The 144,179-nt window shown below is 48.1% G+C and overlaps 1 non-coding gene across 1 annotated transcript; it reads right to left on the bottom strand.

Annotated features, from left to right (window-relative positions):
* Positions 1-77,647: 77,647 nt before the first annotated feature.
* On the bottom strand, positions 77,648-77,753 carry LOC130023864 (U6 spliceosomal RNA). Its single transcript, XR_008792526.1, has one exon. It is a non-coding gene; the product is annotated as a U6 spliceosomal RNA (small nuclear RNA).
* Positions 77,754-144,179: the final 66,426 nt, after the last annotated feature.

Raw genomic sequence — 144,179 nt, 5'->3', positions numbered from 1 at the left:
CATCGCCGCCACAGTGATCTCTCCGCTCCTGTAAATAGCCGAGTTTCAAGGCATCCCAAGGGTCGAGGTGCTCCTACAGACAGCAGCAGGGAAGCACCAAGAGTCTAACCACCACGTTAGCTTCTGATCAACCCCCAGGGTACAACTACTGTACTCGTTCCTGACCCTGTGCTGTTGCACCCAGCCTGAGCATCTCTGTGGATATCAGTCACTTCTCAGACCACCGAAAGCCGAAGAACACTGCTGTTTCCAGAAGACTCTGCTGCCATGGAAACCCAGGTGCCCCACTGCCACGTACGGTACTCTGCTTCCTGTCCTGAGCAAGAGGAAAGGTGGACACCCCGGCTGGGCAGCTGGGTATCTGCCGCGTCCTGGCTTTCTGAACAGAGAAACCAACTGGGTGTGTAGCTCTCTGTGTTAGCTCTCTCTCACACCAACCCAATATTGACTCGTTGCAGCTTTCTCAAAGGTTAGGAATCCGCAGGCTTCTGGATCCAACACATGGAGTGGGACAGGATGCAGATGCCTACCGGTCAGCACCTCGGTGTCCATGACTAAGGTCAGTCTCTGACGATGGCTCACTGGTCAGCATCTCAAGTGTCCATTTACTTAAAATCAGTCTTGGGAAACGATCAGGCCCCTGCCTGAACTCTTCGGTCATGCTGGTTTGCCATCCCGGACATCACGATCAGCCTCTTGATCTGACAGCACCTTCCCTGGAGATGAAGCCGACAGTTCTCAGTGGTAATGCTGGCGAGAGCTTCGTCTTGATTCCGATGGATTCAGAACTCAGATATTCTGCAACTTGACATCTGGCCCTCTGAGGAAATGCAGTCATGCTCAAGACATCCAGAGCCATCCTGTCAGGACCTATTTGTATGGGCCATGCCTGAAAACGCTATACAAGTCACTGTCTTAATTGTCACGAGAACTCTGAATGCAGGACACGCGAGGCTTCTGACCCTGGCTCCTGAGGCTGCGTGTGTGCCGAGCAGGCTGGAATTTCCGTGGTCCCGAGCCACGCCTGGGCAGTCCTGGCTTTGCTGGTTCCCAGTGCCATTCTAAGCTGGAGACTTTATCCCTGACACTTGCAGGATACACTGGAGACAGAAGATGATACGTCACCTTGGATTATCTCAATTGGGGTCCTGAGGAATCGGCGAAATCTGAAGAACATGCCTGTCAGTTGGAGGAGGCCCTTTCAAGTCACATTTTGGAAAGAGTCTCAAGATAATAATTTAATTTCCTTAAAAAGCAATCCCTTGCTTCCTTCCCTCTCTTACTTATGATTGCATCTGACAGAGAGGAGCTCAGCTATCAGATTATTATGTCGTGGCTTAGTTATTTGTCAAAATATATTCTTTCTTACCCTTCATATTACCTTTAAATTGTACTGCGTGGGGTTCAAGCCAAGTAAAGGTACTGCATAGGAGAAAATGTTATAGAGAAATGCTTTCCATGACACCAAATTACACAGGAGATTATCGAAACAACTCAATAGAGTTCTTGAACATATGCGGATGCTAGCCTATATCTGTGCATATACACATCTACTTAGAGGCATGGGGACACACACTCAGTTTTCAGGAAGCTCACGCAGGAAAAATCTAGCATTAAAATGAAGCAAGCAAAAAAATAAAACTACAATGAATTCAGATGACTTCTTCCATGAAACTCACAACAGATTAGAGAGGATAAGCCAAACCACATATATTAATTACTGATAAATGCATAATGCATATTCCAAAAACTAAAGTCCCCTCACCATTCAATGCTAATTTTGTTTGTACAATTCAATAAATACTTTTGCCAATGTAAAATAATACATTGCAAAATAATACATCTAAAAGTATTAGATCAATCTGGCCATTTACACAGATGTATGAGAAAGTGGAAGAAAACCAGACAATTTAGAAGAAATTCAGCAATGTTTAGGGTTTGGAATCCGAGGCCCAAGGAGTGACTTTGGCACAGTGCTCTGGACAGCTCTGTGCCCACCTCCCTCCCCCGGAACATTGAAAATCAGGGAGAAACTGTCAGAAGCAATCGTGTCAGAGCTCTGGAAAATAGTCAAAGGTGTCTGGCAGCCAAGCAAAGGTTGAATTTAGAAAAAGGCAACTTGAAAGAATGGAGGGTGTGGGAGGCAGATGAGAAGCAGCGGGGCCAGGTTGGGGCAGTCAGGTACAAAGTGGGCGTTAAGGAGGGACAGAGCCACATCTCCACACCACAGAGTCCCGCACACACGGCGATCAGGAGAGCCCAACTATAAGGATCAAACTTGGAAAGGGGCCTGTCAGGAAGGCGGGATGGGGTGGGGGTGGGAGGAACCTGGAGACAGTGATGGAGGGGACTTGACACCGGGGGTGGGATCGGTGCTGTGATTCCAGAGGTCTAAAACTCAACTATGAATAACTGTGTAAACCAGTGCGTTCATTCTAAAAATGTGTTATTATTGAAAAGAGAAAAGAAAAGACCTTCACACAAACCAAACAAAGGCGACTTGTAGGGAGGCTCTGTGGCATGCCTTATTGTCTTCCTCACCTCCCAGAGCTTGGCGGTTTACTTTCTGCTGTGGGCCCTGGTCTCCAGCCTGTCTGGTCACTGTGTCAGAACCTCCTCAGACACAGTGATGGCAGGCACAGTTGTCAAACATAGCATGACAAAAGAGCACTTTCAGCCACCCACTGCAAAATATTAGAACCAAGATGGGCAACAGACCTCCAAGGAGGGTAGAAAGAAACTGAAGAAATGGGTGGTTGGGAAATCTGGGCATTCTGAAGCACCTTTGTAGGCTGGGGGGTTCGGACCCTCACCCAGCAGGACAATAGACTGCATGGAGAAGCCTGCCAACATGGGCACTGGCTCGAAGCTGGGGTGGGCAGCCTGGCCAGGAGGGGCTCAGTCTTTTGAGTCAGTACCAAAGACCCTCCCAAGGTAGGATCAAACCCATGGGAGAACGGGGCTTCGGGGGGTTGTTTTGGTTTTCCACTAACAGAACTGAGAAATTCTGTGTCTTAGCTCTATACTTGTTGAACAAAAGGTCGATATCCAACCACAAAGAAGAGAAAAATAAGAGAAGAAGGGAAACTGCCGTGTAGAGTGACCATAGAATTATTCTATTTTCTGGTTTCCTACAATAATAGCGAAAGTTGGCAAAATCATAAAACAATGAAATGAGAACATAGAATCCATGTGAAAGAAGAAAGTAAAGAGATAGAAACTTTCACTTAAGAGGTCCAGGTATTATTCTTAGTAGACCAAAACTTTTAATCAACAATTTTAAACATTTGCAAATAGTTAAAAAAAATACATCTATGGATCAGATCATGTTGGAGAGCTTCAACCAAACCAATGTAATTATGCAGGGCCCAGAATAAGAAGAGGCAGAGGATTTGAAAGGCAGTGAATAAAACTTTCTGAATGTAAATAAAGAAAATGAATCACAATCAAAGAAGCAAGATGAACCCCAGACGAGATGTACGAAAGGAAAGCCACACAAGACACATTCCAGTTCAGTGATTTGGAACCTCTCTACAGCTGTGCCCATCACAGGAGCACACACTGGTGTTTCAGACAGACAAAGACAAGGGGAGCATAGGCCCAAGAGGGAAGACACAGGTGATCTGGGTGATATGACGATGTCACCATTACAAACATACTGAAAGAAGGCAGTGGAGACAGAGTGCAGAAAGGAGGAGAAAACTGCCAACCAAGAATCTACAGCAAAAACCTGCCAAAATAAGGAAGAAAACAAAATTAAGCAAATAAGAAAACAACTGGCTGAGTGTTGGTTACTTTTAGGTTTACTCTTCAAGCCTGGAGACACCACAAGAAAGGTGAACAAGCCCTTCCCGTGAATTAAGAGCCCTTGCCAATGAGCCAATGCAACAGGGAGAAATAACAAACACAAAACATAATTTTGTAAGTGATTTAAAAGATATATGTGTGTGTGTGTGTGTATCTTGGGTGGAGGAATAGCACAACAGGTAGAGCATTTACCTTGCACATAGCCGACCTGGGTTCGATTCCTCCATCCCTCTCGAAGAGCCCAGAAAGCTACCAAGAGTATCCTGTCCTCATGGCAGTGCCTGGCAAGCTCCTGTGGTGTATTAGATATGCCAAATGATGAACAACGGGAGGACAGTGCAGGACAGTGCAATATATATATTACTGTCCTCCCGTTGTTCATCCATTTGCTCAAGTGGGCCCAGTAACATTGTGAGACTTGTTAGTGTGTTTGGCATATTGAATGTCACTGGTAAGCTTGCCAGGCTTTGCCGTGTGGACTAGATACTCTTGGTAGCTTGCCAGGCTCTTCAAGAGGGGCAGAGGAATCAAACTCGGGTCAGCTGTGTCAGCAGCATGCAAGGCAAATGCCCTACCTGCTGTGCTATCGCTCCAGCCAAATATACATACATATATATATATATATATACTGATATATATATATATATCAGTAACAACACTAGAGAGGAGGGGAGGGACAGAAATAGGCGTTATTCTAAGTAGCCTGCTAGAAAGTAGGCACAATTGTAATTCCCAAGATAATTTGATTGCAAAATAGAGAAAAGAAAGGAATTCAACTGGATACCACAACTTAACACAATGGAGAGATGAGAAGAGGGGAACCAACACTGAAAACAAACAGATACATCTGTTCACTTAATCACTTAACTTCCCGTTAGTCGTTGATTTGCTCGAGCGGGCGCCAGTAACGTCTCCATTTGTCCCTGTCGCGTGCTAGTGTAGCCCAATGGCATCTCTTCGCTCCGGGAACATGGAGGGCCTCAAACCGATCGTTCATGATCTTGACGAAGAAGTCTGACCATCTGGAAGGTGGGCGGCCACGCGGTCTTTTGACGTCCCGTGGAATCCAGTCGGTAACAGCTCTAGTCCAGCGGTCGTCTTTAAATCTCATTACGTGACCAGCCCATCTGATTTGCGACACCTTGGCAAATGAGACAGCGTCCCTGATTCTTGATCGTCGACAGATGTCAGAACTCCAGATTCTTTCTCTCATTTGAGTGAAACGTGATATTCCAAGCATAGCTCTTTCTATTCTTCTTTGGGAGACCTGAATAGCGTTCTCATCTTGTTTGCGTAGGGCTCAGGTCTCTGAGGCATAAGTTAATGCAGGAAGAACAGTGCAATCAAAGAGATGTGCCCGGAGCCGGAGGTTCTTCGTCCTCTTAGCTATTTCTTCGACGTTCTTGAAGGCGTTCCAAGCCGCTCTCTTCCTCCTGCGAAGCTCGGGTGCCAGGTCATTTGTCATGTTGACCTCTCGACCTAGGTACATAGCTGTTGCATTCGGAGATGGTCGTTCCATTGAGAGTGAATGGGGCATCAGGAATGAGGCTGTTTCTCATAAACATTGTCTTCGTAAGATTCAGCTGTAGTCCTACCTTTCCACACTCATGGTCAAAGTCGGCCAGCATTTGTGCCGCTTGGCTGATGTTTGGTGTTATTAAAACAATGTCATCAGCAAAGCGGAGGTGGTGTAGTTGCCGACCATCTATCTTCACTCCCATTCCTTCCCATTCCAGTCGTCGCATGATGTTCTCGAGGGTGGCACTGAAGAGTTTTGGTGAAATGGTATCACCCTGCCGCACCCCTCTCTTGACATCAACGATCACTTCTTTGTAGAATGGTGAGATCCTGGTAGTGAATCCGCAATACAGCTCACGGAGGATCCTGATATATTGGGCTTGAATGCCCTGATTGGCTAGGGCTTCAATAGTTTGGCATCAATACATCTGTTATCTATGTAAAAACATTTTTATACTGAAGCATGTTAAAGTTTAGCTTTATGTTTGCCTTGCACGCAGCCAACATGGCCGACCCGAGTTCAATTCCTCCACCCCTCTCAGAGAGCCCGGCAAGCTACTGAGAGTATCGCGCCCGCACGGCAGAGCCTGGCAAGCTCCCCGTGACGTATTCGATATGCCAAACAAAGTAACAACAAAGTCTCCAATGGAGACGTTACTGGGCCCACTCGAGCAAATCGATGAACAACGGGAGGGCCTTTAAGTATAAATAGATTAAACTCGGCTGCTGAAGTAGAGCTTAGTAGAAATGATAAAGACCCCCATTTACCTCTGGCACATCCACAGAGTTTACTGCTACTTTAGATACAATGAGGTTGAAGGAGAAAAGTTGGGGAAAGTAGTAACCAATATATTATTGGGATCATTGTTTTGGGGAAAAATAAGCAGATACATGTTCCAGTAGCAGGAATTATGTAGTGCTCAAAGCTTTCCTTTATCAAGGACATACACATACAAGACACACGCTTACCAACAGATCCAGAATAAGTAAAGCAAAACTCAAGAGAAAGAGAAAGCTGGAGAGCTGGTGTCCTCAGCACCCCAGTTTTAATATAGATGAATCCTCCGACTGAAGGTCCATGTGGAAACAGAGGAAACACGTGAAGCTCTTCGTCAATGAGATCTAAGTGATCCTCCAATAATCCAAATAAGCTCAGAATAACACAAATCATTCTCTCATGCACATGGAACCTTCACCCACGTAGGCTAGAGATTTGTCCATAAATCTAGCCTTAACGTATAGAAGTGAAACCCCATACACAGCTGCCTTTTCCAACTTCATATGAACTCCAACAGGCTAAACATGGAAATCCACCAGTTTGTGGAAATTAGTGAGTTAAACAAATAATTACAAGGGACATCACCGAACACCTTGAAATGCATGAAGACAAAAGCAAAACTGTTGTGACTCAGAGATTTCGACGTGGAGATACAAAAAGCATCAGTGAGGAACATCGTGACACAACAGGTAAGTGATCTTGTCAATCAAAGCACCTCAGACACCAACTAAGATTAATCGAGTTAAAACAAAACAAAACGTGAAGAGGACGAGTGTGCAGACAGCTGTGGCAGGGTTTGGGCCTTGCCTGCACCTGATGGGAAAGCCAAATACTGCTGTAGAGTCACAGCCTTCCACAGGGAACCAAACCCAGAGTCACACAGAGCTTGCTGCTAGACGCAGCCCCACAGAACACAAAGCCAAGACCCGGGCAGGGAGCCGCCCCCCACGGTGTCGGCAGCACGCCAACACATGGAAGCTACAAAGATCCCCATGGATGAGCAAGGTTATAAAGCCCCACATGGATCGGTGGGTACTGACGTCCACACACATCTCTGTGGTCTGCACACATGCATTAAAGTGGAGAAAAGAATCTCAAATCCTGCAACATGCTGAGCCTCAACCCCATTCCACTGAGAGAGAGAGAGCATGGGAAGGACCACATGCCACACGTCCAGAACACGCAAATCCATGGCCCTTGGAACACAGACATGCACCCAACAGAGACTTCCTACAGAAAGGGTGCCCCTACCTCACAGCACCGAACCCCCAGGATGGAGACCAAGAGGAAAGTTTCTTTTCTCTTAATGGAGACGATCTTCTCTGGTCACTGCAGAGATGATAAGAAATCCCACTCACTTGTAGCTGTGTCTTAAAGAACTGAGGGTCCAGTACCATCCACAGTTCTGAGGGGAGGGTCCGGTACCATCTACAGCTCTGGGGTTCCAGTACCTCCACAGTTCTGAGGGTCCCATACTGCCTGGCAGCTCTGAGTCCTAGCCAGGGTGTGGAAGTTCATCACTGCCACACTCCATCTGCACATAGGATGGGCCATGGAGCATCTTGTGACAGTTTCCTCAGGGTTCTGGATGAGACTCTGCTGCCTGGCTCTGCAGCTAGGATAGGTAATGACAGTTGTGTGGAGAGACGTGGTTCCTGGAGTCAGAGAGCCAAGGGGATCTCTAACGCACATCTAGTCGTACTGATGTTTGGCACAAGTTGGCATCAAAATAGAATCAATCTTTCCACTGCGAACAAATAAGTCACTGGTGATCAGCGAAGATCAATAATGAGTCCCTGTCCCCAAGCAGGTGCTGTCAAGCCTTTGGGAGATGACTCAGTCTCTGGTGCTACAGGAAGCATTGACCCAGCCACCCAGTCCTTTGCAGGGAGAAGTTGGCTCCAAGTGGTGCCCCGGGCTGCTTAGGGCCTGCTCTTCCTCCTCAGGGACGAGTATCGCCTTCCTGCTGTCCCCAACCTTTCCAGAAGCTCCACTACTGTCCAGCCCCCCCCCACCATCCGGCCTGCTCTCAACTCTACCATGTCATCATGGCTTGGAATGAAGAGCAGGAACTAGTCCGGCTCCTGCCGAGGTCCCCCGAGACCTTCCCCAGGGTCAGTGTCCAGTGGCTGAGGCCTCTCACTAAGCTCTCTTTTGCTCGTTCCACCCACAGTGCCCTGTGTCTGAGCTGCTCTGTCAGGGGAACAGTCCATTGTAGGGTAGAGTGGGACTGGGCCCATGCTCTGGGAGAGGCAGGGCTGTGCTGTGGAAGGGACCACATCACGGATCTTCACAGAAAGGGCCCAGACCTCCTCTGAGTCCCAGAATACTTCCCCACAGCACACGAACCTGTTGGTGGAGGACACCAAAGCCTGCGGAAGGCTTGGGATGCCTCCTGAGCAGTGGACAGAGCACTCTGGTCTCCCTACCCCACTGCCCTGCTCAGCTCTGCAATCTCTGACCTTACCCCACCAACCTGCTCGGTGTTCTTGGGGCTGAGTCCACCACCCTGGTCAGCGTACTCTGGGCTCTGAGCCCACTGCCCTGGGAGTCAGCGTCTGGAGGTGGCCTGGCGTCTTGACCAGTTGGGGGAGAATGAGAGCGCCAAGCTGCATAGTAAGCAGCAAGCTTCTCAGTGCTGTGGCTGCGTGTACAGTGGTGAATTGGCCTGGGGTGTGGCTTCCTGTGCCCGAGGCCTTAGGGTGCAGTCTCTCCCCTCTTCTCTGACCCCGTCCCCTGGGGGCCCCATGAGCCCCCTTGGCCAGCAGGCCGCCCCCAGCCCTCCCTGCTGCCCACCTTGTGCCGTTTCGGGGGCCCAAACAGTTCTCTCTGGCCCTGGGCTCAGTTGTGATCCCACCCACTCAGACCCACCTGCTGGTCGGAGCCAGACAAGGCTGTCTGCCCCGGTTCTGCTCGGCCTGTCCCTGGGCACAACTTGGCTGTTTATGTGCCCCCTTGGCTGTTTATGTGCCAAGTCACGTCTCATCCCGCAGAACTCCGCCTCTGCCCCCACCCCAAGTCACTCCTGCAACGTCTCCGAGTCACATTGTCATCCTTGAGAGGAGATTGGAGGTGTCTGGGGAGCTCTAACATATGCGACACCTGGCCCCATTCGCTGAGAATTGGCTCTGATTGCCCTGTTTAATTGAACCAGGACCCAACGGCATCCAGGCTATGAGAAGATCTCCAGGTCATCCTAACCAGCAGCCGCTGTGGGGACCCTCCCTTTTAGGCTGCCTAGAGAGGGGCTGACAGCCCTGCCTCATGCTGACCCCTTTGTGTTTACCTTGGACCACGGCCGGCTGTGCTTAGGCTGATTCTTCCAGGCTATCGGCTCAGGCTGAGATCCTTCTTCCCTCCAGCCCACCTCTTTCTTTCTTTCTTTCTTTCTTTCTTTCTTTCTTTCTTTCTTTCTCTCTCTCTCTCTCTCTCTCTCTCTCTTTCTTTCTTTCTTTCTTTCTTTCTTTCTTTCTTTCTGACTTTTTGGGTCACACCCAGCAATGGTCAGGGGTTTCTTCCGGATCTGCACTCAGAAATTACTCCTGGCGGTGCTCGGGGGTCCCTATGGGATGTCAGGGATCAAACCTGGCAAATGCCCTCACTGTTATACTATCTCTCCAGCCCCCAGCTCACCTGTTCCTACTGCTCATGGGGGAGATGCCGTCTCCTCCTCCTCTGCGGTCCATCCTGGGGCCCTGGGTTCTGGTACAGGGTCTGCTGGCCTCCTGATGCCTTTCTCCAGGCATCAGGGAGTGTTATCCACAGCCCTGCCCCACATCCAGACACCTTCTAAGATAGCAGGACAGCAATCAGCCCTGGAACAAGCAACATCCCTGGACTGAGGCAAGAATCACACTTGGTTCTGGGAGGAGCCCCGGGAACACGGGCCCCAGCTGGGGGAGCCACAGGGAGGAGCCCCCTTGAGCCTCCAGCTGGGGCAGGCAAAGCCCTCTTTTTATTTAACTTTTTGGGTCACACCCAGCGATGCACAGGGGTTATTCCTGGCTCTGCACTCAGGATTACTCCTGATGGTGCTCAGGGGACCATATGGGATGCTGGGAATCAAACCTGGGTTGGCCGCATGGCTGCGTGTAAGGCAAACACCTTACCTGCTGTGCTGTTGCTCCAGCCCCAAAGCCCTCTTTTGAGATAAGCCCAGAACGTTCTGTGACCTCACACAAAGGCCTGCCCACAAGGGACACATTCTCCAGGATCATCACCATGGCCGGGGGATGTGGCTTACTCCCCTTTATCCCAACTGAAACCAGGACTTGGCTGGATTGTGCTTTGTTGTTCTGAGTTTGGAAGGAGGAGAATGGCAGAAAATCACTAATGTAACAGAAGGTGCTCATGCTCCGGCAAAGCGTCTCCTCTGAGACACTGCTGCTGGCACCTGGGATGGCGTGGGTTGACCCCATGGCCAAGCAGAGCCCCATGTGCCCTCCCCACCACGCTCTACTGCCCACGGCTGGGTCGGTGCTGTGAAAGGTCAGTGGGATGGAAGGTTTATGTATCCGTTCTGCAAACATTTATGGAGAAGCACTGAACTTTCCTGCAGAAAGAGCTGAGAATTCAAGGGAAAACATGTTTGTGAAAGAATATAAAGAGAGGTGGAATGAGAAGCAAACCCATCCATAAGTCACAGCCAGAAATGCTCGAGGACAAATATTGTATGATGAGGTGCCGTTTCCAGATGTGACTGTGCAGCATTTACCCAGGAAGGTGGGACCCAAACGGGAAAGAGGGGGCACCAAGGACACACAGGCCAGGGGCCCCGGGCATGGTCCAGAGCGAGGGGCCACCCAGCTGAGAGGTGTGAGGGGCCCGCGCTGAGGGCGACAGGACAAATGGTGCTGGCCTTGGCGATGCTGACCAAGTTCCCCAGAGACCTCCTCTGTCCCCCAATCCGGCATGAAGAGAAAGGCCTCTGGGATGGTCCCACTGCCCAGTGTCTACCCCTTGGCCCTGTTTTACAGCGTCACCCTGCCAGGCACTCTCTGACTGAGGGATCAGAGTTGTGCCCTCAGCTTCTGTCTCATCACAAGGGCAGAAACAGCTATGCTCTCAGCCTGGTGATGGGAGCACAACTAGGGGCTCAGCGCAGCCAGTGCATCTCAGGCCAAGCTGAAACTAGAGGGGAATCAGGATTTGGCTGGATTGTGCTCTGTTGTTCTGGGTTTGGAAGGAGGAGAATGGCAGACAATCAATAACGTAACAGAAGGTGTCCAAGCTCCGGTAAAGTGGTTCAGCTGAGACACTGCTGCTGGCACCTGGGATGGAGTGGGCTGGTCCCAAGGCCGGATCCTTGGGAGACAGACAGTGAGACCCCCCTGTGCTGAATCCAAACCTTTGGTGTGTGTGTGTGTGTGTGTGTGTGTGTGTGTGTGTGTGTGTGTTGGGGGGGACACCTCACAGTGCTGTTGGGCTCTGCACTTGGGAATCATTCCACACAGTGCTCGGGGGACCATGTGGGATGCTGGGGATTAAACCCAGCATGACTGCATGCAAGATAAGTGTTCCCCCCACTGGACCATTGTCCTGGCCCCTCCAAAGCTTTTCGAAGCCACTTTCAAAATCCCCTGACCAGTGCTGGTATAGACAAGGCCAGGGCTAAGATGGGCAGTGGGATTCAGGAGGACAGACTTGCCCTGTGCAGACATAGCAGAGAGGGATGGACCCCAGCCCAGATCCTTTGCTGCCCGCAGGTGTCAGGTCTCTGAGACTGTGACCCTCATATCACAGACCCTGTGGGGAAGTGTGACCGATATGCTGCAACTTACGCCAGACAAAGACTTAAAATCAACTTCTAGGCTGCGGGGATGGGCAAGAGGGAGGAACCCTGGCTGGCACACTGGGGGCAGGAAGTTTGCACGGGTGAAGGAACGTGGTCTGATGGAAACCTGATCAGGAACAACTTGGTAACTGGATCTCCCAGGGATTCAATACAAAATAAACAAATAAATAAATAAATAAAAATTAAAAAATAAATCAGGTTCCAAACTCCAAGTCCTGCACACCCTCTCTTCATGCATTTTTTAAAGCACATTAATGCCGCGTGGAAAAGGGCAAAGTCAATGTAAATTTAACCCAGATTACTCTTCAGTGAAACTGCCTGGCAAAGGCAGCCTTCTTCTTCCGAGGCTGCAGGATCTAAAGGGACAGCAGAGGGGACACTCAGCAGTGATACTGCAGTCCCGGCTGGGTCCCCCTCATCGACCACCTCACGCTGCAGATCCTGTCCCTGGACGTTGGGAAAGCGGCAGGATCAGGGGTGGCCACGCTGCCAGCAGGGATTCTTCCCGGCATCTCTCCACTGGGGTGTTCCTCTTCGGGTGCTTTGCTCTCTACTTTGCTCTTTCTTATGGAAGCAGAAGCAGCTTTGAGGACCCCTCGCCCTTTCCTAAGTGGGTTCCGATATGCCACACGGTCTTCGTCATAAAGCAGACTCCGGGGGCGCCCCACGAGCAGGAGGGAAAGCTGGAGGCTGCATCTGAGGCCTGTCATAACCCTGAGACTGCTGTCGCCCCCAGCTGCCGGGGAGGAGGGCTCTGCTCCACCGCTCTCATCACACATCCAACCCAGGTGAGCTCTGGAGAGCCAGGCTGATGCAAGTGACACCTGGGTTGCTCCGATCCAGAGGTCCCCACGTCCACTTCCCCACCAACTCAGGGTTCTCAGGACTGACCCAGCAGAGCGGACAGAGGGGAATGATCAGGGCCTGATCAATCCCAGCAGAGCTCAGGGATGGGGGAACGCCAGGAGAGCCATTGAAGTCCAAGCCAAGCTAGAGCAGATTATGTCTGGGCCCGCCAGGGTTATCTCCTCCAGCGGGCTGTGAAATTTCCCAGACAGGATAATAACACCTGCCCTGCCTCTCTCTGCTCTGGTGGGGAATATCAAGTGAGCCATGTGTGAGGGCGTACCTGGTGAGCAGGAGGGCATGGGCTCCCTCCTGCTGCCTCCCCATGCCACTGCCCTCCCCTGCCCTTCCTCCCCTTATAAGCTTTTAGTTAGAGTGGATAACACACAGCTTATCTGGAGCAGTTATCTGGATAATGGGGGAGGGGGAGCTTATCTGAGCAGTTATCTGGATAAGGGGGGTATCTGAGCAGTTATCTGGATAACAGGGCTTAACTGAGTGGTTATCTAGAAAACACAGCTTATCTGGAGCTGTTATTTAGATAACAGGGGCTTATCTGAGCAGTTATCTGGATAGCACACAGTTTATCTGAGCAGTTATCTGGATAACACAACTTATCTGGAGCAGTTACCTGGATAACACACAGCTTATCTGAGTTGTTATCTGGATAACAGATGGCTTATCTGAGTGGTTGTTTGGATTACAGGGGTTTATCTGAGCAGTTATCTGGATAGCACACAGCTTTTCTGGAGCAGTTATTTGGACAACAGGGGCTTATCCAGTGGTTACCTGGATAACAGGGGCCTTATCTGAGCGTTTATCTGAATAACAGGACTTATCTGAGCGTTTATCTGGATTACAGGGACTTATCTGAGCAGTTATCTGGATAACACACAGCTTATCTGGAGCAGTTATTTGAATAATGGGCTTATCTAAGTGGTTATCTGGATAACAGGCTTATCTGGAGCAGTCAATCTGTTTTCCACCATGACTTCTTTGTGACCTTGATTCCATCCTAGGGACACCTGTCCTGCCTTCTGCCCCCCAGTCTTGTGCCATGGCCCCCCAGTTATGTGATTTCCATCTGGGCCCTTGTGGAATGTCTTGGCGTGCGTAAGGCGCCCTGTGGCCCCGCTGACCAACACTGATCTGGAGGAGGCTGAGAGATCATGGACAGGGGTGTGCGTGGGTGAGAGGCAGCACTGCCCAGGTTTTGGTGTGTCACTGAAATTGGAAGGAAGGGCATTGGTGGACAGCCCTTTGGGGAGAAAGGAGCAGAGGGGACATTAAAAAGAAAGTGGGGTCTTGCTGTCAGCTGAATGTGCCACCAAGCCTGGCTTCCTTGGGCCCAACAGGACCCCGAGGACATGGCTTCCTGGACATGTGGGGAACAGCCAAGACACCAGGAGGCCTAAAAGGGGGCTGCAACGGACAAGCACAGAAGACTCTGTGCTCAGTTCTAGAGGGCTGACCACCAGGCACAGCTCTCCCCTGTCCTGACCACCCCTGGGGTCACCATTGCCTCTGCAGGGTGGACATTGGTTTCTCAGCGCCTAAGCTGAGTGAGTCCAAAGGATATTGCATCATTTCACTTGGTTTGCTTTGTCAGGGGGCCACACCTGGCAGTGCTCAGGGCTTCTTCCTACCTCTCTGCTCAGGGATCACTCCGGAAGATGCTCAGGGGATGCAGGGGATCCAAGCTGGATAACTCCCATGCAAGGCACGCTCCCTCCCCACCATACAATCTCCCCTGCCCTTCATGTCATGTGTTCTATGTGGGTATCAAAACATGTTCCAGGACCCAGCCAGACAGGAGAGCCCCTCACACGCCTGTTGGCCTGGCACAGCCCCTGGGTCTTGGGTCCGAGAACCTGCTTCAACGTAGAACTACCACTTAGGAGAGACAGCTCCGGCCCATTCTGCCACTGGAGCACCTCTGAGGTGGGAGTCGCTGGTTTCCCGGCTCAGAGCAAGGCCCAGGCAGCCGCTGGAGTCCAGCTCCATGCTTCCTCTCCCAAGGTCTGCCTGTGAGCTGGCATGGGACCACGCTCAGGCCATGTATGTACTCCTGAGTCCTTCCCCTGACGCACCTGAGATCCCGGCTTCTGGGGACAGTGGCATCTGCAGGAGCTTGGCCCTGAGCCATGGGAAGGACAGAGCCACAGCAGTGCATGCCTGGGTGCTTCTCGGCTCTCCCCATGCACACTTGCCAGGTGACCCAACTCCAGGTCACTCTGCTCGGCCTCTGAGCTCCCCCGGGGCCTGCTGGCCTGGGCCCAGCTGCAGTGTCCCCCCTCACACTCAGGTCCCCTTCTCCTCCTCATATGCGGCTCCGGAAATATTTTTTCCTGCCTTTTAAGAATGGCCAAGTGACCAAATGGTAGAGAAATAAGTGGAGGCAGAAAAAGATGTAGAAGAACACTAAAGCTCTTGGGAGAATTGTTGAGTAAAACCAAGAAACGAACCAGCTAAGGCATTTGCAATCTTGTATGTGAATGCCGTCTTTGTAAGCAAAATCAAGGTGAGTCCTGTGTCTGCAGAAAATTCAATCTGGACAATAAAGCAATTCTACTTAAGTGTAACCCTGACCCCCAACACACACACACACACACACACACACACACACACACAATCACACATCTTTAACATCCTCACCAAACGCCACGTGCCGGTCTGGATTTAAGACCTCCTCCAGCGACAGACTCAGCCTTTCTGTGAAACTCTCCATATTTGAGAGCAGGCATTTGAGTCCAGGGGTGCTGACCCCAGGAGCCATCTGTCCCTGGATGGGCATGAACGCTGCTTCATCTTCTGAAAGAAAAAACAGCAGAGTCTCCTGTCGCTGGCAATCCACATGTCTTCTGAGTTGTGAGTGTTTTTCCAGAGTGACAGCTCTGAAGGCTGGCACTGCGGGTTCATGTTTCACAGAGGCTGGTCTGTCAGTTCCTGTCTGCAGGGCTCAGGGGGTACCTGGTCAGCCTCAGGCACACCACCCTGGACCGAAGCTGACCCTGGCCAGTGCACCCAGCTCCTTCCTCCGGCGGTCCCTGGAGCACTTGCATCCACAGCTGTGGGTAGCTGTCTGCTTGGATGTTTGCTCTTCTCTTTCCACAGGTTGGCATGACCTTTGGTCATTAAAAGGAATGAATCATCACATGTATCACGTGATTTATATTTATGGATCCCCAGCGGATGTTTCAGAAATATTAACACCCAAAAGCATACAAGCATCTTCAACTATTAACTGATTGTGGGTACTAATTACAGCTATTATTATTATTATTATTATTAAGGTTCTGGGAATCAAAGCGAAAGCCCACCCTTGCAAGGCTTTCTACCACTATGTCGAATCCCAGCCCCAAGTTTATAGCTTTTAATAAATTATTCATAGTAATTTTTGTCAATCTGAAGAAATGACTCATTTGTACTTTCTTCGACATCTGATGTTTCCATCTCATGCTTATTTGTATATACTTGGGTTAATGTACTAGGGTTATTAGCCAACAGAGAAATAGTGACGGTTCTTTGAGGAATCACCCACAAGGAATCAAACCTGAAAGAAATCTGAATCTCTACAGATTTGTGTTTTTTCATGAAGAACGATCCCATTGATGTATGGAAAATTACAAATATTGCTGATTTTATGTTTTATAATACATAGTTTAATATATGATAGTTTTCATTATGTAAACCTACTTTATATTTTAAACTCAGGTTTTTCTTGTGTTTGAAGGGCTGTCATTTTTATTGCTGCTTTTGATTTTTGAGCTGGAGCGATAGCACAGCGGGTAGGGCGTTGGCCTTACAAGCGGCCAACATGGCCGACCCGAGTTCGATTCCTCCGCCCCTCTCGGAGAGCCCGGCAAGCTACCGAGAGTATTCGATATGCCAGACACAGTAACAACAAAGTCTCCAATGGAGACGTTACTGGGCCCGCTCGAGCAAATCGACGATCAACGGGAGGGCCTTTACCTTTTACCTTTTACCTTGATTTTTGAGCAGTGCTCGGGGCTGACTCCTGGTTCTGCACTCAGGGATCACTCCTGGCAAGCTTGGGGGACCTGATGGGGTGCCAGGGGTTGAACCTGAGTCAGCTGCATCTGCTTGCAAGACAAATGCCCTCCCTGTTTGACTATTCCTCCAGACCCTGGACTGTCAGTTTTTAAACAAAGTGCTATTGAAAATGTAATTAGTATATTCTGAGTATTTTAAATTCTATCGCATTGATTTATAAATTGAGTTAGGAGAAAATTCCATCCTGACAGTATCAATATTTCTAACAAAATGGTAATTTGATATTATCTTAAATTTTGATTAGAATTCTCTATTTAAATATTTTCCTCTTACAGTTTTTACATTTTTTTATCAATTAAATTTCTATGTATTCAGTTGCTGAATTCCAATGCAAATTTAATAGTTTCTTTTATTACATACTCTTGATGCTCACTGTGAAAGAGTTTTGTTAAACTCTTAGATTTTCTACATTCATTAAATTCGGAAATTTACTGAATCTCATATACTTTAATCATTTTTAAATTGAATACCTGTTTATTGTGTCGAGTTGTGATGTTGTGTACCAGTAATGGGCCATGGGCTGTTTATCTGGCCTGGGGTGTCCACTCTCACCACACGCGGGAATCATCCTCGACTTTTCATCAATAGCACGATACTGATCTTTCCCTTAAAGAGGCTTCTGAACTGCCTTTCCTCCTGATGTTCAGCAGAACTGCAACTGTTTTTGTACCCTCTCTGAAACCATTGAGAAATAAGGCAAGAAATGCCATGGGGGGACTGGACCCCGCAGGAAGAGAGGCTAAGAGTAACCCTGAAGTCCACAACTGTCCGCTCCCTGCAGTGCTGGCTGGAGGGCAGTGGCCCATGGTGGTTCTCCATGCAAAGGAGCTACCTGTGGCAGCCCACCTGTGACAGTCGGCGGGGGAGGGGGGAGTGTGCCAGGAGTAGTCACTGAAAGTCCCTCTAGGTAGAAAGACCACAGGAGCATTCCTGCCTGACAGGCAAAACGCCAGCTGCTCCTGGTCCATCACATTCACACCTAAACCTGCGAGACAGGGTGTCAAAATCCCCCTTGGGTCTGACATCCTTGTGGGGGCCACTCTCCCCAGCGGGTTTCTGCTCCCTTGTACCTGTTTCTGCCTTACCAGGTTGGCACATGCCTGGGGTGAGCGGCACTTGACTTTTTGTTGTTGTACAAGAGTTTTCCTCGGAGACCGCCCAAGCACTCTTTAGGGGGTCCAGAAGGTTTTGTTGGCCGTGTCCCAACCAGCAAGGGCACACAGTTGGATTCCCGGCCCCTCTGGGGCACACCTGGAGGTGCTGGGGTTTGAACGCACATCCCTGTGTATGCAGAGTATGTGTGCAGTGTCTCTGACCACTGCGCTCTCTCCCTGGCCCCCTTGCGCCCCTTCAGTATTCCTTTATCCCCTCACAGGGCCCCTGAGCCGATGCTTACTGAGCTTTGTTCTTACATATTGTTCAGGGTGCATGTTTCTGCAGGAGGCGGAGAGAAGTCTAGGGTTTGCTGCTGTCCGTAATGAATCACTTGGCTGGCACTGTTTAGGGAGTGAGAAAAGGTGATTCGTAAGGGTCTAACAGCGCCTGAAGGGTATTCCTGACTGGGTGGGAGGCAAGAAACCTCACAGTGTATTTAAGGGGAGAGACAGAGACAGGCGTGCTTCCTGGACGCCCCTGCAAAACAGGCTTCTCCGTGGGCGTCTTGTCCTGCACGCATGGTGTCCAAACCAGTGTCAATCCTCACAACTCGTGGACTATCTGTTAGTGTGTAGGCAGCAGAATTTCCTTCTCTCCATCTTTCTCTTTTCACTTTTCTTGGGTTTTTGGTTGTTGTTGTTGTTGTTTGTATTGACTGGGGGGCCCAGAAAGCAAGTTTTATAGGTATTTATACTTTGCCATTTAAGAGTCAGAGCAGAGGCCACCTGTTTCTGCGGATATGACACATCCTCCGTCCACAGTAGCCACTTTCCTCCAGAAGGTGAAGCCTCTGCTTTTGTTCTGGATTCATTGCTCACTGGTACAACACAAGAGAGACACCCAGATGCCCTCACTTCCAGCTCTTCCCAAGTGGGGAGCTCCTGGGCAATAAAGGAGCTGCCAGGAACACAGGCCTCACTGGCGATACTCCCAGCACATGCCCCCACTGCCCTGCGCGTCCTCAGGCTCCCCATCACCCCTGGGCAGGGGCACCAATGGGCGAGCTCACTCCGTCTCACCCCTGGATGTGGGCACTCACCCCTGGATGTGGGCACCAGCGGGTAAGCTCACTCCCCAGCACCCCTGGATGTGGGTACCAGAAGGTAAGTTCCCTCCTCCTCACCCTTGGACATGGGAACCAGAGAGTAAGCTCACTCCTCCTCACCCCTGGATGCAGGCACCCATGGGTATGCTGGCTACTTCGCACATCCCTGTCCTCCCTGGCCCCGGGCACCAGCGGGTGAGCTGGCTACTCGGCATGCTCCCCAGCATAGAACATTCCAATTACTTCCCTAGGAGACAGTGCCATCCTCAAAGGAGTGTGATCTTGTGATTTAACATGAGAAGTTTCTCTAGCCTCAAAGTCCCCTTCCTGTGTTGATCAGACAAATCTTGATCTTTCCGACATTAAAAGATTAAGCAGGTATAAGCATTTAATTGGAGGACATCAAAGGCGAAAAGTTTCTGAAGACTTTATCATTCTCTTAACGCTTACCTAACCCTGTTAACAAACCCATCTCACTTCTGAGAGAGCGATGTGCGTCCCTGAGTAAACAAAGTGTTTTCTTTGTCAGTCTGTGCAAAACAGACCACCGGCTGGTCACTCCTCCAGGCTTTAGAAGAAAATAACACTACTCCAGAACGGAACATCTCTTACTTTTATAAAAATACATTCGTTGTCATATAACCACATTTTTTCCATGACTGTATTTGTTAACTCAAATGAATTTTGGGATTAAATTTTTTGGTTTTGTTTTTGTTTTTTTTGGCCCATACCTGAAAGTGCTCAGGGTATACTCTTGGCTCTACACACAGGGTCTCTCCTGGTGGGGCTTCAGGGAACGGATGCTGTTGCGGGATTGAACCTGGGTCAGTCACGAGAAAGGAAAATGCCTGACCCACTACACTATCTCTCTGGCCTGAGCTCAACCATTTGCTGATTTTTTTTGTTAATTAAAAAGAAATACATAAGTTTGTTGGGTTGTTATTTTTTTTTAACAGAAGCATGTGTGTGGGTCTGTTCCTTCGTATTTTAATTTTCAACTTTTATTTTTTTCAGTGATACAGAAACGGAACTATCTCATTTTCTTGAGCTTGGATTTAAAGCTTTCGGCTAATGGAACTTTCTAAGAAGGAGGCAGTTTGGATGATTTTTAGTATTGAAATGTCTATAAAATCTCAGGAGGGAACAGGAGAAGGGGGCCTGGGCTGCCCTCCTTGGTCACCGGTGCCCACCAGAGTGATTCTGACAGTTCCCCACCTGTCTCAGCCACTGCAACGAGTGCCTAGTTCTGACTTTGGTGCAAGTTATAAATACAGCACCTGAGGACTTACGTGTGAACGGAAAATTGTAATAAGAAATATTTTTAAAGCTCTCTAATTAAAATATATCCTCCAGTTCTTCTAAATATAACTCTAATTAAGCATCGGCAAGGAACAGACATCCAAAGTTTTCAGACATACAAGAGAGGTAAAAAAAAAAAAAGTACAGTGGTTTTGTTCAGAAAAAGTTCTTCCTCATTCTATGTTCCCACTTACGGCTCTGGAAGGAAGAGTGTTTGGCTCAACTCTGGCCATGAACCGGGTGGCATGTGGGAGGCCCTTTGCCAGGTCAGCCCTGCCAGCCTTGTCGATAGGGCTAAAGGACTGTAGGAATCAGCCCTGGAGAGCTGATGATGGCACCCACACAGATATCTGCCAACGAGGACTTGGGACTCAGTGGGGGCGACTGGGTGAGCAATGGGCACGCCTGGCATGTGCCAACGGAGTGTCTTAATGGGGTAGGCCTGGCCTGGACTGCTAACCATGCTTGGCCGGGAGGACAAGGGGCGGTCACTGGGCCTCCTTCCTCGGCTCACACAGGGCGTCTCTGAGGGACAGCCGTTGCCTGGCTGAGACCTGCAGCCTCTTCATCTACTCCAGCCCTGAGCCTGTAGAGATAAGCAGATTTGCACCCTCCCGTCCCAGCAGGGATGGAAGGGATAGAGCCCTGGAGCTTCATCCACACACAGGGCCAACAGGAAAGGCACAACCAGTGTTCTGGAAAACAGCAGATGCTGTCATTACTCTAAACATCTTTTGATTGATTTATTTTTAATTTTGGCTTTGGGCCACACTCAGCTGTGCTTTGGGCTCACTCCTGGCCATGCTGGGGATGGAAGCCATCAGCTGCACGTGAGAAGAGCACCTTGCCTGCTTGGGGACACTGAATTAAGAACAGGAGAAATGACATCTGTATCTATATGCTCATTGCAACACTTTTCACAATAGCCAAAATCTGGAAACAACCCAAGTGCCCTAGAACAGATGACTGGTTAAAGAAACTTTGGTACATCTACACAATAGAATACTATGCAGCTGTCAGGAGAGATGAAGTCATGAACTTTGCTAATAAATGGATAGATGTGGAGAGTATCATGCTAAATGAAATGAGTCAGAAAGAGAGGGACAGACATAGAAGGACTGCACTCATTTGTGGAGTATAACATAACATAACAACATAACATAACATAACATAACATAACATGAGGCTGACACATGAATAGTAGACACATGGGACAGATAGTAGATACATGGGACAGATAGATTGCTCCATAGCTGGAAGCCTGCCTCATGAGCAAAGGGGAGAAGGCAGCTGGATTAGAGAAGGGATCACTAAGAAAATGATGGCTGAAGGAATCGGTCGGGATGGGAGATATGTGCAGAAAGTAGATAACGGATCAAATATGATAACCTCTCAGTGTCTGCATTGCAAACCTAATGCCAAAAGTAAAGGGAGATTATGGGGAATATTTATTCCCCATAATAAATATGAGGAATATCTGCCATGGAGGTGGGGGGAGGGTGGGAATGGGGGGGTATACCAGGGATTATTAGTGGTAGGGAATGTGCACTGGAGTAATGGGTGTTTGATCATTGTGTGATTATACCCCAAAAATTAAAACTTGTAACTATCTCATGGTGATTCAATAAAATAAAAAAAAAAAGAAGAGTTTGTTTCCAGATGCAAACAAGGTCACCGCAATACCAAATGCTTTTATAAACAAAGGACTCAGCTCAACCTCCGCCCAAACACAGCGCTGGTGCTCACAGGATGGAGAGAGATGCTGACTTCAGACCTGGGATATCTCTTGGGGTTCAGCCATGAGAGGGATGAGGACTGGGAACTTCCTCCTCACCCCGGCAGTGCAGGGGGGCGGTCCCCAGATTTAAGAAGAAAATAAATATTCCCTTTATTCTTTGGTTTTTGCTTGGGGGAGTCACACCCAGAAGTGTCAGGACTGCTCCTGGAGTTCTCAGGGGCCCCTGAGGGCCAGGGCTGGCTCCTGGGGACCTACAAACACAGCGAATGATGGCCCACATCCCAACCACTGATCTCTCCTTTCATATTGTCCTCTCAGCTATGGACATGAACCTCTGCCCCAATTTTCTCCTATAAAATCAGGAACCTTGTATATTTATGTAAATAGATGTGTTTAGGATATATACCTTTCTCTTTTATTTTTGTAAAAATAGTAAATTACCCTGAAATGATACTCTATAAAATTCAGCAAGTTGGTCAATACATGAAGTATCACATGAATAGATTATTAAAATGAATATTCACATAACAATTAAAAATGTTGATGAGATGACCTTTAAGCAGAATATATGTTTTATGAATCTGGGGCAGTATAAGTTTCATTAATATGGCTAGACAGTATGTGTTTATTAAACAGATATCTCAAATGTATCTGCACACTGACATATACAGAAAATTACATTTCTGGTATTTTCTTCCTTTCAAAAATAACAATTATTTTAAGATTTTAAACTCTCTTTGATCGTCTATTAAAGCTTAATTTATCAAGCGAACCATCATTTCCTGAAGCAACTAAAGCATTTGAGTGATAATAGGAAAGAATATTTAGAGGAAATAGTTTTCAATACAAATTTCGTTTTTACCTTATCATCTTTCTAGCTCCTCTACCTGTTTAGAAAAGACTAAAGTCTTGTTTATCAAAACCCTAATGGCTGTTAAATAATGCACTTGCCACAAGAAAAATGAAACAATTATGTCCGGATGTTTGTCTAAGTTTCTTAGATGTTTTCAAAAGTTGAACTAACTTCTTTTTGTTCTTCTGACTCAAACAGCTAGACCTGACATTTTCCCTGGGCTGACTGGCAACTGAAATCCCTAAACCTTTTTGTCAACCACACATTTTCAGAATATGCAACAATAGCAGCTGTTTTGAAACAATCATGTTGCCACCAGCAGAGAAAGGAGAGTTAGCTGAAACAGTTGGGTAATGACGCGTAATTTAAGGCATGGGGGAGCACTGGCCCCGCTTGAGCTGAGCAACAGCCTTGGAGAATAGCACAAATGTGGAGCTTGCCACATTTGGGACTGCTTCTCCAGCTAATAACTCATCTCACCAAACCCAAAAGCTACTTAGCTTGATGACTAGCAAACACATCGATTCCACTCTGGGTGCAGAGAAATGAGAAAAATGAGCAAGACAGCTACCCTGAGACCCAGAATTGTTGGAATAGAACCAAAGTGACAGTCCAACAGGGAGGGTGTTGGCCTTGCATGCTGCCTAGCCAGGTTCAATCCCTAGCACCCTTTCTCATCCCCTGAGCTCGCCTGGTTGATCCCCAAATCTAAAGCCAGGAGTAATCCCTGAACACAGCTGGGTAGCACCGTAGCACTGTCCTCCTGTTGTTCATCGATTTGTTCGAGCAGGCCCAGCAACGTCTCCATTTTGAGACTTGTTGTTCTGTGTTTGGCATATTGAATATGTCACGGGTAGCTTGCCAGGCTTTGCACTGAGAGCGAGATACTCTCGGTAGCTTGCTGGGCTCTCCAAGAAGGATGGAGGAATCGAACGCAGCTTGGCCAGGCTGGCTACGCACAAGGCAAACGCCCTACCCGCTGTGCTATTGCTCCAGCCCATAATGTAGGTAACCTGCCAAAAGGGCATCAGAAATCAGAATGCAAGCATTTCTTTAAATTAAAAAAAAACTGACATGTGGGGCTGGAGAGAGAGTGCAGGGGTGAGGCGCTAGCGGCTCGAGAGACAGTGCAGGGGTGAAGCACTGGCCTTGCATGTGGCCAGCCCTGGTTCACTCCCCAGCCCCACATAGTGTCCCCCAGGCCCCCCTGAGTGAGATCCCTGAGTCACAGCTGGGTGTGACCCCAAAACAAAAACAAACACAGCATTTCTGGAATGTATTCAGCGGGTCACGGAGTCGGTGTTCATGACTACTTTTTATGAGCCTCGAGAATAATACTTGGTTTTCATTCATTGTTGGAGCTCGTGTCAGGAGCACAGTCTCTATGTACGAAGAGGAGAAAAAAAAATGTATCGAAGTTGATAAATTCTGGAGGGACGAGAGAATCACAGACAGGGAGAGGAGAGAATGCAAGCTGGAAGGTGTGCAGAAATCCCAGCATTGTTGAGAACTCTGTGGGGGAGAAAGAGAAGCCCAGCGGCACTTGAGAAAAAGACTGATATGTAGATAAAGGCAGCCATGATGCAGAGAGACCCGCTCGCCCTGCTTTGCACACAGGGTTTAAACTGCAGCTTAGTTAGTGCAGCTAGGATGCTGCCACACTTGGGGGCTTCACTCTACTGCCGCTGGTCTCCGTCGCAGCAAAAGTCTGAAGATCCTACCTCCGGGTCTGCCTCTTCCTCCCTGCCCCCCCCCCATCTCTCTCAACAGTTTTCCAAGGTCAGTGGGGGCTGGGGGGTGCTGCTGAAAGGGAAGACTCTTCTGGATAGGAACTAACCTTCTTGGTTAAAGAAAAAGCGACATCAATGTACAGAAGTTCATTCTGAAGTTCCCTGTGGCAATGTGGGTCCCCAGGGAAGGTTTGAGCTGACGTTTTACTGCCAGAGTTTGAGACTCATACGTCCCAGGAATCTGAGGTGGGGTGTGCCCTATAAACCAGGGTGTGTAGAGGGATGGGGCAGGGAGGAGCCCTTCTTGATCCTTCTCCAGATGGAGCGGCCTCAAGGTTCCTGATAAAGGCGGGTCCCCACCATCAGCTCTGGGATGAGTATCAGACTGACCTGCCCATCAGCATCTCTGGACATTCCTGGGGCTCAGGTTCCCCCAAGCATCTTTCTCTCCTAGGGTTCCCGGAGTCAGAGCCTATTCATGAGGGCAGGGGAGTGGGTGCTGGCCACGCCTTTTTCTCTCCTGTACCTCAGACCCAGGTGGCCTCAACCTCGCCTCTGTGGCTGCTCCACTGGGTGTTTCTTCCTGAACCCCAGACCCTCCACAGCCCCTGTTTTCCCCATCCTGGTAGAACTTTGTGAGGGTTCAGAGTTGAGGCCCGGGGCTGGGAGAGAGCTCAGAGGCCAGCCCCTGGTCCGAGTTCTCCCCTGCACCACACGAGTCCTCCAGGCATGGCCAGGTGTGGTTCTGGGGTCCCTGCAGCTTTCAGGATCCCGCCCCACACCCACACACTGACCATCAGGTCCTCTGAGACCAGCTGCCAGCCCCCAGCATGGTGCCTGGGAGCCCCCCCCCCATATTGGTCACCCTGATTCTCCATCCTTCCTAGGCCCACAAAGCCCAAAGTCTGGCAGCGGCGGGAATGGCCCGATGCCTTCACAAGCAGGAGGAAGGCTGTGCTGGCTAGTGAGGTTCAAAACTTCTGATGGAATGGTGTACTATGTAGCTGTTAGAAAATATGAAGTCATGAAATTTACATACAAGTGGTACTACATGGAAAGTATCATGCTAAGAGAAATGAGTCAGAAAGAGAGGGATAGACATAGAAAGATTGCATTCATCTGGGGAACATAAAGTAACAAAATAGGAGACTAACACCCAAGAGTGGCCAAGATTAGTACCAGGAATTTGGCTCCATGGCTTGGAGGCCAGCCACACATGCTAGGGGAAAAGGAGCTCAGATAGAGAAGGGAGCACCAAATAAAGGGTGTTGGGAGGATCCTCCCAGGATGGGAGAAGCATGCTGAAAGTAGACTATATAGACCGAACATGATTGCCACTCAATGCCTCTTTTACAAAACACAACACCCAAAAGGAGATAGAGAACAAAAGGGAATGTCCTGCCACAGAGGCAGGATGGGATGGGGGGAATGGGGGGTGGGAAGGATACTGGGACCTGTGGTGGTGGAAAATGGGCACTGGTGGAGGGATGGGTATTTGATCATTGTATAATTGAAACCCAAGCACAAAAATTTGTAAGTCTACAACTGTACCTCATGGTGTTTCACTAATAAAAATTTTTAAAAAACTTCTGATGGATTTTCATCGTTTATATCTACTATGAATATAATATAATCTGCTGTCTCCTAGGAGCTAGTAGTCTTAGAAAGTGAGTCCTGGAACTTGTCTTAAAGTGTTTTATTTAGGGTGCCCAGTGGCTACAGTACTACACCTCTAATGTTGCTCTTTTCTCTCCAGTTGGAAGACTAACAAGATGGGAAGAGACTCCCTGGAGTTCTAGATGGAATAACAATCAAGAGATGGGTGAAGATGGGAAGTTCCCCATTCCAACCAGCCACACTACAAGAGAAGGATAAAGACAGAAAATGCCCCTTTTCGGCCAGCTCCACTAATGAGAAGGTCTTTATTTTTCCCATCAGGATGACCGACCTGGAGTTTCTGGAATGACCTACGAGGTCCAAAGTGGGCAGTGATACCTTCATCTGTCAAATGCTGGCCCCCTCGAGGGCGGCACAGCAAACCCAGACAGGCAGCAGGAGGCCCAGCCCCTCCCAGCAGTGGGCACGTCTGCACGCCCTCTGCAGAGGCTTGAAATGTTTAACCTCACTGCCGCTCTGAAATGTGGGTATTATTTCCAGGCTATTTATTTCAATTGAAACTGCATAACCTGGTTGCTTTATGAGAAAGTCCGAGACACTTTCTGATTTGAAAATTAAAGAACAAAGAGGTGCAGGTTCGTGACACGGCTTCTTTATAAGCAAGATCTCAGCGCTGAGATGTTGTTTCCTGGTTTAGGTCAAGAGGGGCAGCAAAGGGAGGGCATATTCTCCAGACCCGAAGCCTGCTGATCCTCTTACCCTCCCTCACCCCCTCAGCAACTCTGTGACTCATCCCTACAGATTATTGGAGCCCTCCATGGTAGAAAGACCGGAAAACTTTGTTTTCAATGGTATCTCACTGGGACCGAAAAGATAGGTGATCTAGAAGATATCTGGTTAAGTATAGCAGATGCCTTTTTGGAGGGTAGGGGACCAAACCCAGTGATGCTCAGGGGCTACTCATAGTTCTGCACTCAGGAATTACTCCTGGTGGTATTTGGGGGCGTATGAAATGTCAGGATTGAACCCGGGTTACTTTGTGCAAGGCAAATGCCCTTCTCGCTGTGCTATGGCTCCAGCCCCAGAAGCTGCCTTTCTGAAGCTTCTCTGTCAAGAAAGACAAATCAACATGCGAAGATCAGCTCTCACAGCTTCAAGATGGACCAAAACATGAAAACAAATTCCGAAAAACTCACTAAGGGACAGGAATACATGTATGTCTATTTGTGTGAGTGTCCCTGTATATATGCATATGTACATACGCATACAAAACCACATGCCTGTGTTAATACATATGTGTCTAGGAGGCATGGAAAAATACAAGGAAAAAATAGTTCTTCCTCCTATCATTTGGTCAAACGTTGGTGAAGCCATATCACGTCAAAGCAGAGACAGACTTTCCAGATTGGTTCCTCTCCTCTAGCCGTGAGCCAGACTCCTCCAGTGAGAAGAAATCGGAATCGCAATCCCTTCTCTGCTCACACAGACAGACTCTCGGAAACATATATAATCAAGAACATTTCAAGATTATCGTTTTGTACAGAAGTGATGCCACTTTTCCTTTTCAAATATGTGCCACAAAGTGAATGAAAACATCCCTGATGTCTTCATTTCCGCCCACCCACCCCCATGCCCATCAACCCCGCACCCTGAGATCTGGAATAAAACAGGGAAGCTGGCAAGGTCAGCCAAGTGTGAAAGCGAATCTGGTCTTCCTGCTCTGGTGGGCTCAGGGGTGGGGTGGGAGCCGGCCCTGCGGAGCAGAGGTCAGACGGAGACCACTGCCAACAGGCTGCCAGGGAGCCCCTGGAGATAAGACCATTTCACAGACTCCTTTACACCACGGGCTGCCCGCCAGGCTGTGTGGTTGGCAATCTCACACACATGCCCAGTTGGCAGGTAGTTAAAATTTCATATGATGGACATCTCACAACGCAAGGACTTTTCCAAATGCCAATAAGGATCATCAGCAGAAATTATTTACATCTCCCTGCTCGGCCAGCCTGAAAAATAAGAAAGAACTATTCTTGCCCAGATGTAATTCTAGCGAAAATCTGAGCAGGACCATATTGTGCCAAAATCCATCAAGTATCGCAGAATTGAAGAAATAGAAAACTTTATAGCCAACCTTTCAGGCTTGTTACAAAGGCTGAAAAAAAAGACCATCAAAGAAAATGGAACTTATATTTCCTGTTAACAACAGCAAAGATAGATGTCTATATTGAACTCAAGAATTATGGCGCCCAGAGGAAATTGGTCCTTGAGTTTTTAATCCACACACGTGGGGTTTAAATCTTGGTGATTTCATCGGCATTTACAATCTATTACTTGAGGAATTAATCTTACAAAGTCGAGATGGAGATGTCCCTAGCAGAGCGATTTATCTTGTGATTTCTCAGGAATGCATCCTTTTCTCTCATTTCCCTGACACCCACCCCTCCCGGCCGACAAACATGTGCCACCTGGTCTTCACTCACCTCCTGTCGTCTTCGGGGGCCCTTTCCTGGGAAGCTGAGCTCCTACCACCCACACCTGACGGATGGTCCTGGGCTGTGTTTTTGCAGGTGCTTCACTGTGGAGGGTTGGCTGGCACCTATCATCCTTGCTAGATGTGAGCACTTTAGCAAAGAGCATTGCAAGACACTTGCTTTCACTCTGTGCCGCAGGGGACAGGGACTTGGCCCTGATGCGTCTAGGAGACAGGGTCTTTCTCTGTGGCCGGGAAGCTGGTGAGAGAGACAAAAAGGGAAAACATCTTCCTTAGGGGAAGGGTCTTTGGAGAAGCTCAGGGGGTGATCCCTGGGCTAAGAAATGGGGGGGGGGGGCACATTTCCATTAAATTCTTTGTCTCTCTGACTTCACTCGGGAAATGCTGCTGCTGTCTTTATTCCCTTCTTGGGACTTGGTGTCTTACCGTGTCCCAGAGTCCTTTCCGCCCTGGCCCTCCTCACCAACCTAGCCTGCCCAGCATGGACACGCAGGGAGCCAGGCTGGTCCAGAATGGGGCGGGACTCTGGCGCCCCACCTGCATCTCTGTTCTCCCCCTCTCTCTCCTCTCTCTCTCCCTCCCTCCCTCCCTCTTACTCCCTCTCCTCTTCCTCCTCCTCTCTCTCTCTCCTCTCTCTCTCTCTCTCTTCTCTGTCTCAGCCTGTTTCTGTCTCTTTCCCCCACTTTCTCTCTCCTCTCACTCCTCCCCATCCCCATTTCCTTTTTGGTTTCTTGTTAGGGGTCACACATGGCAGTGCACAGGGCTTGCTCCTGGCAGGGCTCAGGGACTATATGGGGTTCCAGGAGTGGAACCTGAGCCAACTACATGCAAAGCATGCGCCTTAGCCCTGTACTAACTCTCCAGTCCTTCCATTCATCATTTTCCCTCCCCCTTTTCCTCTCTCTCTCTCTCTCTCTCTCTCTCTCTCTCTCTCTCTCTCTCTCTTCCTCTGTCTACCTCCTTCTCTCTCTGCCTCTTTCTCCCTCCTTCCCTTCTGTCCCATGACAGCAATGGATGAATTAGACCAGCTGTTCGGCAGAGCCAGGACCTTTTGCTTCGTGAGTTCTGACCGGCAGCTTCCCTCTCACTTGACACCCCGAGGGCTGTTCGCAGCCAAGCCTCGCCAGTGGCTGGTGGGGGGAGGCCGTTCTAGGAATGCGGGAGGGCGTATTGCTAATGAAATGAGACATGGTCACTGCAAACGAAATTGCTGATGTCTAGGGGAGAAATTGATTCCATACTTCAAACTGCATCAAGATGCACTTATGGAGATAGGACCAAATTAGGTTTAGTCCGATGATCGTCTTCAGAAAGCAGCTCCGTATTTGCCAAACACAATGCATAATTTAACGTCTTTGGACAGTGAGCCGGGGAGCTACCACGCTTCTGAGAACTTGCTCCGGGATGGCACCCTTCAGCCTGATGGAAACGAAGGTGAGTTTCACATTTCCACTCGGTGGCCCTGCTGTCTTAGCAGACTCAGCACCAAGGCTTTTGCCACCTCTGTCAGTCATCTGTTCAGCAGGAGCTCGGCCATTCCCCGATGGCTCATACTATCTCGACATTCAAGACTCAGGGATGTTAAGTCCATTGATCAAGAATGTTCAAAATCCAACTGCACATGAACCCAACACACTGAGGATGTTAAATGTGAGAAATGACATGTCTGCCTCATCGGCTGAGTGGAACAAACCAGCGACTCACTGTCTCCCCATCACACGGTGTGGGGGTGACGAGGACTGTGAGGTGATCTGGGAGAGTTCCACCGAAAGCGATGTCCTCCCAGGATCTAAGTGATGCGATGCTCCATTGTGCTTTATTGCCCCCAAGAATGTGGAAAGTGAGAGCAAGCAAATCCTTGAGGGTCAGAGGAGGGGGTGCAGAGGGAAGTCAGGCTGGGGTCTCCACACAGACAAGCACGAAGGTGCGGGGGGCCCAAGCAGGAGGAGTAGGCTGGTTCCTGTGGATGGGGCAGGGACCTGAGAAAGTTTCACAGGCACCAGAAAGAGGAGTGTGAGGCAGGCAGCGTAGACTCAGGACCGGAACACAAGGCTCCCTGCTCAAGCCAGGTTCAAAGAATCCCCAGACAGGCCTGCACCACTCACACTTGGCTTCTACTTTATTATAATGTCCTGGGAACCTTCATGGTCTTTCCTTGGGTTTAAGTACAACAAAAGGACTTTCCTAGGTAGGTGAATACTCCAGATGTTTTAATTGTTTAATCATCATAATAAAAGTGGACTCACTTCACTCAGCCAATACTCAGTTATCTCCAGGTCTATCCACAAAGTTCCGAATGGCTTGATTTCATCTTTTTCTTTGACACTGCAAATCACAATGCCTAAAATAAAAATGTAAAAATTACATGTTTTAAAAGCAAGCACACCTAGGTTGCTCACTGGGGCATGTGTGTTGGTTATATACATGATTTAATTTTACTGATAATAATGGTGAAGGGGAGACATTGCCACAGCCCACCAGCCCTGGAGTGAAACTGTAATTGGTGGCACTGCCTTCTGATTTCTCTAATCAGAAGACCTGGTCTGTGAGTGGAGATGCCATTATCTGTGGTTTTTATCCACTGGAGCCCAGTTACTCTGACCAGTTAAACCCGCCCAGACCTGGGCACTTCTATTTAAGTGTGTCAGGGGAGAAAGGGCGATTCAGCATGGTGCAGTTAAATAGCCGCTTCTTTGCCACCACGCAGCTGTAACCAAATCCAGTCTCCGTGCCTGTGACTTTCTCGGGAGTCAATGGGTCCTTTATCCATTGACCACATCCAGAGAAGCAAGAGCCTAACAGGCTTTAGTTATTTCCAGTCTCTAGAGGAAACTAACGCCAACAGAACCAGCATTCACACGTTCTCCGGCTGCTCCTGAAACGCACAGTTGCTTGCTCTGGGGAATGTGCTAGAAGCGTCTTACCTGCCACATATTGGGCACATCCCCCCCCCCCCCCCACCAACCCCAGGACGGGTCTCTGGTCTCTGCCACACCTGGCGGTGTCAGCTTCTTCTGAGAACGGAGTGTGAAGACCATCCCTGCTGCCCAGCAGCTGGTCACCTGCCTGCCCGTCTAAGTGCCCTTCACTAAAGTCCACACAGCATCAGATACAGGATGCTGTCCACTGTCCCTACATCCAGAGAACATGAGAGCCCACAGTGTTCTTCCCAAACCCTGCAGACCGTGTTTGTTCTGTCTCAGGGCCATACCCGGCGTGCTCAGGGCTCACTCCCTGCCTTTCTCAGGAGCACATGTAGTGACCGGGCACTGAACCAGGGTCCCCCCGTGGGAAGCACATGTTCCAGTCCACTGCACCCAGTCCCAGCCCATGACCAGTGACTTTTTGTAATGTTTGCAGTCTTTGGGGCTCCGACCAGAGCTCCCACAGACAAGGCCAGTCTCTGGTGCTGGGCTCCATTCTGGGTCCGAACTGACATTGTTCATCATCATTATTATTATTATTAGTGTTTTTGATTCTGAGGCACAGTGGGTATTGCTGGGGGTTCACACCCGGGATGGCTCTGGGGGTACCTGGGGGGCCAGAAACCCCCCACCCAGGGGTGTCTGCATGCAAGGTAGGTGCCTGATTCCAGCTCTCTCTCTCTCTCTCTCTCTCTCTCGTCCCCAACTAGCATTCTTTCTATTTTGTTTTGATTTTTAGCTTTGGGGCCACACCTGGCAGTGCTCAGGGCATCTTCCTGACTCTGCACTCAGGGATCACTCCTGGTGGTGCTCAAGAGACCAAATTGGCACTGGGGATAAATGTGAGTTGTCCCCATGCAAGGCAAGAGCCCTCAGCACCTCTGAATGCTCTAGCCCCAACTAGCATTTCCAGCAGTGACCTGCCCACACCTCTCACCTGTGCAGCCACATCTCTGCAGCTTGCCTGCACACTCAGGGGGTACACACTGTCACTAGAGCAAGGGTCAGCTTCTCCAGGAGCCACACACTATCCACACACCGTGCAGACCACTCACCACATAGCCATGGCCACTGCGGCAGAGTTGGGGGCCACTGGCCAAAGCTTGGTCCTCCCAGCAGAGCTCATATTTCCTAGATAGCGTGGTTTCCATTTTCCCAGGGCCTGAGGCTGCCTTGACCTCCTGGTCAGACAGACCCTCTCCGTCCTGTGGCACGAGGCCAGAGCAAGGGGCTCTTCTCTGCTCTGAGCTCACCTCGGTTTTCTGTCTCCTTCCACTATGGACAAACCGGACCCAGCAGGGCTTTGCAGGAGCCTGAACCTGAGGATCCAGCTCTGGTGCAGCCCCCAAACTTCTGTGGGGTGCAACGCCCTACCCCCCCACACAACCAGTGTGTGTCTCTCTCTCTGGTTGGGGACCAGAGAGAGACACACTGCCTCTCACGGCTTTGCTGGACACCTGAGGGTCAGCAGCAAATGCCCATTCACCTGCCAGTGGCTCTCAGGGCTAGCAAAGGCCACTCTGCAGGGTGGACGGATGCTTTCAGAACAGCAGGAACGTCGTTCTAAAATTGTCCAACCTTTTTTATTTATATAAAAAAAAAGCAGATAAAGCCTGAATATGTCCGCAGTGTGAAGTTTTCAATCTCCCTTCTTCTCAGGGATAATTTCCAAACATGGACCGAAGTGGGTCAGCTGAGAGCCTGTGAGCCCGAGACGCGCGTGTGGAGTCGAATCATTCCTCCGAATACTCATTTTTTCCCCACCCACTAAATCATCCCCTTCATTAGCAGTGATTAAAACACCGAAGCCCTGAAGCTGGCAGAGGCCAGGGATGTCTCATCTGCTAATGACTCAGTCGCAGTGTCCTTGGGGCAGCCAGCAGTGTCCTGCTCGAACAGGGAGGGGGAGGGGGCCTGGTGGGGGTGGGGAGGCAGGGAGCCTGGGGTCCCCATGTCCTGGGGTGGGGAGGCAGGGAACCTGGGGTCTCCACATCCTGGGGTGGGGAGACAGGGGCCATGGGGTCCCCACGTGTCCTGGAGTGAACAGACAGGGGGATGGGGTTCCCTCTGCTGACCCACTTTCAGTGAACGACAGACATGTCCAGGATGGTGGAGGGGACAGAGTGGAGAAGATGGCAACGTCAATGGTGACTCCTGTTTTAAACTGGAAGTGAGATTCCTCTGGGATGCTCGGAGAGGAATTGTTACTTCCTTCATGGACTTGAACGGCAGTGGGAATGCAGCTCTGAGATGATTCCATCAAGGTGGATATAGCCCCCAGAGTCACTCGAATGCCAGAATACCCCACACCACAGAGAGCATGGCACCAACTTCCATCATGAAACTCCACATGTGTCTCTTAGGGAGACTGGAAGGGGCAGCGGAGGGGCCTGGGCTCATTGGTGGGACTGGGGTTGGGGCCCCTTATATGTCTATGACTTTGTGAATCATGGTGTCTATAAATAAAATTTTAAAAATAAAGGTGTTTTGATTTTGCTGGCAGGAGAGTGGGGTTGCGGAATCTGTGTCTCTTAAGCATTGATTGTTGGACCGGGTTATTCTGGAGTGACAACGCCATGGCCAGATGACCTTCTGTCCTTTGACACTGTGCAACATCCTATATGACAGAAGGCTGTTCCCCTGGTAAGTGGAGCTATACCACCCACCTCTTCACTCCAGACAGTTCCGTTAACACAGCTGTTACCCAACAGTGACAAGTGAACTTGGAGCTGCCAGCTGTAATCAGGATGGAGAGCGACCTTAAAAACTCAACCCATCAGAGTAGCACAAGAAGGTGAACACAAGAACCAGGAACCAAAGAATCAGGAGCTTTGAGAGTTTGCTTCATTGAATGGATGCCTATTTTATCTCCACAGGCCTGTTTGAGACCTAGAAAGCATGGGAAGCAACAGACTTATTAGGAAGAAAACTAAAACAGCTGACATGATATTTATGATTGAACTTTCTCTTCTTGTTCCTTGTGTCTCGCACCTGAAACCTACTTTCTGGAAGTGACACTCAGTAAGAGGGAGCAGCTTCCCAGGGCTGAGTGCCTGCGTCACCCTCACCACAATCTCTGCCTGCTGAACCACCAAGCTGATGCAAGGGAACATTCTAGCATGTGTTTCCCCTCTAAAGGAAATGCTACTTTGGAAATAGTACTGCTTGACCCAGTTGATGCCATGGCTGTAGGGAAGAAAGAGAACTTTTACAAGGACTATAGAATTTACTGCTATGTCTGGCCATTTGCCAATTCCATGACACTAAGGGGAGAAATTGGTATCACCCCAGGGTGGGGACACTGACAAACTGCAGATAGAATCATTTCTAATGCTCACACCACTGGGTACAAGAGTATGATTCCGAGAATCAAGGGGGGCCCGAGGTAAGGGCGTGGAATGGAGCAGACTGCATGGAGAGGAATCACGGGCCTCGACTGTTAGAGAGGAAAGCTCAGGAATGGTAAAGAGAGAGAGAGAGAGAGAGAGAGAGAGAGAGAGAGAGAGACAGAGACAGAGAGAACAAGAGAGCGTGGTCTGAGCTGAGGGTTCTGCAGACCCATCAGGGTAGAGAGGAAACCAGGCCTGGAGCACGGTTTGGGGGCTTGAGGAGACAGGGACAGCTCAAAGGAGACATAGAGAATAGGAGTGGGAAGGAAGGGAGAGAGAGGGAGAGAGGGATTCAGGGAGGGAGGGAGAGAGAGGAGAGAAAGAGAAGGGAGTGAGAGATGAGAGGGATAGAGAAATGGAGAGGGGTCTATCAAGTAGGGGAGGAGAGGGAGAGAGAAGGGGTGAGAGAGAGGGAGGGAGAGAGGGAGGGAGAGGGAGAGAGAGGGAGAGAGAGGGAGGGAGAGAAGGAGAGGAAGGGAGGAGAGAGAGTGAGAGAGAGAGGGAGATAGAGAGAAAGAGAGGGAGAGAGAGAGGAGGAGAGAGAAGGAGAGAGAGGGAAAGGGGGAGAGAAAGAAGCTCCCCTAGGTTGGGGCTTGGCTTCTGGAACCAGCGAGCATTCAGGGGAGAGAGGGAGAGAGGGAGGGAGAAAGATAGAGGGGGAGAGAGATAATAAGAGAGAGAGGAAGAGAGGGAAAGAGAGAAAGGGAGAGAAAGAAAGAGAGAGGGAGAGAGAGAAGGAGAGAGACAGGGAAAGAGAGGGAGAGAGAGAGAAGGAGAAAGAAAGGGGGAGAGGGAGAGAAGGAGAGAGAGAGGAGGGAAGGGAGAGAGATCACAGAATGGGGTGTGCCAGCCCTGAGGGTTGGGGAGTCCCTGCATGGGGGGGAAGGCTCATGGGGGTCTGAGGGCATGGCCCCCATGGTTTGGGGACAGGGTCTGAGAGTTGAGCCTGCCCTGAGTGCATGGGACTGTGTCCTGGTGGGGGGAGTGATAGTGAAGACACTACTGTGGAAAGCAGAGGATGGTGGCAGAGGGTGCTGGTGCTGGCTGGGGCCCAGAAGCCCCCCGAGGTTGGGGCTTGGCTTCTGGAGCCAGCAAGCATTCAGGCATTCATTCCTTGGACTGGCCACGACGCAGGCTCAAGGCGTGATTGTAGATGATAGATGGAGTGAGTGGATGTTTCTCCCCTCCCCCATGTCCCTACAGCCAGAATGTCCAGTCGGGCAGTCCTGGCCAAGCGTGGCCACTGAGAGCCTGTGTGTAGGCGCTCCTTGTTGATCCCCACCCAGGCGCCTTCCTGCAAGGACTCGGTGGCAGACAGGACACGAGGTCTCTTGAGGTCTCTCCTTCTCCGGGGGAGTCTGGATGAGGAGCGCAGTGCATGAGGAAGAGTTTTCGTGCCTCAGAGTTTCGGGAGCCGTGTCCTCGTTTGCCAGCACCGGGGTCTAGAGAGACGTGGGCGCGTGGAGGGACGTCGGAACAGGTGGCCTCGGGGACAGGCCCCCTCTCAGAAACAAAGAGACTTAATTTCCGAGGGCCCAGGGAACGTCCCAGCGTTTAGGCCCGAGATGATCTAAAAGATGTAGGAGGCGGCGGCGAGAGGCAGGCCTACCTGTGAGACGCCCAGGAGCGCCTCATGAATTAAACATGTTTAAGCAACTGCCAAAAAAATACAAACCGCCAGGCCGCCGAGGGTGGTTTATCTGCAGGCCGCGGAAGGAGGATGGAAGATTTTCTATTCCTGACAAATGCTCTGATTGTGTGAAGTACTTCGGTTTAATAAAATAACCCTGGGGAAGAGCTCGGAAGGTATGGAATAAATCCACCCCTTCAAAGAGCGAGATATCTGTTGCCATCTAGAGAATCAAATAATGAAGGGCACAGCACAGATCAAAGGAAATAAGGAGGGAAATTTCAAAACCTGCAACTGAGACCCCAGGGACGAGCGGGGAGCGAAGCGGAAGGTGCCACGTGGAGGCCTGACCCTGAACGCAGGGAACTGGCTCATTTGACAGGGAAGAATGCAGGAGGTTCAGTGGGCACGAGGGGGCTTCCAGAGCTGGGGGCGCACGGGAGGTGCTGGAGGACTCTTTCAGGAGCTGGGGAGAAGGCAGGTGAAACCGGTATTAATGATGAGATATCAAGCGGAAGAGAAAGAAAACTGCCTAACGCCACATAGCACAGGGGAGTGCATGAAGAGATGGTAAGAGGCCGAGAAGGGAAGGAATTGACATGAGCCTTGGGTGCAGTGCTGCTCCCCACATGGCCAGACACACAGGCCCGAGCTTGGATGCTAAAGCCATCTTCTCTGGTGATGGAGACCGGGCAGGGTGTCACGGCTGGTCACTCAGGTGTCTACCTGAAGTGGTTCCTGTTAGTCTCTGGACGTGTACACGTCTAACTCGGCTCTTGGCATGCCTGGCTCTGTTGTGGGTTACCCAGATGGCCATGCTGAGATCAGGGGCCCCCTGGAACTTAAACCTGGAGAGGCCGAGGGAGAATTGTTTGACCCTGAGCTGGAAGAGAAGGGAGCCGGGTGGGGAGTGGTGGATGAAGTTGCTCAGGCTGTGGCAGGAGGAGCCATTGGTGAAGAGATGCAAACACGGCACTGCCAGCAGCAGGGAGAGTCTCTCTTTGGAGCAGTCAGTGCCGTGGCAGAGCTGGAGATGCTGGGAGATGCTGCTCACCGGACTGTGGGGACCTGCAGAGGCCACGGCCCCCAGCTGCTGGGGGAAGCACTTCAGAAGATTAGGCTGGGGAAGAGGCGGAGTGTCACAAGGGCGGGCATTTCCATCACAGGCATGCAGGGGTGGGGCTGGCATGCGGAGCCAGAGGTAGAACCATGCCCAGCACACAGTGAACTAGCTCTGTGGCCCCACAGAATGCAGTGGACATCGAAGAACAGAGGGTCCCCAGAGCTAGCATTCAGCCGAGCTGGCCATGGAGGAAGGCGTCCATCTCCGTGGTGCCCAGTGTAAGGCTCCCCTGAGTCTGGGGTAGGAAGGGCAGACAGATGCCTGCCCTCCCCCTCCCCCCCCCACCGAAAGCATGAGGAAGAACAGTTTCCACAGGCTAAGGCTGCTCTCCAGAAGGTTCCGGGGGACGTCGCAGCCTCTCCAGCAGATGGGGTGCTCTGGTCAGTCTCATTTGGAAATCTACAAAGTATTTGAAAACTGGGGATAAAATTGCCCACAGATAGGAAAATGAGAATTACATAGACACTTAAGATTATGCAAATTCCTTCAGGAATCAAGGCCAAGAAAACCAGAAGGCGACTTGAAAGAGAACAAACACCTAAATCTGACAGCCACGTTTGAAGTCGCTGCCAGAGTCGCTTTCATCCAGAGGCACAGATAAGGAAAGGTAAAGGGGTTATTCGCCCTCAACCGAACACTGCCCAGGCAGGAAGTCTTCGGGACCAAACAAACAAACAAAAGATGTTCTAAATACTCGAATTTCTTTGCAAGAGAATTAACTATGTGAAGAAGAAGAGGGACAACAATGTGTGAGTTTGATACAAATGTACACACAACAGCAATGACAAACACCAGGGGGAGAAAAGTGAAATTAGACTGTTGTGAGGGTCTTATTCTGAAACAGACCTACTGTGTGACAGGCTGGGAGGGCAACTGTGTAAAAGAAGGAACGGAGCAATTGCCAGATACACAAATAAAGAACAGGAGCATGTGCCTTAGAAGACAGAGAGAAGATAAAAAGGAAATATAAAACTATACAAATGTTCCTGAAGATTCTTCAAAGGGACACTAAGCAAACAACACATGTTGGAAGCAAACAGGTTTAAATAAAACCAGATCAGAATCTCCTGCAGGCACGCACACAGGCCAGTCACCCTGATTGGATGGAGTGAGTAACAGAAGAGTCGGATGTAGCTGCAACGCTGACTCCCAGGCTCAATGTCACAGGGAGGATGCTTGCCTTGCATGCAGCTGGTCCCAGGTAGAGTCTGGCACATCATACAGTTCCCCCTAACACTTCCAGGACTCTCTCCCAAGTACTGCAGGGTAGGGCTCTTTGTAATAAAATTAAAAGTACAAGCTAAAGGGTTGAAAGTGAAAATAGTTTTAAAAATTACCATGAAAATATTAGTTTAATGAAAGATAGAAAAATGATACGTATGAGACAGAACTCTGTGCAGGAAAAGCTAAGTGAGCAGGGCTCAAGAGGACCTTCGCAGAAAGAACTGGGTCATAAACTCAGAGCAGCCCTCAACGAGAGTGCAAAGCTCTGAATGGCAATGCTGCACCCCCAAATTCACGTTGAAATCCTCACCCCAGAGCTGGTGGCCTTGGATGTTAAGTCTTAGGCTGTAGGAGGGAGTTTGACAAGAGAGCATGGTGGCCCTGGCGCTGTCAGGATGCACAGCAGCACCAGGGCAAGAGCCCAGCAGAGCAGCCAAGGCTAGGAGCTCAGGTGACACTCAAGGTCCTGTCCCGTATAAGCTCCAAGGCCTTCACGTTCCCTGCTCTCTAAACTACAAAGACCAGAGATCATGTATGAATCCTAAACCGGCGAATGTTTCAGAAAAATAAGAAGAGGGGCGTGTTGGGATCCTGAATTGGGAAAATGCAGCATCTTCCCAAGACAACGCTGAGTACAGGGTAAAGGAATGTTTGTCCTCACCACCGAGCACCTGTCCTGTCTGAGACATGGACAAGAGGGTGAGGGATGACAGACTAGGAGAGAAGAGCTGGGCTGGGGACACACACAGCTCTGTCACAAGTGAATGATCAAAGACAGTCAGTTCCAGTCCATGCCTTCTTCGACACACTCACCCAGCAGACGCCTCCTCTGACACACGCACCCAGCCGGCGCCTTCTCTGACACTCGTATCCAATGCACAGGGAGGCACACACTCACCACATTAGTCAGTGGCATTGAAAGCAAAGTCACAGCAAGACATCACAATGCACCGATCAGAAGAACTAAAATATTTTTATAAAAGCTCAAAACAGTTCGGAGCACAGCGTGTTTGAGAAGGTGGGGCTGGTGCCCCAAGGCCACGACGGTGGTCAGGAAAACAGAGACGCTGCCCCAGCAGTGCCCCAGCTACCCTGGGACACGTCTCTCCCTGTGCTCCCGTAGAGGCCAGGACACTCTGGGACACCCACTCTTCCCAAGCCTGCACTGTGCTGGGCGCTGTCCAAGGTCCTGTCCCATGACACCATGCTGGCTACACAGCCCAAATGTAGACAACTGTACTGAGGGCTGGGGACGCTCCTCGGAAGGGACCAAAGACAGAGTGAGACAATAGAACACAAACACACTCACACTCACACTCTCACACACTCATACACTCACACACACATACACTCACACACTCAAGCACACACACATACTCAAAAACTCACTCACTCATACACATACACTCACATACTCACACATTCATACACACACTCACACACACTAGAGCACACACTCACACACATATAGTCACAAACTCACTCACTCATACACATACACTCACATACTCACATACTCATACACACACTCACACACACTCGAGCACACACTCACACAAATATACTCACACACACTCAAACACACACTCAGACATACTCACATGCACACATACTCACACACACACACACACTCACACACACACAACTGAATCTCCTAAAAACTGTGGAGTGCATGCAGCCCTGCTTGGGGAAGTGTGGACCGGGGAGTTTCAAGAAGAAGAATGGAAACCAATCTTAAGAGGCAGAAGAGGGTGTGTGATTGTTTGGAGGGATGGGAGGATGGCAGGAAGGAGATGGAGGGGGCTGGAGGGGCACTGTGCCTGTTTCCTGTGGGCTCACGCCCATCGCAGCTCTGGCCATACTGGACACGGCACACAGTGGCAGCTCGATAGCCATCACCTGTGTCTGACACACACCACAGAGAATACGAATGCCCGTTGCTCTGTGGACCCGTTCTAGACAAGCCTGGTCTGGGCCGGGCCCTGCATCGCTCACCGAGCTCCGACTGTGGAATCGCGCTAAAGCAAACCCTGAAGAGACCCAGGCCCTGTTTCTCTACCCTCTGCTTCCTGGAAACCTGGGAATGCCAGAAGATGCATTTTTGCTTTTGATTTGAACCTTTCCAGTTCCAGGGAGAGGCTGGAGAGTGGCAGTGCCCTCTGAGCAGTGAGCACAGACAGGAGCTGGGGATATTTATAGTCCAGGGGACTGGCACCCCAGCAGGTTCGGACACAGCTGCTAATTGGCTGCCATGGGCCACCGTCCCCTCTGTGCCAAATCCTTTCAAACTTCTGTGGAGCTGTGTACAAATAGTAGGGTTGGACGGTATTTTGAGTTCAATAGTCTCATCTTCTGTCACTCACTTCATATGATATCCAGCCTGTTGAGGTAGATCCCCCCGAAGAGCCTGCCATAGCCTCGCTTGATAATTCATCCATAGGGTCTGGAAAGAGACAGTTCACCCGGTGGACCTGACAGGGCTTCTGCTTCTGGGTCCCATGGGCTTGAGGCTGCAAAGCTGCATTGTCATTGCCACATGCATGGCACCAGCACCCTGGACACGTGTCAGTGAGGTCCCTCAGCCCCGGCTGCCCTCCATGTGAGGACAGGCTTGGTCTCCCCATCAGAGTCTGGCTGTAGACCATGCTGCAGGATGGGGGCAGGGCAAGGCCCCTTGAAGCAGGCACCGGAAGTCACATGGGCCAGAGTCAGGCTGGGCACCAACTGGCAGCCATGCGTGAAAGGCAGCCCTTTCCTCAAAAGACCCAAGAGTAACCTCTAAGGTCCCCGGTCACTCTCAGGAGAGTCCCCGCCTCAGGAGGGCATATGACAGGAAGGAAACTGCCACTGTGAAACCCATCCGGGTCAGCAGGGGCACTTCCTGGGGCTGGGGTGTCCCCCACCTTCCAGAAAGGTCCAACTCATGTTCCACAGGCTGTGAGGGATATCAAGCACCCTCCCCAGAGGCCAGGCTGACAGGCGCCCTCCTGGCCGTTTTGATCTCACATTCCGTCTGGGTGACCCAGGGACCCAGAGAGCTAATGATGTGAGGAAAAACATACTTGTTCATAAATAAAAAGCATCCTGGGATGGGCATTGAGTACAGAGGATACGACGCTGGCCTTGCATGTGGCTGACCCAGGTTCAATCCCTGGCACTACACACAGTCCCCTGAGCAAGGCCCAGAGTGGTCCGTAAGCACAGAGACATGAGTAAGCTCTGAGCACTGATGACTATGTCTCCCAAAATAATAATATAATCACAACAATAATAATGATGATGAAGGAAAGCACAATAAAACCATGAAAATCCTTTAAAATCTAATAAAACATGAGCGCCAGCCGCTACCCTAGGCAGTCTGTGTGTGTGGAAGGTACGACAGAATATAGAGGGTCATAAAACTGGAAGGAATATAAGGGAACAAAACAAATGCAGAATAATAAGCCCATGTTGTTTCCTTAGTGTGGGCTTATGAATTAAAACCCCAGATGGAGCAGAGTGGCCAGGGCTCAGTCCTGCAACCAGAGCCCCGGCCCAACTGGGAGTGTCTGAGGACATTCCAGTACCCTGAGGTGTGGCCTGGAGGCTCTATTACGTGATGGGCCCACCAGCACCTCGGGGTCTCCAGCCTCTGTCCCAAGAGATTGGGACTTGCCTCTCGGTCCCCACACCTCCTGGTATAGTTTGAGAGCCAACCCCTACCCCCTGAATAAATAAAAATCAAAATCTGGATGAACCTGACAACAATGTTTCAAAATACACACAATTAATACTTTGGGTTCTAAGGAGTTATTAAGGTCTAAATCAATCATGACTGCAAAAAAAAAAAATTGAGGCCGTATTCAAAAATCAACACTACCCACCTCCCCCCTTCACAGCAAAATCAAAGAATTAGTTCTGGCCCTTTCCTAGGTGATTTTAGCAGTCTTTGAAAGGAGAGATAAAGCCAGTACTCTTTAATCTTTTTCAGTGCATAGGTTGTAGAGGAGATGATTTTTTTCCTTATCCATTATCATAATTTGGACATATAATCTGAGAAACCACATATATGGCAAATTCTTCACCAATGTTAATTACAAATCCAGTAGCCTCAAACACTAAGAATTGATGCACCATCCTTCCCGGAAGCTCCACTTTTCTCCACACTTATCCCACAGACCTAAGGACACTATTTTAGAGATGTCTGCACTCCTGTGTTTACTGCACCATCTGGGAACAGGCCAAGAGCCTGAGAAGAGACGAGAGCATAAGGAAACTGTGGTACCTTGAGGCTCTAAGGAAAGATGAAATAAAGCAATTTGCTGCTACCTGGAAGGATCTGGAGGGTCCATCTACATGCTGAGTGAAGGGGAGGGACAGACACAGAACCATCTCTCTCTTGCATGGATCTTCAGAAACACGCGAGGGAATAGCAAATGCTCCCAAGCAACTGAGACTGAGTACAGTTCTGTGGAACTGAGTTCCTGGGGCAGGGGTGCTGAATGGGAGTTAGCTCTGAGGGTGGTGGAGAGAACCAGACAGTGGTGGGGCCTGAGCTAGAGGCTGAACCCTAGCAGGAGCAGCATTATAAATCACAGTGCTGCGAGTTTTCAAAAGTCGTATAGAGCTCATACTGGATTGAGATATTAAACATGCAGTGTAATGAAATGAAAGCCATTGCCATTTTAATTTTTCTATTTGGGGGTCACACCCAGTATTGCTCAGGGCTTACTCCTGGCGCTGTGCTTAAGGATCACTTCTGGCAGGGTCCTAGGGTCATGTGAAGTGTAGGAGATGAAACCCAGGTTAGTAACATGTCAGGCAAACATCCTACCCATTGGACTAGCTCTCCAGTCTTGAATGTTCTATTTTAAGTTTAATGACATAATTTACAGTAAGACTCAAAAGGATACAACTATCTACATCAGACATAAGATGCAGTTGGTAAAAATCCAACATCTGCCAAACCCTTTAACAGAATTATTTGTTGTTAGGAAATAGCGTGTGAAAGCATAGGTGCATGCATTAGGGTTTCCCTAGAAAGCTACTGTCTTGCTTTACACAAAAATAAACAACAACAACAAAAAACAAACAAACAACGAAAAACCCCAAAGAGTCACCAATAACTTAAAGGGTGGGGTAGATTCATTGTTCAGTTCCTCCAGACTCGATCTTAATAAAATACAGCAAAAGGGATGCAGTTTTGCAAACACTTTCTTTTTCCTTTTTGGGTGACACCCAGCAATGCTCAGGGGTTACTCCTGGCTCTGCACTCTGGAATTATTCCTGACGGTGCTAGGGGAACCATATGGGATGCTGAGAATCGAACCCAGGTTGGCCACGTGCAAGGCAAATGCCCTACCCGCAGTGCTATCACTCCAGCCCCAGTTTTGCAAACATTCTTAAGAGACTTTTCAGTCAAGATTTTTGTGCCGTTTAATTGTTCTTCATGCTCTCTGACTTACTTAGAAAACTGAGGAAGCTCGGTCTGAACATTCTGTACATGTACAACGGTCGGCGGGGCTCGGCCCTCAGCTCTCTGATCCATAAACTCAATATTCCATAACTGAGAGGGACATTAGCCAGGGCCCTAATATCTTGATAAATGGTCACTACTGGCATTTTAATGACAGAAATGCTAGAAATGCATTTCAAAGGACAGATTGCGTTCTTTGGAATTATGTTTCTAGATGCAAGCTTGGAAGTTGTTTCTTCTCACTTTAATCTTATTTTTCCACCTCCAGATTGGGATGGTGCTTAGGTACGAGGCCTGCTTAGCCACACTTTTAAACAAAGCTGCCTCTGATTTCGAGGTTCGAAGGGCCTCCTTCCACATTAGGGAAACCCTTGTGGATGCTTTGCAGTTAATCGTGCATCCAGCCGCATCACCCGCGAGGCTGGGGCTGCTCAGATGCTGGTGTGTTGGACGGGACTTGAGTTATTCACCCCCCGAGTTGGGCAGCAAACAGCCGTGTCTGCACAGATGCTCAGTGATAACATGCAAGTCTTCACGGGAGGGGCCTGAAGCAAGGACCAAGAAGTTTGCACTCACAGCAGACGTCTAGAGAAGTATCGTCTTTCGCTGGAGCCCTTGGTGGACACTTTCCACGCCTACAGATCTGAGGCAACTGTCAGGGGACCTTCAGATTCTGTGTTCCCCCAAAACTCTGAAGCCACAGGACCTGGATCCAATGTGGCCTCATCTCCGCTGTGGCTGGCAGGTGTGAGGAACAGTGGTGAGTGCACGTCTGTCTCCAGCAGCTCCCAAGAAGACCAGATGAGGGCTGTTTAGGCTGCTTCCTGCTGCTCCATCAGGCCTGTCATGGGTTGATGGATGTTTGCTTCGTGGTTACCATGACACGCCTTCGTAGCAGACAGTGTTCAGGCATCCTGGATCTCAGCAGACTCAGGAACACCTGATTCTAGGTCCCACCCTACTGTTATTTTATCTTCTCTCCCTTCCTTGCTTAAGGAATCCACTTCCCGCCCTTGTTTACAGAGAAGTTCATCAGATTGAAGGTCCTTGTTGATTCCGGGAATAATCTCCAAGCCTGTGCCTGGCCGCATATACCAAATGCATTTACAGTAAGCAGAGCCTGTTGAGGAGAGGTGCTCCCAGATTCCAAGAGAGCACAGATTAAAATAAGACACACTCTGCAAATAAATACTCAAGAGACAATGGGAAGCTATTAGACGCCCATGTAAAACTGTGAGCATTCAATTCTCTGCCTCCACTTCTCAAAGCCCACTCTCCCCTGGCCCTCCCTGGGCAAACACCACCAATGGATGTATCTGACTTTGTCTGCTTTGTTTGTTTCTTTCTTTTATCTGAAACAAACAGGAGCGAAATCATTAGCATTTGCTTTCACTTCAACTGACTTACTGCACCGAGGGTCAGGGCAGACCCTGTGGTTAGGAAAGGCCAAATTCAATTCTCTGGGTACCCAGGAAAGTTTCTCTACACACCCATACACCTCATCTTTATCTCCTCTCCTTGGGCAGTGGGTTGTTTCCGGATCTTGACTGTTGCTGACAGTGCTGGCACAATGAACACAGCCATGCAGCAGGGCAGCCGATTTCAAAATAGGATGTTCCTATTTTTTTTCAGACCAGATGCGGAATCTCGGGACATGCGATGGCTCTACTCTGGATGTCTTGAGAAAGCTCCATATTATTTTCCTTAGAGGCTGATTCAACATCTATTTCTACAAACAACGGGTGAGGATTCCTATTTCTCCTTACGGAAACTTGTTTCCTGTCTTCCTAATAAAGCCATTCTCACAGGTGTGGTTGTCATTTGCATTTCTTTAATAACAAATAATGATGAGCATCTTCTCACACGTCAATAGGCCATCTGTACCTCTTCTCTGTTGAAATATCTATTCTGAGCCTCTGCCCATTTTTAATTGGGTTGTTTGTTCATTTCTGGCTGCCTTATATGAGTTCTTTACATATTTGAGGTAGTAACCCTTTGTCATAGGTATGAATTTCAAATTAAAGATGACTTTGTAAGATATTCACTTCTGTGAATGTCTTGCTGACTTTTTGATAGCTGTCAGCTTTTATCATCTTTTATTTTAAATTTAAAAGTGGTCTTGGTATTTAAAATAAGATTTTCTGAATAATGTTATATCAAACAATATTTGAAAACAACAATGTAAACTAGCCTAACTTCCCTGGCAGTGGGTGGCACCTGTTCTAAACACGTTTAAGGAGTAATTCACAGTATTACTCTCAGCTCAGTATTCTAGGACTGCCATATTCTTCAGTGGACTTTGCCCCAAACCAAAAATAGACACAGGATACCGAAAGTTCTTTCTAGTGGCTACTGAGAAACAAATCTCATGTGAGAAGCTATGGTAGGTTATCAGCACATAGGCAGGATGGGGTATGGGCTGGGCAGGGGTGGGAGAGCCCTTGGGTCTCAACCTCTTCCCACCTGTAGGCAGCAACCCCATGACTGGGCCCCCTGTGGAGCACACGCCAGGCCCAGCTCAGAGACAGGGACTGTTTCTGTCCCTCACACGGGGTCTGTGAGACACAGGCTGTTTCTGCGCCCCCACACGAGGTTCTTCTGAGACACAGGCTGTTTCCATCCCCCACATGGGGTCCTTGTGAGAGGATGAACTTCTTGTCTCATGCCAGAACTCCTGGTCTGCGGCTGGTAGACAGGTTGACTCTGTGTCATGACCCTTGTCCAAATAGGAATACTCCAAGAGAGCAAGATCTACACACACGAACAAGAACCAGAACTAAGGATGCCAGCCTGACTTTGGTCCTGGTTCTCTCTACGAGAAGTTGGATACTACGCTGCCTTTGTACTTGCAGGTGATAAATTCAGTAGTTTCTAAACATAATCAGTATATCCAATGAATTTTTTATGCAATTTTAATGTTAACAAAATATTAAACACACAAAATATGTAAGTGGTCAGGGCCAGAGCTGCTGCACTGTTGGAGGGGTGGGGGGAATCTCCAATCGCCAGGCAGAAGGATGCCTGGACCACCAGTGGGTATGGGACACAAGGCAAACACAGACACGCACACAGCTCACCGAGAATTCCAAATCAGCCAAGTCACGGGGGGAAGCCACTGACTACAATAGTAACCGAGGGCCAGGCACTGTGATGGTCATTAGTGTGGTGTGGGATGGCGCATTGTCCAATACTGTACAAGCCCAGACTGGGAGAAAGAGAATGAGATGACAGCCATGTATTGGAGATTCAGTGGCGAGTATGTTCTCCTTAAATGAGTGAAACCGGAATGTTCTTAAACAAGTGTGGGTCTTTGGCTTTCTCATTTCTCTGTGCTTTCTAAAATATGTCACAAATTAACTGCAATCATTGCAATGATTTCTGTTTGATATTTTCCCTTTCTAATGCTGAAACTCGGTAAAGGAGCCAACTTCCCATTTTTCTAGCATGCATTGTTTGGGACTCTCCCCACAGTGCTCCTTTGGGGTGAGCAGTACAGTCCAACACTCTGAGTATGGGCTGGGGCTAGACCACTGAGCCTCATCAACACCGGCGTCAGTTCCTCGGAGGAAGCATCACTGGCCAAGCATGTGCACTGTAAGCATGAGGCTCAAATGTGATCTCCAGAACCATCCCATGCCCTGAGCATTGCCTGGGGAACTACTGTGTCCCACACACCACAACCAAGCGTGCACAAACAACACAGCCTGGGAGAACAAGCTGTGGTGAGTGTGCGTGCTCTGTACCACAATGAGTGTGTGCTGCCTCTGTGAGCGACAACATTCCCTCCAAGGAGGCAGCAGAAGAGGAACTGACTCCTCCCCAAAGTGGCCTCAGCTCAGTGATTGCCGATCTTTAAAATCACAAGGCGACTCACAGGAGGTGAGGGGGCACAGCCAGTCCGGGAGCAGGGCAGGCTCGCGGTGACACGGAGCCATTGATTCACGAGGAAAGACTTTACGAGATTCTCTCCAGATGAATCACAGCACCCGGGACCTCGCTGCAGAATATGACAAAGCAGAAAGAAGCTCAGGCCAGCTGGGGAGCTACAGAGCGGGCAGTGGGCATGGACGAGCTCATGCTGCTTGCTCTCAGCACTGCCGTGGCTTGTGGCCTGACTCACGGACCTGCTGAACGATGAATTATTTAATATTGGTGAGTGATTGAAACTCTGCTGTGTTACATATTCATGGAATGTTTTTAATTTTTAGCATCATACATGTACAAACAAGTTACGTCACTGACAAAACCACCATCAGTGTTAGAAGCCGAGAAAGCCAGTGAATGGCCAAAGGCACAAAGGAAAACAGAGGGTCTGAAATTCAGAATTTGGTATCACGTTGCCGCTGGAACCAACCCCCCCCCAACAATTCAATGAATTTCCTCACAGTTATGAAAGAAGATTGTTTACATATTCAAATGTAAATATCCATTCAAGATGAATTAAAGGCCAGGAATAGCAAACTCCTCCCCAAGGGCACTCAGGAAGGAGGAAGGCTTCTGGCGTGGGTCTAGGTGACTCTTTCTTGGTCTAAACCCAAAGCACAGTGACTGCAAACTGAAGAGAGTAAGCTCTCTCCCAACCGTAAATACCTCTGCCATCCTGCCACCCCATCACCCCAAGAACAGTTTTCCTCGAGTTAACAGACCCCTAGTCATCCTGGGGAAATACTTGCTGAATCATTTCTCTGATAACTGGCTAATTTCCAAAATATAGACGGAATTCCTAAGACTTAAGAATTTAAAAATATATATAAGCTGATGAAAATTGGATCTGAATAAACAGGCCTCCAAGAAGACACACACGTGCCAACAACCTCCTGGGACCTGGGCCCAGGGGAGTGCAGATCCCAAGCACAAAGATGCGGGCTTCTCACCTGCTAAGAGGACAATTCCACAAAGTTCAGAAATCACAAGTGTTGCTGAGGGTGCAGAGAAAGGGGGGAAGCTTTTGCATCTCTGGTGGGGATGTTTGGTTCCACTATTCTGTTGGTGACATTACTCTGTTATTGGCTGGAGCACAGCAGGTAGGGTGTTTGCCTTGCATGTGACCCACCAGAGTTCGATTCCTCCGCCCCTCTCGGAGAGCCCAGCAAACTACTTAGAGTATCTCACCCACATGGCAAAGCCTGGCAAAATCCCTGTGATGTATTCAATATGACAAAAACAGTAACAACAAGTCTCACAATTTGTTATTAGACGTCACTGTCACTGGTGCCCGCTTGAGCAAATCAATGAACAATGGGAGGACAACGCTACTACAGTGCATTCTGTTATTATAGAAGAGAAGCTTGGTGTTTCCTCTGCAAATGAAAACCTGCGTTCCTTGGATTAACAGCTCAGTTTAGATCAGAGAGTCTGGCTCTATTTCCCTGTACCTGGTATAGCTAGGTGTGTGTGTGTGTGTGTGTGTGTGTGTGTGTGTGTGTGTGTGTGTGTGTGGAGAGAGAGAGAGATTAAGAGTGAGGGAGAGAGACAGAGAGAGAGGGAGAGGGAAAGAGGGAGAGAGAAAGGAAGAGAGGGGAGAGGGAGAGAGGGGGATAGAAAGAGGGAGGGAGAGAGAAGGAGAGAGTGAGAGGAGAGAGAGGGAGAGAGAGGGAGAAAGAGAGGGAGAAAGAGAAAGGGAGAGAGAGAGGGAGGAGAGGGGGGGTGCATGCAGTCTCAGAACATAGCGTGATGAATACCCCAGGAAGACATTCCTCTCTCTGGCATGCACACACATGTGACTCAGTGTCTGTACATGGACATGCCACGTCTCGTACATACATGCTCTTTGATTTCCTGTCAACGGGAAGAACAGCACAGGTCTGTGCCAGAGTGGGGAACGGGCACTGCTATTAGCCGTGAAGGCTGGGAGCCCGCCTGCACTGAACTGCCTTTATTAACTTTCCCTTTGCTGTCCTGTGATTGGTTTATATTAAGAAATTTAATAAATATAACCCTGTGAAACTCCTGTTGTGTTTATTATAAAGATGTTCCTGAGGATGATATTCATATTACATAAAGCTTATTCTATGCAGACTCGGGGGATGACCCTTCTCTCTTATAATTATGAAGAATCGTTGTGTTCACTCTGAACCTTTTTTTAATAAGGACAATGTAATTGACTCGATTTGTTCTTTCTCTTTGGCTCCATAAAGTGCCCTTGTTTTTGCTTCTAACAATAATTCAGCTTCCCAACCTGAAGACTGTGCAGCTTTAGATAATAGCAGCCTGACAGCCATCGTTCCTCACCGTGGTGTAAGGAGGGCTGACTCAGGGGCCTCTGGGCACTGCCAGGGAAGGCCAGGGCATGAGTGCAGGGACCTCAGGCTGGCGTTGGGAGTTACCAGAAACCAAGTCACTCACTCCTGCCATTTAACTCTGGGGACAAAAGGTGCCTCGTTTCTGTGCAAGCATATGAGTGAAATGCTCCCATGAAGTGGGATGGAACTTAATGAGTCAAACAGAAGACTCTGCAAGTCCCCTCGGTTTCAAAACATCACGAATAAGGTGTTTTGATAAGTAGTTTTCCAAAAAAGAAATAAAAACAGCTAACCATGCAGATCTTGTAAAAACAGAAAAAAAAAAAGACTCTTAAAGTCAGCACATAAAATAAAATACCAAAGATCGCCCAGCTCTACCTGCAACCACAGAATAATCTCCTCAGTTCACTGCCTGAAGGGAGAGGGGAGGCTCTGGAGGAACTGGAGGCCCTTTCTCTGGGGCCCCGGGCTCTGTGCTCAGAAGAGGCAGGAGGGACGATGCTTAGAAGAGGGAGGGGGGTCTCAACCTCCAGCACACTGTGGGGCCCCATCCCATTTCTGTTCACCTTTTCTACTTGACATCCTGCGTGAGGGATGCAGCCTGTCTCCTCCTTCAGAGTAAAGGAGATGGAGCAGGCCAGCTGCAAGGCAGAGGCTAAGCCGCCTCTTGGCTCATAAACTCCACAGTGACAGAATGACGGTGTTGGGATGAGACGCTCAGCATCGAGACAGCCTGCAGGGAAGTCTCACTCCAAGGCAAGTACTCATCTCGGCTGAGCACGCGGGGGAGGTGGAGACCTCGGAGGCCTCTTCCCGAGAAGCAGCACATCATGTGACCACATCTCCCTGGCCCGCTGCTCTCCAGGCCCAGCGAGGAGGACACTCAATGGGGAGGAGAGCGTCCCGGTATTCCTTGGTGAGATCTGAGCGCTGCTCTCTGCTCATCAGCACCTCCTGCACTGGCTCTCTGTGCCCTGGACGCAGAGGGCATGACCTCAGGTCTGGGTGCAGGTGTGCAAGCCAGAGCGCAAAGCTTCCTCCCAAGGGTTATACAGGGGAGACAGGAGGGCTCGATATCACATGCAGGTGAGAGGGCTTTGAGGCTGGTGGCCAGCACAGGGCTGAAGTGTCTGGCTTGCAGCAGGGCAGGGCCTGACTTGGGAAGCTCACGGAGCATTTCCCAGATGCTCATTCTCCTGCCGTGGCGAGACACTACAGGCCCCAGGTGCTGTAGGTGGCGTGGCCTTGCTCACATGTATGGGGCATGAGTATCTTTAAAAAAAATCCCACCTGTGTGTGTGTCAGTGCCGTTGGTGCAGTGTTTGGCATCATCCACGAAGATCAGCTAGGACGGGTCAGTGAATCTGATTAGATCCCACAGTGAAAGGTAGACGTGCGCGTCCTAGAGCCAAGTGGTTAGAAAACAGCGGAAACTTATAATCACACTAGGTAGGACAGGAAGCGCAATGCAGATGGGATCAATAAATACAGCAAATAAGACCCAGACCTTGCTATGAGACACACTAGAAAATACAGAGGGTCCAAGAAGGCTCATATTGACACGCTGCCGTCACTTCGGATCCACCTACAGACTCGAGACAACCACAGGGAAATACCAGCTTCTAAAGAAACTCTTCAACCTTACCTTAAATATGTCTGGAAGTCCCAATGCAAAATGGTCTAGTTTGATCAAAGGAGTGAAACCACAGAAAACAACAAGCAAAAGAGTTTAAACATTGCCACTTGCACACTTGTGCAGATTCCTGGGAACGGGGGAATGGGACTTCATTTGAGATGTACGGACTGAGGTGTGGGGGGTGATAAAACAGATTTCTGGGCAACAAAATGGATTCACAGGGTCACATAAGTGGTTTTTACAAGACCGGTGGAAGAAAAGTCTTACTACCCAAATGATGGGAGAACAAACCAGACCACACACATGAACAAAATAAAAAACCATAAACCTCGCACAGAAAACACAAATCCACACCCTGGCTGACTTTTCGTCATCACTGCATCACTGTCATCCGGTTGTTTATCGATTTACTCGAGTGGATATCAGCAATGTCTCTGTTCGTCCCAGCCCTGAGATTTTAGCAGCCTCTCCTTACTCATCTTTCCCAACGCTGCCATATTGGAGGCTCTTTCAGGGTCAGGGTAATGAGACCCATGTTGTTATTGTTTCTGGCATATCGAATACACCACGGGAAGCTTGCCAGGCTCTGCTGTGCAGGACTTTTCGTAATAACTCAGATTTTCTCAGTGTTGAGAATATTCACTCTCCCTACGTACCGGGAAGAGAACAAAGTGAAACCACCACGGCAAAGGGAGTGGCATCAAAGACCTGCATCTGATAAGATGCTTAGGGGAGCTCTTATAAGTCAGTGACATGAGGCAGCAGAAACCAAGGCGCAGCTTTGAACAGAGCCCTGGGCCCGGCCCCAGCCGCCCCCCAGTCCGGCCTCAGCCAGCCCCCAGCCCTGCTACCACTCACTTCCCAGGCACTCTGCACCCGCCCTCCTCACAGGCCACACCCAGGCCGAGCATTGTTCCTTCCCCTCACCTGGAGGAACGCCACAGAGCACAGGAGCAGAAATTCTTCTAGGGAACAGAGCCAATCCAAAAATTCCCAGAAACTCTTCTTTCAAAAGCACTCTAAGGGCAGGCTCACCAGAAATGAAATTCCTCAGAAGATACAAAGTGCCAGTGCCCGCCAACAGCCGTGTTTCCATCCTGATTTTTTTCTGAGGTGTATTTACTGCTTGCCATGAAACACCTTTTTAATTAGTCTCCGTAATGGTAATTTAAAGCACAGGACTCTGCACGAGAATCTGCTGGTACGTTTAGGAGATGTTTTATAGAGCAATAAATAGAAATAAAAATGCGGCTCATAAGTTCCCATAATTTTAATCCGGTCATAATGAAGTGTATTATCCGCCCCAAATATATTCTAGAGATACTTAACTTTTCACTATGCTAGAGTGTGTCATTTATAAGGAGATTCTAATACAATTTTAAAACGTGTAAGTACATTCCCTTCTTTTATAAATGGGCTGTGAATTTGCCCAAACGGGAGAGGAGAGATAACAAGAAGTTCGCATTATATTCTGTGAATAAATAATCTACAACATTCTGCTATTTTCTAAATTTATGTTGCCGTAGCTGTTAGTCCTTACCCAATTAAGTAACATATAGAGGATTCGTAGTTTCCAGGGAGGCAATTTATACCCTACTGTTTTAGCATCAGAAGGAATTTTTCCATGGTGAAAACATGTCACTGTGGGACTGGGGAGATAGGACCAAAGATCAGGCACTGGCCTTGCTTGATCCCCAGTGCCACGTATGTTTCCTGACCAACCCCAGGAGTGAGCCCTGAGTGCAGCCAATTGTGCCTGCCCCACGCCCATAGACCAAATATCTAAACAAAAGGTATTTCTGCGCACTTTTGGTTTTTCTCAGCAAACATCCTTGGCTATGCTTCTATGGCAGGCCGTCTATCCGGGTGCACCCCACAAGGAGCAACAGAAATTGGTACCAATGGTGTTAAAAGAAGGTAAAAGGATATACATGAGAGCCTTTGAGAGAGAGAGAGAGAGAGAGAGAGAGAGAGAGAGAGAGAGAGAGAGAGAGAGAGAGAGAAGTGCCTGCCATAGAAGCAGGCTGGGGGCAGGGACGGAAGTGACGGGAGGGAACCTGGGGACACTGGTGTCGGGAAATGTACACTGGCAGAGGGATGGGTGTTAGAACACTGTACCATGAGGCTAACTGTACCATGGAACACTGTACCATGGAAACCTAACCAATTTATCTCACAGTGATTCAATAAAAAATATTAAAAACTTAAAAAATAATTTAAAAATGAACAAAAGAATGTGTCTGCATGTTGGCTGCTCCTTCCAGTCGAGCCTGTCAGGAAGACTGTGGGGCCGGCAGGGGCCAGCTGCAGAGGCCCGAGGTTCCTCCTTCATCAAATGAGTGCTCCGAAGCCTTTTCCAGAATCTTCTCAGCAACTCTGTCTCCATCACATCTGCTTCTCCAATGTCAAGAACAAAGGACTCTCTCTCAATTACTGTCCTGGTACATCATTTTATATGAAAACCATAAAATGAAAGATAAGCCTGATTTCCTGATCAATACCTGTGCTGAGGTGCCAGCCAGTGCTGCTTCCAGGATGTTCAAAGTAACAGAGGGTTATGTCTGTGAGAACTAGACATGGCCTGGGGCCAGTTTGCGGAGACCTGAAGTAACAGAGGGCTCCGCTTCCTCAGAGGAGCCGCCTCCCTGGCCAGCTCATGGAGTTGGATTTAGACTCTACAACATGGCTTGGGTCACTGCCTAGAAGGTGAACCTCTCCCCGTCTCGTCTATGGTTTGGGATTCTGTGGGATCTGAGAGGGAGCAAGCGGGCGTTGGCTGACCAGCACCAACTGTGCGTTCTCTCTGAGCCTCTAGGTGTGTCTACACCGGGGGGTTTTACTCAGACCTGACCCACAAGAACTTCGCAGGGCCCTGGGCTTCTCTCCAACACAGAAAGGGCGATCTGCATCATATTTGCTAAGATACCTGGGGGCTCTGTTGGGGATATATCAGAGTGAAAGTGGCACCCGTGGCTTGTCACCTTGGGATAGGGGACAGGGAAGAGCGATGTAGCCCCGGAAGCCTAGCAGAGGACTGAGCACAGCAATCATTTCTAGCTGTGCCCACCACAGGGACATTCTCCACAGGTTTATGCAGCCTGAGGGGTGTATACAGACATGCGTGCCTGAGTCAGAGTATGCAAAGATATGTCATATAGCATTCTTATCATCTCCAAGGACACATACATTCTCTTGTATACTAAATTTACATTAAGGGAACTTATGGTTAGATACAACTTATTTCTAAGCTACCATTATTATTTTCTTGAGCTGGAATGTCTAAAGTGATGATTAATCCAAAATGGGATCTAAACCCCCCACTATTGATGTAAATACTCACTGTTGACAGTGCCTGGTGATGTGATTATATATAGTATTCTTCAGAGGGTGTGACAGCATCCTATCTTACAAAAAAATGCATCTCAAGGGTTTTAAGTTATACAGAAGCATCCCCATAATGACTAAACTATGTCACTTAAAGGAAGATTTCAAACACTGGTATCCTTTCCACAAGTAAATATTAGTCAGTTATTGAATAATTCGGGAAAGGGTTGCAATTTGCAATGACAGCACAGCTTAATGTGATACCATCTCCAACAGGGCTAAGGCACTTGTCTTTCATCCAGTTGACATGGGTTTGACCCCAGAACCACATACAGTACCATCAAGAGTGGTTCCTGAGCACAAAGCCATGAATAGCCACTGAACACAGCTCAATACTCCCCCCCCCCAGAAGAAAACAAACAAAAAATATTGCCATCACATATCGGATCCTTTCTGAACCTGCACCAAACATTGCTAAGAAAATCGATCCTGCACATTCTGGGAAACTCTCTTCATGAGAAAAAATAGTACCTTTTCATGATGTAGGCTTCTGGTTTCTGGGGATTTTATTATGTCTACACTGCATTATATATATTTAAAAATATTAAATATGAAATATTGCATATTTTGTTTTGAGAACTATAGTCAGTTTTGATAAAAATTATTTTTCTGCTTTAACTCGTATCAACTAATTTTGTTCTGAGTTGTTCCTAGCCATGTAAATTGTGGAGTAAATACATACATATTTTCATATTAATTGAAAACTCAAGGTATATATTCACAAATTATGAATTCCCCAAATTTGTTTCAATATGACATAAGCATGCATGCCACCTGAGAATTTTTTGATATTTTAAATTTTGTTAGTATAAGATAAAAATTCAGTTTAATAAAATGCTGTCATATTTTATATACACTTAGTAGTACATAATATACATAGGGCTGGAGTGATAGCACAGCAGGTAGGGCATTTGTCTTGTATGCATACAATCCAGGTCTGATTCCTCCGCCCCTCTCGGAGAACCCAGCAAACTACTGAGAGTATCTCGTCAGCACGGCAAAGCCTGGCAAGCTCTCTGTGACATATTCGATATGCAAAAAACAGTAACAACAAGTCCCACAATTTGTTGGGAGATGTTACTGGTGCCTACTCAAGCAAATAGATGAACAATGGGAGGACAGTGCTACAGTTCTACAAATATATAATCCTGGGGCCAGAGCAACAGTACAGTGGGTAGGATGTTTGCCTTGCATGCAGCCGACCTGGGTTCAATCCCTGGCGTCCCATATGGTCCCCCAAGCACTGCCAGGAGCAATTCCTGAGCACAGAGCCAGGAGTAACCCCTTAGCATCGCTGGATGTGACCCCAAAAGCAAAATAATAATGATAATTAAAAACTAATATATATATATATATATATAAAATCCTCATCATCTATACTTAAAGTTAATATTATGAGTCAACTTGACCACAATAAGAAAAAGCGACCAGCCCATTTAGTGTCTTCCTAGATCTTGCGAATAGTGTCCCAATCACCATACTATGTATTTATTAACATTAAAGAGGGACAACGAAGGATAGTGCAGAGGAAGTAAAGTTAATAATAAGGAATAGCGGGAATGGGATTCTCACATTGGCCTTATAGGAATGGTGTGGGTATTCCTGAGTTGATGTCAGTCTGTGTGACAGTGTGTGTCATGAACTCAGAGTCTTAGAACCACATCCTCTCAGGCCTACCTCTCGCTGGCCCTTCAGTCCTTAAACCTTTGGAAATGCTATTTAAATGGGGCCACGCGCAGCAAATTACTATAAAAATGCAAAACCTGCCACTGGGCCACTCCCCCATGCAGAGGGACTTTCCCGTTGGCACACCCAGCGCAAAGGCTTTGGGGCACAAGTGACTGGACCTCAAGCGGAAGCCTTGAGCACCACGATCACAGCTGTGGCTTTTTAAGAAATCCTTTTTTAAGGCTGGTTGTAGGAAAGGGGCTCATGTATGTCCATGTGGAGAGGGACTGCTGCTGACCCCTAGAGACGCAGAGACACCGACAAGGTGCTGTCTGGGCAGGAAGGGGTTTCTCCTCCTCCTCGGCTCATGAAGCGTTGAGAAGCGATTCCTATAACCTGGCGGCAAAAGTGATGTCTGAACATAAACGGTGAGTATGCATCTCTCACTCGTGCTGGGGCTCTTGTTTCCCGAAATTACGATTGGAAACAGCTCTTTTATTGCTCATTCTTTATGGCTAAACTGGCATGATATTCAATTATTACACACCCCAAAAATAAGTTAGTTTCAATTTCGCAAGTCCCGGAACTTTTGCAATTTGGAGCGTGTCCCAATCACTCTGCCGCCACGGGCTCGCCTGGGTTGGTGGGACTGGTGTTCCCACACAATTGTTTGATGTTTTCATGAATGCATAATGAACCAAATGTCCCAGCTGAGCACTGACAGAATTGGGGACAAAATTAAAGTTGGTTATTGCTTGTCTCCTGCCAAACCTTCCCTCTCCCATTTTGTTCTCTCTCCTTTGAGAGACGGTGGCCAGGAGAACCAGAGCAGCCACCAGAGCCAACTCACAGGCTTCCCTCACCGAGGATGAGACCAATGCGCTGAGTAAGAAGATTTGGAAGAAGAGTTGCGGAGAATGTGTATCAGTGATTCTCTGTGAAACTCACACGCATTATTACTTGCCAGAGAGAAGCAGGCATATTTCATCTGAATAATTAATAAATATTTGGCTGCTGTGTTTACATCTGCCACTGTCTGTGAGTTTATGGTTTATCCCCCACATTGTCTAGTGATAAAAAGCTACAAAGGAAAAGATAACACAGACATTCTCAACCCATGCTAGTTCTACTTAGAATGTTTTCACTGGGTGTATGTAACTCTCTGTTAACTCTTTCTTAAGTAAAAATATTTTCCTGGATAGATTATACCCATCCAAAAACCATAGTGATTCCAAGACACTGGAAATGTGATTCACACCTGCTTTTCACTTTGTTAAAACCTTTGGGATGATGTATCTATTTATGTCTATTATTTTCCACTGTTACTGCCAGTGCTATGATGTTGGAGGGGGTTAAAATAGGTAGTTGATAGATAATTGTACGACGGCTTCCTGGGGTAAAGAGGTTGGCTCTTCCTACAAAGAAATTTGTGCTCTGGTGTCACCGTGCAGGCGTGGGAAGGACACTTGGGCTCTAACAATCCAGGTCCTTGCTCTCCCGGTCACCCTCTGCTCAGACTCCACTGTCCCTTTTCCACTCGAAAGCCTTGGACACGCCCTCAAGAGCCCAGCTTTGGGAGCTGCTGCCCTTAGGTTTAGTATAAGTTACCCCCCAACTGATGATTGCCCACTGGCAGGTACCCCCGAGACCCCTTCCTGCATCGGGACTAGGAATCTCCCCTTTTCCTGGTTGGATCAGGAGTCGACCAGTTCACCCCCAACAGTAAAACCCTGTAACAGGGGTTCCTTCCCCTTCCCCTTGAATGGCCAGCCAGACCCTTTCCACAGTCTACATTTCTCCTTTCTCATTCTTATTTTAAAATTTATCTTTGGGGCTGGAGCAATAGCACAGCAGGTAGGGTGTTTGCCTTGCATGCAGTGGACCCAGGTTCGATTCTCAGCATCCCATATGGTCCCTTGAGCACCACCAGGAGTAATTCCTGAGTACATGAGCCAGGAGTAACCCTGTACATCACTGGGTATGACTCAAAAAGCAATAAATAAATAAATAAAATTTATCTTTGCTGTTTGCATATGAGTGTAAATTATTAACTAATTGATAGAAATCAATTCAAAGACACTTCAAGTTTTCTACCACTTCCCTGTGAATTATTTTCTAGAGAACTCAGGAAGGCTACCTATTATCTTTTTAAGAGTGTGAATGGGAGAGAGGGGGGTGGTGAGGGAGAGGGGAAGAGGATAAAACAGCAGATCAACAAGTATTTAGCTGTTACTTGCTAGGGCTGGGGGAGGGGGGAAGGCACGAGTTATTGTAGGAATAATAAAGGACTTGGCAGGGGTCTGCCGGTCAAAGAGACTGAAACAGTAGATAATGGTGATGATGAATAGCAGAGGGTAAGGTTAGAGGTGTGCTGGGGAGCAGGGTGATGGAGAGAACCCCACTGACACTGAGAAATGGGTGGTGGGGGGGGGAATTTCTGGCGAGGAGGCCTAGACTGGAGGAGAGGGTGATGGGCTGGTCTTCCAGGCAGAGGGAGCTGTTCTGAGTCTGTCCTTGCACCTGCACTGGAAACTCAACCCCATTAGCTGCTGGGGAGGGTCTCAGTGCTGGACCACCTGGGCCAGCCCTGCTGGCGACTCCTGTGTGGGTGTGGCTTTGTAATGAGCTATTTCTATTTCTCAAAGCTGTTTGTCTGAGCATTGTGGTCTGCGGTGGTATTACCCTCACTGCTGTATGAGCAGGATGATGCTACACTGCTGCCACCCCCCACCCCCTGCTGCTGAGCCCCTTTTCCCCACTCTGTCCTGTTGTCCTGAAGCTGGGGAGCATAATAGACATACTGCAGGCTCTTTATGGGACATTCTCTTACTTTGGTGTCTTTGAGTTTCTTTGTTTTGCTGTCTTGGTATGTGTGTGTGTGTGTGTGTGTGTGTGTGTGTGTGTGTGTGTGTGGTAGGGGGTTGTTTTATATTTTTTGTGCCACATCCATAATGCTCAGGGCTCACAGCTGGTTCTATGGTTGGGTCACTCCCTGGCAGAACTCAAGGGACAATATGTAATTCCAGGGATGAAACCGAGGTCGGCCATGTGCAAGGCAAGCCCCCGACCCACTGTACTTGCCCTCCAGCCTTGGCTTTGAGCTTCTAAAATTCATGTGTTTTAAATTTGTCAGGGCAGTCTTCTGCGCCCGCGCCTGACTGTCCTCGCTCGCCGGGACCCCTGGGAGGGGAGCAGGTTGAGCTTTCCTCCCCGCCCCGACCAGGGCTCCGGCAGCCAAAGACATCCAGGACCAGCCACCACCATGCTGAGACCACTCTCCGCATACATGAAGGTACTGGTAGAGGAACAAAGACACGCGGGTCCCGGGGCTGAGATCTCCAAGCCTACTCAGATCGGGGCTGAGCATCCTCCACCCAGATCCAAATTCCAGTAGGCAGGGTCACACCCACCAACTGGCCCCCTGGCGCCGTGTAATCCCATCAGCAGCCAAGACTCAGAGACTATAAAAACCAGATCCCGGAACCGCGCAGCCGTGCAACATCTTATTATGACATCTTATTGTCTCATTCCTACTTTGGACAAACTGGCAGGCTACCGAATGTAGCCTGCCCACAGGGCAGAGTCTGGCAAACTCCCCTTGGCGTACCCAATATGCCAAATACCAGTAACAATGATGGGTCTCATTCTCCTAAAGAGCTTTGAATATAATCTCAGGGCTAGGATGAAGGAGACGTTACTGGGGCCTGCTCGAGGCAATTGACGAATTGCAGGATGATTTGTGATTTGATTTGTGAACTTCGTCAGGGAGAGTCGGGAGCATATTCTGGAGCATAATCCTGGGCAAGAGTGAAGAGGTAGAACCTAGGGTTTCTCCATGGTTCCGTAGAACAAAACAAGAGAATCTGTCTGTGACCCTCACGGGGAGACCAAGAACCGGGATGTATTTGGAACGTGACACACACTTGATAGGGCTGGCTTGCAGAAGGGAACAATACCCAGAAGAGGATCCGAGATCTAGAGTGGGAAGTGAGGTGTGGCAATGGCGATCCTTGCCAAGGTGCCACGATTTTCTGTTGATGGAAAATTGAGTAAGAAAAATTGTAGATTCCACACTGGCTGAGGAACCAGTAATTCTCAGTTCTAGACTGTGGCTGAGTGTTAAAGGTGTGTGTTGAGAGGCAGGGCCACCCGGGGGCCTTTTCTGTCAGTCTGAGCCAGATGTCATCTATATCCTCATTCTTCAGGGCAGAATCAGAAGGAACCCAGAGCTCCTCTCGCTGTGAGGTGTCCACAGGTCCACAGGGTCCTTCCGATCCAGGTGTCCACAAAGCAGTATCTGTTATGACTTCATAACACCGAGAGTTCCACCACCTATTCCTGTCTCATGAAGAATGTGTACCTCTGCACCCTTATAAGAATACAGAGTACACAGAGGTATATCTTATTGACGTCCAACGCAGCGTACAAGGGCATTCCCTTGTATTCTCTATCCATTTTCCCATATGAAATGCCCCCCATTTGCATAAAGACTCTGTCTATTCAGTCTTCAAACTCCCTGTGCAACTGCATCAGCTCCTAGACACCAGCTGCCACCCCACCCAGCGCCGCCTGCCTCTCCACCCACCTCCGCCTTGTCTCGGTGGCAGCCCAGACAACTCTTTTCTAAACAAGAAAGGTATACAAGGGTCCCTGGACTTTAAACTCTCAGTTTTGTTTGAGCATAGTACATTCATTTTGCATAACTGTTTACTTATAAAATGCTGAGATGAGAACCCCCCACCCCCCCAAAAAAAACATTTTCCTCTAATTGAATCCTAGAACAACACTCACATTTCCAAATCATTAGTTTAAGGTATGCAGAACCTTTTATTCATATCAAGGTGACGTCATGAGCTGAAAGGGCATCCAGCAAAGCGAAAGTCTCAACATCTGTATTCTGGAATTTAATCCGAGATGAAAGATGGCTTTCCTTTGGCACCACTAGATCTGCCAATCTGGATTCATTTTCATGATTGCATAAATGATTTTACAAGCACTCAGATGAAATAACTTCTTTGCCACTGTTGGGAGTTGGAAGCAGTTCCCACAACTCTGGGGTGTGGTGATCTCAGGAAAGCGCATTCAATGACCTCAGAGGAGGTCCGAAGACCACCCTGTATAATCAGGCATGAAGAAGAAGGCTTGAGTTCTGTGGAGAAATCTGTCAGCCTTATAGCCGCCCCTCAGCAGGGCTCTGTTTCTAGTGTCCCTCAGGAAAGGACAGTCAGGGACAATGCCCATATCCCCTGAAGGTGTCCACCTCTCCTCTCCTTGATGCCCACAAGGGACAGGATTTTGACCCACAGCTGTGTTTCTAGGGTGAGAGCAGTAGATTTACAGTTGAGAAGAATCACTGGGTCCTTTCATGCTTTTACGAGGCTTGGGGTTTGGGGCTCAGGCAAACCCCCCTCAGTGCTCAGGAGTCACTTCTGGCCTATTGAGGACCCTGGAGGTGTTGTAGAGGAAACCAGGGTCAGCCATACACCAGGCCAGTGGAGTAAGCCCTGCCCTCTCTCTGCCTGGATCCTCTCATCTCTGAAGATTTCTTTCAGCACCCAGATGACTGAAGATGAACAAGCACAAGGTCCCTGGCAATCCATGAGGCCATTGAATTAGGAAAGTCGAGTTCAGAGCAGTAGAGCCTGAGCTGGGGGTGGGGGGGGGGGGGCAGCCAAAAGGCACAGACACTGGAAAGCCATCTTCCAGAAGACAGACTTGGAGGCATGAGGAGAGAAGAAAAGGCACACACACTCCCAAGGTGGAAAACGAACATTACCCTTCTCCTGGGCCTCACACCTGCCTCTCACTCTGGTGAACCCACACCCCATGCTCCTCCTCTTCCTCTCAGGCTGGTCCCAGGCACAGATGAATATGTGCAGCCGAGAACCACCGTAAGGATGGACGCCGACGCTGGAGCTCAGTTGAGTGACTAGTAAACCAGTATGTGTGTGTGTGTGTGTGTGTGTGTGTGTATGTGTTCCTCTATGTTTTGAGTTGGTCACATAAAGGCTCCTTCTGCCCAATGTTCTAACCAAGCACCAACAGATGAGCCCAAAGATGAGCCCACCACCCTCCCAAATACCAACTTGACAAGCTCCTTGGTGATGCTGACACTGCCCCTCCATGCCACAGACCACGCAGGTCCAGAGCTCTGAGAGAACATGACAAGTGTGCCACACCTGGGAGCCTGGGAAGAGTTGGGGACTTGCTCCTCCACTCCCTGTGTCTCTCATCTTGGCTCATATTCTCCTCAAGAAGCACCGGCAACAGGATGTGTGTCAGGACGAGTCACCCTTGAGGTGGAAGCCACGGATGAACCCCGAGGCCACAGCCTATGTGGACTGACCTCCACAGGAAGCTGACCTAGACTCCCAGCCCCATCCAGCTACCCACAGGAAAGAGCGTGAGTGAGACCCACCCTTAGCACCAGGCAAGGCCAGTCTTGACCGTAGGCCAATCGTGTGTAGGTCTGACAAGATTTGTGAAGCAGTGTTGAACCAAGTCACTGCTGAGAAGGGTCTGGCATCTGGGTGACATTTTCCTAAATTTATATAAATTTGAGCCATATAGAGTCTTTCCAAGGTTGAGTGCAAGATCACATGGTTCCAGGACCCTGGACATATGTGACACCTTCAAGTTGTACCCCTGAGTGGCATGCCTGTGCCCATGGTCACACAGCCAAGTCTTCATCCAGATTTCTGGACAGTCCCTAGCTAGAGTCCTACATCCTTTCTCTCTCTCTCTCTCTCTCTCTCACTCTCTCTCTCCTCTCTCCTTCCTCTGCCACTCTCTCTCCCTCTCCCTTTCTCCTCTCTCTCTCTCTTTCTCCTCTCCCTCTCTCTCCCTTCTTTTCCCTCTCTCTCCCTCCCTCTCCTTTTCTCCTCTCTCTCCATACCTCTCTCTCCCTCTCTCCTTCTGTTTCTCTCCCTCTCTCTCCATTCTCTCCTTCTGTCTCTCTCTCCCTCTCCCTTTCTCTCTCTCTTCTCTCTCCCTCTCTTTCCCTTCCTCTCTCTCCTCTCCCTCTCTCCATCCCCTCTATCTTCCTCCCTCCCTCTTCTCTCTCTCTCCCTCTCATTCTTTCCCCTCTTGTTTTTTAGAAAATAACTTTTCCCAAAGAAAACATTACACAAATAGAAAAACTGAAGAACTGAAGCTAGTGGCTTCCCAGGGTCTATTCCTCCATCTTCCACAATGAAAAATGCACAAGCACTTTCTCATGCAGAATCATGTAGGGCTTCTTGAATCTTTCGGAACAGTTTTTACCCCTCTGGGATTATGTCACAAAGTCCACAGAGTCTTTCAGGGATCATGTTGGGGGCTTGTTTGTAACAGCTACATTTTAGGGAAACTTCACAGGACCCCTCCAGAGAAGACACAAGTCTTGAGTCTGGTGTGGGTAAATCACAGCAGCAGTACACACTGCATGGAGTGTAGTGGTGTTACTTTACCTGGGTTCTCACAAAGGCAACAAGGTCAGGCTCACTGAGGCTCCTGGAAGTGGGTGGGCAGCTGAATGTGCACATCTGGAGCTCAGGACCAGATTCCCAGGTCTGAGAGCGTGCGGGCTCCCCCACCCCCTAGCCCCCAGTACGGCCTCTGTCTTCCTAACAGCCCATGAGCCACTCTCTCCAGAATGTTCTTTCCAGTCTCTCTTGCAGAGCTGCTTTTATAATCTTTGTGAATTTATGATCTCTCCCTTTGCACTCAACAGTCTATAAATATTTCCGCTAATGACTGGGCCCACTTGGTCATGTTCTAGCTCATCCCATTTCCTTTACTCCTGGTCAGTAAAGAAAAAAATACTCACTTGCTCTTCACAGGCTTTATGACCCTCTCGCATTTCCTGCCTGTCACACATCACGTCATGGTCAGCGCTGATGCCCTCAAACTGAGCCACCCCCAAGTCAACTATCCGACAGACAGACAGGCTTTTGGGGTTCCTTGTGCATGGCCCTCATTAGGAATACATGCAATGTTATATCAGAGCACTGTCAACCAGAGATTCCATGGCAAATGATATTCTGTATGAATATCAGTCAACAAGATTTGAAATAGATGTGGTCAGTAAGAATCTAAAAATGTAGACGTTTTAATCAATAGGATTAAAGAAGTCAGTGCCTGCAAAAACAGCCTTTTAACTCTGGAAAAACAGCAACCTAGCACACTGAGACAGACCTCAGGCCCCAGGTCTGGAAGTCTGGTAGTGAAGAAAATTGGTATTGGAAGGAAGTTAGGATGAAGAAGCTAGCGTTCAACCATTGCTGGTTAGGATCACTGGTGGAAGGAACCATTGCTGGTTATGCATTGCTGGTTACATCACTGCTGGTTAGCACTATTGCTAGTTACCGCATTGCTGGTTACATGACTGCTGGTTAGGACCACAGCTGATTAGCACCACAGCTGGTTAGTGCCATTTCTGGTTAGTGACATTGCTGGTTAACACCCCTGCAGGTGAGTCTAGAATCTAGATTCTAGACTGCCGGCAGCCTGCATGGAAGAGAAGGTCTTGGTTCTGCTCAGGACCGGGAAGGTCAGGTGCCTCTCACCGCCTTGCCGTGACCTTGGAACTCAGGACCAAACTATGTGTCTGTCATCTGGCTCGGCTGCTCCCTTCTGTGGGGGAGGGCAAGGGTGAAACCCACACAGACCACATAGGTGGACACTGGGGCAAGCAAGGTTTCCAAAGAGCTTGGCAGAGTCAGCGAGGGAGAGACCGGCAGGCAGATGAAAATCAACAGCCATCCAGGGGGAGGGAACTGCATGCAGCCGCTGCTGGACTGATGAATCAATAATGGCCCCATCATTCTGAGTGGCAGAGTTCTTGGTCTGCAGACACCATAAATCTGAATAAAATAAGCAATTCAAGGGAGAGGTGGCTGAAGAATCCATCTTTCCTCCTCTCAGTTCCCTGGGGAGAGCAGGCCCTGAGAGTCTGCTCAGAGGCCGCATATATCAGGAGGGAGAGCCAAAGAGAGCGAGAGGAGGTGGGAAGCTCAGGTGAACATGAGTCGGACCTCACCGCACACACACTTCACAGCCCACCTTTCCCTGAACCTCTAGACCTGCTCTCCTTAACAGCACTTATCTCATGGAACGCAACTGTTATTTAATTGCAACCACACATGCAAAAAGTTGAAAACAATCTCTGGACAGGGAGGGGGTTCGTGAAACACTGATTTGGAGCTGATGTCTTTGGGAATTTAGCCATTAATTTCACATCCACATTTCATGAGAGTCAAGGACAGTGGTCTAAGTGAAGCCGTCAAGTTAGAAAGCAGATGGGACTTGAATGTCAACCCATTTGCTCAATAGTGCAGGTGCCAATAAAGAAAATTGATGAGTGAAAGTTTCTTGTGACTTTAGCTCTAGTATAATGTGGTATTCAGCAAAAGGCTTCTATGCTTCTGTATCTGCCTGCTAATTGGCTAGGGTAGCGGTGAACTACTCCAACTATTCATGTCAAGAATCGGATCAATGTCCACCTACTGCCTCACCTATGGGGCAGGGTCTGTCTAATCCCTTTTGTTATAACAGCTGCACATCACTAACCCAGGCGCGACCCTTCCTGACTTCACAGTTCAGCGGTTCATGAGCATCATTCCTATCACCCATCACCCTGCAATCTTCAGGCCTCACACGAACTTGCTCACTCAGGCAGACTGAGGGGACATGAAGATGGACGAACAACAGCGGATGACCCAGAGGCTTCTGTTTGGATAGAAAGAACCTTGAAACTCTTTCAATCCCCTTAAGTCATGCCCACCTTGCTTCTTCTACAAATACTAGCATGAAAATCTCAAGCTAATAATAAGAGAGCATCTGACTTTATCAACCTTTAAATAACATCTTAAAGATATAATATGGTGGTGGGGGGCGGGAGAGATAGTCTAGTGGGCAAAGCACTTGCCTTGCACTTGGCTGAGCCAGGTCCAATCCCCAGCATCCTGTATGATCCCTGATCCCCTCTAAGAGTGATCCCTAAGCACAAAGGCAGGAGTCATCCCTGAGCACACTGGGGCATATGTGTGGTCCCAAAACAAATTAAAATTAACCCCCAGACCAAAAAGAAATATATTAAAGCAAATGACCTACAACTGTTCTGTGCTCAGGAATCAATGTTGGCAGTGCTCAGGGACTGTACGCAGAATCAAGGACCGAAACGGGTCAGTAGCATGAGAGCGAGAATCTTACCCCTAGGGTCTCTCTCCAGTTCTAGGATCTTAGAATGTTTTATCCTCCTTCAAAAACCACTTCTGCAGACATCAATGGTGGCTGCCAGCCCCCAGGGATCCCCAGGGAGTAACTCAACCCAGGATGTGAAAGGGGGAGAGTATCAGAGACCTGCATGCAGAGATGCCTCTAGGTCACTCCAAAGGTCGGGAGTCCATCCTGGGAAGAAACAGACAGGGCCAGGGCAGGGATGTGGGGCAAGAGCAGGGGAGAGATTCCCGTCACGTCCCATGAATGGCACAGAAGGGCACACTGGTTGTCAGGGCTGGATGCAGACCTCCCTGGGAGCCAGGAAACCACCCTCCTTGCTGGACAGAGAAGCAGGAGGTGGACAGGGAGAGAGAAGCAAGGACACTTCAGAGACTGACCCACAGGATCTTATGATAGAACTGCGAAGCCCTCAAGGATGCCTTCACGGGCCCCTCAGGAAATACAAAAGTGAGTGTCTGTAGGTTCAGGGAAGGCCTCACCCAAGCCTGCAGCCACCTGACTTTGCTCTCACAAAGACCCCAGCCAAGATACAGGAGTGCTCAGACCAGAAGGGACCTGGTTGCTATTTAGAGTGCTCAGAGTGGACACGAGATCGTCCAGCTGATGACATACCAAAGGCATGACTAGCTTCTTATGTGTAGGCGAGCTCAACAATGTATTGATCTCCAAAACTGAAATTGAACGTAAGGGATCACCAATGGTGAATGATACACATTCATACATACACATACTACACAAATACACACACACTACAACACACACATTCATATACTACACACATTAAACACACACTCACATATGCATACACTACAGCACACTCATATACTATACACATTAAAAACACTCACTGTACACACATACACACTCCAACACATACACACTGATATACTACACCCATTAAACACACACTCACATATGCATACACTGCAGCACACACTAATCTACATATACATTAAAAACACTATACACACATACACACTACAACACATACACACCTATATACTACACGCATTAAACACACACTCACATATACACCATACACACACAGACACTGCCACACACACTTATACACATTCCAACATATATACACACATAACATATACCCACTCACACACACTCATGCGTATACACACAGATACATAACACATACACACACACATACATACTACACACACAGACTTAGGAATTTAAAGTGCAGTTGGAGGTTTCATTCTCTCTGAGCTGGAGATGCCCCCAGAAGCCGCTGCCAGCATGGTCGGGAAGCTGGTGTGAGGAGTAAGGGACACGTCAGTGGCAGCACCAGAACCAGCAGACATTTCCCAGCAAGGCTCTTGGGAAATCCTTCGGAGAAATGAGATTGGAACACCTGGGCATTTACCCATCAGAAAGGGAGAATAGAAGCAGTCCCGAATCTCACAGCTTACACCGGATAAATCAAGGTGGATCAAAGGCATAATGTAGAAGATGAACATTGCAACAGTTGAGAAAAATCATACAGGAGAAAATCCTCATTGTTTGGGCAGAGGATATGTTCCTAGAGGAATCACAGCTATCAACAATGACAGAGCGACTACTGAAAGAAACAAAACTTCTGTCCCCCAAGCCCCCAAGTCATTGACGTGCCAAGGAAATGGTTCAATAGTCTGACACCGGATCTGTATGTGACCCTGAGAATCACAGGTAGTGGAGAGCCCCCTGAGCCAGGGATAGACCCACCGCTGTGTGTATGGTCCCCCAAAGCAACCAAAACACACTGCTGAGAAAATGCATGTCCACACCAGGTGACCACCCTGGAGAAAATAATGAAAAGATCATGAGACACGTATTTGTCAGAGAGACTAAGACCATTTACGGCTCAGTATTAAGTCACACAAGTAAGGAATGAATGTGTGAGATCATCCAAGTCAGAGTTTCCAAAAAGAAAAGGAAATAGCAGTCCCTAAAGACTTGAGCAGCGGCCCACAACCCCTGACAGGGAAACACACAAAATAGGCTGAAAAACACACCCTCTGGAGGCCAGGTGCAACCCGGAAGAACAGTGATGCGGGCAGATAGAGAGTAAATGGGTAGTCCTAGAGGATGCAGAACCAGGCCCTTCTCTATTATAACAGCTTCGTCCAGAAGAGGAAAGTGGGACCGGACTGGGTGCTGAGCACTCCAGACAGTCACCCAGCCTCAACCTGATGCTAGCACATGGAAGCTTGGTCTCTGTCGCACTGCATTTGAGCTGACCCCTTTGGTGTTTGATAAAGTGGCTGTGCGATGTCCAACAGCCCCCCCAGGGCGCCTCCTTGCTCACGGCCTTTGGTCGCTCTAGCCAGCAGCTTTCCTTGTACACATTTCTAAACCCAATCGCATGAAGATAAATTCTAATTTCATGTTTTTCCAGATGATTAATTTTTTTAGCATCATGATTGAATAAATTTCTCTCTCCTTGTTAAAATGCTTCAGTGGCCTATAAATGTCTCAGATGAACTCAGTTGCGACAGACCCATCTTTTCTGCTTTGGCCCTCATTGCTGTCTGTTTGACAATAGTCTCTATCTGGGGTGGTCTCAGAGCTGTTAGCTTCAGAGTTTCACTTCTCTTAACTCAAGACCAAAGACTGCTTACTTTTAGACAAAGCAATTAACTGCAATTTCCCTTTTTTGCAATTTTAGTGTCTGTATTTTCTTGTTTGTTCTGTTTAAATGAGATCTATTTTGTTAAAACCATTGACAGAGAAAAGAAAGGCGACTAGAAATATCTTTGAAACTCAGCACATAATATCTGGGGTCTGAAAGTTCTCTAACTATGCACAAGTCATGGGGAATAGAACTTGAAATTGTCTGTCGTTGGAAAAGTTTTAGAGTTGGAGCTGAGAAGGCATGATTCCGGTTTCCTAATGGCTTTACCAAAAATGTTCTTATTAGAGCTAAAAAGTCCCTGTGGACTGAACCCTTCAAAAACTTCCATTCACTGAGGGAGAAAAGGGGGCAGCATGCAAAGTGGCTTGCACAAAGAAAGCTCTGCCTGTCGGCGTGATGTTTTGTTGATATTCTTACCTAGCTCTTCTTCTCCCCATGCAGTTCCCTCCAGGAGCTGACTCCCTTCTTGTGCTTTGTGTTGGGTCCATGGGCAGGTCTGGGAAAGCCTGAGATGGCATCAGAAGAAAGGGACCAAGAGAGAGAAGAAAGAGATGCCAGGAGAGCAGTTTGCTGCGTTCAGGCACTCACAGGGCTGGAGGAATAGCACAGCAGGTAGGGCATTTGCCTTGCATGCGGCTGACCCGGGTTTGATTTCTCCGTCTCTCTCAGAGAGCCCATCAAGCTACCGAGAGTATCCTGCCTGCATGGCAGAGCCTGGAAAGCTTCCTGTGGTGTATTCGATATGCCAAAAATAGTAACAACAAGTCTCACAATGGAGACATTACTGGTGCCCGCTCGAGCAAATCGATGAACAATGGGAGGACAGTGCTACAGTGCTACAGGCACCCAAGAGGAGGCAGCATCACACACTCCTGCAGGGATGCAGGGAGCAGACAACCCACCCTTACCCAGTATGGCCAGCCGCAGCCAAGCCTGGGGTGGACATAGCACAGCCCCTAAGCTCTCTGCTGCTTCGTGCCTGCTGGGCAGACAGGGAAGAAGGGACCCACCTCCATTCCCTCCCATCTTCAAAAGCAGTTTGGACACTCCCGAGAAGCCATTGTGCGGGAGCTGAACTTCAAAACCTCTCAGGCTGTGCCACAGAGGGGAACTTTTCCATCAAAGAGAGGAGCGTGAGGAGCAGAAGGGAAATGGCACGCGGGGAGAAGATTCTAGCCTTGCTGAGATGAGTCGCCGAGAAAGCCATTTCCGCGCGGGAAGGTCTGTCATTTCCAAAGGGAAGATGGAAAGTGCCGCTGCAGAAGCTGGAGGCTGGCAGAGCTACCTGCAGAATTGTTGCTGCCATGGGGGCAACCGTTTCCTCCTGGGGCTGGATATAAAAAGATCCGAGCTATTAAAGCTGCCACTTTTCATACGTTACTTCATCTCATTATGTATTATTTATAACGAGAGATGATGCAGGCAATTGGTGTCAGCAAGAATCAGAACGGAAAACCCTTGGCGCGCTTTTATTTTTATAAAAGGTCTTCGGTTTTATAATCAAACCATCTATATTCTTTGGATAATTGTTGCCGTCTTAATTTTCCAGATGAGGGAGCTGAGACAGACCACTCACATCGTGTTTGTCTTAGAAGACGCGTCCCACGTTATGGCCCATCTGCTCAACACACACACACAGGGGCAAACTTCAGTTTCTGAAAATTATCAGCATTTTCAGTGCTACGAAATCCACACAAGCACACCAATTCTTTCAGTAAATATGTCGCTACATGAATGGGGTGGCCATCCATGCCACAGGCGGTGAGCGTGTCTGTCTCATCACTGTATTCCTGTGCATGAATGCAGGGCTCTACTCATTACGCTGTGCTAGCATGGGCCCTACACACCACAGAGTACTTTCCTCATGCTGCACTCTTTCCTTTCACCCACGACACAGCGACAATCACAGTATTATACACAGAATATGTGCAGCACATAGGAAAGAGTAGAACAGAGTACAAAGTGTTTGTGAGCAAAACTGTAAACCATACAGTATGCATTCTGGGCATAACAGTAAAAACTATGACTGTAAGTTCCGTGCATAACAGTAAGTGTGAAATATGTGCATGGTATAGTGGCAAGGACACCCTCGTTTAAATGCACAGCACATAGCAATACGTGCGGCATAGCATATAAGTATATGTCACAGGCATAATAATAAATACCAGGCAGTATAAAGTATATATGCACAGTACACAGCAGAAATTCAGCAGAGAATGTGCTGCTAGTAATAGCCCTTAAACAACCAGGGGAAAGTTTCGAACCAGGCCAAATGTCTTGAACCAAATGTTAGGTCCAAATATCTATGAAACTTACTAGTCTGTGATAAGGACATTTACCCTTGTTTTTCACTGATGACAAAAGTGAAGCTGGAGTGGATGAGTGATATTACAGGAGGTAGGGCATTTGCCTTGCACGCGGCTGACTGGGGTTCAATCCCCAGCACTTCAAATGATCTGACCCCACACCCAAGCCCTGCTAGGAGTGATCCCTGAACTCAGAGCCAGGAGTAAGCCCAAGGAACAAAGGGTGTGGCCCCCGAACAAAAACCAACCAACCAACCAAAGGAGTAGTTCTGGAATTGAAACAGCACATTCAGTCTGCGTGGTTCAGAAGTATCAAGGTCGGGGGGAACACAGATCTTTCTGCTTCTCCACAGAATTTTCACACTGCCCACCATTTCTATGATTCACTCCAATAACAGTCCTTAGGGTTGGTGTGTGGCATGGACACACAGCACATCTCTCACCGAGCAGTATGTTGGTGCCTTTCTTAGATAAGCCCGTCTGGATTCTGCACAGTCCTGGACTCAATTCCCAGTGCCTCATGGGGCCCTGGGCACGGTGAAAACCGGTGACCACAGAGCAAATTTCCAAGCATCAGGGACCACTTTACTGGGCTGGAAAATGACTGCGATGTAAAATCTTTTTCAGAACATAAGTCACCAAGTACCCATAATCTATAAACCATGAGACCTTCCCCTGCATTGTGTTAATCAGCTTCATCCTTTACCCAAAATCAAGGGTGTTAGCTGGAGGAACAACCTCTTATATAAGAACAAGCAAACTCAGCTCTAGACTAAGGTTCCTACGACAGCTGAGACTCCCTGCTACCTCTGCATGACTGAGGCAACCCAAGGCCTGCTCAGGACCGGCTGTCATCTGCGCGAGGCTCTGACCTTTGGATAGGTCTTTCCTAGGATAGAGTCGGGGACTTATATATGCTGTTTGCAGGCCCCTCTGGACCTGCTGGGGAGGGTCAGTGAGAAATAATCGTGAGTACCTACAGGGGGTGAGGAACACAGTCTCTGAGAGACGCTCCCGGGTGCTGTTCCCTAGAGCTGGGTCTTTGTTTGCTCCATCCCCGCATCAACGTTTCCTGGTTTCTTAGACTACATGCACCTGGATCTTCAAATCCCATTTCCTGAGGAGAGCTGGGACATGTCCTCGGGGGCACAGAGAGAAGCGCTGTGTGGACCGGGTCTTGGCCAAAGGGGCTCCAAGCTTCTCTGGCTCTGGCTCAGGGTGTGTCAGTGACTCACACCCGCTTGCACTTGAGTCTGCAGCTCATGGAGGGAGGCAAAGGCCAAGTGTGGGACTGGCTGCTGGTGACAGCAGCTGAGCACAGCTGGGAGACCTGTGGCTGATTCCTCAGCTCTTCGCCTCTCTGGAAGAGGAGTTGCTTGTACATGGCTATCAGCCCAGTCTCACCTGGGAACTCACTGAGGAGAAATACAGACTTCCGGGACTGGGGAGGACACAGGTCGCGTGAGGGTTTGACGCTTCCACCTCACCAGAGTCCTGTGACTGGATGACCACATGCTCACGGCCAGCTCTGGGCTGCAGCAAACAGAGCAGGAAGGACCTCAGTGCGGCTCCCCCACCTGAGACTTATGTTTCCCGACAGTGGGATGGAACCAGTATTTCCAGTGGAGACGCAGTCCATGTGCCGGTGGCTATCGACCCGCACATTGGCCAGAGAGATAAACACGCTGGTCCCTCTGTCCTCTGAGGTGGAAACCCCAATCCCAGTGGCCCTGTGGCTGCAAGTCCCAGCATCATCTTCCTTCAGAGGGAGGGTGGCTGACTGGAAGTGTGAACACGGGGCTGTGATAGACCCTGAACACGGAAGGCCGCATTTGAGATCCACACACAATGGCAGTGACCCGAATCACTTCCGCTGCCTCGCACATTTTTATCAGTTACCCTCTAATTTGCCGTTATCATTCCAGGTAACTGCATTTTCCCTGGTGGAGCACTGAAAATTACTGCAACTTATAATTTGATGGTAATTATAGGGAGAACTCCGGTAATTAGTTCTGTGAGATCACTGTTCTATTTATCTTCCCAAATGAATCACATCCTGAGTCGGGGACTCTCCCTCAGGAAGGTTCAACTTTCTTTAGATGGGGTGACATCTCTGAGACCAGGTCCCATCCTCTCACTGCTTTTCCCCTGAGATGGGCATGCCCACCCCTGCCAAACCCTGCTCTGGACTCCCCAGCAGAGCAAAGATGGATGTTTCAGAGAGATTTCTAGCAGCACGGCACAGGGGCTACGTTTGCCGGGGTTGGAGAAGAAGCCAGGATGCCCGAAGCCCTCACACCTTTGCTCTGGGCTTTCCCACCTAGCAGGGATTCTCTTGGCAAAGACATTCCTCCCTGGGCACACCCACCTGTCTGTCTGTCCTTCTGCAGCCCGCTCGTAGGAGCTGAGGACGCCTTATATTTTCTCGCTTTCCAAACGTCTGCCTTCATTCCCCCTGGGTTTTAGTTCCACAAGGACAGCTGTGGACTGCAGGATCGAATCCTGTCTCCAGGGTTTTGCCCGCCCCTGGCTCTCAGTCCCTCCCCTATGCTGGCTTCCTCCTCCATCTCCCTGGAAACGCGGCAGCCTGCAGAGATAATGACCCTTTTTCTGGGCCCAGGTATGCCTGCACATTCCTTCAGAAAATACCACAAAACAGGGACTGGTGTTGGCAGGGATCTCCAGCAAGGAAACTAGCTTTTTTTCTGCTAGCAGGAACTCCAATTATGACTGGCACTTTGGAGAAGGAGGTGGCAAGAGAGATTGCATTGGAAGGCGATTCTCTCCCGGTACCAGGAAAACCCCTTGAAAGTCATCTCTTGGAGTGACTCAGTACCGGCAGGAGGAGAAATCGCATGCTGTTCCTACCCTGCGTTTCTAATGCCACAACTAAGAAACAGTCCCCGACCCTTTAGCAGCAAAAGCACAAAGTGAGTGGTGCTTGAGACAGAGTAGGAACGAGCAGCGAGCCCAAGGTGGAGGCTGGGAATTACACTCCGGCTCTAGTACTTCAAACACATAATAGGAAGCCACAGAAAGGTGCAGACTGCTTTGAGCAGCACCAGGCCACCTTGGGAGAAAGCCGAGAGAATGGCCAAGCATGGAGCCGGCCTGGGAACCAGCAAAGCGTCAAGGCTCTGGGCCAGGCTCTTTCTTGTTCTCTAAAAATCGAAAGCAGTAAAACTGTCCTTGAGAAAGTGAGTCAAGACTTCAACGATGGGGGCTGGAGCAATAGCACAGCGGGTAGGACATTTGCTTTGCACGTGGTCGACCTGGGTTCGATTCCCGGCATCCTACATGGTCCTCCAGCACTGCCAGGAGTGATTCCTGAGTGCAGAGCCAGGAGTAACCCCTGTGCATCACCAGGTGTGGCCCAAAACACCAAAAAACAAAAATGACTTCAACGATGCCATATTCAGACAAACGAATGGCATTCAGCACTGAAAGGGAAGATGGCCAAGCCCTAAAAGGATGGAGGGCTATGGTCTGAACACACCCCGTGCCCCTGCGTCCAGCCCGATGCCATACTGGCAAAGGCAAATGGGAGGAAACAGTGCAAATGGGAGCTTCGGGGGTGGGGGCTTGGCTGTGGCTTTGGTGGGAGGGAAGGACGGACAGACGAACACAGGCCTTGAGAGCAGTGAAGCTCCTCTGCTTACCATTGTGGACATTTGTGTTTTAGCACCCAGAACCCACAGCACCAAGAATGAACTCAAATCCCCCCTCTAGGATATTGTGGGGTAATGGTCATCTTGCAGCCTCAGACATCCTAACAATGGCTCATCAGCTTACGCCTGTGTGGACAGGTAAAATATCTGCAAAACAACACTGCAAATGAATCTAAAATACCCTAAGATGCAAGTCTATAGCACTGCACTATCCTCCTGTTGTTCATCAATTTGCTCGAGTGAGCCCAGTAACATTGTGAGACTTGTTGTTACTGTGTTTGGCATACCGAACACACCATGGGAAGCTTTCCAGGCTCTGCCATGCAGGTGAGATACGCTCTGTAGCCTGCTAGGCTCTCTGAGAAGGGTGGAGGAATTGAACCTGGGCTGACCGGGTCAGCCGCATTCAAGGTAAACACCTTACCTGCTGTGCTATTGCTCCAGCCCTAAAATGTGAGTCTATTAAAACATAAATGACATTCTAAATTTTGTCAAGTACTTTGAAATGATAAATTCTCTAAAACTACACGTGCATATTGGTGCATGCAAGAACGCCACTGAACTTGGGTTTACAATCTACGCCAGATCAAGATACACAACCAGGGATCTCTTTCATGAGCTGTGAGGGGAATGGCTTTTTCACTGTCACAAATGATCAATTGTGTGGAATTTATAAAATAGCTTGGAATTCACAAGATGGGGAGAAAGGCAATGCATAGCCATGATTGTCAAAAGCAGAAGAGCGCATGGGTAGAGAGAGCCCTAGGTAAGCTCCCAGTTGAGGCCAGAAGACTTGCCCAGGATGGGCCAAAGCCAGTCAAGCCCTCCATGGTTCTCATGGAGGTAAAGGAAGGGGTGGAAATTCAAGGTTGGATTGTCAGAATTTATGGGAAGAACATCACTGTGGAGGCAGGCTGACATACAGTGTAGTTTGGAGATCTGCAGAGGACCCTTTGAGTTTTCAGTATTCAGTAGGAAACAGAAGCAGAACTCATTCTCCTTTTTTTAATTTTATTGAATCACGATGAGATGGTTACAAGCTTTCATGTTTGGGTTACAATCATACAATGATCAAATACCCATCCCTCCACCAGTACACATCCCCCCCACCAATATCCCCGGTATATGCCCCTTTTCTCACCCTCCCCCTGCCTCTATGGCAGATGATATTCCCCATACTCTCTCTCTACTTTTGGGAATTGTGGTTTGCAATACAGACACTGAGAGGTTATCATGTTTGGTCCTTTACTTACTTTCCACACACATCTTCCATTCCAAATGATTCCTCAAGCAATCATTTTCTTAGTGATCCCTTCTCTATTCCAGCTGTCTTCTCCCCTTTGCTCATGAGGCAGGCCTCCATCTATGGAGCAATCTTCCTGTCCCATGTATCTGCTATCCTTAGGTGTAAAAACATGGAATACTTTACAAATTTGTGTGTCATCCTTGCGCAGGGGCCAAGATTACTTCTCTGTATCTTTCCAATTTTAGTATATGTGCTACCAAAGTAAGAACCTCATTCTCCTTAAGGAAAACCAGGAAAGGGTGTAGGCAGGAGAGATCCTGGGATGCACGAGGATCCGCAGAAGGCTCCCCCGGCAGACAGAGCCAAGAGCCGCCCCTGAAGCACACAGATGGGCAGGAGTGTTTGGCAGCGGTTGTCTGAACAGAGCAGTGAGCAAACCAGCTAGGGCTCAGGGTGCCTGAAGCAATGGGAAGGCTCAGAAGCAAGCCTTGAGACTGGCTCTGTGTAAGTCCATCTAAATCCTGAACAAAGCCCAACAGTGTGGAAGGGGTATTAGAGAGGCATACCCGGCCACAGCAGCTGCCACGTGGTCTCCTAATAAACCAGTATGAGGCATACCAGTAACTACAACTGGTCTCATTCACCTGACCCTGAAGGCTTCACCGACATGGCAGCACTGAGAAGGATGAGAAAGGAGAGGCCGACAAAATCTCAAGGCCGACCTAGGCTGCCACAACGAAGGAAGACAAAAATGATCGTCTGTACTTTCAATGCACGTACGCTAGCATCAGATGCATCCATCGAGGACCTGATGGTACAAGCGCGAATGATCAAGTACGACATCATTGGTCTGACCGAGACAAGAAGGCACGAATCTCACCATGCTGTTTTCGACACTGGAGAAGAATTGTTCCTAGGAACATGCGATAAAAGAGGTGTCAGAGGCGTCGGTGTCCTTGTCAACACAAACTTGGCCATGAGCATTGATTCGTTCGAATGCTGAACAACTCAAATCGTACGTTTACATTTGAATAGATGTGGCTCACTGCCTGCAGTTTCTATCTTCCTCGTCTACGCACCAACATCTCATTATGATGAAAGAGAAATTGAGAAGTTCTACATGGAGCTAGAGAAGTTCTATAAAGAAGACCACACCTTCTACAAGATCATTGTGGGTGATTTTAATGCCAAGATAGGACCGAGAAGATCAGCTGAAGAACTTCACATCGGGACCCATGGCCTAGAATGAAACGAACAGGGTGAGAGACTGTCTGAGTTCATCATGTCGACCAAGACCATTCATGGTAACTCACAGTTCCAGAAGGCAGAATCTAAACGATGGACATGGGAGTCTCCCGGTGGACGATTCCACAACGAAATAGACCACATCATATTCAATCGACGGTTTTGCATGACTGATGTCGCTGTTGTCCCAAAATTTCGAACGGGATCGGACCACCGTCTCCTTCGTGCAAAATTCTACTTCACAGAGCGGGGAGAAAGGGCTGCAAAGTTCAAAAAGAGAACTCCCAGAATGACCACCAACTGGGAACTCTTTGGTACTATTGCGGCAACATGGGAAGATGCCATTGTTGACAACATTGACGAGGAATACGATCGACTGGTTCAGCACCTCCATGAATGTGCGAGGAATGCCAAGAGAGAGATAGCCACAAAAAATCGCCTATCTTTGAAAACTCTTGAACTAATTTGCCAGCGTGGTTTGGCGCATGCCTCAGGCAACCGCAAGCTAACGTCCGAGCTCACAAAGCAGTGCAGAGATGCGATCAAGGAAGACCTCAAAGAGAGAAGAGCAGAAGTACTGGTAGATGCGGCAGAAGCCGGGAAAAGTATTCGTAACGCCCGCCTGTCCTTCGCCAACTCTAAGACCAAGATGACTGCCCTCCGACGTCCTGATGGATCCATCACATCCTCCAGAACGGCAATGGAGAAGATTATCCATGACTTCTACTCAAATCTCTTCGATAGCCATGTCCACTTGCCGACATACCAAATTCCACAGGATGGATATGTCGTTCCCAACGTTCTCCCTTCCGAAATCCGACACGCCATTTAGTCGGTAAAGAAACAAACAGCACCCGGCCCAGACAAGGTCAGACCTGAACACCTGAAGAACCTGCCGTCAGTACTCATCAATACACTGGCTCGGCTCTTCGCTCGCTACCTATCTGAATGCAAGTTTCCGTCCCAATGGAAAACCAGCAGGACCGTACTACTGTTCAAGAAGGGAGACATCCATGACATTGGCAACTATCGCCCGATCTGCCTATTGTCTGTCATCTACAAGTTGTTCACTCGAGTCATCCTAAATAGGATTGGCAGAACACTAGATGAAGGACAACCATGCGAGCAAGCCGGGTTCCGCAAAGGATTCAGCACCATCAATCATATCCACACAATAACCAAGCTCATTGAGGTTTCTCGGGAGTTCAAGATGCCGCTCTGTTTAACATTCATTGATTTAAAGAAGGCCTTTGATTCTGTTGAGACCGAAGCGGTCATTGAAGCCCTAGCCAATCAGGGCATTCAAGCCCAATACATCAGGATCCTCCGTGACCTGTATTGCGGATTCACTACCAGGATCTCACCATTCTACAAAGAAGTGATCGTTGATGTCAAGAGAGGGGTGCAGCAGGGTGATACCATTTCACCGAAACTCTTCAGTGCCACCCTCGAGAACATCATGCGACGACTGGAATGGGAAGGAATGGGAGTGAAGATAGATGGTTGGCAACTACACCACCTCCGCTTTGCTGATGACATTGTTTTAATAACACCAAACATCAGCCAAGAGGCACAAATGCTGGCCGACTTTGACCGTGAGTGTGGAAAGGTAGGACTACAGCTGAATCTTACGAAGACAATGTTTATGAGAAACAGCCTTGTTCCTGACGCCCCATTCGCTCTCAATGGAATGACCATCTCCGAATGCAACAGCTATGTGTACCTAGGTCGAGAGGTCAACATGACAAATGACCTGGCACCAGAGCTGCGCAGGAGGAAGAGAGCGGCTTGGAACGCCTTCAAGAACGTCGAAGAAATAGCTAAGAGGACGAAGAACCTCCGGCTCCGGGCACATCTCTTTGAATCCACTGTTCTTCCTGCATTAACATATGCCTCAGAGACCTGGGCCCTACGCAAACAAGATGAGAACGCTATTCAGGTCTCCCAAAGAAGAATAGAAAGAGCTATGCTTGGAATATCACGTTTCACTCAAATGAGAGAAAGAATCTGGAGTTCTGACATCCATCGATGATCAAGGATCAGGGACGCTGTCTCATTTGCCAAGGTGTCGAAAATCAGATGGGCTGGTCACATAATGAGATTTAAAGATGACCGTTGGACCAGAGCTGTTACTGACTGGATTCCACGGGATGTCAAAAGACCGCGTGGCCGCCCACCTACCAGATGGTCAGACTTCTTCGTCAAGATCATGAACGATCGGTTTGAGGCCCTTCATGTTCCCGGAGCGAACAGATGCCATTGGGCTACACTAGCACGCGACAGGGACAAATGGAGACGTTACTGGCGCCCACTCGAGCAAATCGACGACTAACGGGAAGTTAAGTGATTTACGTGATTAAGTGAGGCATACGCAGGAACAGAAAGGTAAGATGTGTGATGAGGACAGCCACAGAGCAAAGAGGAGACGCAGCTACTATAGACGTGCTAGAGTTGCAGGAGAAGCATTTCCAAGGAAAGGAGAACCCTAACCCTAACATGTTTTTTTAAAATGTAAGTAACACTTCTGAAGGTGGACATTTAACCACTAAAATTAATATGCCCTGGGTGTGACTAAGAGTAGATTTGAAATCCAAAATACTATATTAGTGAACTTGAATAAGAAATATCCGTAAATCTCTCAAAAATGAAACAGAGAGAAAATGATAGTTAAAAGCATCGTTGAACAATGGCAAAATACCAAGCAGTAAAAATACATGAAACCAAGAGAAGAGAAAGAATGCACCCTGAACAGTAAATAATGAAGACATAATGAGAGATGGCTTGCTTTATTTGTTAAATAAGCTTGATAATTTAATAAACTACTTGATAAATAAGGTTTAACAGCTACAAGAATTTACACACCCCAACTATAAAATCATAAACAACTGTATAAGACATAGCCAAATAAAATTACCAAAGACCAGTAATAAAAATGAAGGTTTAAAAAGAAGCTGGAGCAGCAAGAAATACATCTTAGCTTTGGACAAAACCACGGGTGAATGATTAACGTTTTCATGAGGGACTCACAGCTAGAAAACAATGGAACAGAGAGTAACTGTCAACTAAAAATCCTCCTCCTGGTGAAAATATATTCTAAAATCAATACTTTTTAGACTAAAAATGCTGAAGGAATTCATCACCAGCCATACCCTCTCCGAACATTAAAGGAGATTCTACAGGTAGAGAGAAAGCTTCAGAGGTGGGAAGTTATAAATAAACAGAACAACTCAAATCTGCAGATGTGGCTGGATAAAAGATACAGTTCTTCCTGGTCCTGAAATCTCTAAAATATCACCAGTGATTTAGTGCAGAAATGAGCTGCATGTACTGGGGTGTGTGAAATTTCTGTAGAAACGGTAGAAAGGCTGATGACAGTAATTGCATAAAGGATGGACGTGGGGAGATGCTTTAATAAGGTTCTTACAGTAAGTCAGAATTGGTAAAGACTGTTAAAATGTGTGAAAAGCTGGTATGGTTAATTGGTTAAAGAGGCATCTTATAAGTCCCAAAGCAGACACTATTAAAAGCACAATAAAATGAAGAGAGGAGACAATTATAGCTAGTAAGCCAATTATGAAGAAAATTAAGTTAGTAGGCTAAATCTACAAAAAAAAGTAGGAAATGAGATATACAACACCAAAATAATATGAGGAAAATGTATAGTAGTTAACTCATTCATATCAATAACCACATTTAATATAAATTGTAAAAACACCCAATAAAATTTAGAGATTGCACATAAAGGACATCTTAGATAAGAACTACATGGACCGGAGAGATAGTACAGGAGTAAAGCACTTAACTTGCACACCGTTGGCCGCCTTCAATCCCCAGTGTCAGACACCCAACCCCCACAGGGAGCTATCCCTGAGCATAGAGACAGGAGTCAGCCCCGAGCACCATCAGGTGTGTCCCCACTACCAAGAAAAACAAAATTAAAAGTAAATAAATGAATGTAATTTCCTCAAAGTATCCAAAACTGAAGTTGTGCTTCACTTGTTTGAATACTTTCACTTGAATTTTAATAAATCGCAAGCAAAATTTAGAGAAGTCAACAAAGCTGGTCAATATTGTTGTAGAAGCAGCTAATTTATAATAGGTTTTAAAGGTTAAAAGATTTTCAAAAATATAGCAAGCTCATGGGAAGCAACGACCAAAAATGAAATCAAAACTAATTTTATTCCACATCAGCATCGTCAAGAATTATTCTTTCAGCTTACCTTCTCTAAATACTCTCCCCTCACTCTTTCCCATTCCCTCTCCCTCCCTCTTTTTCTCCCTCCCTCCCCCTGTCTCTCCCTCCTTCTCTCTCCATGCCCGCCCCCCGCAGTTGTGGTTCCTTCAGGTTGTTCTTATCTGTCTCAGTACTGTCAGAGTAGTACTGACCAGGTCCAGGGTCAGAGCCATGGGGAGTGACCAGGCTTGGGGGCAGAGCTATGGGGAGTGACCAGGCCTGGGGGCAGAGCCTGGGGGAATGACTAGCATGGGGATAGACATTTCAGGGTTAACATGGTTCACAGGACACCCAGGGAGTGGTGTGCGTTGATGGGGGACCCAGTCCCTGGCCACAGTCCACTACCCCAAAGTGAGTTAGAGAAAGGGGGCAGCTGAGCCAAAGGTGAATGATCACCCGGGAACGGATTTCCCTAAGGTCAGGAAGTGTGTGCCAGATTCCGGAGGGAGATCTACATCTACCTGATGATGTTGGCAAAGGTAACAGATTGGAGGCAGATTGGGAGAAGATGCTAGGAACAGCCAAGAATGTCCAAGAATTCGAATTTAAAATATCAATGGAATGTTACTTGTGCGTGAGAATACCTGGGATTCTAATTCAAAACCTAGCACATGTGTAGGCAGGGGATGTTTAGAGGCAGAACCAGAATGGACCTGATGGAGGAAGAAAAGCTGGAGGTCCAGAGAAAGCCATAGCTGCAGTGGCTGAAACAAACTGACATTTAGAAGAGAAGCTAAAAGCAGATGGAAACGCCAGAAACAACCGTAGATTATAGGGATCTGGCACTGCATGAGCCTCCAAGGAACTGAGATCTCCCCGGACTCACAGAGGAACCCATCTCAGGCTTTGGACCAGAACAGATGCACGAGACACTCCAGAGAGGTGTGTCCATCTGAGTCTTCCTAAGACAAAGCCCAACATCTGCAAGATGTCATCCCCGAACACTGCCAGGGGACCCTGGGTGACTCAGTTCTGCATTGTCTGTGCAGAAGCAGGGACGCTTTGTATCAGCCTATTCCAGGGCTCCACAGACTGGTCCACTTTGTCCCTGTTGGGCCAAATGCAGCAGGAGCAGCTGACCCAGAGGACGGGTCACACTGTGGATGGCCACTCGGCTCCATGCTGCAGCTGGCGGGAGGTGGGAGGACACAGGCCTATCACTTCTGCCTGGAGAGTGAGATTGGTTTCTTGGTGGGATCTCTGGCTTGGACTTGAGCATTTTTTTTTGTATGAACAAGACCAATTGCAGCATCTGGTGCACTAAAAGAAGCAACCACTTCAAGATGGACAGGGAAGGAAGCCACTCTTCTGTCTCAGCCCAATTCCGAGACAGGGTCAGGCGGGTAGTGGCAAAGCATTCGTTCCTTCACGGGGCTGTCCAGCTCAGCGCCCTGAGAGCAGTCAGTGCCACATCTCTGACTCTGCCACCTGTATGCTGAGGTCCAGGAGCAAAGGCAAGGATCGTCGTTGGCCATGTGGCCACCCCAGGGCTGCAGGATCCAGCATCTGTGGGGAAGGTCTCTTCACTCCGGTCACTCGGGCGCTCTGCCTGGTCTGCTCTGATGAAGATGAGACACTATCACGGGATGTCTGCGTTCCTCCAACCTGGTCCGTGACATCAACCGCACACCCTTTCCTCAATTCTGCACCTACAGGCAGGGATTCTGGCCCTGAGACCCTGAGACCTCTGTGAGCAAACCCAAGACTTAGCGTGTTTTCAAACAAGCATTTTCCCAACAGCTGTTGAACAGTGATTGAGCTGAACCGTGTCTCCGCTTGACAGACCAAGGCGAGGTTTATACTCTTAGCTCAGGGACACCAGGGAACTGTTTACACAGACTTTTCATCGAAGCAGGCAGGACGGGATTGAAAGCAAAGTCTGATTTATTGTCAAGCTAAAACGGCTTGAGCTTAAGAGACGCCCACTTGCTCAGGCCTTTCCAAAAATCTGGGATGAATGCAGTATATTTTCTTCAAAACAATCATAGATTTTTTGTAAACTTTGTGAAATGGTAATTGATCAGAGCCACGTTCTTGTTCCACTCCCTCCTGCCCTGACCTCATTTCCCAGAAAACTGTGCAATACACTGCAGTGTGGACAGACACTTTTGCCAGAGAAGAAAATGGAAACTGAGCTAACAAACTCAGGCTGAGTGGAGAGAGAGAGAGAGAGAGAGAGAGAGAGAGAGAGAGAGAGAGAGAGAGAGAGAGAATGTGTGTGTGTGAAGTCTAAAATTCTAAAGATACTTCAAAACTATAACTCTTGACTCAGTATTCCTTTTACCACGTAAGTTTGGAGTCTTCGGATCAGGAATTCTGACAACAATTCACAACAATTCAGTAACAGAGAAAGAGAGAGGTGTCCGGCCTGGGGATACTCACTGTTCTTGGTACCTTTCTTTCACCACAGCAGGAAGGCCAGGCAGAGGAAATACCATGAAAATAAAGTACAGGCATGAGATGAATGACAAACTTGCTCGATGGGACCCTGGGTTTTCTGTTATGATTTTGGGTCTTATTAATATTGATAAATTAATTGGTCAGGCTGGAGCGATAGCACAGCGGGTAGGGTGTTTGCCTTGCACACAGCCTACCGAGTTTGATTGCTCCGTTCATCTCGAAGAGCCCGGCAAGCTACCGAGAGTATCCCACCTGCATGGCAAAGTCTGGCAAGCTTCCCGTGGTATATTCGATATGCCAAAAATAGTAACAACAAGTCTCACAATGGAGACATTACTGGTGCCCACTGGAGCAAATTGATGAACAATGGCAGGACAGTGCTAAAATGCTACAGTTATTATCGAAGCTTTTGTTTTGCTTCTATTTGTATAGAAGTATGTTGCTGAAAACTTTCCCCGTGACTGAGAAGGAATCTGGCACTTGGCAGCTTCAGCCTGTGTCAGCTCCTTCCTGCTGGGCCATGCGCATGCAGCTAGGAGAATTAGCGGAGCATCCCTCCTCTGGGAATGCAGATCCAGATTCCCCCAAAGCCCATCGAATCCCATTCCAAATGTGTTCAGGAGGAATCTTCACCCAATTAGACACTTAACCAAGCATGTCTGACTGGCTGGGGCGTAGATTACCATTTATATTACTTCATGCTCACAAGTCTCTGCACCTCGACAAATGCACCTGCAGTGGCCTACTGGGGAGTTTGCCGTAGCCCAATTTTGACAAACGCTCATCAAATCTATCATCCCCACCTTTCCCATCCTTCGTGTTCTTCGGGCTTTCTGTCACTTGTTCACCAACTGGAGCTAAAGGGTTCAGCATTTCAAACAGCTGCCTGCCCCACGCCAGGCCTTCCACTCGCGTCTCTCAGTGCAGAGCCTCTCAGAGCAGAAGGAAGACGTCCATGGGGTAGGGCAAGGAATCTGGCTGTGGACACAGGTCATTCGCCTGTGTCCAGGAAACCATGCAATCGGGGAAGGACAGCAGAAAGGCAGCAGGGAAGCAGAGGGCATGCTGAGGACAGACGGAGTGGGGCTGGGTGCGAGGGGGCGGGTGGGTAACCTAGCGTGTGGAGAGCGAGAGCTCTTAGCAGAAGTCGGTTTCCACTGCAGCTGGCCAGGACGGGACCCGTGGTGAGTCCTTAACAGCAGATCCTGCTGCTTAAGAAGGACCAAACCAAACCCCTTGCTCCTGCTCATGTGTCACTGGAGGAAACTAGTGGTACTTGGGGGTTAGGCCTAGTGCACTGCTTAGAGGTAGAGAGGGAGAGGGAGAGAAAGAGAGAGAGAGAGGGGGGGGAGAGGAAGGAAGAGTGGGAGGGAGAGGGAGAGAGAGAAGGGGAGAGAGAGGGAGGGAGAGAGAAAGAGGAAGGGAGAGAGAGAGAGAGACTTAATTACACTTCCTTGCGTTTGTGCCTTACTTGTGTATGCCAGCCTTTGTCAGGAGAAGCACCTTTTATTCTCATTTCTTGAGACAATCAGTGCAATTGACTTTTCCTGCGGGGCTCCAGGTTAAAGATGACTGACACCAGCGTCCTGTCCACACAGGAAGGACTTTAAAATAACACTGGCGCCTCCTGCGCACTGTCTCTCCAGAAGGGCAGAACTGAGTGCGAACACAGTTGAAGTCCATGGATGACAAAGAGTAAGCCTGGATTGCAGGAGACGGCCGTATGTAAAGTTCTTTGGTACGACAAGGTACCATTACTGTCTGGATTCACTCTGACTTCCAGACACCGAGGAATACTTTGTGGAACAAAGCCCTTCTTTCCTTTGGACCAAAGATCTGGACTCGAGATTGTTACCCTCTGAGGACTGACCACTCCCCTCTCCTGTTTGTGTAGCCCTTCCCCCATCCCACCCCCTCCCCGTAGGAGTTAGTACAGTGCTCCTGAGCAGCGTAAATTCACGTCCCCATCTCAGAGGGAAGCTAGAAACAAACTCAGTCAAGAGCAACGAAGACACTAAACACAACCCAATTAACTCCACGAGGAAATAATATCAAATACCAATACGAGTTCAACCCTCAGATTCAACAGCCGCTGGTTTCAGAGGAAGGGCTGTGAGGGGTGTTCGGGAGCATAAACTTTTATGATTTTGAAAGTAATTTTCTCTGAAAGTGTGAGGATTTTAACGGATAATGACAAACAAATATGACTGTAATATTATGACTGAAGTATACTCATTTGCTGCAGATGGAATATCTCATTTGTGTGTGTACAATGGATAGGAAATGCTGGCGTGATGTCCAGTAAATGAAGAAAATGCCATCAAGAATCGTTTCCATCCATGCTGAGCCTTCAGGATCTCACTTGGTGAAACTATATAATCAATGGGGCAAACAATCCATTAAGGTGTGAGGAGATAAGAAACTAATGTCTCTCACACCAATCTTTTCCTCTGAGTGGAATAAGTACTTGTTGGGTCTGGAGAGCTGGTAGAGGGATTGACAGAAAGGGATTTGGGCTCGAACCTTCTTCAGATGCCTCTGAGACACTCATGCTCCAAACTCCAATCGATAAGAACAGAGAAAAGGCAGGTGTCCACACAGGCGTGCACAGCCTGTGGGGCCCCAGAAATACCACAGATGACTGATTTAGAAACTGTATTCCATGTGGGGTGGGAAGTTGCCTGGATTCACAAGCCCATGAAGTGTTTACAGTGGCTGCCCTGCCATGTGATGACACTACGGAGTCAGAGTAGCCAGGATTGAGCCTCAGCTCTGACACTTACACCCGCCTGTAAATGGGACCACGAGAGAACCGGCCTGTCCCAGGACCAGTTACGAGCAGGACCAGGTAGACTTAAGGCACGGACAAGCTGCTTGATGTTGCTTTATGATTCTAATTCAAGACATATCTGTCACTGACTTTAGCTTTTCTCATTTTTATTTGATGGTGAGTTAGTTGCAAGCAGAGCCAAGATAGTTTGTCTTTGTTTTTAAACTTGTTAAATATCTACCCAGAGGGAAAAAAAAGTGAGTGGGTGATTCCTGAATTCTAGATCAAAGACTCAGCTGGTGAAAAAGCATTTGAGAGGTTGAATAAACAATCAGAGTGACATTAACGGCGAGATTTCTGGTCTTCTTCAGTTAATTTTGGTGAATTTCACCAACATGGAAATCTGTCTAAAATATGAGATTATATCAGGGCCAAGAGCACAGTGGGTAGGGGGTACTTGCACGTGGCTGACCCTGGATTCGATTCCCAACCTCCCGTCTGACTCCCTGAGTCCTGTCAGGGGTGTTCTCTGGGTGCAGAGCCAGGGGTAAGCCCTGAGCACAGCCGTGAGGTCCCCAAAACCAAACAATTAAATCCATGATGAAGTCAGTCGGTCATGTAGTGAAGGCTCGGTCCTTCTGGCAGTGGGCACTGTGGGCCTGAGGAGGCACAGGCAGTGACACAAGAAGAAGAACGCATGGATGGTAGTTCATTGTTCTTGGCCCATACTGAGTGCTCCAGGGGCACTGCATGAGACCCCTTTGCTCTGTGAGATAGCACCGAGGGTGATACAGCTCTGCTCGCTCTCTCGGCCCATGCTGAGTGTTCCCAAGGGCACTGCATGCGAGACTGTCCTTTGCTCTGTGTTTGCTGAGCCTGGCTTAGTTTGCTTGAACCACAATCTCTCGAGTTCTTTTTCTTGTGACGAAGGCACATCTGGTGGCACCTCGGGGCTCAATCCTGGTGGGGCCCAGAGCACTGGATGGGTGGGGGGTACAGCAGCTCGAACCTATGTTGGCTGCATGTAAAGCAAGTGCCTGCCTGCTGAACACGTACTCCAGCCGCAACTCTGCCATGTTTAAAGTGGGGTTCAGATAGTGGTTTGCGTGGGGTGTGGAGGACCCTCGGAACTGCTTGGCTGCAATGTAGGGATAGCTCAGAGCCACCCCAGGTTGAGGGGCCGAGTGAGTGGTGCTGGGGATCAGAGCATATGAGAGCTAGGCTGGGCCCTGAGCCCTCGCCCTGGTAGGGCTGGCTCCTTTCCTGCCAATCTTCCCATCAGATCTCTTCTCCCCCTCCCAAAGTCGAGGAGTGGGGAAGGGGCAGCCATTATCTGGGTCCCTCATGCTGCCTCAGTGAGGGCCAGGAGAGACCGGAGACCAGCCATGCCCACCGTGGCAGGCTAGCGGAAGCATCCCCATACCAGGTGCCCCCACAGCCCATGGTCCAACCTCAGCCCTGGGGGAGGAGTCACAGCTACTTAGGCAACGGGGCATGGCATAAGGACGGAGATCGACAAGATGGGGCCGCTGCAGTCCCCGGATTCAGACCCGCCTTGTTCTCTGGGATGGTCGGCGGAGCTGGGACACACCCTTGCGAGCCAGCGCCGTTCCCTAGACTAAGTGGGACATATGTGAGCTGCAGCTGTTACATCTCAGTGCCGGGACACACTCCAGGACAGGGAGTGGAGGGGGTGTGCAGGCTGAATCAAATTAAACTAATTATACATCACAGCTAGGGCCGCTAGGTGCAGGCTGGGATGTGGCCTGGGCTCGGGAAGGACAGGACACGGCTACTGGTGCCATCTGTCTCCTGCATCATCCATCCACGCTCTCTGACCAGTCGGGCAAAGTAAATGCTCATTTAATATCCAGGAACAAGAGGATACTTTCATGGAAAATAACTAAAGTGGATGAGGGCATCATGCTATTAAAAAGCAGGTTCTTGTGAAACAAAGAATGAAATATGAAAAAGACCTCCGGGGATGCTCCACACTGAGCAGAGGCTCTGCCCAAGGAGGCCCGTGATGGTCCCCATACTCCGTGAGGTTCCCAGAACACACAGGAGCAACAGCTGAGCAGAGCGCCTGGGGAAGCCTCATTCACCACCGGGGATAATCCAGACTGAAAACAGAGAACACTAAAAAAAAAATGTATCAGATAACATCTCTAAATGTAGAGCTGTGAAAGATTGTTGAGGATCGCACTTTTCATGGTAATCCAAGCGCGTGGAAATGAGCCCCAAGAAGCACCTCAGAGGCTCCACAGCGTGAACAGAGGGTCATGGCCCAGCCAACAGGTGCCCCAAAAGGAATCGCAGGTATATTCTGGTGCTTCACAATGACATTAACCTGTCCCTCAGCAGGAGAATGGATTATTGAATCGCATTCACAGATTCACAACAGACAGGCCCGACAAGCATCCAATCACATAAAAAGTAGTGAGTGAAATATTGCAGAAATGTAAAGAGAGAAATATACTGTTTTATGTAATGCCCAGATAAAGTAGGCTGAATCGTATGTTACTTAAATATTACAAAAACAAGGCGAAGTACCGAAGCTAGTTGGATGGTATATTTCAGTTTGGGATAAAACTGAAGATTTACTTTTGAAAAGGATACATGTACTGAATTCATAAAGCATCAAGGCAAATTGTTCTCTTCTAAACTGATTTCTTATGATGTATATTAATGAAGTTAACTGACTAAAATTAACTTAAGCTTTTCTAACTGAATTAGTTTTAACTTAAATTATTTATTTGCACAAAAGGTGGCTTCTAAGACTAAAGGGAAGGAAAGATGGAAAGAGGGAAGGAAGGAAGGAAGGAAGGAAGGAAGGAAGGAAGGAAGGAAGAAGGGATGGATGGAGGGAGGGAGGGAGGAGGGAGGGAGGGAGAGGCAGGAAGGAAAGTGTGAAGCTTAAACCAAAGAGCCATAAACATGAACATGATTGTAACCATGTCACTGTAAGGTAAAGGTAAAGGCCCTCCCGTTGATCGTCGATTTGCTCGAGCGGGCCCAGTAACGTCTCCATTGGAGACTTTGTTGTTACTGTGTTTGGCATATCGAATACTCTCGGTAGCTTGCCGGTGATACACTATATTAAAAGATTTGAAGTGAAGAGATGATTGTGACTGTGCAGAATAGTAGCTCTTCTCACACTGAGGGTATTGGAGGCCTCCTTCCCTTTCCCAGGGCCTCTGTGTGGCCAGCTGTCCAGAGAGGACAGATCATCCATCCCAGAGAACAAGGCGGGTCTGAATCCAGGGACTGCAGCCGCCCCGGGCATGGGCTGGCCGGACCTCTTGCACAGCCCAGCAGCTCAGCCTTGCCCTGTCCCCGAACTCCTAGGTTGCTGGCTCCCAAGAAGCTTCCAGAAGCAGCATCCAGTGGTGGTCTGGACTCATCTCTGTGCTTAGGGGATGGTCTGGACCCGTCTCTGTGCTCAGGGGTGGGTGCGGATCCATCTCTGTGCTCAGGGGCCGGAGCTCTGAGTCGGCCTCCACCCCAGTAGTCTGACCCAGTTATGGCCGCGTGCAGGAGGTTGTGAAAGCTTGGGGTATGCCAACATGGAAACAGGCGATACAGACACTGAGGGGCAACAGCCCTGAAAGCTGTGGCTGCAGTTCGAGTTCCTGAATTTATCCAGGACTCCGGCCCAGAGCACAGCCCCATTAGCTTCATTTACTCCATCCGAAGAAATGGCCATTAGCGGAGGAGGAGCAGACGCAGGAAGCAGAAGGTCGCGCCCGTGGGCAGTGCCAGTGTCCCACAGAGCCAAGAATCCTAGGAGCTGCCCGCTTGCCTTCGTGGCTTCCTTAAAGGACCATCTGTCCAGCTTCCTGTGTAAATTCTCCCCCCTCCACACCCCTGCCGCTGACCCCCATGGAGTGCTGCATGGAAAACCCTGTGAGTCTCTGGAAGATTCCCACAAAGGCTGGCAGCATTCCCATCTGTCTTGGGCTCGGTTCTCCTGCTTACGAATTGCTAAGACCGCGGGCCCTGCACAGGGAACACATGAGCTGGTGGCAGCGTGCTGTTTCTGTAGCGTTGGGAGCTTGACACCCCATGATTCTTACAGCGCAGCTCACAGTAGGGCAGGTATACAGGCAGTCCTGCCCACCACAGCCAGGGAACCTAGGTCTGCCATGCCCAGGGGTGTTGGGCAGGGCAGGGCTGCCTAAACAACCCTCCTCTTTGGAATGTGCCGGTGGCACAATGATGAAATGGGAACGTCCAAACTGCCGTCAGCGGAAGCAGCGGCTTTCCCAGGAAATGCCAAGGAATGGGGCTCATGGTGACCAATCGTTATTAACTGAGTGGGCTGGACACAAGCCCAGAATGTTTCGTTGATTTATATTCCGTTCATGCACTGTGTTGTCCCGGGGTTCTGTGAACACAAAATCTGTAGCTTGCCTCAGCCGGGGTCCACTAATCCTTTAAAGAAGTGAGGACTCATGCTCCGGGGCCCAAATGGGGCCAGTTTGTTAAGCCAGTGCTGCCTTTGATTTGGTCACAATTCCCATCCACTGCCTGGGAACTGTGTGTCCCAATGACACTTCAACTCTCCTCATGTCACCGGCACTAAATTCATTGCCATTCACCCTCACAAACAGTGAGGGATGGATGAGAGACCCACAGTACTGCAGGCAGTGGTTTTTTCACCCAAAATCAGGATGCCTATCCATCTGCATTCGGTTCCTGGCATAGAGAATGACTCTCTCATGCTTCCAAGTAAGGGCGGGGGGCAGGTGTAAGTGTGTTAAGTCTCTTGGGAGGACGGCACACACCCAGTGGCACTCAGGGCTTGCTCCTGACTCTGCACTCAGGATCATTCTGGGGAGAGTCTGGGGTCCGTATGCAGTGCTAGGATTCAATCTGGGTCAGCTGCATACAAGGCCAGCACCCTGGATCTGCCACACGCTCATCCCAACCCCGGTCAGTCGTCTTCACCACAGTCCCTGCAGCTAGGAACTAAGATTTGAGTGGGAGAGACAGAGCAAGGGTCAAGATGCTTGCCCTGCACACGGCCAACTCACTCTCCATCCGTAGCAGCTCAAATGATCCCTGAGTATCTTCAGGGATGTTTCCAAGTACAGACCCAACGCTAAGCCCTAAGCAAAGCTAGATGTGGCCCGAATCCCCTCCAAAAAAGCCCCCCAAACTTGACATTCACTCTAGCTTAATCCTCTATACCTCCTTCAGGGGAGCTTTCATTGTAGAAGTTTTTGCCTTCATGTAAAATATAGATATATTTTGGAAAGGAAACATTTTAGGAAGAACTGCAGGCAGAATCTGATCTCAAATCAAATGCCAAGTATCCCGTTGATTTCAACAATTGATGTTTTTTCTCATAAAGCCATATAGCCCATGCTAAAAAAAGTTAAGTCAGTTTTGAATACTAGAGTGATAAAGGTAAGACAATCAGTCACAAGGGAGTCAGGAATAACAGTCTGAGATGAAAATCAGCAACTTCAGTTATTCCAGCAACACACATCCTCTCTTAACTGTAAATGAACTTAGAATAAGCACCTAGATTTCCAAGGCATTTGATGTTATATACGAGAGCTATATCCCCAACAATAAAAGCATATAAATTCTTTCCTGTGCAGATAAAAATTTTGCCATAATAGGCTATGTAGTTCACAAGGCTAGAAAACATGAATTTTAGTGATTTAAACTACTGGTGATTCCTTAGCATCTATGGAGTTAAACTAAAAGTCAAGAAGAAGAAAAAAAATAAGTGGAAAATTGTCATATGATTACAACTCAAGTAAATTTGTAATAGACTAAACAATAATAAACAGATAACTTGCAGTCAAGGAATAGCTGAGGAAAAAAGATTCTAGCCTTAAATATTAATGCTATGGGGAAAAGACTGAAAAGCTGTCTCTACCACAGACCCAGTAGAACTCTGGGCGACAACAGTGGATTATTTTAAATTACTTTATAAACACTAAAGTTTAAAATTTTGATGAAGGTCTACACAGTGGAATACTATGCAGCTGTTAGAAAAGATGAAGTCATGAAATTTGCATATAAGTGTATCAACATGGAAAGTATCATGTTAAGTGAAATGAGTCAGAAAGAGAGGTACAGACACAGAAAGATTGTACTCATTTGTGGAATATAAAGTAACAGAAAGGGACACTATCACCTAAGAATAGTAGAGATAAGCACTAGGAAGATTGCTCTACAGCTTGGAAGCTAGCCTCACATGCTGTGGGAAAAGGAAGTTCAGATAGATAAGGGACCACCAAGTAAAGGGTGCTTGAAGGGCCTGCTCGGGATGGGAGATACGTTCTAAAAATAGACTATAGACCGAACAGGAACACGATGGCCACTCAATACCTCTATTGCAAACCACAACACTCAAAATGAGAGAGAGAGCAAAAGGGTATGCCCTGCCACAGAGGCGGGGCGGGGTGGGGGGGATGAGGTGGAGGTTGGGGGGGCACACTGGGATCATTGGTGGTGGAGAATGGGCACTGGTGGAGGGATGGGTACTGAGCATTTTATGAATGAAATGTAACCACGAAAGTTTGTATGTCTATAACTGTACCTCATGGGGATCCATTACAAAAAATAAGTAAAGTAAAGTAAAGGCCCTCCCATTGATCATCAGTTTGCTCAAGCGGGCCCAGTAACGTCTCCATTGGAGACTTTGTTGTTACTGTGTCTGGCATATCAAATACGTCACGGGGAGCTTGCCAGGTTCTGCCGTGCGGGCAAGATACTCTCGGTAGCTTGCCGGGCTCTCCGAGAGGGGCGGAGGAATCGAACTCGGGTCGGCCATGTTGGCTGCATGCAAGGCAAACACCCTACCGCCGTGCTATCGCTCAAATAAATTTTTTAAAAATTGATGAAGGGCTGGAGAGATTATACAGTTGGTAGGGTTCTTGCTATACACACAGATGACGCAGGTTTGACCTCTGGTACCACATAGGATACCCCAAGTCTGCCGGAAGTGAAACCTGAATGCAGAGCAACTTGAAGTAAGTCCTTCAAGGTGTGACCCAAACACAAACAAATAAACAACCAAAAAAAAGTCAAGATTTTGATAAAACTTCCCTCTCTTAAAACATGTAAAAGTTGATATAAAGATCCTAAAACAGACACATGGTCAATTACCCATTCATATCAAAATTATACAGTCCCTAATATTTTCAAGATAAATTCTCAAAATCTAGTGAGAGAGATAGTATCAATTTTACAGGGCAATTGCAGAAGATATACACAGAGGAATTACTTCCAAACGTATTTTTCCAGGTCCATGGAATATGAAAAACAAAACCTCATACAATATTTCCTTTTAAGAAAATCAGCCATACGTGTCTTTAATGGACATTAATATCAGGACATTAAACAGACTGCTAACAAATAGAATCAAATACATAATGAATAATACAAAATCAAAATGGATTCACTTAAAAACAGAGGTGGATTAATATATGTGAAAATTAAAAAAATAATAATGATGGGGGCTAGAGAGGTAGCATAGGAGTTAAGGTACTTATTTGCCTCATGACCAACTCCAGTTCAGTCATTGCCCTCCCATAAGGCCCCCCCAAGTCCTCCCAGGAGTGACCACTGAGCACACAGGCAGGAGTGAGTGGTCAGCTGAGTGTGGTCCAACATCCCATGCATCCCTTACCCCTTGCCCCTGCCAAGAACCAGTGATATCAAATGAAGTAAAAAGGATAAGACAATCACTTCGAAGCCATACAGAATCTGTCATAACTTAGAGAACTCTAAATGCAACTCTCGTCAGGAATAAAAGGGAATATTCTAAATCAATGAAGAAGGTGCTAAGGGTCTAGGGCAAGAGGAAGGGTTTGGGGCATATGCCAGGCACCCAATGCCAGGTGCCAAAGCCCCGTTTGATCCTGTCACACAGAGTCCCACAAGCTTGGCTGGAAGCATCCCTCGGGCTCTTGTGCTCCCCATTCTCAGGCCCTCCTACTGGGTCCGCCAGCCAGCATGGCTCAGGGTAGCTGGAAGCAGCCCCAGGTTCCCCGAGTCCCACTTGGGAAGTCCAAGCTGGGTGTAGGAGGATAAAAGAAGGCGTTAAACACAGAAAACATGTCTAGTAATGCGTGTTTGTTAAGATTTCCCTCTTGGTCAAGTATGAAAGGTGCATGAATGCTAGCTATCCCCATTTCAGTCTCTGTACTGCAGACCCCAGCCAATGGGGCAGAGTAAGTGAACTTAATATATCCCGGGAACAAAGTCTCTCAGCACTCAAAGAACAAATTGTACTTCAGTGTATTACCCAGAAAGGGCGAGCAAAATACCAACAGAACTTAGTGTTTTCAGAGGCATAATTAGAGCATGTGCATAATTAGAACATACAAATGTTCTCCAGAGTCACAATCCCTGGGTCTGTGGAGAGAGCTGTGGGGTGCTCCCAGATCCCAAATTTGATCACTAGAAAGAATGAATGTGTAACTGCAATGTAATGCTGCTCAGACTTCAAGAATTTAGGATACATTATGATTTGATACACTATTGGAAAATTCCTATAGAAATACAAAGCTTGACGACTAGCCATAAATACCACAAAATCAAAAGTGGGAGAAGTCTCATATTATCAGATCATGAGATAAGGAGGTTTGAGGAAAAAATCCAGACTTTGGAGTATTTGGTGTTGACAAATAACCCAAGGAATGAAAAGGGTGCTCAGAAAGATGTTCATTACCGGACATTAACCTGGTAGCACAAACACAGTTATATCCACTACATGACATTTACCTGGTAGCACAAACGCATAGTTTCACTTCAGACCTGAAATGGTGTTGAAACTCACAAATGATTGCAAACTAATAAGGCTTGATATGCATCACATATCAGAAGTGACTGCCACAATATTTTAAAGCTAAGAAAAGAACAAGGAAATAAGCACATATTAAAAAAGAATACCAGTTAAATAGAACTTAAAGGCATTTTTCATAGAATAAAAATGAAATAATTTGACTTTAAAAACTTTCAATGAAAAGAAAATTACCAAATGTAAAATCCAGCCTCAGATGGATTAACATGCTAGTTATATATTGGTTTCATACCTGTCAAAATACAGATTTATTTCAAATCAATAATGAAGAGACCAATTAAAATGGACAAAATGTTTCGATAAATGCTTTACAAAGGAGACTATCATAATATCTATTAACATATGAAAAGATGTTAAATACTTTTATGCACCTGATGAATGGAAATTGAAAATATCAGTGATGTACCAATTAATCCTATCTTGGAAGCTGAAATGTGGGAGTTTAGTAAATAGCAAAATGGAGAACAATGCTAACTCTCATGCATTTCTGAGGCAAGAAGAGTCCATAGAAGCATTTGGGAAATCAAAATAGTACCTAGTCAAGCTACACAAAAGCAAATGCTTAGGACCAGCACAGCCTCTCCTGGAACAAAAACCACATTTCTGTGATTGACTGTCCAGAAGATGCATGAGGTTCTGCACACGAGAACGTTCCTCTTCCTGTGACTCATAAGAACCCCAACCTGGAAACAGTCCAAACATCAGTCTGTGGAGGTGTTAAACTGGGCCAAGATCTCCCCAGAGGAATCACATGGAGACACGTTGTGATGCAATAAGCACAGGGTCTTTATTGGCTAGCTCAAGCTAGGGCCCTCATTCAGCTCACTGGCACAAGTGCAGCCTTCTGGGAATGAACGGTCCTGAGTCTCAGAAGTGAGGGTCTTTTATACCATAGCATTATATAAAAGGGACTTTCACAGACCACCCTTTCGGTCGAAGTCTGAGGGACTTTCCATCACTTAGCTGATTGGTTGTAAGTTGGAGTTACATAAGAGTTGCATAAGAGTTACATAAGTATTATGTTGGTGGGGGGGGATGCTTCCCTACCTGCATCTGATTGGTAACCTTTAGTTGACCTCACCATGGCTATCTCACTTCAGGGAAATCATGACTCAATCCCAGGTACCTGTGCTCAATTCCAGGAATTCTAGAGCCAAAGCTGAGGCCTAGCTTCTTCTGGCTTCTTTATGAGCCTGTCAAGCAAAAGCGCTGCCTTTGCTTCTCCATCTCTCAGAGGAACTGTAGCCTGTGCGATACTCAGCAACTCCAGAGAAGCAGAGAGCAGCCTGAGAGCCTCGCGGGACATGCCAAGGATGAAGCAGGGCTGGGCATGGTGCGCAAGAGGCTGTCGGGATGGGCGGTGCAGGAGCAAGGGCAGCACATATCCAAGATAGAAGCCAAGCTCCGACCCATGGTGGGGTGAGGGTGGGCAGACAGGCAGATCCTGTAGAGAGACCACCAGTGAGGGCCTGCGTCTGAGCAGTGGCGGCAAAATATAGGACCAAGTGAGACAGGAGCTGTCCACGCACACACTCGGCCAGTATTGGACAATGGGACAACTCTGAGCAAACCCCTCAACCTCCTCCATCTCGACTCTTCTGTGTGAAGAATGGGCTAAAGAATGTGAACTAAAAGATGAGTGTATCTCCCGCTGTAAGCCAGCCTGGGCCTCAAGATAGCACAGGTTAAAACTAAGCCTAAAACTGTGCTGAAGAGAAAAAAAAAAAGATCTAGATCTTTCGTTTTTATTCACTTTAAATTTTTCCAATTTATTTGATTTTCTAAGTTTCCTTCTATTCCCATCAGTGACCCCTTATTTAACAGGGGACTGGTTCCTGAATGCCTTTCAGAATTCTTTTCAAACAACATCCACCAAGATATTCGAGCAATCCTGACAGTGCCTGGGAGGTGACCCTCTGATCTGCATTTTTATGTTATACTTGTTAAGCAATGGCAGGGATGAATTTTGAGGTGGAGTTGATCAGTTGTGCTTAAAACTAAGCCTAGCCTAAAACTCTATCCTGAATCTTCTTGTCCTCTTTCCCAGACGTGCCAGAGGTGGGTGGTAACCTGACTGTCATAGAAGTCTGTGAAATCAAGGAGCACTCCCAGCGGAATGCACACAACCTCAGGCCAGTCAGAGCTCAATATAGACACACACAGAATACACGGAATATAGAAAGAAAGGTCTTGTTCTTCATGCTGTGACTTATTCACCTACTTCCAACGGGGAGCTCAGGCAGCATCTAAGATCCATTTACAGTACCGACGCCAGGTGCATATTCACATCAGTAACCACAGCAAGAGACCCTGCCAGAGTCTTAGGAAAGCCTTCCCTGTGTCTCAGGAAACTGCATCTGCAACTCTTCCAGGGCCTTCGGGGCAAAGGAACTTTCTCCGTCCTGCAGACAAATCTCACAATTTGCATACGTTATAAATGTTGGGACCCAAACTCCTTTCACATCATTATGAAATTCAAGAATTACTGGAAATAGAATTGAGATCACTGAAAACAACAACAAAAAAAACCTATCCTGACTGATCGAGTCCACTTCAAAGTTCATCGCTGCCTTTGCTTAACAAGTATAACATAAAAATGCAGATCAGAGGGTCACCTCCCAGGCACTATCAGGATTGCTCGAATATCTTGGTGGATGTTGTTTGAAAAGAATTCTGAAAGGCATTCAGGAACCAGTCCCCTGTTAAATAAGGGGTCACTGATGGGATTAGAAGGAAACTTAGAAAATCAAATAAATTGGAAAAATTTAAAGCAAATAAAAACGGAAGATCTAGATCTTTTTTTCTCTTCTATCAAATACTCTACTTATTTCAAGTATACTACACATGCATGAATAATGGATCCCAGTTTCCCCATTATAAGATGTCAGTGATAACACATTCCTTGTTGTTTAATCATTAAATGAGTAATTAATTAAATAACAATCCCAGGATCTAGAATTTGATGAATGGCAGCCTTTCTATATCTAGTCTAGTACCAACTGATTCTATTATTAAATAAAAATTTTACATTCTGATACTTGAATTGAATGCTAGCAAAATGACAAGTTAGAGGTTTGTCTTATTGATTATTCTAATATCTAGAAAGCATAAGAGCTTCATGCTTGTCCCTCTCCTAAGTCCCTGTGAGGTGCAGGCCCAAGTGGGCGCAGCCTGTAGCAGGCTGGCTGGGCTCTCGGGCAGAAGGGAGCTGAGTGTCCACCATTCATCCCACATGGAATGTGCTCTAAGCAGTGGACAGCTGGCCCTGATGCAGTGAATCTGTGATGCATCCTGGCAGAGAGAGCATGGCCGATTTCCGCGCTGGATGCCAAGCTGTGAGCTGCCCTTGCTGCAGAGAGCGTCTGAGCTGTGCAGACTGACAGAACTGACGACCTGGCATGGTTGTTCGTCTTGCCTCAGGCTTGCACACGTTAAGAAACCCCTCTCTGGGAATGTGCCTGCCATAGAGGCAGGGGTTGGGAAAGGGTGGGGGTGGTGGGAGGGATACTGAGAACATTGGTGGTGGAGAATGGGCACTGGTGGAAGGATGAGTACTTGAACATTGTTTGACTGGAATGAAATCATGAATGTTTGTAAGTTCTGTAACTGCATCTCACAGTGATTCGGTCACGGTCCACGGTCACGGTCCTCCCATTGTTCATCGATTTGCTCGAGCGGGCCCAGTAACGTCTACATCGTAAGACTTGTTGTTACTGTGTTTGGCATATTGAATATGTCACGGGTAGCTTGCCAGGCTCTGCCGTGCGGGCAAGATACTCTCGGTAGCTTGCCAGGCTCTCTGAGAGGGGCAGAGGAATCGAACTTGGGTCGGCCATATTGGCTGCGTGCAAGGCAAACGCCCTACCGCTGTGTGCGCCTTTCGATAGCTCAGCTGGTAGAGCAAAGGACTGTAGACAGCAGTACTGTGAGACACAGTGATTCATTAAAATTAAAAAAATAAAATGAGCTAAGGAATTAAATAGTTAAAAAAAATAAAAGAAAGAAGGAATAAAGAAACCCTTCTCTGAGGAAGGAGTCGTAAAGCCAGAAGGCCCTCGTGGCTGCAGGCGTGGCTCCCAGTCAGTCAGAGAGTATGATACCCATGGCGGGTGACATCTGCTCAGAAACTGCCTCCTCTGCTCCCTGGCCTGGCCCCCGGGCAACAGTCACCAGCCTCTGCTTGGTCTTCGCAGGGAATGGTCCTACATGCAGCCTGCCTCCAGGCTGAACCAAGGCTGCAATTCTCTGCCCCCACGGCTGCTCCGTTCAGTATCTGTGTCCCATTCCCAGGCCTCTCCTCAGCCTCTGTCCAGCAGAGTCCGTCCAGCACGGTTCTGTTCTGTACTCGGTACACATTCACGCACTTCCTCAGTCCAGCCTATGCTGTGGCCAGGCTCTGGGGTCTGACGGTGACAGGTACTTCACAGAGATTTCAAAGAGGAGACAAAATGGTCGGGAGACCTAGAGAGTGCTGGACTCGTTCTGAGCTAAAGGAACTGCCGGCTAGTGTAGTACTTTTTCAGTTCATTGTTTTGGCTTTGGGGTCAAACCCCGTGGGCTCAGGACTCACTCATGTCTCTGCTCCAGAGCACTCCTGGCATTGCTCAGGGGACCTGATGGGGAGGTGGGTCAGTAACATGCAACCAAGTGCCTTTTATCAATGTCTATTTCTCCAGGCTCATATCTTTTTGAATGCATCTAAACTAAACGTAAGTCACTGATTCTAAATGTGTCCTGTCTTACGGTAGGCAGTGATATAGGCAGAGAACACGTCGAGATTTTAAATATTCTTCCTCAACAGCAAAAGGTCATGGAACAATGAAATTCTAGCCTTGGTTCTCGTAGTAATTGTCTCTATAAACCAGTAAGTTATTTTTCATTTCAGAGGGTCATTTTTCTGATTTCACAGGAAGGCTGTGGAATTTATCTTTAATAAAAATTTTATTACTAAGTTCTTTGAAATTAGCTGCTGACTTTTTCAGGTTCTCATAATATAGGGGGCCATGTATGGCACCCCGTCAGAGGAGGGAAGAGTTGCTATATGCAGGGCAATCTATGAAGATTGTGGAATTGCAAAAATATCATTAAACCCATGCACTAAATTTCTAGGTATTTCAGAATTTAGTTGCAATGAGGTTTTCAAATGGTGTCTTTTTATATCCTAAGTGACAGCAGACTTTTTTAAAAAAAGACTAAAATAATTGAAGAGTTTAAAAGAGAAAATTAACGTAGATTTATTAAACCTTACACAGATCTATATGGTAAAAAATAATAGCATTTTAAATGAGGAAAAAAATAACTTATGACCCTGGAACATAAGAAAAGGTTCCAGGGTCTGAGTTTTCTATTGATTTATAGATATTATGTAAAAATTATACAAAAATGATTTTTAAATGTCAAACGCGACACCCATGAATGATGGTTTTTCAACTTCCAATGCATGTCAAAGCAAGCACTGGCTTAACTCCAGTAGAAGGAAGAAATATTTTCAGTGTTACTCCTCTCCCTTACCTGAGGTATTCATTTGTTTAAGATATTCTTCCTTCGTTTCTCCTTTCTACTCAGGGCTAAATCACATCCTACATGTCTCCCTTTCAGAAAAACACACACCATTGCCTGGGTTAGGGGCCACGCAGAATAACGGAAGCCCCTTCTCATCCATTCTCTCATCTCCAGAGGGAACCGATAGCAGCAGAGAAGACAGTGGGGAAGGGCTGACTCCAGCTGGATCTGAGGGAGGGGTGTCTGGTCAGTGATGGAATCCTGGGAAAAGCCACCAGGGAATGAGCCGGACGCCGGAGTGAATGGAGGGATGCCCCTAAAAGCCACAGTGGTACAACGGCAAAGCCATGGATGTCTGTTGAGTCATTTTCGAAAAACGAGACATGGTCAGGATCTTTTGCTGAAATATCAGGGAGCAACATGGGTGTGTGTGACAGCAAACATCCTTGCCTCTCCCTCCCTGGCTTCACTGAGGGCTGGGGACACTGAGACAGACTCCCCAGTCTCAGCGGGGAAGAAGAAAGCAGCCCCCGCCCAAATCAGGCCAAGCCAGAGCTTCTCGGGGCTTTGCAGAGAAGCTGCAATGGTTTCATCTTTCAGAAACGCATTTGTCTCATTCTCTCACACACGCCATCAGGCTCTGCTGAGAGCACTCTGCCAAGAATCTACCACCCAGCTTTCCTCTCCTGCTTCTGCATTCCTTTCCCTCGCTCCTTATTGATTGAGTTAATAATGTAATTAAACCTAGAGGGTGGCACACTGCCTGCAGCCAAGACATTATCCCCTCATTTGGGGGAGCTGGATATAATTATATTAAATTGAAGTTTCTCAAGGTAACTTGGTGGATCCTCAATAGATGTTTGAATTAAGTAATTGATGTCAGGAAAGTTGTTTTTTTCCTGCTGTTGTTGTATCTTATTCATGCTGAATAGAATGATCCAGAGTTTTATGTCTGAATGAGTCCAATCATGTCGAATATGCCAGCAACACAACTTGACTTTGGTTCAAGTTTCATTTTACCTTATTTTAATTTATTCTTCTGTGTATTTATATAAATTCTGCCTGTAGGCTTCTATGACCTTTCAGATCTTCTGTAATATTCTAAAAGGAGACCAATCCTTCAATGTTCCATATAATTTAAGGCAAAACATTTACTATAACCAATCATTCATAAAAATTTAATACCAAAGAAAGCAAAATAGCCACCCTCAAATAGTTGTTTGATCATTAAGAGAAACAATGACAAATTATGCATGAACGCTAACAGCAAAAGCTCTTAAGTGCGTCTGATGCCTTTGTAAAATATTGATATCCTAGAAGAGGCCTTCTTGATATTTGACAAGTCTTACAGGAACTTGCAGATATGAAAAGACATGATTACCTCTACTGGGGAAGAGCCCATGGCTTGACATGGAGACCCTCGCTCATGAGCAGTCGGAAATGCCTTGGTATCTACATTAAACTTTTCAACCGGAGTCTTCCGTGGGTAATGGCCGATAAAGCCAAGCTCTCTGTAGGCGTGGCTGTAGAGGTGTCTGCTCTGTTAACACAAGCTCTGCTAGCAAAGGTGAGAGTGGGCAAGTAGGAGCAAGAAAAAGGTCATTGCCAGTCAGAAATTGACCCTGTGTGATGGTTCCCAGAGGAAGTCAGCCTGTGCCCAGGTGCCCAGGCAATTTGCATGTTGGGTGGGCCTCTGGTGCTGTCTGACTACAGCCCTGCAGGGCTGAACAAAGAGACAGGGGTCTCTGAGGCCCGAGGGGCTGTGCCAGTGTCTATTCTGTGCCGGTGGATCCCCTCTCTCTCTCAAACCCAACAATTGTGCCTTTGAGGCAGACCACAAAGATGAAGTGTTTCTCCTTGGGGGTCTGTCTCTGAAGCAGTGCTCAGTCAGGTTGAAGTTATTTTTGGTACTTTTCGGTCACTTTGGGGATTGGGCTGGACTGGTCAATGCTGTATCACCAGGGCAGCCTCTGGCAGTGCTGGGAATAGCACGTGGTGCCAGGGGTTAAACCTGGGTCTTTGCATGGGCAAAGCAAGTGTCCCCAATCTCTGCACTGCCCCCAGCTCTAGGGGACAAATTCCTTAGTCCTGATTCCTCACTGATGACTCTCAGCCTGTCAGAACAGCGTACAGCTAGAAATCAGCATTCCCACTCTCCCCTAAGAACATAGATGCCCAGCACCACATGTAGTCCCCTGAGCACTGCCAGGAGTGAGTCCAAAGGAATTCCTGAAGGTCCAGAGCAATAGAACAGCAGGGAAGGTGATTGCCTTGCATGCAGCCAACCCAGGTTCAATTCCCCTGCACCCCATATGGTCCCTTGAGCACAATGCCAGGAGCAAACTCTAAGCATGCTTGGGCGTGGCCAAAAAAAAAACAATACAAAATTGAAAACAGAAATTCCTGTCTGATGTGATTGAAAAAAAAAATCAAACTCTACTCTACCCGCCTCTCCCCCAACAAACAGATTGCATGTAAAAGAGACCACAAATTAGTCTTATGTGGCCTGTCAGCAAAACAACAAAACAAAGTTTGAAGGTTGCCGCTGTAGAAAGCAGATTAAAAACTTCATTTACTTAATCGACTGACTTATTTGGTTTTGGAATCATACCCAGTAGTGCTGGGGGCTTACTCCTGACTCTGTGCTCAAGGCACCAGCTGCGCTGCCAAGATGGAGTTGGGGTGGGTGCAGATCCCAGGGTCTGATCCCTGCCCCTCCGGAACACTGCCTGTTCGGAGAGGACTATTCTGGAGCATACCACGGCGGGGGGGTGGGGGGGGTGCCTCACACAGGGTGTCTGCTGTGTGTGTGTGTGTGTGTGTCTGTGTATGTGTGTCCCGCAGAGTGTCTGCTGTGTGTGTGTGCACCTAACACAGAGTGCTCTGCTCTCAGTGTGCATGTGTGTGTGTGTGTGTGTGTGTGTGTGTGTGTGTGTGTGGCTAGCAGGGTGTCTGCTGTGTATGTGTGTGTGCCTAACGCAGAGTGCTCTGCTCTCTGTGTTCGTGTGTGTTTCTGTGTGTGTGTGTGTGTGTTTGCGTGTGCCTAATGCAGTGTGTTTGCTCTGTGTGTCCCGCAGGTACCTTGACTCTGCACTGTTCTGCGACGACCTGACAGAACAGGCTTCTGGGAATAGGTCACGGGGACATTTAGCAGAGGAGGCATCTGAAGCCTCAGTAGACCCTGAATGTTTCTGCACTCAGGGCCGAGGCTGCTCATCACAATCAGAGTAAGACTCAGGGTCCCTGCTCACACAGGCCACAGCAGGGCCAGTGCCCCTTGGGCAGCTCAGAACAGACAATGCTGACATGGCCCTATGGAGAAGGAGAAGAGAGGAAAGGGGAGGAGAGGTGAGCGGAGGGGAGAGACTTGGCCCAAGTCTCCTGGGGAAGCTTAAAGTCACGCAGTGCCTGACTCAGGTGCTATTCGAGGATCGCAGGCTCACAGCATGACTCCCTGGCAAGGAGCTCTCTGCTCTGCTTCCCCTCTCCACCCTCTGCCCTGCTAGGCCAGAGACGCTCCAATTTCCACGGCCTGCCACAAAGGTGCGTCGCTACTAAGGACTATGGGAGAGTCAGGGAAGCTTCAGTGATAGCATCAGGAGGGGTCCCAGAGCGTTCTTTTCTTACGGACACTTTGTCTATGCTTTATCCTATTTTATCCTCAAGAAACAGGGCAAAGTCGATCACTATAAAGGAATCCTAAAGCAGAAAACAAAATGAGAAACAACTTTGAGGTCCAACAGCAAAAGTCCGGACACATATTTTGTTCTTTAAACATGTTGAAGAACCCACAACAAAATTTTATGGAATAGCAATAAAGCAAAAATGTTATAAGAGGCAAAAAAATTGCCCTCGCTGCTAGAACATTGGCTCTCAAACCCAGTGAGAGTCCCTGAACAGCTTGGGCCCACTCATGGTTTCTTGTCTGTGGAGGCTGAATTTCCTCCCCAAGAAGCAGCAAACGGAGCGGTTCAGGGGCTCACCCACCCTGGGAGTTCCCAGGGACCTGTGGGCAGTCCCCCAGGGGCAGGGCCAGCGCCCAGCTCTTGTTCCCCATCACACAACACATCTCTCAAGACCCAGCGCTCTGCGTCTTTTGGAAGAAAGGGCCCAGTCCACGCTGAATCACTGCAGCCTCCACACTGCCCAGTTCTGGGACTCCCGCCCAGGCACAAACCTGGCCCAGCATTGGGGCAGCTTGAGAGCAGAGGGTTGGAAGGGCAATTTGCGACATTTCCCTCATCCCTGAGAATGCACATCTTTCTCAGGAGCTCACGTCCCAGCATCTCCTGTAATACTAATGGGCTGGAGCCAGGCTCTATACATGGGCAGTGAAGTCTGCACACCAGTGAAATCACAGCAAAATCACACCCAAACACAGGCATGATTTCCCAGAGGTCGTTTCTGCAGGTTCATTATACAGCCAGGGCCTTCTGATATTTCTTTTCAGGCACACATTTTTCTCTCTGCCATCACCTAGTTCACCTTTACTCTTCTTTGATTAAACACACAGTCTCTTCATTCTCCAAGAAAATTTTACATGGGCAAAAATCTTACTTTGGGGGGAAGAAAATCACTTATTTTCTAGTAACAAAAGCAAACTTCTAAGTGGCCGTCTAGCTGAAGAGGCAATGACATTTGTGTTCAGAATTCCCTCTTGTCTGTTGCGTGAGAGAGACTGCCATTAAGAGTTAATATTGAATATTACAGAAGAAAATCGTGGCCCTATTTCCAGATTAGTGCACAACAAGGAAAAAAAGCTTAATCGCAGTGATATGCATACGGGATAATATTTGAAAAGACACTAGAAACAATAGACTTGTACAGTAAATTTGCAGGCTATAAAATTAATGCCCCAAAATCCATGGCCTTCCTATACGCAAATAATGAGACAGAAGAAAGTGTCATGAAAAAAAAATCCTGTTCACAATTGTGCTCCAGAAAAACAAATACCTCAGAATCAGCCTAACTAAAGAGGCAAAGGACCTCTACAATGAAAACTACAAAACACTACTCCATGAAAAAAAAGATGACATGAGGAAATGAAACATATCCCCTTCTCATGAATAGAAGAATTAACATCGTCAAAATGGCAATACTCTCCAAAGCATTATACTGATTCAATGCAATCTCTATAAGGATACCCATGAAATTCTTCAAAGAAATAGATCAAGCATTCCTGAAATTCATATGGAACAACAAATGCCCATGAATAGCTAAAGCAATTCTTGGGAAAAAGATGTGGGCAGACATTACCCTCCCCAACTTCAAACTCTACTACAAAGCCGTGATAATTAAAACAGCATGGTATTGGAACAAAGGCAGGGCTGCAGACAAATGGAACACGGTGGAATATCTGTAAACACAACCCCAAATGTATGAACATCTAATATTTGATAAAGCAGCAAGAAATGTGAAATGGAACAAGGAAAGACTCTTCAAAAATGGTGCTGGCATAACTGGACAACCACATGCAAAAAAATGGGCTTAGACCTCGACCTAATACCATACACAAAAGTCAGATAAAAATGGATTAAAGATCTCAACAGATCACAGATCACAGATCATCCTGTTATTCGTCGATTGCCTCGAGCAGGCCCCAGTAACGTCTCCTTCATCCTAGCCCTGAGATTATACTCAAGGATCTTTAGGAGAATGAAACCCATCATTGTTACTGGTATTTGGCATATTGGGTACACCACGGGGAGTTTGCCAGACTCTGCCATGTGGGCAGGCTACAGTCGGTATCCTGCCAGTTTGTCAAAGTAGGAATGAGATGTCATAATAAGATGTCGCGCGGCCGCAAATGCAGCCGCGCAGTTCCGGGAGCTGGTTTTTATAGTCTCTGAGTCTTGGCCGCTGATGGGATTACATGGCGCCAAGGGGCCAGTTGGTGGGTGTGACCCCCGCCTTCTGGAATTTGGAGGATCTGGGTGGAGGATGCTCGACTCCAATCTGAGTAGGCTTGGAGATCTTGGCCCCGGAACCCACGTGGCTTTGTCCCTCTGCCGGTACCTTCAGGTATGCGGAGAGAGGTCTCAGCATGGTGGTGGCTGGTCCTGGAGGTCTTCGGCTGCCGGGGCCCTGGTCAGGGCGGGAAGGAAAGCTCAACCCGCTCCCCTCCAAGGGGCCCCGGCGAGGAATAGCCAGGCGCGGGGGCAGGAGACTGCACTGTTCTCCCTCCGGGAGCTAGTTTTTATAGTCTCTGAGTCTTGGCCACTGATGGGATTACACGGCGCCGGGGGGCCAGTTGGTGGGTGAGACCACTCTCCACCAAGATCTCAACATCAGGCCAAAATCTGTAAGTTACATTGAAGACAAGGTCGGCAAAACCCTCCACGATATTGAGGCTAATGGTATCTTCAAAGACGACACTCCACCGACCAACCAAGTGGAAACAGAGATAAACAAATGGGACTATCTTGAATTAAGAAGCTTCTGCACCTCAAAAGATACAGTGACCAGAATACAAAGATAATCTATAGAAGGGAAAAGGATATTCACCCAATACCCATCTGATAAGGGGTTGATATCAAGGATATACAAAATACTGGTTGAACTCCACAAGAAGAAAACATCCAACCCCATCAAAAAATGCAGTGATGAAATGAATAGAAACTTTCTCAAAAAAACAAATCCAGATGGCTAAAAGGCACATGAGTAAATGCTCTACATCACTAATGATCAGGAAGATGCAGATCAAAACAACTATGAGATATCATCTCACGCCACAGAGACTGGCCCACATCCAAAAGAGCAAAAGCAACCGGTGTTGGTGTGGATGTGTCGAGAAAGGGACCCTCCTTCACTGCTGGTGGAAATGCCGACTGGTTCAGCCCTTTTGGAAAACAGTATGGATGATTCTCAAAAAATTAGAGATTGAGCTCCCATTTGACCCAGCAATACCACTCCTGGGAATATATCCCAGAGAGGCAAAAAAGTACAGTCAAAATGACATCTGCACTTCTATGTTCATTGCTGCACTGTTCGCAATAGCCAAAATCTGGAAAAAACCCGAGTGCCTGAGAACAGATGACTGATTAAAGAACCTTTGGTACATCTATACAATGGAGTACTATGCAGCTGTTAGAAAAGATGAAGTCATGAAATTTACATACAAGTGGTAGTACATGGAAAGTATCATGCAAGGTGACATGAGTCAGAAAGAGAGGGACAGACATAGAAAGATTGCATTCATCTGGAGAATATAAAGTAACAAAATAGGAGACTAACACCCAAGAATAGTTGAGATTAGTCCCAGGAGTTTTACTCCATGGCTTGGAGGCTGCTGCACATGCTAGGGGAAAAGGCACCTCAGATAGAGAAGAGAGCACCAAGTAAAGGGTGGTGGGAGGATCCTCCCAGGATGGGAGATGCATGCTGAAAGTAGACTATAGACTGAACATGATTGCCACTTATTGCTTCTTTTGCAAACCACAGGAATTCAAAAGGAGAGAAAGAACAAAAGGGAATGTCCTGCCACAGAGGCAGGGCGGGATGGGGGGAGGGGAGTGGGAGGGATACTGGGATCAGTGGTGGTGGTGGAATGGGCACTGGTGGAGGTATGGGTACTCGATCATTGTATAACTGAAACCCAAGCACAAAAATTTATAAGTGTACAACTGTACCTCATGGTGTTTCAGTAATAAAAATTTTAAAAATAATAATAAAAATAAAATTAATTAATCAAAAAGACACACAGAAAGCCAATAGATATATGAAAAATCACCTGAGAAATGCAGACCAAACAGCAATGAGACAGCATTCTCACTAGTGGCACTGGTCTTCATCACAAAGAACAGAAAGAATCAGGGCTGGGGTAGATGTGGCCACAGGGAGCCCTCGGCACTCAGAGCAAAAACATTGGCTGGTTTAGCCTCTGTGGGAAACTGCAGAGACGTTTCCAAAAATGAAGAATTAAGCTTCCATCATACCCAGCAACTCCACTTCTCGGCATCTATCCTGGGCCTATGAACACTATTTTTTTTTGTTCTGTTTTGGGCCACCCGACAGTGCTCAGGGCTTATTCCTGGTTCTCTCACAGGGATCACTCCCGGTAGGGTTCAGGGGACCATTCGTGGTGCCAGAGATCAAACCTGAATTGGCCAAATGCAAGGCAAGCACCCTGTCCTCTGTACTATCTCTCAGCCCCCAGAAACACTATTTTGAAAAGCCACCTGTGCTCCTGTATTTGTTGCAACACTGTTGCATGATACACAATACATAAGATCTAGAGATGAGCCAAATGCCCAGGAACAGGTGAATGGTAAAGAAACAGAGCCTATAGAAACAATGAAATGGTGCTAAGTTATCTGAAAGATGAGATCATGCAATTTGCTTGGGCAGAACTAAGGAGCAGCATGCTGACTGAAGTCAGCGAGAAGGAGAGAGGAGAGGCAGAATGATCTCACATGTAGGCTAGAAAGCAGCAGGGCAGGGAATAATAAATACCCTAAGGCAACAGAACCTAAAATTTGGTCTGCAGAACTGGGGCTACCAAAGGGAGGGGACCCTAAGAACTGGTGGCAGGAAGCTGACCTGCTGGTGAGCATGGCACTGAACCTCGTGAGCACGGAAGTCACTGCAAATCGCAGTACCCCAACAAAAACTGGGAAAGATGTTTCTTCTCTCTGCAGTATAAACGTTTTAAGATACCCACTACAGTATCCTGAAAGTCTGTGAACTGAATCTCTTCTAAAAATTGTACCCAGATCGTCTACTTACAAGATTCATGCTAGTAATAGCTTAATCTAATATACCTTGAAAAGAAATCTTACACTATTAGATTTCTACTTGAATGTTTAAAGTAAGGGGATTTTTAGAGGCAATTCCCAATGTGGATGGGAAAGTGCTTTGAATCCAAGAATTGACTTCACGGGATTCAATAGGGGCTGGAGTGTATCGGCCCAAATTCCACCCCCCCCCCCTTCTGCCCCCAGCAGAGCCTGGTGCTGGACTGTGGTGGGCAAGTGGGGCCTGACTCTGGCGGTGCTGACCCAGACCTGTGTTCACTCGACACGGACCCTGGAACATGTAGCAAGTCAGGCCCTGCCCGGGCTCTCACAGCAGAAACCAACTCTCACATTGCATCTTCTTTGATGCGGGTCAGCAGTTCTTCACCACATCCATCTTTAGGCTCCGTGTCCCGTTCCTGAAAGGCCGTGAAAGCTGTTTTACTCATATCAGCTCCTTTGGTTCCTTCTCAGGGGCGGCTGGTGACTGACTGTCACTCTGCGCAGTGAGATCATATGGAGCTAGAGGACCAGCATTCAGGGTCCTGCTTGCTCGGGCAGTGCATGAAAGGGCAGCTCCACCTCCCACCAAGCGCCTGCTATTGCCCGGGACATGCCTGTACCTGCTGGGACAGGAGTCACATACCCCCTCAGTTAGAGTCCCCGCATGTGAGAGAACAAGACTCAGGTTAGCTGAGAAGGAGCAGTGAGCGCCGTGACAGATCACTGACAGGAAGACCCACAGAGGGCAGACTCGGGAACTAGCCTCGCCATTGGATGCACCATGCCGAGACACAACCACATTACAGTGGACAGTAGTCAGCGACGGGCACTTGCATGAGCTGAGATGCCCAGGAGTTGTTCACAGGAGGGCCTAGTGCCTAGAGGTCGTGCAGATACACGGTGGATGAGGGCCACCAGGGCCCCACATACTTGCCGGCCCCTTGAACTCTCCAGGGCACAGCCAGAAGCCAGCATGTCAGGCCAGGGTCTGCGGGAGCTGGTTCATCACACACTAGTCTGGGATGGAGAGAAGCTTCTTGAGAGGGAAGCAGTCAGTAATGCCTCAGCTGATAGGACTAGATGTGTAGTCACAGCCAAATGCAAGCACTCGCATTCACTCACACTCATGTACATACACACAGGCACACACATGTGCACATACACATGTACACATATGCACACACATGTACACACAAGTACACAGGCACACACATAGGAACACACATGCACACACTCACACACATGCACAAACATGCACACACATACATACATGTGCCCACTCATGCACTCATGAACACAAACACACATCTGCATGCACACATGCACGTGCACACACACATATACATGAACGCATGTACACACACGTACAAGCACACATGCACATAAATATGCACACACTCACATATGCACAAACATGCAAACACATGCATACACGTACCCACTCATCCACTCATGAACATGGACAAACACACATAGGACGCACACATGCACACATGTGCGCACACATGCACACATGTACACATACAAACAAACATGCACACACAAGAACACATGCACACATATACACACATACACATGTGTACACATTCATGCACTAATGAACACAGACACACACACATAGGCATGCACGCATACACATGCCTGCGTGCACACACACACACACACACACACACACATTCCCATATGCTGGTCTCACCCCTGGGCCTGCAAAGACAGATGACCACAGGGAAATATCCTTTCTGCCTGATCTCAGTGGCTTACACAATGGTATTATCTGGCTGAGGAAACGGTGATGTCGGCACTGTCGCCCCTTCCTTTGTCCAGTAAGTGAGGAAAAGTAGGGAAGCCAATGTTGGACACTTCTTTAACAGATCTACGAGGTATTTCTATGAAATTTATAACTGATAAGCCTTAGGGCCAGCCCCAGATGATCGGGGGAGAGCAAGGGCCAGTTTCCCCCTTAGCACCATCTGAAGTTCTGGAACTGGCAACGACTTCTGGTAAAAAGTGGAGTCGGTGTAGCCCTGAAGTTGGGGAAGGAGCAACAGCGTTAGGGTTAGGGTTAGGGTTTTCACCATGTGCTGCTCTCACCATCCCAGGGAATCTGGATGCTGGACAGAGCCACAGCCTGCAGTGCTGCCCACTACACAGAGCCCACCCAGCAGTGCTCTGGGGACCCAGCCCAGACCCTCTCCCCCGGCAAGGCCCTTTGCCACTTTTCCAGCCCCTTGGAATTCTCCCTAGTTATCAAAATGCATACTTTGTGATGTTTCCGAAGTTACCCGTTCCTTAGCCAAGTCTGACAGAACAGATGAGGGGTTGACAGATGACTCTGACGGGGGCAGTTCCTTCAGGATGCCAATGAGTCAAGGACCATGGTGTAAGCACTGTTCCAGAGGCTGATAGGAAGTGGCTCAGCCTCAGTAACACTGGGGGCCGAGCGTGGGGGCCGCAGAACGCAAAACAGAACTGAGGGCAAATCTCTCCTCTGAGTAACCCCGTCCAGAAAGATCTGCTCCTCGAGACTCCTCGGGAGGAGGAGAGCCACTATAAGCACATGTTTATCCATGCTTAGGTGCAGCGATGTCCTCTTAGGAAAGAACATTGAGAACAAGACACTAGTCGGATGCCTCCTACTCATCTCTAGCCTTTGAAAGCCTAGAATAAAGATCAATCATACTCATATACAATTATCAGCCTATAAGTCCCCTCTATGAACAGGACACATCTCCGAGGGACCTTTTGGCACTCAGGATGCTCTTGCAGTCTCTCCCAGGGTGGTCTTAGGGTGGGAGGCTATGAGCTGGACAGTCCAGGAAGGGAGAGGCTGCAGGGCTGTGGAGGGGAGGGGGTGGGCCGTGCCTGGCACCAGCCCCCCACAGGGCTAATCACAGCACAGGACAATTACCCACACCAATGAGCTCCTTTATTGCATCAGAAAATGGAGAGTTTTCTCAGCTCACACACACTCCCGGCTCACGCTGGGAAATGACATCTTTGAGTATGAAGGACAAAAAAATAACCCTTTGATTACCGTGTTTATGCTCCTTTTTTTAGTTGCCCCCAAAGTAAACATGCTTAAGAGCATCTTGGCAATTGCAGGCTGCTTCTCAGACTCTGTTTAATTACGAGCAAATCAATCACTACGGCTCTCACTCCTGAGTTCCCGACAGGTGCGGGAGGGGGTCCCAATGCTGGTCTGTGCTCCTCCTCTCAGCCACCCTCCAAACCTGAATGATGACGCTCGGCAACTGCTCTTCCCTTTCAGGAAGGCGTCTCCTCCAGCCTCCCAGAGACTCACACCGGGGGCAGTAAACCTGTCTGTGACCCCAGAACAATGCCAAGTTAGTCTCGAGGTCCCTACTCTCCCACAAGAACAGAAGATTTCACTTGCTCCTTAGAGTGAAAATTAAGACACCAACAGAGGCTGGAGAGTTGGCTCAATGGGGAAGGCACTTGCCTTGCATGCAGCCAACCTGGGTTCAATCCCTGCACCCTATACAGTTCCCCAAGCCCTAGCAGGAGTGAGTCCTGAGCACAGAGCCAGGAGTTAGCCCTGAGCACAAAGCCAGGAGTCAGCCCTGAGCACAGAGCCAGAAGTGGTCCCCTTCAAAATAGTTGCATGCACAACCTCTGGATGGTTCAATAATATCTGTCATGTGGAAGGAAGCTGATGACACCTTGACGTGAGGGGTCCCCACCTTCCCCTGGATTTGACCAGCGGCTTCCCCGCAGCTAACATCTTCCTCACGCTGCCTCTTCCCATACTGGCCACACTCTCTCCCCACAATGGAAGTCAGAGTGTTAAAAAATGTAAGACTCCGAGAATCCGCTCACTGGGAGCCCTGGGCTGTATCCAGGGCACCGCCTGGTTCCCCAAGCATCTCTGGGTGTGATGCCCCCAATATAAAAATAAATAAACAGTACTGGAGAAGTGGAGAGAAGGGAACACACAGCCCTGGGGTGAGAATGTTCCTTGGTCGGCCTCTAAGAAAGCTCCATATAAAATGCTCCCAGGAGGGACTACTGTGCTTTTATCTAAAGCAGGCAAAGTGCCAATGGTCCAGTCTTTTTTGGAAAACAATGTGGACATTCCTCAAAAATCTAGAAATTGAGTTCCATTTTGACCCAGCAATACCACTACTGGGAACTCACCCTGGGGGCTCAAAAACACCCAGTTCAAAAACACCTGCAACCCTATGTTCACTGCAGCACTTGTTCACCATAGCCAGAATCTGGAAACAACCTGAGTGCCCAAGAACAGACAAATGGACAGAGAAACGATGGTACATCTACACAGTGGAATACTACAGAGCTGTTAGGAAAAATGAAGTCATGAAATTTGCTTATAAATGGATGGACATGGAGAGTATCATGCTGAGTGAAATGAGTCAGAAAAAGATGGACAGATATAGAATGACTGAACTCATTTGTGGAATATTATATATATGGGGGAGGGGGCAGAGGGCAGGTGAGACAGAGAAGGGACCAGGATGGCAGTAGTGTCTGGGAATGATCACTCTGGACAAGAACTGAGTGTTAGAAGAAGGTAAAGGGGTATTCCTGATAATCTTTCAGTATCTGCACTTCAAACCACAATGCCCAAAAGGAAAGGGGGAGAGAGAGAGAGAGAGAAAGACAGACAGAGACAGAGACAGAGACAGAGAGACAGAGACAGAGCCAGAGATGGAGACGTTGACACAGAGACAGAAGTGCCTGCCATAGAGGCAGGCAATGGAGTGGGGAGTGGGGCATGATGGGAGGGAACCTGGGGATAGTGGTGCTGGGAAATGTGCACTAGGGGAGGGACGGGTGCTGGAACACTGTATGACTGAAACCCAACCATGAGCAGCTTTGTGAGGGTCTATCTCACGGTGATTTAATTTTTAAAAAAGGTTACAAATGAAATAAAGCAGATAGAGGCACAGTGTGGAAACAGTCTCTGGAGCCCATGGCAGCTGCAGCACGATCTTGCAGGATCCACATGGACACCACTAGGCACCCCGTGGCAGAGGCTGGGCCCACCGGAGAGCAGTGGCCACAGACCCCAGTGCGTGCTCTTCCAGGAATGAGAGGGAACCATGTCGTGGGAGCACGTGAGGGTGCATGAGGCCACACCAGCACCTGCTTAACTGCTCACTTTCCTCAGCTCTGAGGTTGCTGCCCCAATCCCTGCACTGTCTTGGGACATGGCACCCACTTAGGAGACACAAGTGAGCTAGAAGTGCCACTCCCCTGGGTGCCCTGGGAGGGGAGAGCTCCCGCCTGGTAGAGCCAATTCTGGGCTTTGTCCCCCAAGATCACTGACCAGCCTAGGGGTTGAACCATCTCTCTGACCCCAGCAAAGCAGATTTCTTTAACTGGGTCAAAATTTTCCTGAATTCACAAAGATCATTCTGTGGGGTGCCCATGAGAACACGTGACTGCAAAGGTTCTGGAAATGCATCTCCCAGGGTCAGGCCCGAGTGTCCACAGTCTACTGACATGAGGAAAATAAAGTGGCTCATTTTCTTATGGGTAATTTCAAACAACTCCGTTTCAAGTGAGAAATGTGAAATGGAGTGTGTTTATAAATTAGGGAAGGATAATGGCAGTAATTTTGAATAGCTGTAATTAAGCCCTTTGAACATTTTTTTGAGAGTTTTATATAACCTAAGTATATACATTGACTTAAGAATTATGTCTATCTCAAGGAGAACTCAAAATATGGTTTGAGTCTAATCAACATAAGGCCACGGCTCTTAAGCATGTTCTCTCACATTTTTTAAATAATATCTACCTACCATGTTATCACAGGAATACAGTTCATTTTAAGAGAGAATTTCGCAAGAATGCCAGACTTTGTGTCAAATGTCTGATTAAAGCCACTTCCTTGGAACCCATCAATCAGTGTCACTATGGGATAATGGACATTGTCTAACACTTGTGAATCTTTTGGAGGACGTAAACACATGGCACACATTTAAAAAGCATGCTTAATTCATTTTTGAATCTGTCCTCTAAACTGCATGATTCTATTTAAAAGTGACATTTAAAAATTATTCTAATATAACAGAAGCAAGGCTATAATTCTGCAAGCTCAAAAGAGCTGAGCTGTAAAATCATGGAATTAAGTCATTTGGGTATTTAAAAGAATGACTGATTTTATGAGCTATTGTTTTGATTGGAGGGAGAGGGTTGGGGATGGAATGGACAACTTCTGTGGTGTGCATCTTTCTGCCGGGTGTCCAAAAGGATTCTTTACCCATTAGCCTTGGTAAATGAAGCAATGCAAAGGTCAGGGAGGGAAAGCAAGGGGCATGAAGTCACACTCTCCTGCACACCTGCTAACCCGCAGAGCCACGGACCGAGTCTGGTAGGGTCGTGACTGTCTGGTCACATTCCAAGGCGACTCCCAGGACAAGGCACCTCCTCCCTCACACTAGTGTCCATCTGTGAACTTGCTTCTGATCATCTGGGCACCGGACAATCTCATCTGCACCATGGGACCAATGCCCACACTTCAGCACACTGCCTCCTCCTCCAAACACGCCCTGGGGATCCCGACATGTCCCTGAGATGCACCCTCTGCTGATGGTGAGGCTCGGCTAAAGCAGGGGGCTCGGCCACAGTCCCTGCTGGTCCATGTGCAGGAGGCTTCTCAGAATTCCTAATTCACCAGCTAGCTCACACCAATGTCAGTATTCCCACAAGCTGGCGCCCTGAGGCCCAGCCGCCCGGAGCAAGGGTAGTGGCCTTCCGTGTGTGCTTCCCCGAAAACTGTAGTCTGTATGACCTTTTCAGTCACCACTCCAGGGTCCATCCTTTCTACTGGCACCAATCCCTCATCTTCAGCACACCAGAGGGGGACCTGCCTTGGAGAGCAAAGGAATGGTCTAGAAAATCTTTCACCCTAGAACAGATAATTCTCCTACTGGTTTCTCAGCTCATAGACTAGAGATAAGATTGCATTTTTCCCCATAAAATCAGAAGGAAAATTCACCCCAACCTAATTTGTTTTTCTCTGATTTCAATTAATCTTGGAGGAAGATTGTGATTTATGACCCTGAGTTGGCCAGTGAGTTCTGGAATTTATATAATATAATCCTAGTAAAGCGAAGCACTTTTGCTTTTATGTCATCTTCATTGGATCCAGAGATCATAGAATAAACCCAAATATGCAAACAGAAGTGGATTTTAGCCCAGAGAGAATTAAAGTGGCAAGATCCAGACATTCAACCAACTCCCAGGGTACTGCTATAACAGAAAACGAGTCCAGTTTCTTTGATTTGGGGGATTTATCTCAGCAGAAGAGGAAAGATTTATTCCCATATAATCTACAGGCACTTAATCAACTGGCAAAGTCGAACGGTTATTTCTAAGGGATTTAAGATGCTAGTATTGTGTTGTGGTTTGGAGCTCAGGTATTACTCCTGGCTCTGTGCTCAGAGATAATTCCTAGTAGGAACCGCATGTGATGCCAAGGATTGAAACCGGGTTTGGCTGTGTGCATGTCACGTGCTATGCCCGCTGTGCTATCTCTCCAACCCTAGTACTATTTAAAAAAATAAATAAATACTCATCCTTGTTTAGTGATCAGGGTTGCACATAATAAGCACTCAGCAGTGATCAAAATATTTTCAAGTAACAAAAGACCTCTTGGTGTATTCTACTCAAGAAATTAGAACTTGCAGAAATAACCAAGAAGTGTTTTCTTCATAACCATTGCCATGGTTTAAAAAAATCCTCTGTGAGAATGACACACAGAACTTCACTAGAACAATGCATCAAAATTTAAAAAAAGTCGGTGGGACGCCACTCCCAGACACATATTCCTTCAGACTCTTCCTCCCCTCGGACATTGCTTTGGCCGGAGACAGCTCCCAGAGGCACATGTGTTCAGCCTCTTCCTTCAACTCAGACGCCCGCTTTTCACAGCTTCCCCATCCTGTTTGGAAAACTCCCAATTGATGCTCAGATATTATTGAGCTGCTCCTTCTTTGAAGGGTTTGCTTCTCCAGCAGGAGTGAGCAGTGTCTCCACATCTGCAGCACAGGATGCTCCTCAGGTGTGACAGTTATCAGGAAAATGATGAGCTTCTCATCCTACATGCAGTGACCCCTGCCTCGTGAGTTTCTGAGGGACCTGTGTACCTCTTTCTCCATGGTAGATGATTTGGGGGGCAAGCATCACATCCCCTTACAGAGCCACCATTCCTCCATGGATCAGGCTCAGCACCCACTCAAGCCCACTCCTCATCCCCACTGTCCTCTGTGAGGTGAACAGCAAACAGGCAGTGGGAAGCCATATGGGACATGCTCCTAGTGTGTCGCCCAAGCTCCCAGCCACAGCACCACACGGCTTAGACCAAGGAATGGAGGGGAAGGCCATGGCGAGCCGTTTCCTTGCCTCTGGCTTTGTGATCCCACTTCCTCTATCAGCCCCCCCCCCCCACCCACCCACAAGCTACTGTGCCTGGAACAGAGATCTTAATGGTCCCTCCTTCTGCCTGGCCCAGGGTATGCGATGGCATTTAGCACGTGGCACTGTTCAAGGTTTTAAGATTCTTCAGGGCAGGGGCTGGAGTGATAGCACAGCAGGTAGGGTGTTTGCCTTGTATACAGCTGATCTGGTTCGATTCCCAGCATCCCATATGGTCCCCTGTGCACCGCCAGGAGTAATTCCTGAGTGCAGAGCCAGGAGTAACCCCTGTGCATCACTGGGTGTGACACAAAAAAGCAAAAAAAAAAAAAAAAGATTCTTCAGGGCAAGGGGAGTGTGTGTCTGGGTAAATGTCAAACATGATGGCAGGATGACTGGACGTAGAAAGCATCACTTTAAGACCTAGTCACCCGAGGGCATAGCAGGGTGACCTCCTGGGCATGGTTGGTGTCACCCATCTTTCCACCAGTGGGCAGGCACTGAAAGAATGAGTCAAGGAACTTTGGAAAGTATAATTCCTGCAACTTGTTTATGGGCATGCAGGTCTTGTGAGAATGGCTCTGCACAGGGCTACCATCATTTCCTAGATATCCGGTGTGAGATTAGGGAGGGGTGGTCAGGCCCCCTTCACTGTCCTGAGCACCTGTCTGGCTCAGGGTGAGCACCTACGATCAGACAAAGCAGAGATCCCTCCTTAGAAACGGAACCGGCCATACAGAAACTCTTCTCCTCCACGCATGACTGTTTGGGGATTCTGTGGGTGTCCAGCCCTGCTGGCCCCAGGACCAGCATGGGCCCACAGACAACTAATGGAATGTACTGACTCACTGAAGAGGATGCAGCATGCTGGACACAGAGCAAGTTACAACTCTGTGTGCGGATGGTAGTGCCCATGTTGGGCTACTCTCCACCCAAGACAACCAAATATCTGTCAGCGTCTGTCACATGAGTTTTAAAGTAAAGGCAGCCAATGCCATTTCACATTCTGAGGGGGCCCAGTGTGCCAGTCCATGTCCGTTCACTGTCAATGTCCAACCAACAAAGTCAGCAACCGAAGAGGACCCAAGAGCATGACGTGAGCACGGTCGGAGGTCTGGAGTCTAGACATTCCCCAGGGTCAGAATTGGGGAACACGTTTCTGCTGACCCTGTGCTCTGGGGACTGTGGGCCATCCGAGGCCAGGCAGGAGCCGGTCAGCCATCAGCAGCCCCGAGTATCACACAGCCCGCAGCCCACCCGTGACACACCGTGGGCACAAAACCTTGTATCCCCCCATGAATCATTGGATGATGTCCAGTGGCCACAGCAGGACACTGAGACAGCCCATTCAGAGCCTGCTGGCCGGAAGCATCACCAAGAAACAAAGCCAGGGCACACACCCAGCCCCGACACTCGGGGCTGCAGGACAGGGACTCTGACAGAATCTGAACATGGCTACCCTTAGAGCCAGCACCCCAGAAATGGCATGTGCTGAAATTTTACATGCAAAAAAAAAAAAAAGCAAATTTGGTCGCCCGCATGTCTTGGCTGCTGTTTTTATTTAGAGAGTCTATAAATAGATTTAAGGATGTAGCATTCTTAGTTAGAGACCATCCTTGATCCAATGTAGAATTGGATGGGAAACAAGAGAGAGAAACAAGAAAAGCAGCTATTGAAGGGCTCCTTGCCTCTCTCTCCCTCTCCCTCTCTTTCTCCCTCTCTCTATCTCTCCTTGTCTCTCCCTCTCTCTCATCTCTCCCTCCCACTCTCTCCCTCTCTCCCTCTACCTCTCCATCTCTCTCTGCCTCTCTGTCTCCATCTCTTTTCCTCTCTCCCTCTCTAGCCATCTTTCTCTCCTCTCTCTTCCTCCCACCCTTTCTCCCTCCCTCTCTTCTTTCCTTCTCTCTCCCTCTCTCTCTTTCCTTTTTCCTCCCCTTCTCTCCATCTATCTCCTCTCCCCTGTCTCCCTCTCTCCCTCTCCCTCTTCTTCTCTCTCTCTCTCCCTCTCTCCCTCTCTTCCTCTTTCTCACTCCCTCTCTCCCTCTCTATCCATCTCTCTCCCTCTCTCTCTCTCCTCTCTCTCCCTCCCACCCTCTCTCCCTTCCTCTCTCTCTCCCCCAGGTGCTCGTTTGCTCTCATGAGCTCATGTACCAACATTAGAAGATGCTAATACTCAGGGCTATAAAATCCATAAAGAATCTGATTTCTTTTTCTTGAAAAGAGACACGAAGTCTTCATGTGACCACTCTAGCCCTACACTGAGGGTGCTCTTGCCTGGCCCTGGCTCCCCCTTGGCTCCTTCTCCCATGCCCCCTACCAGCACCACTTCTCAGCCTCTGTGCTGGTGCAGTGCGGGCTCAGGCGCTGGCATGAGCATGGCTAAGGACCCAAGCCCCATGCAACACACCCTTGTGCTCGGGAAAGGCCCAGGGCCACTCCCCTGGGGTCCTGTGGAGTCACAAGAGCCGGCTCAAGGGCAGCCTGTGAGAGCATGTCCACCACCTCCTGTCATCACCAAGTGTCTGTACCACAGGAGCTCACTTCCATCCCTCCCCTCCACTCCCTCCACCCCTCATTGCCCCTGCACTGGGCCTCACCTCTGCAGAAAGCCCTGGACTGGTCAAGACTAATGGCCTTCTTGGTGCCCCTGCTCCTACCAATCAGCTCGCAGCCGTCCCTCATCACCCCCTTCCGAGCTTGCACCATCCTGGACCATGCTCAGACGTGACCTTGATTCACTTCCTCCTGATTCCTCCCTCTTGGCCGTGAATCGCTCTCATCTCTACCTCAGCAGCTAGATTAGCCCACGGCTCCATTGTGCCACAGACTATTTCCTTCAGCTGTCCTTGTGGGGGACGCTCTAGGCGACACGTCCACTTCCAACCACGCCACCGCTGGTGAGCAGCAGCTGGTGGGGGCCCCACGCTATGTGGGGGCTGCCGCTGCGTGTCTGCATGGACAGGGCTGCAGGGTGGGAAGGGCGCTCCCTGTGCTCTGGTCATCACGGGTCCCTCTCACAGGGGTGGACAGTGCAGAGACCAGGCTACCTGTGCCCCGTCAGGTTTCTCACCATGGTCAATACTGCTGGAACCAAAGCTAAGAGTACACTTGGCAAGAAGGCCACCAGCGACATTTTCTCCACATGGAGACACTTTCGTGGATGACCACACCCTTTCACAACCTAGTGACAGTCTGTAGACCACCCGGCACCACTCCCCCGCCCCCACCGACCTGCAGTCTCCTCCCACTCAGACAGATGGGTGTGGATCATTGCTTCTCGCCTGCGAGTGCTGGCATGGAATATGTGAGACCCCGAGTGGCTGGCCCAGCCCTACTGTCAGACAGAAGTGACACAGAGACAAAGAAATGGACTCAATGCCATCAGATGCCTCATGGAGAAGACTCAGCCCCGGAGCTTCTCAGCACTCAGTCCTGAGCCAAGAAACTCTGAAAACACGGAATCTTACACCAGAGGACACCAGATAGTTTGTGCTTTTGCTGTTTCTATTTTCTTGCAAGGGGATTTCCCCAGAAAAAAATGTGCCTCATTTCTTTCCCACAGCCCACTGTTGGGGAGGAGGGCAGAGAATGTGAGCTTTTTATTTCCAGGTGTGAGTCTCTCGTTGATTCTGCTTCCGAGACAGTGGCTGGAAGGCTGGCTTCTGGGCAGGGGTCTCTGACAGCCCATGCTGGGACACAGATGGCAGGTCCCCAGGGTCTGTTTCTTTTTGTCTTTATGCATATTATTCTACAAGAGTTGCAAAACATATCATGACAAAACATGTCATGGAAGTGGCATGAAGACCATGGGTTGATGAGGCAGGGTCCTCGGCCAACACACCCCTCTACCCAGAAGTGCGAACATGGTGCAGGTACGGCCCACCCCGGCTAGACCACTCGGCTCCCTCCACCAGCCTTCGCGCCAGAATCACTGGCTCTCTCTCTTCCTGCCTGCCATCAGCAGGGGTGAGTCTGCGGGGGCTCATGGGGACTGGGCTTCACCCCAGCCAGCCTGCAGGACAGGAGCAGAGCAGAGCACAGGCTCCAGGGCTGCCCTACTGCCTGTATCTCCTCCCCCACATGTCCACGCTCTTCAGCCTTCAGCCCTGGGTCTCCCCGGCCTGCTCCTTTGTTTAGGTGCCAGAAAGTCCACGGATCAACCCTGTGGACCCTAGGTAAGAAATTAAAAGAAATGGAGAAAACCATTAATATATAGATTGATATACATTATATATTAGCATATAATATATAATATACAATAATATATATCAATCCTGTGGTTGATTTAAATTCTCTTTTTTAATAATTATTTGAGAAGTTTGCTCAATTTCTTTCCCTACGATGCACCTACGTTCCCCTTACTTTTAGCCAGTAGGTATCAGTTGGATGGGCTCTTACTCTATTCTGGAATAGTCTTGGTCTTTGACATCCTGATAGCAACACTCACATACACACACACACTCACACAATATACATACACACATACACACTTACACACACTCACATGCTCACATACATATACATACACACACTCGCATACACACACACTCACACACACTCACATATACACAGTCACACACACATACACACACATACTCACATACACTCACATATACATACGCACATAAGCACACTCACACAAACTCATACACACTCATATACACATACACTCACGTGCTCACACACACGCACGTGCACGCACACACACAGACACACAGACACATTTTGGGATTGCAACCAGATACAGAATGGAGCTAGGGATGGAGTGTGAGAACTGACAGTAGGCAAGCATGGAGTCTTCCAAGCAATGAACATACCAGTTCTCCTACCAGAGAACTACCATCAGCAATTCTTACAGGGTAATTTTTCTGGTATCAAATCTATTAGATTTCCCTCCTGTGGTAATCTGTGTCTCTCCTTCCTTTCTTGAGAAACTGTACAGTGAGTATAGGACCCTTAGCTGATGTTTTAGACATTCCATATCTGAACAGTATTATGTACTTCCCCTCAGCCTCCCAGGTGTCTGAGGAATAGGAATAGGTGTCACTGTCATGGGAATAGGTGTCAGCCTCTCATTGTTTCCAAGATATTTTCTTAAATGAATTTAAATACATAACTTTCCAGCAAAAGAATCAGGAAATCCCAACAACAAAGAGAAGATGTTCAATGGATTCAAGTAGGAATTTTCAACAAGAAAATATTCAGGGGATGAGCTTAAACTCAGAAGAGTAAATAGCAAAATGAATGGGAGATCACAGAGACAGACAGGAAGATGGGAAGTCCGACAAAGAGAAAATCAACTGGTTAAAATGGAAAGAATTTCAGGGAGTACAGAGACATCAGTGACATCAGCATCCAACAGGAGGGCTGGAAAGACGCGAAGCTGAAAATAGCCCTTGGAGAAATCATGGTTGATGCCTTCTCAAATCTGGCAACAGATATAAACCTGTAGGTTAAAGACCGTGGTCAAGCTGTAAACAGGATCCCAAGGATTCATCAGAGACATAGCATCATTGAAAGTTTGCAAAGAAAGCTGAGAAGCTGCCGTCTTTCCTAGGAATGATTCCAAGGCACCACCTCCTCCATCAGAGATATCCGCGTCTTCCTCTTGCCTTCCTGATACCTCTGAGTACCCCTCGCTTTAACACAGCCCTCCCACCAATGAGCAGTTGCTAGATTTATAGAAGATCCAGACATCTGACTGACGTTTGCTAAGCACCAGAGTCATGATTTCTCAAACGTAATGATGGAAGTGTCGCTTCAGCTGTGGGTGCAAATCTTAGCTTCGTGTGACAGAGATCTTGGTCAATGCTTTGGGGGTGATCCTGGCAGTTGCCCAAGGCAGCTCAATGGCCTGTGATCCCCGAGCTTCTGGTGACCAGCTCAGACTTGTAGGAAAGAAAGGGCAGGGGGAAAAGGAGAGAGAAAATTTTCTTTTTTTTTTTTTTAAGAAGAAGAAGAAATACATCCCAAACACAGCATTCCAACAGAACTGGCCCAGGACTCCTGTAGCTTCCCGGGCAGCTGTCCTCACTCTGTTCTGACAGTTATAAGAGAGATGGGCTGGAGAGTGACTTTGGGAGCTAGCCACCACCCAGAGGATGTTTTGCTTATAATTCTGTTCCGCAAATTCAGATGCCAGACAAGCCTTCTAGAAGATATATATTAAGTACTTTGCAGTGGTTTTTGAATAAATTTATAATGAGACTCTGTTCAGTAACACACTATGCTAACATCTGTGGCGTGCCAAGGGTTGAAAGAAAACATTTCACTTATTCTTGAAAGGTATGGATTCCTGTTTTGGTTTTGTAACTCGGGTTGAATGAAGTCCATTTGCTTGTCCAAGGTTAAAGCGTACGTGGTGAAGCAGCCTTCTCTGCAGCCTGGATCTGTTTCCAGTGGCACTTTGGTTGTCATTCACCCTAACCCCAGAATCTGCATGCACCGGCAGCATCAGAAACCAGGATGAAGTTGGGGAATAAAAGAAAAGTCGGAAGGTGGGCTGGATGGAGAACACCCACTTCACCTCAGCTTGCGGAGATTTTCCTCCCGTTGCTGGTCCACGCATCCCTCTGCATCTGATTTGTTCTAAGCGGGTATTCCAGGCAGCGCCCAGTGTTCCCTCCTTCTGACCGTGCCCAGTGACCGTAGGTCATTAGCATGGGGTCACTGACAGAGTCCTCCTGCTTAGTGCATTTTCAGCTTGAGATAAAGGGCTCTTATTTCCAGAGCATTTTCAGCTTCAATCCCATCCTAACTTCCGTCCCAAAGGCCTTCTGATGAGATCTAAGTGGTTTTGGTTTCAGGTTTGGATGATTTAGTCAGTCAGCAGGGTCTGCTTTTAAAGCTCTTGGCCCACTAACGCGTCTCCGTGACAAGAAGGGGGTTCAGTCTCCACAGAGTGTTGCTTTTAGAAGCAGTTGCTACCATTTATATGCATAAAAATTAGGACTCCTTTAATATTTCATTAAAATGGGTTTGCATCACGGACTGTGCAGTTCCATCCTGGCACGGGAAATCGCAAACCCTTCGTGATAACCCATCAGCAGCCAGGCTGATTTGAGCATCACCTTTCTTCCATTAACTCCGGCACTCGAGTCTGGGACTCCTGCCCTCCAGTGTGGCTGCTGCTGCTCAGCACGTGTGTGGGCATGTGAGGGAGCCGTCGGCAGGCTCCAAGGAAGAGGCTCCCAGTGGCTTTGGAACCAGGACACAGTGTGTGTGTGGTGGGGGGGGGGGGGCAGGTTACTGTCTTTCTTCTCAGGAACCTCATCAAGATCACGCCTCTGGCTTCCCTTTCCCTCCTTAAGGAAGCTGGGACCAGAGAGATGGGGCAGCAGGCCTGTTTTCTATGCATGTGGCCAGCCCAGGTTCAATCCCTGGCACCCACACAGGTCCCCTGAGCTCAGAGCCAGAATGTAAGCCCTGAGCATGTCCGTTGTGACCCACAAAACAGAAAAATCAAATAATGTTGGGTGTGACTGGTGATGCTGGCCAGGAGCACTTGGGAAAGCTCACTCCGTGCTGAGTCCAAACACGTTTCTATTCCCACGTGTGAAATGGCAGGGGCCCACAGTGGCCTTCTGGAGCCCTGGGGTACATTTAGCACCTTGAGCTTGCAGACTGTCCTGACAGGGGCTGCAGTGCATGAAGGGGATTCTGCATTGAAGCCCCAATTCCCCCTCCCTGTCTTCCCTGGGGCAGAAGCATTCACGGTCCACTGTGCTGAGGCACAAAGACAGGGCTTTCCAGATGGGAGCGGAAACCTCTGCCCAGCAGCTCCTGCCCCATCCTAGCCTGTGTGCTTCTCCTTTTGTCCTTCTGTCTGTCTGTCTGTCTGTCTGTCTGTCTGTCTTATGTGTTCACGGGAGGTGTGAAGCCCAAAACTGCACCCAGCCTTGTTGTGTCTCACTGCCATGAGGGTGAGTTTGGGTCACAGTAGAGAGAAGGATGCTGGGACTCACAGGAGGGAAACTCATGTTCCGAAGTCAGCGTCACCCATCTCGGCTTTACATCAGCCCAAAGTCCCGAGAATAACTTGCAGTAAGCAGCCCCGACTTGAATTTCAATCGCGAATCACTGAAGTTAACAAGAAAAATAAAGAGCTGAAGTCTAAAAGAGCTATCCTGAAATTTCGCTGTGGGATGGTGATTGTGGTGACGCCACGTGGAACATGCAGAAGCTCGGATCTGTTGTTTAAGCACAGAATTCTAATCTTGAAAAGATGAGATTGTAAGAGATCATCTCCTTGATGTTTCTAAGTAATTCCATAATCCCTCCATAATGTTGAAGCTAGACTACAAGACAATTCCTTTGTGAATAAACATGTGTGTATAAAAAGGCCCTCCGTTGATCATCGATTTGCTCGAGCGGGCCCAGTAACGTCTCCATTGGAGACTTTGTTGTTATATTTTAGTTATTTTTTTGTTTGTTTTGCTTTTTGAGTCACACCTGGCAATGCACAGAGGTTACTCCTGTCTCTGCACTCAGGAATTATCCCTGGCAGTGCTCAGGGGACCATATAGGATGCTGGGAATTGAACCCACATTGGCCGTGTGCAAGGCAAACACCCTACCTGCTGTGCTATTGCTCCAACCCCCACAACATATTTTGATAGCTTGACATCAGCAAAGCCTGGCAAGCTACCCATGACGTATTCAATATGCCAAAACACAGTAACAGGTCTCACAATGGAGACTTTACTGGTCCCGCTTGAGCAAATTGATGAACAACAGGAGGACAGTGACAGTGACAGCTTGACATCATTATTGGATCTAAATTCAGAAAGTATTTAAATATGTACCCAGGTACTTTTCTATAAAAGGCCACTGAAAACGCATCTGCCAATTAAAGAACATATCAAAAAATATTGTTCATTCCACTCCAGCTTGAGAACATTGAAACAATCACCTGAATATAAAAGATTGAAATAAATGGCAAAATTTTTCCTCCCTGAAGAAATACTGAATTATCCTCTTTTGTTTAATTGGTTTTGGCTGTCATTAAAGCTATCTATTCTCCTCCATGTCAGAGTTAACTCATTCTGACCATGTAAATGATAGATTTCAGCCTGAAATGTAACAACAGTGTAATGAGGAAAAATTAACCTAATGGAAAAAAGAACAAAATGATAAGGCAGCAAATGTGGCTGATAGTAAGCTGGAGATGTATTCCCAAGGCTCTGCTCCCTGTTTGCAGATTGACTTCCAGCGCTCGCTCCTGAGAGACAATCCTTACTTCGATGACACTATCTGCTTTCAACCGTCCCCCTAGGAAAAGACTCTTTTGCTTTGTTTATTCTCTGACTGTGATAGCACAGCGGCAGGGCGTTTGCCTTGCACGCAGCCAACATGACCAACCCGAGTTCAATTCCTCCGCCCCTCTCGGAGAGCCCGGCAAGCTACTGAGAGTATCTCACCCGCATGGCAGAGCCTGGCAAGCTACCCGTGATGTATTCGATATACCAAACACAGTAACAACAAAGTCTCTGATGGAGACATTACTGGACCCGCTCAAGAAAATTGATGAACAACAGGAGGACAGTAACAGTGATAGTGATTCTCTGACTGACTCTTGGTGCTCTGAACCCACCTGATGCACCCAAATGCTGCTCAGGGCCTGGGGAGAAGCAGTGGCAGCTCCCAGCTGAGCCACTGAGTGCAGAGTCCTGGAGCACCGTCGTTGACTTGGGCTCTCACATGGTCGCCAACATCTACCCTTTTCAGGATCCCCTGAGATATTTGAAAAACACAGCATTCAAATCTTCATTTATTCTTTTAAAACCTGAGAAATGCTGTGCTTTCCATCAAGCGACATAAGTTAAACATAAATTATATCCCTGGCAGAGCGTAATTCAATTTGGTTCAGAGAAAAATTACTCTCGTGCAAAATATTTGTTGCTCAACATTAGCTTATAAACATATGTTCATTACTGAAAGAGTGAATCCGTGTTCATTTTTATAACTTAGTAACAAGCAATCTATGGAGGACATCAGCTAGTGCCTAAAATGGGGGCAGCCAAACCTCCAGAACTGTGCTCAGGATTTGGAAACTGAGCTCCGTTACTATTGCTTGGTTAAATCCTGTGTATATCAGGGAGATCTGCTTCAGTTGAACTTTTCGAGTAATGTTCTGCTTTTACGTAATTTTTAAAACTTTTAAAAAATTAAAGCACGGTGATTGACAATTGTGTGCATACTAGAAATTCAGGCATTCCATGTTCTAGCTCGAATTCCACCACTAGGGTCAACTTCCTTCCATCAGTACCCCCAAGTTCCCTCCTTCTCCCCACCACCTGCACATTTATTTATTTATTTATTTATTTATTTTATAAAGTAGTTCCCTGTACAGCAGAACCTGGCGAGCTCCCCATGGCTATTCAATATGCCAAAAACAGTCACAATAACAGGCCTCATACCCCTGACCCTGAAAGAGCCTCTAATACAATAGCATTGGGAAAGATGAATAAGGAGAGGCTGCAAAAATCTCAGGGCTGGGACCAAAGGAGATGTTACTAGCACCTGCTCAAGTAAATCAATGAACAACAGAATGACAGTGATGCAGTGTGATAAAATAGTTCACAATATTTGCTTACATTTAATATTCAAACACCAATCCCACCACCTTTACTACTTTCCACCACCATACTTTGAATGTTTCCATCCCTAACTGCATGCCTGCACATTTTTTAAGAGTTTTAAGATTAGTTATTATAGTTTGGGTCTCATGCTTCAGCTTTGCTGGTTCTGTGGTTTCGATATGCACTATTTCTCACCTCTCTACCACCTGGGCCCCTGATCTTAATTCCCAAGAGTCAATATCCCACCTGCCATGCCATTGCCTCCCATCCTGAGCTGTTGTCTCAGCTTCTGGCCACTTTTATCTGTATGTGAAGAACCAGCCGTAGTAATGCCAGAGATGATACCTTAGAAATAATGCTTGGTTCCTAAAGATTTTACCACAGTTTCCAAGTGAATGATTCTCCCAAACTGTCCCAAAGACAATGCAGACCCAGTGTGGCCATGCACTTGGTGTATTAGGATTAGAACCACAGCAAGGCTGACCCATGAAGCAGGAACCCTCAGCATCCCAACAAGACCCCACGGCTCATTCCCCTGGCTAGGGCCTCTTGGATAGTCCGGGGCTGCTTTAGAGCCAGGGATGGCACGGAAGTTTGCACTAGCTAAAGAAGAAGAGCAAACTCCAGAAATAACATCAATCACACCAAAAGATCTGAGTAAATCCTCGGTACCATCCCCTTCCATCCCGCCTTCTGTTCCTCCTGCACTGCAAACTCCCTGTGGACTCTGTATTTTCAAAGTGAGCATCTCAGTATTTTCAAAGTGCCACAGATAACTGCAAGCTCATCAGACGCCTCACCCGGTCCCCACCATGAGGAAGACTGTCAAGATTAAGCTGATTGTAACCCCCCTATGTGTCCCCCTGGTTCTAACCAGCTTCTCCCAGGAATTCTGTGGGACAGGATTTAAGAACTCTGGTTTCTATTGAAAGAAATGCACCAATGACCAAACAGAGACATGGGAAGCAGGGAGGATAGAAGGCCGGACCACAGTGGTGCTGGGTCCCAGAGTTGGGGCCGGGAGGACTCCCAGTGGGCAGCAGGAAGGAAGTGTCCCCCCAGCAGCACTGGACCCTAGAGATGGGGCAAGGAGGACTCCCAGTGTGCAGCAGGAAGTGTCCCTGCTGGTCTACCTGGGCCAGTGCTAGCTTCTGTGGCAACCTCTAATGGATCCACCTCTGTGGGAACAAGCCAAGATGCTCCCGATCGCTTTCCTCGACATCCCACTGCCTTGGACCAGGTTCCATCTGTCTGGAGCATTGGCCAGAGCTTCACGGCCGGACAGCTGCTCCTGGAAGGCACAGTTATCAATATTGCAGGATGGTACTTAGCAGAGCGGCAAGCACCCGTTCAAGAGTTCTGTGCCAACCCATCTGATCAAAAGGCCTCAGAGGAGCCTCTTGGGTTGTCTGGGGGCATCTGGGTGATGTTGGGGGTTGGAGGGAGAGTGAGTTGCCTGGCTTGGAGGGGCAGTGCAGGGATGGAGCTTTCAAAGATGGAGACAGGACCCCAGTGTCTCAGGGCTACACATCTTGTTTGCGAAGCAGCCATGCTGCGGGGCCTGGGGTGGATGGTGGGGTCTCCTCCAGCCCAGGATGGGTCTTCCTCCTGCTCACATGACCCCGCACTACTCCCTGAAGCCATTTAGTGGTCGCTCCTCAGAGTCCACTGCCTCTGCTGTCTCGACCACTGGCACGAGGTTTGCCCTGCCATTCTAGACCCGATTTCCTTACTTTCTTTCAAGCCATTGTAAGATTGTCCATGGCGTGCAGTTAGAACACTTCAGAGAGGTCGTATTGCCCTCACTGTCTCTCTGCCCGCAAATTGAACACGCCATGGCCAAAGCCACTTGTGGCCCGTGTGCAGCGGGAAGGGACCCTCTGACATGGGGCCTCCATCCAACCCACCTAAGCTCTTTTGAAGACTCCCGGAAGCCCCCTCTGCTCCTCAAATCTATGAATCTGACATTTATGAAATCTTATACAAGTGGATAGATTTGTTTTGTTTTGAGGCCACATCCCAGCAGTGCTCAGGGCTTACTTCAGGCTTACTGCATTCAGGGCTCACTCTTGACAGTGCTCAGGCGACATAGCTGGGGATTGGGTCCAGGTCAGCCACATGCAAGACAAGGGTCTAACCCTCTCATTCTCTCACTGGCTCACTAATAAGCTATTTTCACTTGCAGGCCTTCATTCTGATTTTCATAGCCCGATCCTTTGAGATAGATCTGGTTTTCCTGCCCCTGTGAGTGGTGTGCTCTGACAATACCACAACGTGTGGGACTCTCTCCTGCTGGCAGTCAGCTGGCTTGCTGCCAGTGTTTGATGATAAGGATCAAAGCCACTGGCAGGGGCCACAGAAACACATATTGGTGCTGAGTGCAGGCCATGGGGATACAGAGAGGTGATGAACACAGAATGGTAATGAGTGCAAACTACGGAACTCGGGGTGGTGATGAGTGCAGCCCAGATCACGACTGGCCTCACACCTCCACGGCTGCATCTCCCTGGGAAGAGCGTCAAGTTCTAAGAGCGCAAAACAGTCTCGACCATATCCTCATGTTGTAGCAGCATTAGTTTTTGGGTGCTAATGGCCAAGGAGAGCTGAGCGGGACACAGTGAGGAAGGGTGAGTGCAGGAAGTGAGGAAGAAGGGGATGTTGGTGAGAGGGAGCATGGGCCTGTGGTTAAATGAAAGCTTCTACACAGCTCATGCTTTCTCTCATTTTAGCACAAAACTATTACTTGTTTCATTTACTTAAATAATTTTTTCCCTTCTTCCGTTCCTCCCTCCTTCCCTCCCTCCCTCCCTCCCTCCCTCCCTCCCTCCCTCCCTCCCTCCCTCTCTTCCTTCCTTCCCTCCTAGATCACTGTTTTTCTTCCGTATTTCCAGAAGGCGTTAATCCCCAAGTTGTACTTCCAATCAGAAATGCAAAGAGTAGGGGTCAGTGCCCTGTGTCTGAGTGTGGGCCACAGGATCAGGGTGGGGAACACAGTGCTATGGGACACTGCAGAGCTTGTTTGCCATAATCCTGGGCAGGGCTGCCGGCTGCTGGCTTGCAGGGAGATGCCTTGGGGAACCTTGATTCTCAGGGAACACTGAGGCTCCATAACAGTGAAGCCGTTAAAACCAAAAAAAAAGGTGTAAAATTTTTTAACCCTATGCCAAATAGAACCTACCAGAATGAAATGTCTTAGCACCTTTCAAGCTGCTCCTGTACGCAATCTATTCACATCCACAATAAAGTCCAGGAAATATTCATTTTCTACTCATCTTAATGTTGGTATTTGCTAAATGCCAGCATTTGATCTCTAATCATTATTTCCGAGACATACAGGTAGACACATTCTATATGTCCTTATTTGGGGATACACCCATCTGCTTGCAAGTTGTTTGCTTGGAGGATGGTGTGACATCAGATACAGAAGCAGAGGTGCCCCCAGCAGAGGCTGCACCCATTCCCCAAGTCTCCCTGAACCTAATGGAGGCGGAATTGGAGAAATATATTCTCACCTTTCTATAATCACTAGAAGCTCTGAACATGTTCATTATCTTCTTTTATTCCTATACCAGTCTTGAAGCATTTAATTTTACTCTTCTCAACAAAAATTTTCTTTGAACACTTATCAGTTTCTACTATTTTTTATATTTTATAATTTTCAGGTTTCCTCTGAATGTACTTTCTAATGTTTTGGCTTCTTTACATGCTTTTATAATTCCTTAAGATGAGTTCTAAGTTTCTTTAATCTTTATTTACCTTCTATTTTGTTCATTTCAACACAGAAAGTTATTTGTTTGTCTTCTGGTTCAAGAGATACTCAAGGGACAGGGCTGGTGATTGAGGTTCACTCTGATAGACTGAATTAGCCTTTAGGGAAAAAAATTATAGCAATTTGGGAGTAATTTAGTATACACTGCATCTAATAATAAAATCACTTCTATTTTTCTAATAATTTATTTTTACTCTCCTTAGAAATTATTAGCTTACAGTTCATGATTGGGGAAAAATAACAATCAGAAAAAAGTAGTTCTTGAAGCCTTAAAATGTGAGAAGCACACTCATTGATTTTCCTTTTTTTTTGAAAAATGCAATATTAAAAAATTTACTAGCATTACATATTTATCACCTCTCCTTGTTATTTTCAAATACTAGTATTTACTTAATATGTTTCAAAACACATTTGTCTCATTTCAAAGAGTTTTTATACTCTTGGAAGCAATCATGCTAATGAGTATCATAAAACCATTGTAAAGTTGCTCTTTTGTTCTTACGTACTTTTAATCTTCAATTTCACCTTGTCTGAAAATAATGCTGCATTTCCCATTTCCTCTCGTCTGGTATTGATTTCCCCATGTCTTTATTTGTAACATTTAAAAGAAGAAATGCTTACTTTCTATTTAAAACCATGCTCACTGTCCATTAACTGATTTTTTTAAAAAAACACAGAACCTGAAGAAATGTTGCTTCTTCTGACCTAATGTGACAGTCTCTCCTTTAAGAGGATAATTCAGTTCATTTATGGTATAACAATTGCTGTATTTAGTCTCCTCCTTCTGTTTTAATTTATGCTAATCATTTAATTGATTCCTTTTTTCTCTTTTTCTTAATTTTGCTGGTTCTATCAAGATGCTATTCATTCCTCTTTTTTCCCTCTTTATTTGAAAATACTAATGGATTTCTCTTTCCATTAATAGCCACCTCTTTAGTTCACACAGAAACCTCTGACTCCTTGCAAGGAACACAACGCCAGCTCTTTGCACACAGCCGTTCGGAGGGCCGACATCCTGCAGTGTCTTCAGCGTGGCCTCGCCCAAGAAGGCTTTGGGACACACTGGCATCCTGGTGGCCCAACAACCACCAGCGATTTCTTCAGCAGGGCAGGGAAGAATCTGATCTGGATCGGAATGGTCTCTGAGCTATTGCAAGGATCCAAGGATTCAGAGGTGCCGTTGGGCCTCCTAAAGCAGCAGGGGCATTGGGTCCTGGGCATGTGAGGACAAATTCTCTGGGGATATGTTGGCTGCCCTTGTGCCATGCAGGTGTGACTGTAGGACCAAGTATCAGTAGCCTCAGCGGCCAAGAAGCCCATTTCCCTCACACAAGGTCCATCCACACAGGCAAACCTCAAGTTCAACCTACAGATTCGCCCCATTTGTATTCATAATTACTCGTTTCGTCCTTCCCTGAGGAGATAAAATCTAACCTGTTTGGCTATGATTTCAAATTCTCCTAGTAGGTGAATGAAAGACAGGGGACATAATTTATTCATCATTTTTTTGGGGGGAATAAGTAAGCAAAATTCAAGTGAGCCTTACATAAGTCAAGCTGCTTTGCGGAGATCAACCTCTCAGAATTTCTTGATTGGAAAATGTTCTTAATTCTCAGAAGATTCTGTCATTTTGAGTAAGTAAATCTTGCATATATTCTTAAGAGCATGAAATCCTATTTGATTTCATAAAAAGCAGACAGATCGGTATTTTTAGGTCTCATGTTCTTTATGAATTTATGCATATACATGAGACAATTTTATAACAGGAAATGAAAGCAAATTAATACCCCGCAAAAGCAATAAAGCCCAAGCTCGGCTTCTTCCTGAACATTCCCATCGCCGTGATGAGGCCTCGTTTTCCTTACTCACTGAGCAGTGCTCATTCTGTCAAAGCTGTCTGGAGCCCTCTGCGTCCTGCATGACGCCCTGAGAAAACTGGACATCACTTCATTCCTACAGCTCGGGAGGCCCAGAAGGCGGGTCTGCGGGTCCCGGGAGAGGTGGTTCTATGGCCCAGAGGCCCAGCCACACAGGGAGGCCAACATACAGGAAGCAGCTACCCAAGTGAAAGGCCGAAATCCAGAAGCTTCTGAAGTCAGAGTCTACGGGGAGTTGCTGGCGTTGGCAGGAGGTCGCTCCCTCTCTTCCCATACACAAGTGTACTTCTTGCTCGCTCTCTCTCTCTCTCTCTCTCCCCCCCCCCTTCTCCCCTCCCTTTCCTCTCTCCTCTCACCCCCCCCCCCCCTCTCTCCCTCTCCCCTCTCCTGCAGGGTTGCCCTCTCTACCCTCCCAGTGCTGACTTCAGAACCTGACTCAGCCTTGCAGTGACCAAAGCTCGGAGCCTCTGGCCGGTCTCCTCCCGGTCTAGGCCAGCAGCCCAGCAGCTCTCTGGCCTTCTGGCCACACAGGGGAACTGCTGCTTTCTTGGCTTCACCCAGGTACTCTGTGGCAAGTGACAGAGGGCCCAGAGCTCCTCACTCCATCACCCACTGGAGTCCCGTCACTACGACTGGCTCCTCTCCCACAGAAACGACTAAAGGACATGGAACATGTGTTCCCTGGTGGCAGATGCCCCAGGAGGGGTAGGGCGTTTTCTGCAGTCACTCCCCACATCTCTGGGATACTCCTGGGTCAGATTTTCCATCACTCACAGTCATCTGGGAGGCAACTGGGCACGAGAATGGGATGACTGTGTAGGTGACTCCTGGGGGTGGACACGGAACTAAGGCCGGCCGACAGGACACGACCCTCAGAGGCGCAGCAGCACACGAGCTGGACCCCACCACAAAGCTAAGGAACAACTACAGGGCGCAGACATTCCATGGTTCCCCCGGAATGTGCCTCCTTCTGAAAGAACAGAGCCATCCCACGGAGCATCGCTAGGGCAGGTGGCACGTGGCTGGCATGATTGGCGAGAGATGGAAGCACAGACTCTCGAGAAGATGGTCTGGGCAGCCCAGTATGCAAAATGGTATTAAATAGCCAAGCGGGCGTTTGACTTCACTGTGGGTAAAATCCCAACCTCTCGTTCATTTGGCCCGCACATGGACCCTGGATTTTTACTCTTTCCCAGCCAATATTACGGCGTGCCTGAGGTTGTGGTCCAATGGGCATTCTAATGCTCTCCCCACGACAAGATGAAAGATGAGGAAAATCAATTTCTATGCCCTAAGGGTACAGCTGGCCCTCGGCTGTTTCATTAAATAAGAAACTTAAATAAAAACCCCGGCTGCCAAGGTGTGTGGCCACTCCGGGCCTACCCATGCACATTTTCTTTTTCTGAAAATAGCAAGCTGAAATGAATAAAAAAAAATATATATGAAAGAAAGGATCAGAAATAATTCAAAAATATCCATCACTGTTGCTATTCTTAGAGCGGAATCTCCCCAGCACAGCATAGATGGTGCAAAAAGAACATCCCCAGCCTCTGCGGGAGATGCCTTTGGGGGAGGGTCCCCTGGGGTGTCCCATGCCTGTTTCTCTACAGTGTCTCTGGTTGCCTTCAGATAGCCCAGTGGAATTAGCATGAACACAGCAGGGAGCAGCAACAGCCCACTCCCCCAATGAGCACACACATGAGTAACATCCTCCAAGGTCCCAAAGGGGTCACGGCCCAGGACAAGAAGAGGGTTCTGACATTTCCGCCGTCAGGAAGGACAGCCAGAGCCTCCAACTCCCATCCCTTGCCAAGTGCAGGCTCTGCAGTTCTTCTCTTCACAACCTTCCAAGTGCTCCTCCACACATCCCCCTCCCCGGGGTACCCTGCTTCTTTCTTCCATTCATCTGGGCTGGCTCCTTGGTCCATGCCCCTCCTAGCCTCACTGTTTGCCTTACAAGCAAAACCTTGCTCGGGTTCAGAGGAGGGGTGAGCCTCTGCATCTCCTCAGCAGCCCAGAAACAGGACAGTGTCCCTTCACTGGAACACAGAATGTGGCACGGATAAGAAAGAGATTCCTAGCTTACGGAGAGCTTAGAGCTTTGCGCTCCGGAGAAGCGCTAACGGATTGTGTAAAATCTGCAATTTATCACGGTATTTATAGAGCTCGGGATTCTAAGAGTCACACGCAGAGACACGCCGCTGTCCTGACCAGCACCAGCGGGCAACCCCCTCGCGAGCTTACGTGCTTTATTCCCGGCTGCATTTTCCACCTCCACTTCCATCCCTTTATTATTTATATCCCATCAGGCCGCGCCATATGAAGAAGCGGAAATCTGGAGATAGTGCCTTGTAATCCCCTGATGTTTATAAAATAGAAAGCTCTGGAAAGTGTTGATGGAAATTAAAAATTAACTCGTGGAGCAGCTTGTTTCTGATCCGATGACAAACATCTCCTTTAACAAGGAAGCAAGCGAGCGGGATGTGCTGACTCTCGGAGCCCGGGAACTTTTCCAGACACGGTCCTGGGATTGAGCCGACTCCCCCCGGGTGCTGTAGTTTGTGCAGAGAGAACAGCAGCAGGGCAGAGGGAAGAGCTGGCTTCACGCCAGTTCCCTGCCTGAAGGTGCAATACCAGAACTCAGCCCTTTTCCAGCCTAACGTCAATAGCACCAACTCAGAAACAGCCTTGTTGTGAAATGCAAACCCTCACCTTAGTGTGACGGCACACAGTCCGAATCTAGCCATGAACACAGCATTTTCAAAGGCCTCCTGTTGTGGTTTGGGGAATCTCCATGAGGTGCTGGATTACTGTGGTGGCTCTTTCCATTCCGGGTCACTCGGGACCTGGAAAGAGCGTTTTCCCTTTGCTCTAGAGCCATTTCCCCCTGAAATGGCATTTCATGGCATCACTCTGGGAAATACTTGGGCAGGGCCTTATGGGGAGGTGAGGCAGCTCTTTACAACACCCTGTCCCATCACAGGCCCATCCTGGACCCAGTTAGGAACCAAGCGAATTCAGGGGCTATGGGTATCCTGGAGTGTCCCTCTCAGCAGATGCCTCCAGACTCACAGACACATTACAAACTGCCAAGGTCGCATTTCCAAGCAGCTCTAGGAGAACTTTGATCACTGAGTCCTGGTGGCTGATGTGACTGTGTCCTCTGGGGAGTGCAGAGTCACCTCGTGAGGTGGGCATGGCTCTGAGAAAAGACGGAAGCCTTGGAAAAGAAAGAAAGCCCTCTCCTCATGGCTCCCAGACCTCTGTACTAGGCAGCTTTCAGCCCTATTAACTGCCTTTCCCTCTCCTCTCCCTCTCTCTCCCTCTCCCTCTCTCTCCCACTCATTTGCTATCATTCACTCTCACTCTCTATCTCTATCAATCACTCTCTCACTCACTCTCTCTCACTATTCACTCTGTTAATCACTCTTCCTCACTCTGTCTCTCTCTCACTCTATCAATCACTCTCTTACTCTCATTCACTCACTATCAGTCACTCTCACTCTCTATCTCTCCCACTCACTCTCTATCAATCACTCTTTTACTCTCTATCAATCATTATCTCTCTCTGATTCACCCACTCTCTTTCCCTCTCTCCCTCTCTCTCTTTCTCCCTCTCCCTCTCTCTCCCTCTCCTTCCCTATCAATCACTCTCACTCTCTATCTCTATCAATCACTCTCTCACTCACTCTCTCTCTATCTCTCACTATTCACTCTTTTAATCACTCTTTCTCACTCTGTCTCACTCTATCAATCACTCTCTCACTCTCATTCACTCACTATCAGTCACTCTCACTCTCTATCTCTCCCACTTACTCTCTACCAATCACTCTTTTACTCTCCATCAATCACTCTTTTACTCTCTATCAATCACTATCTCTCTCTGATTCACCCCCTCTCTCTCCCCACCCTCTCTTTCTATCTCTCTCTCTCTCATCAGCAACCTTCCGCTTATCTGGAGAACACTGATAAGTACAAGTAGGCTGTCCAGTACATTTTCATTGAAGCATCGCATGCCAGGACTCACAGTGATGCCTGCAACTTCTCAGCGTGGACGTGTAGCTCTCTCTCCTCTCTCTCAGCAACTCCGTCTGTGTTGTCACGGGGGACTGGACATCACAGTCCCTCAGACTGCAGTCCAAACAGACATGAAAAAGGCCTCTGGCAATCGCTGTGTGAACTCAATCCACAGCCCATGTCCATAGGTGTCCGGAGGTCCGGGTAAAATCCTTCTAAACCAGTGACCAATCCGTGTGCAGACCCTGTGCCTTGCCCTTACATGACTGGTCCTGGGGGTTGGCAAATAGAGGGTAGCAAGGTGCATCGTGCTCTTCTGGGAGCAAAAATCTCTTGTGGGGATTTCCACTGTCCTGCTCTGACACACAGAAAGTTACCAACACTAGTGATGGTGGAGGAGAGCAATGGCCACGAGGCGTGTCCACAGGGGAAGGCACCAGGCTTCACCTGGAGCCGTTAGCTCACAGGGGCTCTGTCTGAGGAAGGTTCTGGGCTAGAGTAGACTCTCAGACACACACTTTGGCTGTCGGATGCAGAGGCACAGCGATGCCAGCCTCCTGTCTTTTGGGGGCGGGAGCTGCAGGTGGGAAGCCCCTAGAAGATAGACTACGACACGCTACTGAGGCAGGGATGAAGTCTCCTGGGTCAGCTCCCGAACAGCCTCGCAGCTGATCACTCATCCTTCGGACCCGGCCTTGTTCTTGCAGAGAGCAGCGATCAGATATCCAACCCGGTATCTGAAAGGATGTGGCCCTAAGTCAAGAGTCCAGAATCCTACCTCAGTATTCCTCAGGAGGCACTGAGTACTAGTAAATCAAGGTTTAAAACAGCACAAGTGAATCAGTCATCGCAGAGCTTATGGATGGTAGCTGGTGATGAGAGATCAGAAGCAAAAATCATGTTCAGGGGGAGACAGCATGTTTACGAGAGGGCCAACTCCGAGACTGGGAGCAGTAAGAGCTGTAAGTAACAGAAAGGAAGTGAGCATCTGTAGGAGCAGCAGTGGAAAAACACCTTTCAGTTTTCAAAGAAAGGATTCATTCAGTGCCATTCACTTCTGTGTTGTCACTGAAGATACTCCAAGGAGTTTCCCAGCTCCGTCTGCTTGAGGATCAAATTTGAACATTCTTAAAACAAGCTGTCATTATTTCCCGACTCTCAGAGGGTGCCCAGATGGGAGAGACCTGAAGGGACCAGAGAAACTTGTCACCTTTGATGTGGGGACTGGTGAGAGCCCCTCTCTGTTGGGCCAGGGTCCACGTGATGGCTCAGGGAGGTTTCACCCTGACATCTGACATCCCTGCTCATGCCCCGCCTTTCTAAGCCTGGATTCCCAAGTGTCACTGTGAAAGGCAAATCCAGCATAGAAGTTGTAGCCTAATAACAAATGAAAGCTGTAGGCCCTTGTTTGATACCCACTAAATAAGTTTATTCATTCCTGATCTACCAAGGACACATAAATCTCCCGGCAATAATCTACTGTGCAGGACAAAACATTCTCTCGCATGGAATATTTCTTTGGTTATTCATGCACCTTGGTTTTTGACTTAGCTACAAAGGTTTGTTATATGAACGCCCGGGCTGTTTAGAAACTGCTATTTGTCAACAAGACTGTTATGGGTATCTTTCTGCCTTGGGTACCTGTGAGAATCTTAGAGGGTCTAAGATCCTCTTCTCTAGCGTGGCGGGAAGCTAGGATTTTCCCATATCATTTCACACAATGAAAGCATTTCTGATAACAAAGTTAATAAAGCAGAGATAATGAAAACCACATCAGTCCCTTTCTCAACGAAGATGCCAGCATCCTGAAAACTAATTGCAGATTGTATCATCTGTTCATGTATTAAAAGTCATATATTTTGATACCTTGGAGTTAATTACAGAAATGAAAATGGATTTTTCTTTGCTACTCTTTCCCAAACTTGGAACACTAGTTCCTGGAAATCTTTCACTACAATAGAGTTCAGTGTTCAAGAAAGTTTATGGGATTTTCTTTCTATTTCAAATCCTCAATTGCACATGCATAAGATATAAATATATATATATATATATATATATACCATCACTGTCATGGTCCTCCTGTTGTTCATCAATTTGCTCAAGCGGGCCCAGTAACGTCTCCATTTGACAATTGTTACTGTGTTTGGCATAGGGTAGCTTGCCAGGCTTTGCCATGCGGGCGAGATACTTTCAGTAGCTTGCCACGCTTTCCGAGAGGGGCGGAGGAATCGAACATGAGTCAGCCAGGCTGGCCGCTTGCAAGGCAAACACCCTACCCACTGTGCTATTGCTCCAGCCCATGTATAGTATATATGCTATTATTACAGTCAAGATAACACCATGTATGAAGTAATGTGCAATATATTATACACATTATGCATTATGTGTTATGGTATTAGTATAGTGCTGTGCTAGTGTCATCTCCTTTATTCCAGGCAATTTTCTAGATATTTCCTGCATCCAGGGCAGGGGGGTCTGAAGGATTTTTCTCTCCTCACATGGCAGCTGCCAATTTGGGCTTCCCTCCCGCAGGTAGAAGAGGACCCTGATCTTGTGACTAGGGCACCACACCAATGTGCTGAATTATTTTTTTCCTCCCCACAGGGTGGGCACACCTGGTGGTTCTCAGAGCTTACTCCTGGCTCTGTGCTCAGAAGTCACTCTTGCCAGTGCTCAGGGACCATGTGCTATGCCAGAGAACAAAATGGCAAGACAAAGCGACTTAATCCCTACACTGCTTCTCAGGACCTCTGGGTTCTACTGTCTTTCTCTTCCTTTGGGGTTGCTGTTTCTGTTGCTCTGTTTAAAGTGTCTTTCATTATTTTCCGAACCTTCTGTTTTTCTCACATAGGTGCATCTAAGATCAGGAGTTTTATATATTGCTTCTTTGATTACATTATCATGGGGATGATGGTGGAACTGAGATAATTGGGGATATTATTCTTGTTTTAATTTCAACTCTAGTTCAGCTGGGACATGGGTCCATTCTCAAGTGTTCCAAGTGTAAGTGGTTTAGCCTTTGGTTTTGTTTTCTAGAGAAAACAACATATACCACTTTTAACTTTTAATATTTTTCAACTGCATGACTGCTGCGTTAATATGGGGTCAGTGTTTATAAATGTGGAAAACTATTTTCCCAAAGAAGTCAGACATACAGTATGTGCAGAGATGTGTGTTAATACGCACTTTTGATTATGTGTATTATTTGAACATCCTATTATCTAACCTGATTTTGTTCAGCAATATAACTGTTCATTAGAAGAAAATTTCCCCAAATCAAGAGGTCAACATAGTGTGAGTCAATTTACAGAATTTTTCTGCATGAGGTAGGAAGGACTGACTCAAACCAGGGGGTGCACATCACATTGCATCCTCCCCTTGTTTCCCACGAAATCTCATTTCAATACTCCAAGCCAGCGACTTGCCATCTAGCTGAAAATTCAAACTGCATCAGTCATGTGTGGGTGTCACTAATAACACAAAACATGAGATCTGCTTTCTTTGCTGACGTTGTGCGTGTGTGTGTGTGAGTGTGCATGTGTGTGTGTGCATTCATGCGTGTGCATGCACACATAAGCACCTTCTAAGCATAATCACCTTTGGGCGGCCTGGAGATACTGGTGAAGCTAGCTGAAGGTTAAATGCTGGGTCCTGAGAATGTGGTGTCACTCAGGACCCAAGGTTCAGAGTCTGGCAGGGCCATGCCCAACTCTGCTTGCAGGTCTGCAGAGCTATGGTCCGTGAGGCTTGGGGCCATGTGGTGCTGGAAGCTGGTCCCCTGCAGGCAGGGCATGTGCCTCACCCTCTGCCTGTCCCCACAGATCCCAACTCTCAGGCCGGTGTACAGAACAGCATCTGAACTAGACACACAGGTGTAGCCAATCGCTGAGATGATCTTTCTTCTTACACAATAAAACATCTCTGCAGGCAGCAGAGTTCTCTCTCCACCTGGCACCAGCAACCAGCTCTCCCATGTCTGCCAGGAGCCTGGGTATGTCCTGAAGCCTTGCTGTCCCTTTCTGCCTCTGCAAGCTCCTGCACACAGAGTAGTGTTCTTCAAATGGACACTCTAACCTGAGGAGGGGAGAGAGACAGTGCAGAGATCAGACCCCATCCCCCGCATGTGGCTGACCTGGGTTGCATCCCTGACCCTACATCAGGCCTCCAAGCACTGCCCGGAATGACTCTCAACCCTGAGGGGCCCTCAGAGGCAGGAGTAAACCCCATGACATGACCAGATCCCCCAAACCAAATAAATATAGCTATAGATGCATGCGTAAAATTCTGAGTAGTATGTAATTTTCCGTATATATGTTATAGTGCCCGTAGGTACCTAGATA

Source organism: Sorex fumeus, unplaced genomic scaffold (genome assembly GCF_029834395.1).
Source record: "Sorex fumeus unplaced genomic scaffold, SorFum_2.1 ptg000024l, whole genome shotgun sequence".
Classification (NCBI taxonomy): domain Eukaryota; kingdom Metazoa; phylum Chordata; class Mammalia; order Eulipotyphla; family Soricidae; genus Sorex; species Sorex fumeus.
Note: the sequence above shows the minus strand (reverse complement) of the source record. Positions and strands in the feature narration are given on the sequence as shown.